At 37.0% G+C, this 144,179-nt stretch overlaps 1 protein-coding gene across 3 annotated transcripts; it reads right to left on the minus strand.

Annotated features, from left to right (window-relative positions):
* Positions 1-34,881: 34,881 nt before the first annotated feature.
* Folh1b (folate hydrolase 1B) lies at positions 34,882-94,727 on the minus strand. Of its 3 annotated transcripts, XM_036186051.1 has the most exons (19): positions 94,520-94,727; positions 92,025-92,133; positions 90,474-90,660; positions 83,715-83,816; positions 76,321-76,446; positions 75,067-75,253; positions 68,947-69,040; positions 59,943-60,041; positions 59,587-59,672; positions 57,864-57,983; positions 51,725-51,807; positions 49,722-49,785; positions 46,800-46,867; positions 43,874-43,965; positions 42,900-42,990; positions 40,700-40,964; positions 40,246-40,327; positions 38,572-38,664; positions 34,882-35,533 (listed from the first exon to the last, which is right to left on the minus strand). In XM_036186051.1, exons 1-19 carry the CDS (start codon positions 94,638-94,640, stop codon positions 35,344-35,346), a joined length of 2,259 nt encoding a protein of 752 aa, XP_036041944.1. In that variant the 5' UTR covers positions 94,641-94,727; the 3' UTR covers positions 34,882-35,343. The 3 variants fall into 3 exon arrangements, with proteins under 3 accessions (XP_036041944.1, XP_036041953.1, XP_036041961.1); XM_036186060.1 differs by lacking the exons at positions 83,715-83,816; positions 90,474-90,660; positions 92,025-92,133; positions 94,520-94,727 and adding an exon at positions 78,167-78,325; XM_036186068.1 differs by lacking the exons at positions 75,067-75,253; positions 76,321-76,446; positions 83,715-83,816; ... (1 more) ...; positions 92,025-92,133; positions 94,520-94,727 and adding an exon at positions 70,851-70,873.
* Between the last annotated feature and the right edge of the window lie 49,452 nt (positions 94,728-144,179).

Below are 144,179 nucleotides of genomic sequence, written 5' to 3' on the forward strand. Positions count from 1 at the left end.
AGCCTCAGGAGGCAGAGCCAGGTGGATCTCTGTGAGCTCAAGACCAGTTGGGTCTACATAGTGAGACCCTGTCTCGAAAAACACAAAAATCTTTTTGTCTAAGAACACTTATGTAACACGGATGTAGATATTGGCAAGTATTTCTATGTCTAGCCTTGCAATTTGAGGAACATTATTTAAAATTAACAAAATGAAAAGCAATTGTGTTAGTTATAAATAAGATCCACATCAAATTTTACATCTTAATTTTTTTTAAGATTTTAAGCAGTTGATTAGATAGATCTTTAATGTGAGCATTAAATGTCACATGGTAGAAGTTGTGTATTTTAGTCATTAAATGTTTTCTTTAACAGAGATCTATCCATAACACATTTTGAGTCCACTTTTGTGTAGAGTGTGCACTGAGGATCCGCTTCAATGTGTTGTTTGCAAGCTACTCAAGCATGGGAACACTAGATGTCTAAATTGTGCAACACATTTGGTAATTTTGTACCTTTGTAATTGATATCAAAGGCCATCCTGAGCTGCTGCTTTTGTGAAAGACCAAATGCAATGCTTGTGAGTCAGTCTCTGGATTTTACTGGCTGTTCCACTAAGTCATATGCCTGTCTCTTGGCCAGTTCCATGATCAAGATAACTAGAAAAAACTTTCAAAAGTGCAGTTTTGAAAGTGGTGGACTCTACTATATTGTTCTATGCCATGAGGAGATTTTCATTTTAAGTGGACAGTTTAAAAACCTCTCTGTTTTTCAACATAAATTAAGTTCAACTGTATTTAAAGACCACTGTGACTAGACTCAAATGGGTTTATCAATGTGAAGGATTAGAAAAGCTTTTCCAGACCTGGAGAGGTAGCTCAGTGGGTAAAGTGGTTGTCCCACAGCATGAGGACCTGAGTTCAAATCCCCACACCCCACACAGTTAGATGCAGTAGTACAGTTTTGTATTCCAGTCTTCCTACAGGGAAATGAGAGATGGAGATAAGACCAGCTAGCCTGACATATATAGCCATGGACTTCAAAGAGCCTGTGTTTCAAACAAGGTGGAAGATGGGAACCAACATGCCAGGCTGTTTTTGATGTGAGTTCATGCCACATGTTTGCTTGTACATCCACAGACAGACAGACAGACAGACACAAAGACAGTTTTCCCAGATGTTTTACTACACATTTTACCCACTGAGCCATCATCTCTTAAGCCCCAAGAAACTTTTAAAAATATTTATTTACTTATGAATTTATGCATATGAGTGCTCTATTTGCATGTATTGCATGCCAGACGAGGGCATCAGATCCCATTAGAGATGGTCATGAGTCACCATGTGGTTGCTGGGACTTGAACTCAGGTCCTCTGGAAGAGCAGCCAGTGCTCTTAACCACTATCTCGCCAGGCCCTAAGAAACTTTTCTTAATCCAAGTTAGAATTAGGAATACTTTTTGGCAAGGGGAACCAATAAAATCATTACATGGGTGGACTTAACAGTCTGCTTCGGAAGTATCAATGTGTGTTATAACTATGCAGGACATGAGCTTGGGGTCCTGAATTGTGACATCCAAGACCCTCATGAGCTGCTGCCTCTATGTGGCCTCAGCCTCTGCCTGCAGTGGGAGAGGTCAGCTGCATGACCTTTAAAGGCCTTTCAACCTTAACATTCATCACCTCAATTTCTAACTCCTGCACTGTAGAAACCAGTGTTTTCACACATGAGGTAGGTGTGAAAAGAAGCACAAGCCTGGCTCAAATCCTGGATAAATATCATTGCTCTCAACCTCTACATTCTGTGAAATATGTCCTTCTATTTGCTTCTCTAATCTTCAAATACTGAAGTGAAATATGTCATTAAGGTCCCTTAACCTCCTTAACAGCGCTTGGGAGGCAGAGGCAGGTGGTCTCTTGAGTTCGAGGCCAGCCTGGTCTACAGTGGACAACCAGGGCTACACACAGAAACCCTGTCTCAGAAATAAAAGAAAAAAAGAAAAGAAGAAAAAGGAAGTACGGAAGGAGAAAGGAAGGATGATAACAGATTTGTCTTTCAAAGTAGTTAAGTAAATAACTTTGACATAGTAACCAACAATATAGTTTGAACACAAAATAGTTTCATCAGAGCATATCATATACTATTATATTAAAGTTAAGTTTTGGGGTTGGAGAGATGGTTCAGTGGTTAAAAGCACAGCTGTTCTTCCAGAGATCTTGAGTTTAATTCCTAGCAAACACATGGTGATTTACAATCATGTATAATGGGATCTGATGTCCTCTTCTGGTAGAGCACTTATAAATACACAAAATAAAATAAATACAACTTTAAAAAGGTGAATTAATAGGTGAAATAGGCCAGGTGGTGGGCAACACACCTTTAATCCCAGCACTCTGGAGACAGAACCAGTTGGATCTCTGTGAGTTCGAGGCCAGCCTGGGCTACCAAGTGAGTTCCAGGAAAAGGGGCAAAGCTACACAGAGAAACCCTGTCTCAAAAAACCAAAAAAAAAAAAAGTGAAATAAAATTAAAATATGACATGGTAAAGAACAATACACAAGAAAAATGAATATTTTGTCTTAGTTACTTTAAGGGAATGCATGCCAAAGGAGCCTGGCCTTAGAAAGTCACAACACATTAGGGATAACTGATCTCCACAGATACCAAACAGTAAACACAATAGTGAAAGATAGGAAAGGAATTTCATCAATATAATTGTGTTGGATAGGCTTGTCTTTAGAACTATTGAATAGAACACCAATATTAAACAGAAAAGGAGCTAATGAACTACCTGTGTTGAACAGACTGTCTCAGAAAAAGAAAAAAATTGGAAACATTTTAGTTAAATTATCTTTTCTTCAGTATTGAAGAGAGGTGTAAATTTGGGATAGACCACCATTCAAACTTATTCTCAGAGTTGGGGAACAATTGTCTCAAGTTAAACAGAATCAAACCCAAACAAAATAATTGGAGATATGTCAAGCTTTTATCCTACCTTTGCTATCCATTAGGCTATTACAAGACTTTAGATAAAGCAGCATGTATGTGTCTTATAGTTTCTTATGATTGCCATTGAAGTGTTTTAGAGTTGACAATGTTCAGTAAATAGGACCCACTTCTGTTACCCAAACTCATAGTGATCTTATACAAAGGCAAGGTTTAGGCTATGGGATTAAAGGAAACCTTTAAACTTTATTTTTACAATTTTTGTATTTATTTTTTTCACTTCATTCATTTGTTTATGCTTATTGATACATACTAATAATACATGATATGGAGTAATGAAATCCTTGGATACATGTTAAATTAGGTAATGACCACCATTGAGATAATTTTATACTTATCTTCTTAATCACCTATCATGGCTTCTACAGTCCAAACATTCAAAATTCTTACTAAAGTAAATTTAAAATATATTGCTATATACATAAAAGAATTAATTCATTACTACATAAATGGAAACAAGTCCAAACTAAAAACCATAAAATTTCTTCCTAAAGTTATTATGAAGATATCCAAAAAATAACACAAGACTAGTTTATATCACACCTTGTTCATGCTAACTCAGATTTATTTTAAAACAGTGGTGAATTAAGATTTATATATTTTATATCTCAATTTTCAGTATCATTTTTTTCTTTTTATTATTATTATAATTATTATTACATTTATGTTTTAATTTTACACATCAGCCATGTGTACCCCTATCCTCTCCCATCTTGTCCCCGCCCCCACCTTTCCCTCCATTCCCATCTCCTCCAGGGCCAAGACTCCCCTGGGGATTAATTTAAACCTGGGGATTCAGTACAGGCAGGATCAGTGCCCTCCTTCTAGGTTGAGGAAAGTGTCCCCTGTAATAACCCAAGGTTCCAAAACAGCCAGCTCATGCACTAAGGACAAGTCCCAGTCCCAAAGCCTGGATGCCTCCCAAACAGTTCAAGCTATTCAATTGTCTCACTTATCCAGAGGGCGTGATCCAGCTGGGGCCTCCACAGACCTTTGGTTCATAATTCATGTGTTTCCATTTGTTTGGCTATTTGTCCCTGTGCATTTTCCAATCTTGGTCTCAAACAATTCATGCTCTTACAGTCTCTCTTCTTTCTCGACAAATGGACACCTGTAGCTCCACCTAGGGCCTGGCTGAGGATCTCTGCATCCACTTCCATCAGTCCATTGGATGAGAGTTCCAGCACAACTGTTAGGGTATTTGGCCATCTGATCACCAGACTAGGTCAGATCAGGCTTTCTCTTGACCATTGCCAGCAGTCTACAGAGGATATATCATTGTGGATTTCTGGGGACCTCTTGAGCACTCTGTCTATTCCTATTCTCATGTGGTCTTCATTTATCATGGTCTATTATTCCTTGTTCTCCCTTTCTGTTCTTGATCTCCTGCTCCCTAAGCTTTCTTTCCCCTCCAAACGTGCCCTTCGTTTACTCCCACTGTCATCCAGGTTGTTCATGTAGATCTCATCCATTTCTCTGTCATTGGGTGATCCCTGCGTCTTTCCTAGGGTCCCATTTTCTAGGTAGCCTCCCTGGAGGTGTGTTGCAGTCTAGTCATCTTTGTTTTACATCTAGTATCCTCCTATGAGTGAGTACATACCATGTTTGTCCTTCTGAGTCTGGGTTACCTCACTCAGGATGATTTTTTTTCTAGATCCATCCATTTGCCTGCAAACCTCATGATGTCATTGGTTTTTTCTGCTGAGTAGTAACTCCATTAATGTATATGTACCACATTTTCTTTATCCATTCTTCAGTTGAAGGGCATCTAGGTTGTTATCAGGTTCTGGCTACTACAAACAATACTGATATGAACATAGCTGAGCAAATACCCTGGTATGGTTGAGTATTCCTTGGGTATATGCCCAAGAGTGCTACAGCTGGGTCTTGGGGGAGATGGATTCCCAATTTTTTAAGGAGGTACCATATTGATTTCCAAAGTGGCTATGCAAGCTTGCCTTCCCACCAGCAATGCAGGAGAGTTCCCCCTTGCTCCACATCCTCTCCAGCATAAGCTGTCTTCTGTGCTTTTGATCTTAGCCATTCTGACAGGTGTAAGGTGGTATCTCAGAGTCGTTTTTGATTTGCATTTCCTGGATAATTAGGGATGTTGAGCAATTCCTTACATGTCTTTCAGCCATTTGAACTTCCTCTGTTGAGAATTCCTCTGTTTAGATCTATAGCCCATTTCTTAACTGCACTGTTGGGCATTTTGATGTCTAATTTCTTGAGTTCTTTATATATTCTGGATATCAGCCCTCTGTCAGATATGGGGTTGGTGAAGACCTTTTCCCATTCTGTAGGCTGTTGCTTTGTCTTGTTGACTGTGTCCTTTGCTCTACAAAAGCTTCTCAGTTTCAACAGGTCCCATTGATTGATTGTTTCTCTCAGTGTCTATGCTACTGGTGTTATATTTAGAAATGCATCTCTGGCAATGCATTCAGAGTACTTCCTACTTTCTCTTCTATCAGGTTCAGAGTAACTGGATTTATGTTGAGGTCTTTGATCCACTTGGACTTAAGTTTTGTGCATGGTGATAGATATGGATCTATTTGCAGCCTTCTACACATTGACATCCAGTTATGCCAGCACCATTGTTGAAGATGCTTTCTTTTTTCCATTGTACATTTTTGGCTTCTTTGTCAGAAATTATATGCTCATAAGTCTGTGGGTTAATGTCAGGGTCTTCAATTTGATTCCATTGGTCTACATGTCCGTTTTTATGCCAGTACTAAGCTGTTTTTATTATGGTAGCTCTATAGTAGAGCTTGAGGTCGGGGATTGTGATGCCTCCAGAGGTGGTTTTATTGTACAGGATTCTTTTGGCTATCCTGGGTTTTTTGTTTTTCCATATGAAGTTGAGTATTATTCTTTCCAGATCTGTGAAGAATTGTGTTTGTAATTTGATGGGGATTGCATTGAATATGTAGATTGCTTCTGGTAAGATGGCCATTTTTATGATGTTAATCCTGCCTATCCATGAGCATGGGAGATCTTTCCATTTTCTGACATCTTCTTCAATTTCTTTTTTCAGGGACTTAAAATTCTTGTCATACAGATCCTTCACATGCTTAGTTAGAGTAAACACAAGGCATTTTATATCATTTGTGGCTATTGTAAATGGTGATGTATCTCTGAATTCCGTCTCAGCCTGTTTGTCTATTGTATATAGGAAGGCTACTGGATTTTTTTTAGTTGATTTTGTATCCTGCTATGTTGCTGAAGGTTTTTAATTAGTTGTATCAGTTCCTTGTTTGAATTTTTGGGGTCATTCCATGTATACTATCATGTGATCTGCAAATAGGGAAAGCTTGACTTCTGCCTTTCCACTTGTATCCCCTTAATCTCCTTATGTTGTTTTATACATCAGGCTAGAACTTCAAGTACTATATTGAATAAGTAGGTGGAGAGGGGACAGCCTTGCCTTGTTCCTGATTTTAGTGGTATTGCTTTGAGTTTCTCTCCATTTAATTTGATGTTGGCTTTTAGCTTGCTGTAGATTACCTTTATTATGTTTAGGTATGTTCCCTGTATTCCTGATTGCTCCAAGACCTTTATCATGAAGGGGTGTTAGATTGTGTCAAATGCCTTTTCTCCATCTAGTGAGATGATCATGTGGTTCTTTTTCTTTGAGTTTGTTTATATGGTGTATTACATTGATGGACTTTCTTATTTTGAACCACCCTTGCATCCCTGGGATGAAGCCTACTTGATCATAGTGGATAATTGTTTTGATGTGTTCTTGGAGTCGGTTTGCCAGTATTTTATTGAGAATTTTTGCATTGATGTTCATGAGGGAGATTGGTCTGTAGTTTGCAAGGGCTTTCAGGTATGCTCTCAAGTTACTAGCGTGAGATTTTTCCAGCTTCTTTATGTGGGCATTTAGTGCTATCAGTTTCTCTCTTAGCACTGTTTTCATAGTGTCCAATAAGTTTGGGTATGTGGTGTATTCATTTTCATTGATCTCTAGGAAGTCTTTAATTTCTGTCTTTATTTATTCCTTAATCCATTGGTGATTCAGTTGAGCATTATTCAGTTTCCATGAGATTGTAGGATTTCTGTAGTTTTTTCTGTTGTTGAAATCTAACTTTAAACCATGGTGGTCCAATAGAACCCAGGAGGTTATTCCAATTGTTTTGTATCTGTTGTGATTTGCTTTGTGGCCCAGTATATGGCTGATTGTAGAGAAGGTTCCATGGGGCGCTGAGAAAAATATATATTCTTTTTTGTACGGGGGGAATGTTCTGTAGATATCAATTAAGTCCATTTGAGCCATAACATCAGTTAAGATCATTATTTCTCTGTTAAGTTTCAATTTGGCAGACCTATCCATAGGTGAAAGTGGGTTGTTGAAGTCTCTCACTATTAATGTGTGGGGTTTTATATGTGATTTAATCTTTAGTAAAGTTTCTTTTACATATGTGGGTGCCCTTGTGTTTGGGGTATAAATGTTCTAAATTGAGACTTCATCTTGGTGGATCTTTCCTGCCATGAGTATGTAATGTCCTTCGTCATCTCTTTTGATTGATTTTAGTTTGAAGTCTATTTTGCTGGATATTAGGATGGCTACACCAGCTTGCTTCTTAAGACCATTTGATTGGAAAGTCTTTTCCCAGCCTCTTATTCTTAGGAGGTGTCTGTCTTTGAATTTGAGGTGTGTTTCTTGTATGCAGCAGAAAGATGGGTCCTGTTTTTGTATCCATTCTGTTAGTCTGCGTCTTTTTATAGGTGAATTAAGTCCATTGATATTAAGGGATATTAATGACCATTGATTGTTCATTCCTGTTATTATTTTTATTTTTTGGTGGTAGTGTGTGTGTACTTCTCTTCTTTGGGGTTTACTCCTCTGGTGTTATCTATTGCCTGTGTTTTCATGGGTGTATCTGCCTTCATTAGGTTGGAATTTTGCTTCTAGTGCTTTCTGTAGGGCTGGGTTTGTGGATAAGTATTGTTTAAATCTGGTTTTGTCTTGGAAGGTCTTCTTCACTCCATCTATGATGATTGGAAGTTTTGCTGGGTATATTAGTCTAGGCTGGCATCCATGGTCTCTTAGTGTCTGCATTACATCTTTCCAGGTCCTTCTGCCTTTCAAAGTCTCCATTGAGAATTCAGGTGTTATTCTGATGGGTTTGCCTTTATAAGTCACTTGGCATTTTTTCTTTGCTGCCCTTAATATACTTTCTTTATTATGTACGTTTATTTGTTTAATTATCATGTGGCAAGGGGACTTTTTTGGGGTGTCTAGTCTGTTTGGTGTTCTGTAGGCTTCTTGTATTTTCATAGGCATTTCCTTCTTTAAGTTGGAAAAGTTTCTTCTATGATCTTGTTAAATATATTTTCTGTGCCTTTGAGTTGGTATTCTCCCTCCTCTATCCCTATTATTGTAGGTTTGGTATTTTCATGGTCCCAAACTTCTTGGGCATTTTGGGTCATGACTTTGTTGGTTTTAGTGTTTTCTTTGACTTATGAATCTATTTCTTCTAACGTATCTTCAACACCAGAGATCCTCTCTTTCATGTCTTTCATTCTGTTGGTTATACTTGCATATGAAGTTCCTGTTTGTTTTCTCAGATTTTCTATTTCCAGTATTCCTTCTGCTAGTGTCTTCTTAATTTTTTTCTATTTCCCTCTTCAGGTCTTGGACTGTCTCCCTTGCTTTTTCATGATTTTCTTTCAGGGATTCACTGTTTTCTTCTGCTTTAATTGTCCTTTCCTCTAGATTTTTATAGCGTTCGTCCCATTTTTTGTTTGTCTGTTCCTCCATTTTATTTTTGATTTCTTCTATATAAGGCTCTAGCCTTTTCATGATGTTACTTATAAGGTTGTTTTCTTCTTCTTCTTACATTCCATGATGTTCAGGTCTAGCTGTTGGAGAAGGGCTAGGCTCTGGTGATGCTGTATTGCTCTTTATTTTGTTGTATGTACTTCTGCCTTGATGTCTGCCCATCTCCTCTTGGGTTCGTTCTTGGTCTTCTCAGTGTACTTGGTCCAGACGCAGCTGACAGATTTAGAGAGCCTCTCTCTGGTCCAGATGGAAACTCTGGGCCGGATGGGAGCTCTGGTCCAGATGTGAGTGCAGGCCGGATAGGAACTGGGGGCTGGACTCTTGAGTCTCAGGAAGTATCTGGGGTCCCCTTATCTTGTCCAGATGCGAGTTCTAGGACAGGATGGAAGCTCTGGTCTAGATGGGACTTCCAGGGTTGATGGGAGCTGGGGGCTCTCTGGTCCAGATATGAGTTCCAGGGTGGATTGGAGCTGGGTGCTGGTCTCTGAGTCTCAGGAAGTGTCTGTGGTCTCTGGCAAATGGGTATGGGGGCAGGGTGTGGAGACTGCAGGGTCTGCCTGCAGTCTTGGAAAAGGGGAGCCTTCCAGCAGGGCCTGGGGAATGGCCAGAAACTGGTGCCAAGTTGGGCAGGTCCTCCTGGAATAGCTGGTGCCCAGGGGAGGGACCCAGGGCCAGTTGCCTCTCTGACTATAACCCCAGGCACACACCTGTGGTCCAGATTGGAGTTTCAGGGTGGATGGGATCTGGGGGCTGGTCTCTGAGTCTCAGGAAGTAGCTGGGGTCTAGGGCAAATCGGTGTGGGGACAGGGCGTGGAGACTGCAGGGTCTGCCTGCAGTCTTGCAAAAAGGGAGCCTTCCTACAGGGCCTGAAGAATGGCTGGAAACTGAGGCCAAGTTGGGCAGTTACTCCTGGGATGGGTGGTGCCCAGGGGTGGGACCCAGAGGTGGATGCCTCTCTGACTACAACCCCAGGCACTCACCTATGGTACAGATGGGAGTTCAAGGGCAGGATAGAAGCTGGGGGCTGGTTTCTAAGTCTCAGGAAATGGATGGGGTCTCCCGCAGATGGGTGTGGGGGCAGGGCATGGAGGTTTTAGGGTACACCATTGGGTCTTGGAGAGGGGGAACCTTCCCGGTGGGGATGGGGGATCCTGCCCTATGGCCAGAACCTAAGGCCCAGTTGGTCAGGTCTTCCCTGGAGTGGCTGATGCCTTGCTTTGACCCAAGTGCGGGCCTCTCTGGGTGTGACCCCAGGCACTCACCTCTGGTCCAGGTGGGAGTTGCAGGGCAGGATGGAAGCTGGGGGCTGGTCTCTGATTCTCAGGAAGTAGCTGGGGTCTAGGGCAAATCGGTGTGGGGACAGGGTGTGGAGACTGCAGGGTCTGCCTGCAGTCTTGCAAAAAGGGAGCCTTCCTGCAGGGCCTGCCTAATGGCCAGAAACTGGGGCCAAGTTGGGCAGGTCCTCCCAGGATGGCTGGTGCCCAGGGGTGGAACCCAGAAGGTCTCTCTGACTACAACCCCAGGCACTCACCTCTGGCCCAGATGGGAGTTCCGGGGCAGATGTGAGCTGGGGGCTGGTCTCTGCAATTTTATATCTCAATGTAAAAACTCACATAGTATGTTTAGAGCCTTAAGGAAAACATGGGGATGAAAGAGAGAGAGAGAGAGAGAGAGAGAGAGAGAGAGAGAGAGAGGTGAAAGAACAATTAGAAAGGAGTGAAGGAGAGAGAAAGGGAGAGAGGAGAAACGGATGAAACAGAAGGGAGAGTGGAGTAGGAAGTAGTGTAAGAGGGTGGGATGAAGAAAGGACAACTGTATGCAAATGTGGTAGTACTTTTGGTAGTTTCTTGGCTCATTTGCTACTCAGAGGTTAAAAGCTGGTCCTGTTCATGCTAAGAACTTGAATTTTTTTCCCAACACCCACTTTAAGCTACACAGAACATCACACCAGCTGCAATAATTTTTCTGGCCTCTGAGGGCATTCTCAGTCACAAGTACTCACCACCTCAAACACATATGTAGAACATAATTCAAAATAAATTAAATATAATAGCCAAATAAAATAAATGATAAATTGTTATGTGTATAATCCATTTTTTTCTGGAAATTCAGATAAATCTCTGGTGTGTCCATAAATATTAAAACACAAATTATATATTTCATATATGCCATAGCACAAACCAAACATTTCCATTATGAAACAGAAAAGTAAGAAAATAACAAGGATAGATTATGTCAAATCACGACTAAAATTGAGGAGGGAAAAACGAAAGTTTCAGCTTTTCATCTAGCATCTGGGTATTATGATGGAATCATCTGCAGCCCTCTAGTCTTGGGCCATCATCCCATATATCCAGTTCTGCAAGTTTTAGTTCAGGTGACTTTTTAAATCTTTCTCTATAACACATCTACAGAATTCTTTTCTAGACACTTCATGATCTTGGTGTTTCCAGTGTCCTAGGGTTTCAATACATCGTAAGATTTAGTATCTTAGTTCACACTACAGCCCTTCTAAGAGGAAATCTATATAAACCTGTCACACATTGTCTGGCTTCTGCAGCTTTCAGAATCCTTGACTTATGACTCCATCACCCTTTATTTTAGTATACTTCATTCCAACAAAACCAGTATCATGTTTGTGGCACTGGTGAGTTCTACTGTGAACTCAGATGTAGCCTGGACACTCAAATACAGTTTCAATGGCCTCAGTATGCCTTTGATGCTGATACTGGGGAAATATTTCATCAAGTGAGAATTTTGCAGCTAAGAACCACTAAAACATTTTTAGTAGAGGGTCTTTCCTTTCAATAAATTTACACGCTAACAAGTTGATAGGTGGCATTTTAATTTCAAATGACCTTCTTATTTTTCCATGTATGTAATGGCATTTACATTTAATGGAACTAATTCAAGAAGTTTTTTTCTGCCATGTCAGTACCTACAATGTTAAATTTCCACACACTCATTCCTTACCTATTTGCATAGTTTTATATCTTACAGACATGTCTTGCCATAGGCTTGACTAAAAGTCCTGATCAGTAACCACACCACTCCTGAATGTCATGCTTTCCTATGGTCCTATGCTAAAGAACTTAGTCTAATACTATTGAATTCAGTCTGACTTAACATTTTATGATGTGGGAAGACTGAATGGAGCTTCATTGTCAGACTATAACAAAAAATGCTTTGAGTTTAGTTTATCAACCAATAGAGCTCATGTTTCCCTTATGCAGCCTTATGAGCTAAATCTCCATTGTTTTCCTTTCTCTAGGAATTCTGCCCAATGGAACTCCAACAACAATGACCAATTTAAGCTCTAAATTCACAGACTTCTCTAAAGCACAGCTCTAAATTCTTCCACTTTCCTTCTGAAAATCAAATCTAAAATATTCAGAAAAAGATATGAAGGTCTGGCACAGCAAAAAACCATGTTCTGAATTAATTACATTTCTTAGTACTGTAACTAATACTCAAAACAATAATATAATAAAGGTAATGCTTATTTGCTTCCTGGTTTGCTGATACATCCCACCATCACATGAAAAGGATGCTGAAAGGGCCATGAAGTATGTGGTCACAATGCATCTGTTATTAAAAAGCAAAGGAAGATGAATTCTCTCACTCCTATTCCCTCCTCACTTTGATTCAGTATGGGATCCCAGTGCACAGAATTGAGTCACACCAATTGGGTGGATCTTCCTAGCTCATAAAAACCTCTTTGAAAATGTATTCAGAAGTTTGTGTCTCATATGATCACTATCCAACAATAACAGCAAAACTATTCTTAATGACTTCTCATCTTAGTGACTTTGACTCAGAGGTTTTAGGTAGAAAACCATGATATTAATATATTCAAATATTTGGTAGTATAGAAACTTGCAATGCCTAGGGAAAAACTTAGTCAATCATCAAAGTCAGTTAGCATGTAAAGGAAAATTAATCATGATGGTCATTTACTGTTTGGTTACTTGTTCCATAACAGATTTTAAAAGTGTTATTTAAAAACATTTAGTGATGTTCTTCAAAGACAGTTTTACCTTTAGCAAACAGTAAGATCTACTGGCAAGACAGTTCATATCTCCTAATGGAGAGCTTTTGCTAGGATGCTCTTATATGGACATAGTATTAAAATGATCTATAATTCCTTATGGTTGTTCCCATTGATCAATGCATCTCTCAAACATCATCAGATAAGTTTATATTTATAGTAGAAGGTGATTAGCACAGATAATTCAAACTGGTCAAGGTAAAGAGAATGAGGTTCTACAGAATACCCAACACTAAGGGAACAAATATACCACATCCTTGGGTCCTACATTCCAGGTATCATTTCTCAGAGGAGGTGGAAAGTATATCAAAGTGAGATGAAGTGGATGAATACAAGGAAGCATCTTCCAGATTAACAACAGGGCAGGTATACATGTGAACTCAAAGAAGCTGTGGCAACATTTACAGATCTTATGAAATACTAACCCAGCCCAAATTACAGAATTGGAGGGGAATTGAACACAAATTGCCACTCCTCTCAGAGGAAATATTGGCAATTCATAGCTGCTGGGAAATCAGGGGTCAGTTTTCTCTAAGAGTGTATCCCCTGGTAGGTTAATCAATCTCTGGTACTGAATCACACATACAAGAAGATTTGGGGAGAGCAAATTGATCTTGAATTGTATAAAAAAAAACAAAGTTGGATGGATAGTGAAGCAAGACTGATCTCAGAACAGTTGGATCATGAATATTAAATTTATATAAAATTACAAAAACTCAAAATTCTGAAAGAACTAATAAAAATGTAATAAGTAAATAAAAGTCATAGAAATACAGACTTGTTGAAATGTTCTTTGTAAACCACACATTTCCTATAGGGCATTCAAATTAACACATCTTTGTCTTATTTATGTATGTTGTTCCTTATATCACTAGAAGCAGAAAACTAAATGTTATCTTTTATGCTTCTACTTTAGGCATCATCATCATCATCATCATCATCATCATCATCATCATTATTTACCACCCAACATCAGTTTTCCCTCTGTCCTCTCTTCCCAGTCCTTCCTGCCAACTGCTGTGGATATTGCTCTGTATGGTTTGAATGTGTTGCTCTGATTGGTTGACAAAAAAAAAAATGTTGATTGGCCAGTAGCCAGGCAAGAAGTCTAAGCAGGAGAAGCAAACAAGGAAAAGGCTGGAAGGCCGAATCAAGAGATGCTAGCCTGCCATCCAGGGAGCAGGAAAACTTCAGCTACAGCCAATCTCCCTTCTGTATTCCCCACATTCACTCATGTTTTATTTCTTTTCAGAAAAAAAAATAAGTCTACCATGGATATCAATCAGACATACAATATCAAGTTACAGTAAGACTAGACATCTTCCCTCTTATTAAGGCTGGACAAGGCAACCCAGTATTAGGAAAAGTGTCCCAAAAGCTAGCAAAAGAGTCATGGACAGACCTTGCTCTCGGTGTTATGAATCCCACAAGAAGACTAAGCTACACAACTGTAATATATATACAGAGAGCCTAAGTCAGTCAGCACCACACAGGCTCCCTGGTTGTCTGTTCAGTTAATATGGAGCCCTATGAGCCTAGGTCAAGTGATATTGCTTTTTATTAGTTTGTTTTTTGTTTGTTTTGGTAGTGTCCTTGACCCTTAGGCTCCTATAATCCTTCTTCCCTGTCTGCAGCAAGATTCCCCAATCTCAGCCTAATGTTTGGCTGTGTGTTTCTGCATCTGTTTCCATCAGTTGCTGGGTGAATCCTCTCTGTTGACAATAGAGCTAGAAACCAATCTACAAGTATAGCAGAATATCATTAGGAATCATTTCAATTACTTTTTTCCAGTTATGTTTAAATCTATCCTGGGTGTTGGAAGTCATGCAACTTCTGCAGGGAATAACACCTGAGAATAACAGAAGTGGCTCTCCTTGTGGCAACACCCTTGAGACCCTGACTTACTTGGCAGGGACCTGTGGACAGTTCACTGTATAATTCTGGGCATAACCCAGGGAGCATATATGCTAAGTACTCTCTTTGCCTTTACTAAAGGAGCCATATTACTAGCCACTTTTAGTTTCACTTTGTCAGTCATGATAAGATAGCTACTACAAAAGGGAAAACTTCCCCCAATGACTCCCCTTTGAGTGAACTAGAGGGAAAGATATTAAAAATATACAGTGGATCTGATTCAGCCCCTAAAGCATTTTAAGTGTGACCATGGATCCAGGCTTCTTAAGAACAGAATGTTGTGCTCCCTCTCCAAGTCAAACAGTCCCAGCAGCACCAGTAACCACTGGAGTCATAGTTCCACCCTGCACCAATTGGGAACCAATCTCCAGACTGGTCAACCCAGTTCTCTAGCCATTAGGCTCCAGGGGAACATTCCATGTCCCTAGCCCCCAGCCAGTGCAATCCCAGAGACCAGCCAGTAACCTCCTCCCATCCCCAACCCCTTGCCAACCATCTCCTACAGCAACAGGGACCACAAGAGCCATATGTGCCCTCCTAGACTGATAGGGAAGAAGAACAACTACAGGAGCCTGAGGTTCCACCTGAACCAATTGGAAGAAGAGTGACATAGAGCTCAATCTGTTCAGATTAAAGGAAGAAATGGGTAGAGAGCAGTGTAAGAACACATTAGACCACATAAAGAGCAATAAGGCACCATCAGAACCTAGTGATCCTTCAATAGCAAGACCTGAATATACAAAAGGAGATAATCCAGAAGAAAATGACCTTAAAATCTTTATGAGGATGGTAGAGGCACTAAAAGAGGAAACAAAAATTCTGTGAAATAAATGGAGGAAAAGACAAACAAAAAATTGGAGGAAATCAAGAAATCTCTTAAAGAAAGTCAAGAAACCCAAGAATAAATAATTAGACAGTTGAAGAAACAGTACAAGACTTGGAAATTGAAATAGAGGCAATAAAGAAAACACAATCTGAGGGAATTCGGGAAAAGGAACATCTGAGTAAATGAATAGAAACTGCAGAGGCAAGCATGATCAACAGAACACAAGAAATAGAAGAGAGATTCTTGGGCATTGAGGATATGATAGAGGAAATAGATTTATTGGTCAAAGAAAATGTTAAATCCAGCAAATTTTTAGCAAAAAAAAAAAAAAAAAAACAACCAGGAAATCTAGGACTTAATGAAAAGCCCAAACCTAAGAATAATAGGAGGAGATGAAGGAGAAAAATTCCAGCTCAAAGGCACAGAAAATATATTGAACAAAATTACAGAAGAAAACTTTCCAAACCTAAAGAAAGACATGCTTATAAAGGTACAAGAAGCATACAGACCACCAAATAGACTGGACAATAACAAAAACATCCCTTTTCCACATAATAGTCAAAATATTAAACATAAAGAATAAAAAAAGAATATAAAGAGCAGAAAAAAGTTCAAGGAACATTTAAAGGCAGACCTATCAGAATTGTACCCAACTTCTCAATGGAAAATCTGAAAGCCAGAAGGTCCTGGACAGGCTTGTTGCAGACACTAAGAGACCACATGTGCTGGCCCACACTACAATACCCAGAAAATCTTTCAATCACCATAGATAGAGAAAACAAGATATTCCATGACAAAACGTGATTTAAAAATAACATATCCACAAATCCAGTCCTACAAAAAGTACTAGAAGGAAAACTGCACCCAAGGAAGTTAGCTTCAACTACCAAAACAAAGGAAATAAATAACCTCACACTAGCAAATCCCAAAAAGGGAAACACACACACACACACACACACACACACACACACACACACACACTCCTACCAATGGCTGACAGGAATTAACAAGCACTGATCACTAATATCCCTTAATATCAATGGACTCAATTTGACTAAAAAAGACACAGGCTAACAGAATGGATAAGGAAACAGTATATATCGTTCTGCTACATACAAGAAATATACCTCAACTTCAAAGACAGACATGACCTCAGAGAAAAGGGTTGGGAAAAGCTTTTCCAATCAAATGGACATAAGAAATAAGTTTGTGTGGCTATCCTAGCAAAAGATACTTCAAATTAAATTCACTCAAAAGAAATAAAGAAGGGCATTTCATATTCATCATAGGAAAAATACATCAAATTGGAAGTCTCAACTCTGAACATTTATGCCCAAAATTTAAGGGCACCTACATTTTTAAAAGAAACATTACTGAAGTTCAAATCACACATCAAACCCCACACACTAACAGTGGGATACTTCAAAACTCCTCTCTCATGACTAGGCAGTGTGCCAGACATAAACTTTACAGAGAAATAAGGGAACTAACAGATATTATGACTCAAATGGACATAACAGACATGTACAGAACATTTTATCCCAACACAAAAGAATATACATTCTTTTCAGCACACAATGCAACCTTCTCTAAAATTGACCACACACTTGGTAACAAAACAATTCTCAACAGATACAAAAAAAATTGGAATAACCCCCTGTAACTTATTAGACAACCATGGCTTAAAGTTATAATTCAGCTACAACACAAAATACAGAAAGCCTACAAACAAAAGGAAACTGAACAATGTTCAACAACATAAATCCTGGGTCAAGGAATAAAGAAAGAAAGAAAGAAACTAAAGACTACCTAGAATTTAACAAAAATGAATGCACACCATACTCAAACTAATAGGACACTATGAAAGCAGAGCAAAAGGAAAGATCATAGCACAAGGATACCTACATAAAGAAGTTGAAGAAATCTCACCCTAGTGTCTTAACAGCACACCTGAAAGCTCTAGAACAAAAAGAAACAAACTCATCCAGGAGGAGTAGATGGCAGGAAATAATCAAACTGGGGGCTGAAATCAATGAATTGGAAACAAAGAGAACAATACAAAAAAAATCAGTGAAACAAAGACTTGGTTCTTTGATAAAATCAATGAGATAGACAAACCCTTATCCAAACTATCCAAAAAGCAGAGAGAAAATATCCAAATTAATATCAGAAATGAAAAGGGTTCATAATAACAGGCACTGAAGAAATCCAGAAAATCATTGGGTTATACTTCAAAAACCTGTACTCCACAAAATTGGAAAATGTAAAAGAAATGTACAATTTTCTGGATAGGTATCACATACCAACATTAAATCAAGACTAGATAAACTCTAAGGAAATAAACAGTCATCAAAATTCTCCCAACCAAAAAAAGAAAAAAAAAAAAAGTCCAGGGCCAGATGATTTCAGCACAGAATTCTACCAGAATTTCAAAGAATAAATAATGCCAAAACTCCTGAAATTGTTCCAAATAATAGAAACAGAAGGAACATTGCCAAACTCTTTTGAAAAGGCTACAGTTACCTCAAAACCCAAACAACATAAAGTTGCAACTAGGAAAGAGAATTACAAACCAATCTTTCTCATGAACATTGATGGAAAAATACTCAATAAAATACTGGCAAACAGATTCCAAGAACACATCAAAACAATCATCCACCATGATCAAATAGACTTCATCCTAGACTTGCAGGGACAGTTCAGCATTCAAGAATCTGTCAATGTAATCCATCATATAAAACCAACTGAAAGGAAAAAAAAACATATGATCATCTTATTAGATGCTGAAAAAGCCTTTGACAAAATTCAACACCTCTTCATGATAAAGGTCTTAAACAGAACAGAAATACAAGAAACATACTTAAACAAAATAAAGGCAAGCCAACAGCCAAAATCTAACTGAATGGAGAGAAATTCAAAACAATACACTAAAACCAGGAACAAGACAAGACTGTCCACTCTCTCCATACCTGTTTATTATGGTACTCAAAGTGTTAGCTAGAGAAGTAAGGTAACAAAAGGAGATCAAGAGTATACAAATTGGAAAGGAAGAAATCAAACTTTCACTATTTGTAGATGATATGATAGTATTCATAAGTGACATAATAAGTTCTATCAAGGAACTACTGCAGCTGATAAACACCATCAGAAATGTGGCAGCATACACGATAAGCTCAAAAATCAGTAGCTATCCTCTATACAAATGGGCTGAAAAAAAATTAGAGAAACATCACCCTTTACAATAGCCACAAATAACATAAAATATCCTGAGGTAATTCTAACAAAACAAGTGAAAGACCTTTATGTCTTTGAAAAATGAAATTGAAGAAAATATCAGAAAATTGAAAGATCTACCATGTTCTTGGATAGGTAGGACCAACATAGAGAAATGGCAATCTTACCAAAAGCAATCTGCATATTCAATGCAATCCCCATCAATATACCAATGCAATTCTTCACAAAACTTGAAAGAACAATACTCAGCATCATATGGAAAAAACAAAGAACCCAGGATAGCAAAACCAATCCTATGCAATAAAGGAACTTCCAGAGGAACCACCATCTCTGACTTTAAGCTATACTATAGAGCTATAATAATAAAGCTTGGTATTGGCGTAAAAACAGACATGTCAATGGAATCAAATCAAAGCCCCTGACATTAATCCACACACCTACAAACACCTGATTTTCTTACAAAGAAGCCAAAATTATACAATGGAAAAAATAAAGCATCTTCAACAAATGTTGCTGGAATAACTGGATATCAACATATAGAAAATGCAAATAAATCCATATCTGTCACCATATACAAAACTCAAGTCCATAAAGATCAAAGACCTCAGCATAAATCCAGTTACACTGAACCTGAAAGAAGAGAAAGTGGGAAGTAGCCTTGAATGTATTGGCACACAGGACAACTTCCTAAATATAATACCAGTATCACAGACACTGAGAGCAACAATTAATAAGTCGGACCTCCTGAAACGGAGAAGCTTCTATTAGGTGAAGGACACTGTCAATAAGACAAAAAGGAAGACTACAGAATGGGAAAATATCTTTACCTACCTCACATCTGATAGAGGGCTGATCTCTAAAATATATGAAGAACTCAAGAAACTAAACAGAAAAATATCAAATATTTCAATTAAAAATGGGCTACACAGCAAAACAGAGAATTTTCAGCAGAAGAATCTCAAATGTCCAAAAGACGTAAGGAAATGTTCAACGTCCTTAGTCATTGGGGAAATGCAAATCAAAACAACTCTGAGATATCACCTTATGCCTATCAAAATGGTTACTATCAAAAACACAAATGACAGCTTATGTTTGAGAGGATGTTGAGCAAAGGGAACACTCCTCCACTGCTGATGGGAATGCAATCTTGTACAGCCTCTCAGGAAATCAGTGTGGCATTGTATCAGAAAACTGGGTATCAACCTACCTCAAGACCCAGCAATACCACTCCTGGGCATATATCCAAAGTATGCTCAACAATACCAGAAGGATATTTGCTCTACTATGTGTAACATGAACCTTAAAATATCTAATAATAAAAAAAACAGAGCAAGATATTGGGGTGAAAGCTGAAAGATAAGAGAAACAGAACAACCAGCCACTAGCTTACTTGTATGAAATCCTCAGCTCAAGAGAGAGAGTTCCTGTTTCCTCACACCTTATATACCTTTCTGTGTCCTGCTATAATACTTCCTGGAATTAAAAGCATGTGTCACTGTAGCCTGGTTCTGTTTCTCTCATGTAGCTCAGTGTGGCCTTGACCTCACAGAGATCCAAATGGATCTCTGCCTTCCAAGTGACAGGATTAAATGTGTGTTCCACAATTACCTGACCTCTATGAATAATTCAGTGGCTGACTCTGTCCTCTGAAACCCAGGTAAGCTGTATTGGAGGACACAATATATCACATTTCCCCTTTTTTTGTCAAAAATAATAAAAGAAGGTTATAACTAATATAAGAAAAAACTATATGCAATAATATAAAATAAGTATATACAATATATACAGGCAATAAATATATCAACAATGTCTAGTTCATTTGCCTTTGACAAATTCAGAAAAAAATATTCCATTATCTCTGCTACCTTTGTGAAACCAAAGGATTGTATCTAATTCACCCTCTATCCTAATTTGCATTATCAACCCAAAACAATCTTTTGATGTCCTTCAGACTTTTACACTTTATACCTCTTTAGTGAGTTTCTTTTCTGAATTTGTTAACAAAGAAAGCTATAACTATCTAATCTTCAACTCCCTCAGAGACCCAAGAGGGAAATAATACTAACTGAGTAGGCAGGAAGTAAAAACAAGCAATTTCCAAAAAATGTGAAAAATGACAGAAACAGCTGGCTAGGTCTGGACAGTTACCCAAGGATACTCTGCAATGTTGGGCCATCCATCTTAGACATACAAGCTACCATATCTGACACACTTCTGTGAAGCAGGATTTTCTGAAGGGCTGTACTACTGTGACTTGGCAAGGTGCAGCAGCCCTTTCTTTTGTGTCCTGCTTTTCCATTGACTGTCAGCAATCAATGTAGAGGTGCTTTCTTGCCCAGTGGCTAACTTTTGCCACAAAGAAAGTGAATTCCATGTGGAGTGTTTTCAATGACCATCATCTTCTCTGAATTAGATTGGTGGTGCAAGGAGAAGATATGTGTCATTGTCATTAAAAAAAAAGAAAAAAAAATCTATCTTATTAAAACATTTCAAAAGCCATTTTCTATAGATCACTAAAGTGTGTGAAGGTTTCCTGTCTATGTAAAATGTATTTCTCTTTAACACTGAAAACAGCTAATATGACTACAAGTTTGATTGTAAAGGCTACTAACTTGTATTTCTTATACACAAATTGGTTGGTAATAATAACTTTCAAGGACTAGCAAGTGTTAAATAAACTTCATAGGTACAATACCTTAAAAAGATTAGAGCTGGGCAGTCGTGGTGCACATCTTTAATCCCAGCACTCGTGAGGCAGAGCCAGGCGGATCTCTGTGAGTTTGAGGCCAGCCTGGGATACAAAGTGATTCCAGGAAAGGCGAAAAGCTACACACAGAAACCCTATATTGAAAACAAAACAAAACAAAACAAAAGAATAGAAATATGGGTATAGTATTTTCTAACAAAATCAATCTCAAACTTGTATCAATATGCATAATTTGTATACAATATACAAAAATCCAATCCAATGTAATATATTTAAAACTAGTAGTTTCTTTTTTAAAAGTAGATTCAATTATCTGTCTTTTATCTTATGTCTATATTCTCCTCTTTTTCTTTTCAGAATAGATTCAATGATCTACCCTTTTCTCCTAATATTTCTATATCTCTTTTATAAGAGTAGATTTAATAGTCTACTTCTTATCTATATGTTGTTGTTTTTTCAAACAAGAATGCTGAATCTAATCTCCTTGTTTAGCTTTTTTCCTGACCATTATCAACTAACAACTTATAAGCAGCCATTCTAAACAATTGCAATTATCCCTAATCCATTGAAAGACCAAAAACTACCCACCCCCTCCTTTGAGATGTGGATGTCATTTCCTTAAAAATACTTCCTGCTGTCTGGGGGCAATTGCATCTTTAGGGAATCCTGAAAACAAAATTTTGGGGGTTGTCAAGTCCTGGAAGAGGTAGCTGTATCATTTGTCCATTCTCTGTATAGTGGGAAAGTGCAAGAATTGTCTCAAATCCTTGGTCAAGTAGTCTGTGACGCTGGATCATCTCAGCTAGTCATCTTGAAATTGCCAAGAATAGTTTGTAGCCCAAAGCCAATTTTGGGGTAGTGTTTGTGAACTAAGTATTGTTGTCATTGTCCTGATGGAATCATCATTGTGAGGTCCCATCATCTTTTTGGAGATGTCAAAGTTGCTTTTAGTCATGGTCATGGTTCCAGGTAGAAGACCTGATAAAGCCTCAAACCCAAAATCATGTATAGGAAGCTTGGTAAAGCCTTTGCTCTAGAATTAGTTAATGCTCTATATGACCATTAACATCATGATAAAAGTTTAATATATTAACATATATATATACACCTTATAAATTTTGATATAAAATTCATACCTTAAGAAAAGTTTTAAAGAGTCAAAATAAAACCAAAGAATTATTGGATTAGTAGCAATAAAATAGTCCCTTAATTTTGGTTTTTAATCTGTCCCATATGTGGTGGCTCTTCTGACATGAAACAGATTTTGTATTTTCATTTAACAAGCACGCTTGTTTTAGAGAAGGAGAAAGCCATACCCCAACTCCAAAGCCATCTTAAATTTTTAATTGAACTGAGAATACATAAAGAACATTTGTGTTATGTGTCTGTAGAGAACATGAGAAGCAAACATTTGTGAAGACTTAGGAAATTGTATCTTGTTACATATGTGATACACAAATAGGCCAATTTATTCCTTTTTTTGCTGTATTTTTTCTGAATTATTTGTCCTTTTTCTTCAGAAGTCCTATTTGTCCAAGGTTCTTCAGATTCCTTAGCCTTCATTCCCCTAAAAGACAAAAACAAAAACCCATCCCCAGTGTTAACTTTGAGGTCGTTCCCTTTTGGCAAGTTATATGTGACTAATAAAAAGCATTTATTAGTGGTATAAGTTAGTTTAAATTGAATGGTCATGCTGATTGATGAACTATCACCTTTGCTATTTAAGAGTTCTCTCTTTTTCAAATTTAACCTTTATCAATTTTGATGGTATCCAAAGCAAAACCTAGTCCACAATGTAATACATATCCTGGTTTCCATTCATAGGTCAGTGTATCTATAAAGAATATAGGCTGATTTAATTCTGTAGTTTAATCTATTATCTCTCTGTTGCTGTTGTTCTTTTCTCATCAGCACTGAGAAAATTCAAAGTTAATAGAATATTATTTAACATTAATTTTGGTTTTTTTTTTGTAATCTCTTATTATTATTTTGCATATACTTTAGAGTTCATTTTGATATTTCTATGACTGCTTGCCCTGGAGGATTATATGGTATACCTGTAATATATTTTATATTTTAATAAAAAAAAACCTGTTTCTTTTGACCAGAGATGTATGGTGGGGCATTTTCAGTATTAGTTTGTAAAGGCACACCCATGATGGCCATAACTTCCAGCAAAAGTATGATTACAAAAATCAGAGAAGTTGCCCATTGAAATCCAGAATAGGTATCAATGGTGTGGTGTACATGTTACAATTTTCTAAATTATACCAAATGAAACACATCCATCAGCCAGATTTTATTCCACTGTGTACCCTTTAGCTTACATCCTGCTGTTAGTGGAAGTTTATTGTATAAAGAAAAAGTAAGATCTTTATATTTTCCTTTGGTTTGTTGCCAGGTTATGGAGAAATCCTTACTTAAAATATTACTAGCAGGTTTATTATCAATAGTCCATTAATCTTGTCATTACCTTGTGCCTGAGGTACTGGCAGACTCATATGAGATATAATATGAGTTCTATATAAGGGATGATTTCTATTCCTGGTTATTTCTTATACCTGGATAAATAACCAAGTTAATTCTGACTCATCAGGAAAATCCAGCAGTTTCAATATGTAAGACAACTCTTTCAGCATACTAGAGTCAGTAACTGTGTTGAGAGTTTCTATAAAATCCATTAATACCATTAGTATAGCATATAATTCTTATTTTTAAATAAAATTATAAGGAAGTTGAACCATGTTAGTTAAACTTTCTGATTTGTAACCTCCCTTTCCTTGTTTGTTTGCATTTGTATAAAATATAGGGGCTCCAGATATTGGTGTTTCCCATACAATGCAAATCAAGATCCAGTTACCTCTCTTTGTAAGTTTAATTCTATTGCTTTTGGGATATTTGTTGTTAATCTCTCCCAAATATTCATTGCAAGCTCTTTGACAATGTTCACTTTCTGCCCATGATTAGTCTATTTAGTTAAAAGAACTACAATTTCGTTTGAGTCTATTCCTGCTAATTGACAAAGTCTCAATTTTCCTTTTAAATTCAACTCAGAGATCTTTTCCACATAAGTTTTTGAATTTTTTCACTCTGTTTATTTGGTAGAAATATCCATTCCAATAAAATATTCTCTCTCTGCATTAAACTTCCAGCTTAGAAGGTAAAATAACCAAAATGCAGTCAAGGTTCAGATTTAAATGGTTCACATGTGCATCCAGCACTTTCTATTCCACCAAAGCCAATTCATTTTCAGTTTCAACTGATAAGTACTTGTCACCCTCTCTAAGGTTTTGAACAAATAACTCAGTTCATCATTTTTTACCCAATAGTGGTCCATATACTGGAAATGTCTCTGAATAATCTTTGAAATTCCATAATCAATCTCTTGTAATTTGATTTTGGGGTCTAATTTTTGTAGACCTATTTTATATCCTAAATAATTAATAGAATATCTTCTGTGTATCTTCTCAGGAGCAATTTATAATCTCCAACACGGCAAAATTTTCTTTATTTTTTTCAAACATTCTTTCTAAAGTATCCACACTTGAATCATCTAGTAAAAATGTCATCCAAGTAATGATAAATTAGAGGTTTATGAAAATGTTTATGTACTACTTCCAATGGCTGTCATACAAAATATTGGCAGAGTTGGACTATTTACATTCCCTGTGGAGGGGGGACTTCTATTGATATCTCTTAACTGGCTGGAAATCATTATAAGTAGGTACCATGAAAGCAAATATTTCTCTGTCTTTTTCTTGTAAAGGTATTGAGAAGAAACAGTCTTTTAAATTGATAACTATAAGAGCCCATCCATTAGGTAAAACAGAATAGGCAAAGGAACTCCAGAATGTAGAGAGGCCATTGGCTAAATTGCCTTGTTAGTAGCTCTTAGATCTGTTACCATTCTCCACTTACCAGATTTTTTTTAATAACTAATATAGGAGAATTCCAAGGACTGGTTGATTCTTCAATATACTGAGCATTTAACTGTTCTTAGACCAGCTGTTCTAAAGTCTGTAGTTTCTCTTTTGTTAAAGGCCATTGCTGAACCCATACAGCCAGGGCTGTTGGTGTCTTCAAAAGATTAGGGGCTATTATGCCCTGTACTTGTACAATCTGGATGGTTGGTAACTGTTCTTAATAATGCCTTCTAATACTTTTTTCAAAAACATCTGTCAGTTTATGGTTTCTTTCTGATATTGGAGAAATGTTAATCTGGGTATTCCATTGTTGTAATAAATCACATCCCCATAGATTGATAGCTTTATTAGCCACATATAGCTTTAATTTTTCTTTCTGTCCTTCTGGCCCTACATTTTCGACCCATTTTGTGCTCTGTTTGACATGAGATAATGTTCCAACCTCTAAGGATGAACATTTACCTCCAGAAGAGGCCAATTTGGATACCAAGATTCTGGTGCAATAATTGTTACATCTGCACCTATGTCTACAAGACTGTCAATGACAATGTTATTTATTCACATTTTTAATTTTGGTCTATGTTCATTCATAGAAGTTTGACAAAAAAATTATTTTGTGGTTTGTCCTGAGTTTTTTGTTCTCACTTCTACAATTGTTGTATCACCCTGAGCACTATGGTGTTTTACAATATACTTTGGGTTCTTTAATTGTTCTGAGAAGGGTTTTCTTGTATGGTGGCATGAAAGGACTGAACTGAATTTGTCATGTGGGCCTGAGTGAAGTCCCTCAGAGAGAGACTCTAGATGGCAAAGGCAAAATTTTATCATGTCTATCCCTTGTTGATCTATACTTGTTTGCCTTTACCATACCTTCTGATTAATCCACTATGGAGGAGTGTTCTGTTACTATTGTTCCTTGAAAAAAACATTGTTTCTAGGAATACTGTTTACAGTCCCTTTTTATGTGACCATGTTTACCAAAATTGAAACATCTAACATTACTATTTTTCTTCAAACTTCTGGAAATCACCTATCCTGTCCAAGACTTATCATCGTCATGAGATTCAATATTTAATTGTATCTTGGATCCATTCCTCTAATGATCTTGCTTTAATGGCCAAATTACAGTTCTGCATTACACATTAGCATTTTCAAAAGCAAGGGATTCAATTATTATCTGTCTCACTTCTGAATTTGGTATCACTCTATTTACTGCTGAAGACAGCCTTTGTAAGAAATCAGTGGAGGTTGCTTTTGGGTCCTGTATAACTTTAGCATGTGACTCAATTTTCTCTCCCACTTCCTCACTTCTGTCCGAAGCATTCAAGTCTGCCATTCAGCATAAAGCCAGAGTGTGGTCATCATATTGACACTGCCTTTATACATTAGCATAATCACCCTCTCCAAGAAGTTGATCTTGGGAGATTTCTATACCTCTGGCACTGCTTCATTGTTCAACAGCTTTAGTCTCATCCTTCCACCATTTCATCCATTGCAATTGAGGACCTACTTCTAAGACAGTTGTAACTAAATCTCTCCAGTCTTGAGGAATAATTCTATTACAAGCTATACATGAGTTTAACATCTGCTTCACAAATGGGGAATGCATACCACATGACATTATACCTTTTATGAATCTCCTCAAATCTAATATTTGCACAGGAGTCTAGTCAGCTCTTACACAGCCTTGAGCATTTGGCGGTTCCTGTAAGATTACTGCATAGATTAATGTGGGCTGCTTGAAAGTCTTAGGCTATTTCTCTGTTACAATATAATGCAATGTTGAGATTGGTTTACATTTAAATTCCTCGGTCTGGGTCTGACTTTCTCTATGATCTATTCTAACAAGGTTTTCTAAAATTTTTATCTTGGCACCTACATTAACCAACCTTTTTATGATAAAACAAAAATGATCAAATAAATAATGTTTACAATTGACATTATGTAAATCCTATCTACATTAATTATCCTCTCATTTAATTGTTCCATTTTCAGACTGTCAATTGTATTATCAAACAGACACCAAATTCCCCCCATTGTGAAAATGTTTCCCATTTTTAATTAATTTTTCCCTTTAAAATATTCCATTTGTCTCACTAAATCTGATGACAATGATGATTTGGATGTGAGGCTGACTGCTTTTGTGCAGACCAGTAGAAGCCTGAACAGGTTTCTACTAGCGTGACAACAGCCCAATATGGCCTGAGACAGAGCCTGTAAGGCCACAGGCAAGTGACTTGTTCCTGAAATCGTGCCTCACAAGTTGGATACCAGATGTTGTTCAAATCATAGATGGACTTTTAATATAAAAATAAAACCCACAGCCAGATAACAGTGTGAAAGCTGAAAAATCAGAGAAGCAGAAGAGCCAGCCACTAGTACTTATCTCTACAAAATCCTCAGTCTAAAGCAAGTGAGTTCATGTTTCCTCACACCTTTCATACCTTTGTCTACCATGCCATATTACTTCCTGGGATTAAAGTGTGTGTGATTCACAAGCAAAAGCATGAGATCTCAAGTGCTGGGATTAAAGGTGTGCCACCACTGCCTGACTCTGGGTCTAATTGAGTGGCTGACTGTGTCCTCTGATCTCAGGCAAGTTTATTAGAATACACAATATATCACCACAAAGGGACCTTGTCTTGTAGTTTTTCTCCATTACCTCTGACTCTTATACTCTTTCTGCTACCTCTTGCACAAGGCTCCTTGAGCCTATTGGGGAAGAATATGAAGGAGACATTCCATTTGGGCTTACTGCTGCAAAGTCTCTGGCCTCTCACTATCCACAATATGTCTCTCTGTGATTTTCTGCATTTGTTCCAATTTATTGCATATCTCTAATGATGGCTGAAATAGTATTTGGTTTTACTTGGGTTTTAGGGCTATCTAGTCTCATGTTCTTTGTCACACATGCAGTGGTAGACATGAGTGTGGATCTTAAGTCAAGTTAGACAAACTCTGAATCACCATTTCACTAGCACTCTTGCAGGCCAAGACACATATGTATATCACAGCATTTTTTTTTGTGGCTACATTTGTGTTTATATTTCTATTTGGTAACTTGTAAAGAACTTTCCTGTACCAGATACACTAGAATACTTCAGTTAAGGCACTCTGTCAACACCAAATTTACTTTTCCACCTTCAATGAGTATAGGTTTGTCTCCAGCAATAAAAATTGCTGTCAGTTCTAGAAAGCAACCAACAGTGTTAACAATGACCTGGGTTTTTTTGCTGGTCTGCATGGGACCCCTTTGGCCAACAATTCAGTTTAACAGAACCCAAACCTGGTACTGGGAGCTTCATTTGTTGACAACAAATGGCCAAGTTTGTATTCATTATTTTTTGGTTTCCTTTAGATTGCCTTCATGTGCAATATATTGTAAGAATCCTCTACTCTAATAGGTTTCCATTATGCACTTCCAAAGGCTGTTATTTTTAGCTGTGTCTCCCCATAATTACCCCTTTTCCTCCTCTTCTCTTCCCCAACCAGCTTAATCCTCCCATTCCAGTCTCCCATATCCACCCACAATTATTTATTCTATTTCTATTTTCTAATGAGATCTACGTACCCATCCTACTCCCTTACTTTGGATGAAACTTTGATTCTATTTTAGCTTGGTTATAATTGACTTGAAGGGTAATATTTACCTAGAAGTTAATAATACCCTATTTATCTTACCTAAGATATTTCATTATTTCATTATTTAACAGCTGACTAAGATCCCATTATGAAAATGTACCACATTTTCTTTTCCCATTCTTCAGTTGAGAAAAATCTTCAAATTTCTGACCATTATGAGTAGATCAGCAATGACCATGGTTGAGTAAGTGTCTCTATGATAGAATGAGGTGACATTTGGGAATATGCATAAGAGTAGTATAGCTGGATCTGGAGATTGATTCCCAAACTTCCTGAGAAAGTGCCACACTGATTTCCATAGTGACTGTACGTTTGCAGTCCCACAAGCAATAGATTTGATTTAAAGTTCCCTGATAACTAAGTATGCTGGATATTTCTTTACATATTTCTCAGCTATGTGAGTTTCTTTTTTTGAGAATTTCGTGTTTAGAAGTGTACCTCATTTTTAACTGAATTATTTATTTCTTGCTATCTAGTTTCTTGAGTTCTCTATATATTTGTAATATTAGCCCTCTTTTGGATATGAAGTTGTTAAAAACATTTTCCAGTTATACAGGCTTCCACTTTGTCTTCATGATGGTTTACTTTGCTATACAGAAGCTTCTCAGTATCATGAGGTCCTGTTTTATTAGATGATCTTAGATTGTGTACTAGTGGTGTTCTGTTAAGAAAGTATTTTGTTGTGAAAATAAATTCAAGGCTATTTGTCATTTTGTCTTCAATCAGGGTATGTTTCCAGTTTTATGTTACGGTCTTTAATCCTTTTGTAATTGAGTCTTGTTCAGGGGTATATGGATCTATTTAGATTCTTCTTTTCTGTGCAACCATCCAGTGTGACTTCCACCGCTTGTTGAAGGTGCTGTCTTTTCTTCCAACGTGTACTTCTGCCTTCTGTACAAAAATCTGGTGTCCATAGGTATGTGGAGTTATACTTAGATTTGCAGTTTGATTACATTGATCAACATGTCTGTTTTTGTGCCTTTACCATGATTTATTTTTTTAACTATAGCTCTATGGTATATTCTGAGGTCATCAATGCTGATACCTGTAGCATTTTTTTTTTAAATTATGGTTGTTTTAACTGTCCTGATGTGTTTGTGTGTGTGTGTGTGTGTGTGTGTGTGTGTGTGTGTGTGTTTGTGTGTGTATTGGGGAAATTATTAAGACCACTCCACGTAGTTAAAAGGGAGGTTTATTTTGTGGGGTACTTACAAATGAAGGGGTAGGTTACAGGGTCTGGCAAGGGTATAGTGCAGTCCGGCTGTGTTCTCTGGAGAACTCTGCTCGTTCTACCTCCAGCGTCCGGAGTCCAGGAACCAAGAGATCCGCTTCCTCCTCCGCCCCGCCTTGTGGGCGTGACCATTACCGAAGCCTCAATGGGTGTTGGAACTTCCAGGCCAATGCTGGGATGGCTATCCACTACATGTGTGTGTTTTCATATTAAACTGAAAATTGTTCTTTCAAGATCTGTTATCACTGCCTGGAGGGCTAGCCTTCAGCAATACCTAGTGTAGGCCAAAAAAAATCCACAAAGGTAGCAAGGGATAAACTTTACTTTCTGAGGGATAAGGAAGGAAACACACATGTTCTGATGGTGCCTTTCCCTTTTACTTAGTCTTGAAAGATCTTCTCTGAAAATCTCTCTTTCTCCATATAGCCACATATCTCTCTACATAGCTACAAGTTTCTTCTACACAACCACACATCTTTATTCTACATATCTCTCCCCCAGAAAAAAACCTGGACAAATATGTGAGTTATATTTTGAGGGTCACATCTGTTCAGGGAATTTTCTTTAATGTTTTCAGCCAGACATTTGCAAGTGAAGAACTGCCCCTTAGTCTTAAATTAACTAAGGGAGTAAAAAGCTGTCGTTGTAGCTGAGAATGCTGATATTTTCTTGTTTCCACTGAGCTATGAAAAATATCCTAGTAATACAAGTAATATTTCTATTCATCAAGATTATACAGCTTAAGAGGAAATCATCTTTTTGACCATCCATAGATATATTTGTTCCAAAATTTAAAAACGTACCACCAATGAGCTGTGGAAAGAACCTCACAGATGTTCTATTTAGGGAAGAATTGTGGCAGCACATGAGAAAGTTATAGAACAAAACAACCAGTTTTCAGAGTCAGTGGTCCCATAATTTTCTCTTGATGAGATTCCTCCATCAGAGAGTTATTCATTTGGTGAGTTGACAGTTGAATAATTAATTGCTATTTGTGGTATTTATGACATGGCCCATGACAATCTGTGAAGAATTGTGTCAGAATTTTTATGAGAATTGCATTGAATTTGTAGATTGCTTTTGGCAGGATGGCCATTTTTATTACATTAATCCTACCACAAGTCCATGAGCATAGAAAAACCTTTACATCATCTGGCATCTTGTTTATTTTCTTTCATCAATATCTTAAAATTTTTTATCATACAATTTGCCTTAGTCAGTGTTCTCTTGCTGTGAAAAGACACCATGAATGCAGAAACTCTTATAAAAGGAACCATTTCATTGGGATTGTTTACAGTTTCACAGATTTAGTTTATTAACATTTTGGGGAATATGCCAGCACAGCACACAGGCAGACATGGTGATGGAGAAGTAGCTGAGAGTTCTACATCTATATCCATAGGAATCAGGGAGAGACATTGGGCCTGGCATGAGCTTTTGAAACTTCATTACCCCTCTCCAGTGATATTCTTATTCCAACAAGTCCACACCTACTCAAAAAAGGACAAACTTCCTAAACCTTCCCAAGTAGTGATACTCCTTGATGACTAAGTATTCAAATATATTAGCCTGTGGGGACAGTTCTTATTCAAACCACCCAACAAATTTTTCACTTGGATGGTTAGAGTTACCACAAGATAATTTGTGTTAGGTGAGGCTATTATAAAGTTGTTTCCTTGTTTCCTTACTTAACCTGTTTCCTGTTTTTATAGAGGAAGACTATTGAGTTTTGTAAGCTAATTTTTTATCTAATGACTTGGCTGAAGTGCTTATCAGAAACAGCAGTTTGCCAATGGAATCCTTAGGGTCAGTTATGTATATGATCATATCATCTGTAAATAACAATATTTGGACTTCTTCCTTTCAAATTTATATACACTTATTCTCCTTTAGTTGTGTTATTGATTTAGCTCAGATTTTAAGTACTATATTAAATAGGTATGGAGAAAGTGGACAACCCTGTCTTGTTCCTGATTTAAATGGAATTGCTTTGAGTTTCTCTTCATTTAATTTGATGTTGGTTATGAATCTTTTGGAAACTACCTTTAGCACATTGAGGTATGTCCCTTGTTATTGGGCCCTGACCCCTGTTCCTTGGATAGCTGTTGCCTTGCTTGCCGACCTTGGTCAGATGTCCTTACTATGCTAATCCTCTGCCAGTTTCCTTTCTCTTAAGCAGGTTACCAGAGGTTCCTTTTTTGTGTATCCTGCCTATTGGTGTAAATAGCTAGGATGCAAGAATGTAAAATATCTGTAGTGAAATTCTGCCCTCCCAGGTTCTCCCACTGTTCTAATAATCCTGTATTTAAGGCTTCTTCCCTCCTTCAATAAACAGCTTACTCCTGAGACGAATGACCCACTGTCTTGTCTATGTTTTAATCCTCAGCCCCTTGCTCGGACATGGTGAATGGGTAGTAACACAGGTGCTACACCTTGTATCCGTAGTTTTTCCAGGACTTTCATCATTTGGAGGCCATCTTTCCAAAGGACTTTTATGCACTTAATGAGATAATTATGTGGTTTTTATCTTTATCTCGGTTTATTTGATATGTTACTTGTTAATTTGCATATGTTGAACCATTCCTATATCTCTGGAATGAAGCTTATTTTAGTATGGTAGATGATCTTTTAGATGTGTTCTTAGATTTGATTTGTGAGTGTTTTATTGAGAATATTTGTATCTATGTCCATAAAGAAAATTGGTGTGTTATTCTTTCTTTGTTGAGTTTTTATGTGGTTTCCATATCTGAGTAACAGTGGTGTTTGTAAAACAAATTGAGTAATGGTCTTTCTTTTTCTATTTTGTGGCCTCATTTGATGAATATCTTCAGTATGTCTTCTTTAAAACCTGGTAGAATCATCCAATAAAATCACCTGACACTGGACTTATTTGCCTGTTTATGCTTTTAATGTCTGCTTCTAATTCACTAGGTGTTTAATTCAGATAAGCTTAAATACCTTATCTGATCTTGATTTAACTTTGGTAAGTGGCACTATCAAGAAAATGATCCATTTCTTTCAGATTTGTCAGTTTTGTAGAGTACAGGATCTTAAAGTTAGTCCTTGTGATTCTCTGAATTTCCTCCATGTCTTTTCTAATTTTGCTAATTTATATATTCTCTCTCTCTCTCTGTCTCTGTCTCTCTCTCTCTCTCTTTCTCTCTCTCTCTCTCTCTCTCTGTGTGTGTGTGTGTGTGTGTGTGTGTGTGTCCTTTAATTCATTTTAATGAGGCTTATTAATTTTCTAAAAAAAACCAACTGTTTGTTTCATTTATTCTATGTATTGTTTTATTTTGTTAATTTCAACCCCAAGTTTATTTCTTACCATCTACTTCTTTTGTGTGTGATTTCTTCATTTTGTTCTAGAACTTTTAGATGTGCTGGTAAGTTACTAGTATGAAATCTCTCTTATATTTTTAATATAGATAATTAGTGATATGACCTTGCCTCTTGGAACTGCCTTAAATGGGAAAAAATAATTAAAACAAAAAAATAAAAAACATGAGATTGATAGTCTTGGCCAACTACTCTTGAGTGGGGCCTGCCCTGGAGTGTGTTTGACACTATATTTGAGAAAACTTATTTTCCCTTTCCCAGGAGATATTAATTCCGAATACCTCCTTGGTTAGAATTGGATGTTTGTATTCATTTCCCCTTTCCCCTTCTGGGATTTGTTCACCTTGAACATGTGTAGGTCTTTTGAATGCTGACACAATTTGAATTTTTTGCCTTATTGGTTTTTGTATGTTTTGATTTTTGATTTTGTGATTTGTTTCTATTTTTGAGAAAGAGAATGTGCATAAAGTTGGATGGGTAGGATGGTGATGAGAATATGGGAACATAGGGGTTGTCATATAGGTGACTCTTTCTTAGAGTTCTATGGATGTCTAAAATTCTCATTACTTTTTTCATGGCTAAAATATCAGTGCTGTTATATCTTGTCATTCTTTCTGATGTCTCTGCTTATTCAAATAACTATGTGATTGCTTTCTTTTCTTCAGCCCTTACTGATAAATGTGAAATTTTCTCAAGGCAGTGTGGTGTCACAAGAATATCAGGTAAACTACAGGAATAACTCAAGGGCAAATAGAAAAGATGAGCACTATAAAATACAAATATATGATTTTAATATAAACATATGTAATAAATGCAACCATGTTTGGTGAATTTTGTGTAAAAAGATTCAAGACTGTGATTACTTTTGACAGAAAAGACACAATTGTTCAGAAGTACATGAAGTTCTTTCTTGCTATGGTTACTCATATTACAAATATTAACTAATTATTAACTATACTAGTATGATGTACATAATTTTAATAAAGTGAAACTTTTATTTTTTTTCTCCTTTTTTTATTTATTATATTTGTGTTTTAATTTTACACATCAGCCATGGGTTCCCCTGTCCTCCCCACTCCCGCCCCTGTTCCCACCCCCTCCATTCCCATCTCCTCCAGGGCCAAGACTCCCCTGGGGATTCAGTTCAACCTGATGGATTCAGTACAGGCAGGTCCAGTCCCCTCCTTTCAGGCTGAGCAAAGTGTCCCTGTGTAAGCCCAAGGTTCCAAACAGCCAGCTCATGCACTAAAGACAGGTCCGGGTCCCACAGCCTGGATGCCTCCCAAACAGTTCAAGCTATCCAATTGTCTGAAAAATGGTAAACTATGCCTGGGCAGGGTGAAGCCAGAGGAAACTCTGGTGGAGGTCTGTAGCGGTCCTGACGTGCAAATCGGTCTTCCAACTTGAGTATTGGGGCAAAAGACTAATCCAACCATCTGGTAGCTGGTTCTCTCCAAAGCTTCCCTCAGGATAGCTGGCGCTCTCGCACGACGGGGAGAAAAAAAAAAAAAACAGTTTTATCTGGTAAAGGGAATGATTAGAGGTCTTGGGGCCAAAACTTTTATTAAGTATACCTAATTGTGCTTTATAATGCAGAGTGATAAGGTATACATACAGATATTACATATAATCATAAAATCTCAAACATTTATTTTTCTATGTAGGTCCTCCCGATAATATCATCCCTACTCAATATGGATTCTCCGACGTACTCTTAGGCTACTTCTTTCAAAGTTTCTGCTGCAGCTTGCACTGTGAAGGCTGCAATAGAAATCTGTCTCTTTACTTCTCTCCAGGCCTTGGAAGGGTCCACTTTGCTATCAATATCAAAAAGAGCATCATAAATCCCTGGGAATGACTCTCCTGCATACTTGTTATGCCTGCTTGGAGCGTAGATGATATGCCTGTTGATAAAACAGATTTCTGTCCATTCATTGCACAAACAATATATAAGAGCATGAGGGTACTATATCAAAATTGCATACTCCTTATTTCTTTACTTGAATTATTCACTTATTTCCTGAACTTAAAATGCTATAATTTCCAGGTTAATAGTATACATAATTTTTACTTTTAATGAATAACTCAAAGTGCTTCAGAGCTATACAAATAACAGTAAGGACAGCTAGTATGAACTGTGCTTATTATTTAAAAGGGTGACTTACAATTTTCTTATAATTACTAAAAAGAAATTGTATGATGTTAATAACAGTGTCCTTAGAGGAGGAAATTAATTTGAGAAGAAAAGTCATAAAATAGTCTCCATGCACATTGCCAATAAGTGATGATGTTGGCATTATACTCCCTGCTAAACACTTCCTGACATCAAGCTTATAGCCAGCCTAATGTGCACTAGTGTCAACTTTTTATTGTTTTGGTAAGATGGATGCATACTTTATAAGGGTTAGCTTATACTATGGAAAATCATTATGATCAGTTTTTAATTTTATGCATAACCTAGGTAGATGAGTATCATTGTAATAGCCAAAGGACTTCATGATTCTGGAAGAGCATGTATTACATAATAAAGCCTTACACGAAAAACATAGTCCATTTTTTTAATTCATCATCATTCAAATTCTTAAAGGCTAGAGCAGTGATTCTCAACTTTCTTAAATGCTGCAATCCTTTAATACAGTATGTCTTGTTCTTATGACACCCAGGTATCAAATTATTAGGTTGCTAATCCATAACTGTAATTTTGCTTGTGATGAATCATACTGTAAATATCTCGTATGCCAAATATGTTGTAATTACCCCCCAGTGAAAGGATCCTTTGACCTCCAAAGTGGCCAAGACCCACAGGTTGAGCACCACTGGCCTGTCAGAGTGAAATCAGATCCTTTACATACTTTATTAGTAAAAACATAAAGACCAAGTTCCAGTAGAGTATTTGTAATCCCATGAAAATGGTGTGCTGAACACCAAGTCTCCATATCCCTCTTATCATACTAGTCTTCCTAACTCTCACCAGATGAGCTTAATACGGTCTGCTTACTGTATTTTAATGCTTAATCAACAAACTTTCCCACACTCAACACACAAACAAGTTCCAAAAAACCATGAGTCTTAGTGAAATGATCACAGCAGCAACCAACTCTCAACAAAATGTTCCTGTATTACTCACTTTCTCCTGGATATGACAAAATACTTTCCAAAATCAACATAAGGAAAGAATGGAATATTTTGTCTCACAATCTACTATGGTCGGGGAGGCATGGTAGCAGAAGTCTGAGGCAGCTGAACATATTGCATCCTTACTCAGGTAGCAGAGAGATGAATTCTGGTGATTCAATTCCAGTTCCCATTTATTCTATCTAGATCCTGTGTCATGTCGTGAAGCCACCTATACTAAGTATGTGTGTTCCCAAATTGGCTAAACATATCTGTAAACAACCTCTGACCCAGAGGATTGTCTCTTAGGTGATTCTAAATCTCATCAAGTTGTCTATAAGGTTAACTATCACAGCTTCCAACAATTCAAAATGATTCTGAGTAAAAATAATAATGCTGGAGGTATAAAAGTACTTAATTTCAAGCCACACTACAGAGTCCCAGTACCAAAAAAGCATATGACACGAAACAATACATGGATAAGTGGGACAGAAGAGATGACCTCACATTTACAAAGATGTTAAAAAATATTCATTGAGAAATAAAGTTAGCCTCTTCAACAAACGGTGCTGAGTAAACCAGATAAAAGAATAAAACTAGACTCCTGTCGCTCACCCTAAACAATAAGCTTTCATAATGGATCAAAGACCATAATGTAAGACTTGAAACCCTAATAATGGCAAAATATAGGGAAAACATTTCAAAGTGTAGGTATAGACACGGATATTTGAAAAGGACTCCAGTTGCTAATAAATAATGTCAAGAATTGACTAATATGTCTTAAGGAAAATTTAAAGGTTTTGTTACAGTAGAGGACAATGAAATGAAGGGAATATCAATGAAATTGGAGAAATTTTTTGGTAATTAAAAATCTGACAGAGGATTGATATCTAAAATGTATAAAGAATACACTCATTGAACACCCAGATCCTAAACAACTCAGTTAATTAAATTGGTAAGTGAAATAGACACACAGTTCTCAAAAGAAGCATAACTATCCAATAAACATGTTAAAAGGTGTTTAATGCACTAATTATTAGTGAAATTGAAATTAAAACCACCTTGAGATTCCAGCTCTCCCCACTAACTAACAAGCAAGAGAAAATGCTGATAAGGATGCTTGCAGATGGGAACACTTATACAGTAGTGGCTGGGGTGTACCTAGCCAAACTACTATAGGGATAAATATGAAAGTACCTCAATAAAACTACAAATAGAACTACCATATGAATCAGCTACCCCACTTTTGGGTGTATGCCTGAAGGACTCTCCACCTATGACAGAGATAAATGCATACCTGTACTTATTGTATCACTGTTCATTAAAGCTGAGTCATAGGACCAGAAAAGAAAGTGGTACACACATACACACACACACACACACACACATACACACACACACACACACACACACACACACACACACACATGAAAAACAATGAGGTTTTATTCAATTATCAAGAGGAATGGAATTATGTTGTTTGCTAGAAAATGGATGTAACTAGAGATCATCATATTACCTAAAACAAACCATACACTTGATTTAATTGTGGGTCCTAGAAGTCCTTAAAGACTTGTGAAAAACATAAAGGACATTGTAGGAATGAAGGAAGCCAGTGAGAAGGGACAAGGGGACAGGGTACTTAGAGTAGGGAATGAGATTGGGATGAAGGACAAAGTATTTATGTTTGAAACTAACATTTTTTATAGAACCTAATTCTGTGTACAGTGAAATTACCTCACTAAAAGTATTTTAAATAATGAAATTAAATAAACTATGATTATTTTACACAATGTTATATTAGAATATAGAATTATTTCTTCCTCACCTGTAGAAAGGCCTGCCTGGTAACCCTAAAGGATCAATGAAGGCACGTTCCAGATACATCAGCTGGTCATTCATAATTCTCAGTGATATAGGGCTAAGAGAGAAATTAATAAAGCTGTATCTCCATGAAGTTATGAACACTACCTGATAAACTATAAGTATGCAATAAATTAAAACTCACTATTGAATTTTAAATCATTGTAACAGTCAAATTAAGAATATCAGTAACATTATACATACTGAGCAGGATTTACTTATATATTTAGGAATATTGTAACAACAGTTTGTGAAAAAAGAGGTCATGAATTCCAAAAGGAAAAAAAAGAAGGGTGTGAATAGATTGGAGAAAGGAATGACAAGGTAGAAATGATGTAATTGTACTTTTAGCTCAAAAAATAAAAGGAATAAATTTAGAAAAATATCAGCATGCATAATCCTATTTCAGAAATCCCATGAAATACTATTCAAATAAAACATAAATTATAAAACAGTAATGTGCTAGTGGTAAAATATGATACTAACTTTAGTGCACAGGGACATGAGAATTAATATTCCTGGGTTTATAATTACTGTCAGTTATTTTTTTCACCTTACAGATACTACTAATCAATTCTCAGATTTAACATAAACATCAAAATGTGAAAATATATTAATATCTATGGAGTTTATGAAAATTAAAAATATTAAATAAGTGATAATATTCTTATTATTAAAGATAAATTTGTCAAGTATATAATCCTCACTTTATATTTTTATCAGTATTCAAATATAATGTAGCAATATTTTTACAGAGTTCACATTCTCAAGGAAGATTATGGGGTTGATATAGGAGGTTATCATTGTTAATAGAAGTAGATCAATGCAATTAAAAATCTACCACCAACCCCCAAATAACTCAATGATTAATTATGGAATGGAGTATTCTAATTACATCATGATATAATTAGTGAATATTATAGTTTTAATAAATAGTTGTTTCATCCACTAATTTATCTAGATTTTCATCTTATACTACTTTTAATAATAGTAGCATGTAATAGTCCCTCACTCTTATAAATCCTTTTATACTAAGTTTAACTTCAGAGTAATGCTGAACATTATACTGGGGTATAATTCTGTGTCAGAAACTAAGGATCAGTTTAGTGAAGTTTATAATTTTACAATTAACCATTGAATTTTGTAAAATTTGTCAAATTCTGTTTGTGGTTTTGATTTTACACAGAATTATTCCTATTAGTTCAGCACTTCTAAAAATAATGACTTCACAGTATTTATTGTTCCTGATAAACTGATTTTTTTTACTGAAGATGGAAAGGATCATGTGTGTGTGGACATAATGACTTCAAGCACAAGTAGAGAGAAGATCACTCCAAGCACAAAGGACTGTAGGTGGATTACAACGCACAAGAGTGAAAAAGGAACAAGTGAAACCAAAGTATAAGTTTTATGTAAGAGGCTGGCAGGAAAGAGGCACTGAGGTCTAGTTACAATTCATATAAGAAATACAATCTCTGAATGATACAACACTCTGAGCAGGACATATTAGAGTTAAGACAGAAAACAAAGGGATTTCCTGAGCTATTTCTGCAACAAAAATGTAAATTTGTATTGTTTCAATTACATCTAACATGTAATTAAATTTATACAAATAAATCTAATATAATATATGACATACTTGCTTTTGTCTAAGTCTTGAAGTTTCTTGTTGAACTCAGATGTAATCTCTGTAAAATTATTTACTGCAGAAAACAGTGAATCTGAAATGGAAATCCAAATTATCAGAAGCTTTAAGAAGATTATTTTTAAAGCAGGAAAGTTGGCAATGCCTGCAGTCTCAGCACTCAGGGAGCTGACACAGGAGGGTCACTCCAGCTTGGAAGTTTAATACCAGCCAGTGCAAGATATGAAAGCACCATTTCAATAAAGGAAAAACACGCACGGTTTATGTACATTTAAAGATGAGCGAACAATATAGGAAGTCATTTTTTAATTTTTATTTATATGTTGTAGCACATCTATGTAATTATAAACATATTTTTTAAAAAGATTTTCACCTGGTGCAATAGAAACAATGATAAGAAATCAATTAGAAATACAAAAGTGAATTTGAAAGATAAATTGCAACATACCAAATGATACCATATATTCCTTCATCTCTTGTGGATGCTTCATCGACATGTTATAGATATTTTCAGCATGCCTTTTCAGAGCTACAGCATAATCTTGACAGTTAAAGGGAAGCACCAAAGAATTGGCCAGTTCAAACACCAGCCCTCCTCGAACCTGTGCCACAGTGAGGTGATATTTAAATGTTGGATCATAAAATTGTTCCACTAACTCGTATGTTTCATAGACACTGTGATAGAGTGGATAGCTTCTGACTTTGTTTGTTTTCTACAAGGAAAAAACAAAATATATCTCTTGTAAGATAGCTCATAACAAGCCCCACAACATGATATTTACTGTGGATATTATTAAGGTTGATCACTGATGAACAGGAACTATGGAAACTTAGGAACTTAGAATTTAGTAAAGTGTTACTTTAGCTGTGTCAAATGAAATCACATGTACAAATGCTGCAAAAAAAATTAGTGTGAAAATATTCTTTGGAAGACACTCAAGAGAGCTGCCCGTCAACAAAAGAATACAAGAGATATGGAAATGTGTTGAGAGTTCAAAGAATGGACTATACAATATTGCATTAGAAGAGAGAGTATTTAAGAAGGGATTTGGGGAATTATCAGACAAGTGAAGTAATATTACAGAATAGACTATAGGTGGGTATGTCAAATCATTTATCACTGAAAATTCCACAGAAGAACCTCTGAAAAGCAGCATGCTGCACAGTGGAGGAATCAAGCAGTGAGGACACTGTGGTGAACCTGGAGTGTTACTGATGAGAGAGAAGTAATGCTCAATCTGGCACAAGGAAGCTGTGTATATGAAAATTGAGGACTTTTCACACATTGAACTGCTGACTAATGTTTTCATCTTTTCTCAATATACTCCTTTGTTACTGATATAAAGAACACTTCATTTAGTATTATGCTGAAGAGACAACAACTCGGACATTATTAATGATGGAATAGTTTCATTCTGACTGCAAAATTCATTACCAAAGACTTACAAACATTCACTGCTGTCTGAATAATACCATCTGGCTTCAGGATTGGAGCACAATGGAAAATCAGAGTTGGGTCTAATCTATTTTAATTGTGACTATATCCCTGTTTGAAATAATCTTAGATAAAGTCTCTCTTGTATTTTAATAATTGTACTGGCTGGTTTTATATCAGTTGATACGAGCTAGAGCCATCTAAGAAAAGGGAACTTTAATTGATGAAATGCCTCCATAGATCAGGCTGTAGATAAACCTGTAAGGCATTTTTTATTAATTAGTGATTGATGGATAAGGGCCCAAACCATTGTGGGTGGTGCCATCTCTGGACTGAATAAGTCAGAACAAGCAAGCCAGTAAGTAACACTCTTCCACTGCCTCTGCATCAGCTCATAGCTATAGGTTACTGCCCTAACATCCTTCGATATTGAATAGTCCTTCCCAAGCTTCTTGGGTCATGGGGTTTCATCACAGCAATCATAACCCTAAATAAGACAATAGCTCTGACATTCTTTTCTTGCTAATGTAAATCTGGAAAAAAGTAGACATAAATTATCACTTACAAACATTGAAGTGAGCATTAGAAAAAAATTAAAAAGACAGAAGACTTTTCACTGTAAAACAAAACTCAGGGGTGGTTAGAACACAAAAATTAAAAAATCTCTAGCTATAAGCTTTAATAGAACTATTTAAAGATTTTAGGAAATATACACTTTTAATACTTAAAACTAAATATTGATCTAACACAACAAGAAAGGAGATGGAAAATGGTGTAAGATTTTGATGTATTATACCAATATTTTCAGAGATTTGATATTTAATTTGATGATCTGAGCTACAATAATAGGCAAAAATCCAAATACTGCTATGTCTTGCTGATTTGAATTAATTTTGAGTGAAAACTAGGAAAGATGAGTCCAAGATAATTCTCACTAACTTAAATGATGAAGTGAATATTGAGTCATAAAATAAGTAAAATAGAATATGTTTAAGGGAAAACATGGAAATTCTAGACTGTAGAAAGCAGCATGAGTGCTAAGTGGAATATGAAGACAGGCTCAGAACAGAGCCAGACAACCACCCAACGAATCATAGCTATTTGGCTTTCCAATCCTCCCTCTATGCCAGAAGTACTTTTTGAAGAAAATGTATTAATTTAGTTAAAAACATACCCACACTTAATCCTTAAGAATTCATTCATTTAGACTTACCCAGTTTTTAGTGTATCGTGTTCTGCCTGAAGCAATTCCAAGTCTTTGGAAAAACACTTCAAAATCATTACCAGACCCCAGCTTGCTAATCCTTTCAGAGACAAAATTAGTAGAATTAGTTTAGAGTGCCATGTTCATTCTATGAAGATCAAATGTCAATTGCTAAATTTTAGTTATACCATTACAAGTATTATAGCCTTGGACATATAGTTCAAATAGGATATTTACTCCAGTTCTGAAAACATGCTTCCTCTGTAATACAATTCTATGGAGTGGCACTTTCATAAGTCATGGGTTTATTTAAGGATTCTGGAGGTTAGAAAATACTTTCCTTCAAACTATTTGCTGCATCTGTTTCTGTTGAATATTTTCAGATAATGAGAATTTCAGATAATTAGAACAAAATAGATTCTACCTGATCATTTTAAGTTATTCACATTATAGATGTCTGCATTTACAAACTATTGAATATTTATTTCCCTTCTCTTGCATGTAAAGATAACCACACAGTCATAGTTATAATTTATCAGAGTAAGCAAAATATTTTTAACTGCATGATGCTCAGGAAAACGAATAACTATCAACAGACATGGCATAGATATTTGACAGGAATTGCCTTTCATTTTCTCCATTGTGACCTTTGACATGTACCATGTACAAGCATCATGTATCCTTATGGGCACCATTGTTCTCCCTTTCCTTTCAAGAAATTTAAAGATTGTTTTTCACAGTGTACTTTGAATGGGCCCATGTCACTTGAGCCTTGGCTGCTGCCTCTTGTATGCAATTCAGCTCTCTCAAAAATCAGCTTTTGAAACTCACAGGTTTAATTTCATCTGTCAGATGTCTGAGCATTTTGAAAGTTGCTTTTTACTAACAACTGAAAAAAAAACCTTTATTATTATTATTATATTTTTTACAAAACAATCCACAGAACAACCAAACTGGGTAGGATGGCTAGGTAATTTGTGTACCTGGGCATTCCACTGAATTCTGGTGAAGGACTCTTTTCTTTCCAGCTGTCATAAAGAGATTTTTCTTCAAAGCCTTCATCTGGGCTTTGCAGCTACACATGTAAAAATAAGAGCATACTCACAAATCTGATGCATAAACTTGAATGTCCCTCAATGAGAAAGTAGAGAGTTAAACTACATTACAGAAAAACAAGAGATGAGATCTCTACATTTGAACTGATGGGAATTATGGGGCTGCTGTGTGGTGTAATGTGAGAATGCTTTCCTGGTATGCCAGAGGCTTTCTGTTAGATGCCCAGCATAGGAATTTGACAGTTACAGAGCTGACTGGATGTGTGTGGAGGGGGGGGATGACAGGAGGGCAGGGAGGGAGATAGCATGATAGATGAGGACATCATGGGAAAAGGAAGAGTCAGGGTGTGAGGGAGGCTCTCAGGAACCTACAATGATGACACCATGTTGGACAACTGGCAGTGGTCCAGAGGGTGCCTGGACTGGTCTACTCTGTTGACCGGTCTAGCAAATACCCTAACTATCATCATAGAGCCTTTGTCCAGTGACTGATGCAGAGATCCATGGCCAGACGCCAGGCAGAACTCTGGGAATTCAATCCAAAAGAGAGAGGAGGGATTCTGCAAGTGAGGGACATGGAGATCATGATGGGAAGAAGTGCAGAGATGAACTGCTACACTATTGGAGGCCCATGCACTGTAGAGCACTGTAGAGTAGTGGCTGTGAAGCCCCCAGGGGATTGGACTAGGCCCTCTGGATACGGAAGACTGCTGTTTGGCTGGAACAGTTTCAGGAATACCCAGGCAGGGGGTTTCGGGATCCATCCCTGGTGCATGGGCAGGCTTTGGGGAATCTAGGGCCTGTGGTGTAGGGCCTGGCACAGCCTTGGTACAGTGGGAAGGTGCTTGGACGTGCCTAGGCTCAGTGTGCAGGGCTCTGCCGACTCCCCATGGGAGACCTTGATTTGAAGGATTTGGGGATGTGGGGTGGCTTGGGAGGGAAGGCTGGGAGATGAGAGAAGGGAGGAGGTGGGATCTGTGGATGGTATGTAGAGTGAGTAGAAAATTTCTTAATAAAAAAGAAATTTCTAAAGGGAAAATGTCTGTGCATGTGTAGTTGAAAGTGTGAAGATGTGGGGTGCATAGAAAAGAATTCAACAAACCATTAGCAAGTCACAAGTTATTGTCTGTGGAAGAACAGTCATAGATCTATTTTCAAAGACAGAAGGAAACTACTCTCAAAATCATATACTTCTGCTACTCCTATAAATAAACAAATGGAACAACCTTACCAATGGCAATATTCCTGTTAATATTGCTTCTTGTCAGTAGGGTTGCTGAAATCTTACATATGTAATGAAGTCATTAAATAACATAACAAAATGCAATGTAATTAATGCCATTTTTAATTGATTGCATGATAGAATTGTGCTAAACACTGGACTTGAAAATTATTAACTGGTTTTGTTTGTTTTTTTTTGTTTAGGTATAAAACTTAAAAAAGAAGGAAGGCAGTGGTGATATGCCTAAAGAGAGGCTGGGTGGTGGTGGAGCATGTCTTTATCCCAGCACTCTGGAGGCAGAGCCAGGTGGATTTCTGTGAGTTGAAGGCCAGCTTGGTCTACAAAGCGAGATCCAGGACAAGCATCAAAACCACACAGAGAATGCTTGTCTCAAAAAAAAACAAAAACAAAAGCAAAAAACAAACAACAAAACTTAAAAGACTGAACGCTTAACCTATTATTGAATTTTAGAATTAGAATGCATCAAGTTGTATAAGAAATGTTTGATAATCTAAGCATAATTAAGGTTTCAAAGCTATTTAAGTTCAGTGGAATTATACACTATTTTAATTCATACTTAATAACTGTCAAGAGTACTAGTTCTCAAAAAGGTCAATTCAAAAAATTATTAATCACCTACACTAGTTAAATTTTTTATACAAAAATGTAGAAGTCACTGTACTATATACTAAAACAAACAAATGTATCTATAAATAATTATACAGACACAAATTAGGTTTTTCTAGCATGGGAAGAGAATAAGAAGATATATCAGCATCTTCAAATATAAAATATGAATAAAGAAAAAATTGTTTCACTCACACAAATTCAACCTCCATTTTCTGATGAAGCACACATTTAAAGATATAATACTGTATTAAATTATCAGTTTATCAAACAAACCTTTGTAAATAACTGCAAATGCTGTCCCCCAAAAGTGATTTTTGTGGTACATTCCAGGTCAGTCTCAAAAATCTGTCATGCAGCTGGAATGATGGTACACTCCTATAATTCCATCATTCTGGGGGCTGAGACAGGAAGATCTGGAGCTCAAGTCCAGATTTCTATACTACCTATCAAGACCCTTACTTTAAAAACCTTTCACATAGAAGTGTTGGTGCCACCTCTCAATCACCTTGAGTATCTGTTGCTGCTAAGAGAGCTAGAAGGCATTTCAGCCTTCTTGATGGGCCCACAGGTTGGAGTACAAGGCAAAAGATAAGAAGACATCTACAAGGCATCATCTAGTCTTTGTCCCAAAATGACTCTGCATTTTCACATAAGACATTGTTTTTCCTACATTCAGAGTTAATTGATTTCACCATAAAGGTGTGTAAAGCAGTTATAGTATAGGAATTGAACATTAGTTTAAGCAACTGTGTGACTCTAATGGCTACTTTGAAAGGTGTGTTTACTTATTATCAAACTGGGAATGGTAGGCAGAATGCAGCCTAAAGGCTTCCTCACAGAGGTTAGAGAGATGTGAATTAGTATCTGGAGAAAGAGTTGGTTAACTGTGACAGTTCAGAGAAATAAAGTTGGCTATAAAAAATATCAGTGTGTAATATAATAATTGCACACCAAGAAAGGATCATTTGCAGCATTCCTAAGATGGTATGTCTTTCTCTTTACCTCTTTTGTTAAGTTGTACACTAAGCTGTGCATCAGTGGTGTGCAATCGACTCTTAGAGTGTAGTTTCCTGAAACAGAAGGGATAGAATGGTTTATTTGTTTTGTATCTGTTATTATTTATTCAGAGATTGTTGCTAAACTCTATACAGAAAATACCTTTAAACATGCAAGTAATGAAAACTCTCTAATGTTCTCCATCTTATTGTAAAAATCCGATGTCTTTGGCACTAACAAAGCTGAAACTAGTTCTGAGGTTGGGAAGAGAGCTAAATTGTAGGCTATCTGTCCAAATCTTTGCATCCCACTCTACACAAGAAGAATATAGAAGAATAGATATATAAATATAAATGTAGCCGGGTGGTAGTGGTGCATGCCTTTAATCCCAGCACTCAAGAGGCAGAGCCAGGCAGATCTCTGTGAGTTAGAGGCCAGCCTAGTCTACTAAGTGAGTTCCAGGAAAGGCACAAAGCTACACAGAGAAACCCTGTCTCAAAAAACAAAACAACAAAAAAAGAAATGTAATTTTTGATAAATACTTGCATTTATATGAGAGTGCTGAAGGAAGATGGTTTGAAGGCATTTACTACAATTTAAATGCTCTATTCTTAGGACCAAAGAATTATATTTGCAGCTCTCCATTCACTTCAAACTTCATATAGAAAAGTGAATATACATAAAAAATACTTGCTGCAATATCAGCTGCAGAACTGAAACTGTTCTATTGAATATACCACAGAAGTGCTTCTATTGTTTTATTTTTGTCACTTGTTTTTTGTTAAGGGATTTGTTGTGATTGTTGCATTATAAGTGTAGTAACTCAATTATGTTCAGCATATGTTATGGGAGCCCAAAGATTCCAACTTTGATTTGTTTCCCTTTTGACTCAAAGTCAGAGAGTCAGAGTTTGCCTTGCCCCATAAGGCTGCATAATAGGATGTTTTGGTCAAAGGTGTGGTTACCAGGTATCTTATGCTTTAAGGCCTAATTACAAGATGCTTTGCCATAAGGCATGGTTACACAGTGTGTAGAGAATTTAAAATGGGTCTACACTTGTTTGTACTTTGTACCTTGATCTTGAAAGCATGAATGAGGTCTTTTTCCTCTCTCCTTGCTATTGTATAAAAAGCCCACTAGGAAAAACACAAGGCAACTGGGTATAGACCCAGAGCCCTCCCAAAGCTATCCTGTGTGTCTCTATCTTTCTCTTCATCTACGTCTATATTTTTTTCCTATCTAGTATTTCTCAATTCCTCACTCTCCTCTTCAAGAACTGTTCAACAGGTCAGGGGTGAACCCCAATACATATATGGAAGCTTTATATAATGTTTTCTGAGTGAAAAGGTGGATCTAGAACCGTTTATCTGTAACATAATACCCATGTCCTGTAAGAACTAACAGGAGATAAAAAGCATAATATTCAGGATGGCTCTGAGCTCAACCTTTCCCTACCAGGTGACCTGTGGGAAGTTATTAGAATTCTCTGAGTCACAGCTTCCTCTTTGTACACTTGTGGTAATATAAGTGCCTACATCACATGATGGTTACATTGTATACCACCTAGATGGAAAGTGATTAAAACAACATCTAAATCACTTCTGGTATATGTGTTAGCTAAATAGTCTGAGAACCCACATGGCAGAAACACTTGCTTTCCTCCAAATGGACTGTTAGAGAAAAGCCTATACATATGTGTCCATAGCATGAGATTCCTCCCAGGAATATTATATATCTTTTATTCTCAAAATAAGAATCCATGTTACTGATGGCTGAATAGTGCAGGCTTGCAAATCCAACACTCAGGAGACTGAAACAGGATTTGATGATGACAATTCTTTTGGAGAGGACATTAAGAGTTGTTCATGTATTACTTTTAATTTCATAAACTCTGTTATTAACAAAATCATTGAAAATAAAAGACATTTTGTTATACGTATATGATTGCATTTTAACATAAATTCACAAATATGTGGTTAATTTTACCTCTTAAGAAATAAACATCAAACCAAAAAATGCAATATAAAATGAGATATGTGGTATCTCAATCTTACTGTACTTTTGTGTACTTGTTATTGATCCTAAAAAATTATGATCCAGTTTCACATATGACATAGTTATCTAAAGCCAGTGATGTACTAAAATACCAGACAAGTGTTTGAATCTATCAATAAAGATAACAACATCACCGGGCAGTGGTGGCGCATGCCTTTAATCCTAGCACTTGGGCGGCAGAGCCAGGTGGATCTTTGTGAGTTAGAGGCCAGCCTGGTCTACAGAGCAAGATCCAGGAAAGGCACAAAGCTACACAGAGAATCTCAAAAATCAAAAACAAAAACAAAAACAAAAAAGATAACAAATACTTATTTGGAGTAATGATCATATTTGTACTTGCATTTTTGTAATGTAAGAAAATAAATGCAGGACATGGGGCATGCTAGGTAAACTCTTTGTCACTGTGCTAAAACTCTAGCTGGTAGAACATATGATTTATGTAAGGAAAGAATGATAATCACACTGGGGATTTTGAATAGTCACTGTATGCATGTCAGATATCATGGAGTTTGCAAACACCAATTAATTTAAAAAGTAAACAGATTCAAACACACACACATACACACCACACACACTTTAAAGTCACAAAGGAAGGAGATGGCAGTCTGTCTGAAAGGTACTTCCATTGCCCATTAACTGAGAGGAGGAAGGGGAACTGACCTGCACCAAGAAGGCAAAACTTTGAAACAATGGTACTCAGAAATGAAGATGAAGAAGTCACTCATGCAGTTGGCCCTGAATCAAGGGAAGTGGTGTATAAACAGCCACATATATTCTAACCCCATGTTAATTCTCTACTAGAATACAATTCTTCTACTAAATTGTTACCTCCAGAGTAATAATATGTTCTTTATTAAGGCCAACAATATTCACCTTCTATGGAAGAATCAGCATTAATATAAGCCACACCACGTTCTTGGAGGAGTCTGGAATGTTCCTATAATAAGATATTAAAAACAAACAAATAAATAAAAGAAAAACTATAAGCGTTATATAATTACCTCTGACCTAAGACCCATCTGCCTTTTTTGAATATAGATGTTTGAATGAAGGGGGAATCATGTGTTCCATAAGTTTGACATGTAAAAGTATCAAAAGAAAGTTGGTTTGAGGAAGTTCTACAGTGGATGCCAGGGAGAAACAAGAGCAACAGTTTCTAAACTACATGAACACACACTATAGATAAGAAGGCAGTTGGGGTTTTGAACATGCACAACCGTCCCTCACAATTGTTCTCAGTAACTATCAATTTAGGAGTCTTTTCAGTAGAAATGTACTTTAAAAAATACTGCCATTATTTAAGCAGAGGTCATTTCTGGGAATCCCAAGGAATGAGAGGTTTTCCATTTAGTGGATAGGAAATTTACAAAGGAAATCTGACCATGAAGACAATTTCTCTTGTAGTATTTTGCCACCTACTGGTAATTTGACTGATTGCACACTTTTAGAACTTTAAGTAGTGTAGCAAAGCTCTCCTAAGACATTTGGGGTCTCTAAAACATTGCATTTCCTGAGAATTTTGATTGAAAGGAAGAAAATAAGGAAAGTCTATGCAACTCTGAATGATAAAAGACTATATGATCACAATGTAATGGTTCAGGGGTTGAGACAGGAGGATTGTGGGAGTTCCAGGGCATCCTAGGCTAAATAACAAGATTGAAAACCAAAAAACAAACAAACAAAAAACCAATAATAACAATAACAATTCCATAGATGCAAACTATTTCCTGAAATGTTCATCGTTTTGCCTGGCACAAGGATAAAACTTTTTTGTGGAGAAAAACTTGACCTTGAACAACAGGAATTCAGCAGGTTTTCAAAGAAACCTGTAATGCTTCTGTTTAACAAGAGTCACATGAGCATTCAAGCAACAAGAGGAAGCTGACGGAAAAGATATCACTGCTGCATGTATTTACTGCTCTGTCACTTCAAGCCAATAATAAATTCTGATGGAGCTATTATTTAGGGATCCTAGTAAATACTCTGTCTCACTGTCTGCCATACTTAATAGAGAGGGAATAAGAAGATAAATGTAAATCAGGCCTTACTAAAAAACTGAGGGCTTATTGTGACTAGCACCTGAAGCTGTTCTTGGTGGTGTGGAAGAAACCCATTAGAGACTTCCATGTTCATTTTTTTGTACTTAGTGTCCAGTACACTGATTTATTTACTGTACTGCATTGTCAAAACATAAAGATAAATTAGTTTCAAAATTGACATTAGATGTTTCTCAAAATTCAAATAAAACTGAATTCTTAAAATAAGATAATTTTTGCTGAGTTTTAAAAAATTATTATACTCTTATTGATTGATGTAGTGTTTGTGTACATGCTATAGAAACATCCATGCCATAAGACATATGTGATGGTAGGAAGATAAGATTGCAGCTGTCAGCTCTCTCCTCCCACCATCTGGGTCCCAAGAATTGGACTCAAATCATCAGCTTGGCAGCAAGTGCCTTTATCAGCTGAGTGATCTTCTTGTCCTCTTGTAGATTTTTGAGCAATGAGGCTATCCTTTGGAATAATTAGGCATGTCCAACCTGTCCTATGAGCAATACGCAGTCAAGTATAGGTATCAATGCACTCCAACACAAAATGGTAAACATTATGAAAAGATTGTCATTTGGTGACTCTTAAGAATTGTGTGATCATTCAGAATGAATTTTGTCTGCAGGACATTATATTGAAATATCAAAAGGTTGAGCACACAACAGAGATGTTTCAGAAAAAATCTAATCATTTCCTAACTGGAATCATTTGTTATTTCTCCAACCTTCACACACACACACACACACACACACACACACACACACACACACACACAAAATGTCCCAACTTCTTTGTCATTTCTATGGAAGCAAATTGTCAACCTACCTCTGCCCACTCAGTAGAACCAAGAAGACCAAATTCTTCTGCATCCCAACTTGCAAACAGAATCGTTCTTCTAGGCCTCCATCCTAAAATACATGTGGATAACACAAAAATGCTGGCAAAGTATATCATACACCCAAGACATGGAGAAGTCTACAAGATGGGAAAACCTGAAATGCTGGGGGGTTTTCCACTTAGAAAGTAGGAATATGGATCACATCCTTACTTATACAATTTCTTTTTGTGTGTTTAAAAAGTGGATTCAGCTAAAAATCAAATAGTATAATTTAATGGCAAAAAGAATGTAGAGAAAGAAATCCACAGGATGTCATGAGATATTCCAAATGTTTTACAATTATCCATAAGTAGAAAACCATAGTGATCTACAGATGCCTGACAAAGGGAGAAGCCACAGGTACAGCCAAAGCTGCAGAGGTAGACAGAACTGTGGGAGACTATGTAGAATCCTGCCAAGTTGTTCTGCAGTAACATCATCCATACCTCAAGCCCATCTGATTCTGTGATTTTTCTCTACTATCATGTAAAATTTGTTATCAAAGGCTTATTTTGAGATAGCAACATCTACTGCTATTGAAAGCCATGCAATTTGATAGGTGGAGTTTATGATTTCGAGGTTAATAAACACTGCCCTTGGAAATGAAAAAGATAATAGCTCTAAACCCTGATTTTCTCACATCCTAGATGTAAGTAAGATTGTGCAATACTAACTAAGCCTTTATGTCTTCATCTCAAAACCAGAATAGCAGAGCAAAGAAGGGACACCTTTTGATTGTCAGGAGCATTAAATGGAATACTGTTTATGAAGCATTTAGTAAATGATATCAGGTTCTTGTAATTCTGATAAATATTTTGGTGTATTTATCAAGCATGTTTTCCTTATAACTGTTGAATCCAATGTTTTCTTATTGTCCAATGTGTTATAGTATTATTAAATTCCCTAACCATTCATTCTTTGAGCACATCTTTTAGTTATGACAATGCAGGTTTGTATTCACTATAGAAATTTTCTTGTGAAATCATGAAATCTTTTGTTATGAGGTAAACACAACCAAGTTCATGAACTGTGTAAACACTCATCTCCCAAATTGTGTTTGTTAAAATGTAAATGGTGTACCTTTTATTTTCAACAGAGTCAACAGGAGTTTTCAATGTACCAAATCCAGTCTTCGACCTCTGTCACACATTACCTATAAAACCCTAGGCTAATATATATAAAATGGGAACAGAATATGAAAAAAAATGTCTCCATGGTTGATGTGGCATCAAAATAGATGACATATGTAAACAGTTTCTCAGAATATAGCACCCAAACTAAACATGCTTTCTTATTGTTGATTAATAGTTAAGAACTGCAAGACAGTTCTGCTGGTAAATGTGCTTGCTGCCAAGCCTGACATTATGAGTTTGATGCCTGTAATCCACACAGAGAGAAAAAACAGACGTCTACAAGCTGTCTTCTGATTTCCACACGCTCTGTGGTATGCATGCATGCATGTGCACACACATAATAAATAAGCGTATACATATACACACATATGGCATACATTTTGCAGAACCCAGTTAGCTTGCTTGATGAATCTGTTAAGAGAATAAATGTTTGGATCTCTATATGTAATGATTATAAAACTACCAAGCCAGACCATATCCCAACAGAAAGATGGGATCTGTGCAGAAAACTGCACCCTAAACCTTGGAGCCAGTGGCAATTGATAGCTTCTGGGAGAGGGTTGGAAAGTTTGATCTAAAAATGTTCTTCCTACTAAGTGGACCATGCTCCAAGAGAAGGCTACACATCCAAGAATATTTAGGCAGCACAAATGTGTCTTGATAGGTTAAAAAAATATGGAACAAATGTGGGTGAGAGGGGAAGTATTGGGGAAGAGTGATAATGATTTAAAAAACACACACACATTTTAGGAAATCCACAAAGAATGGATTAAAATAAACTCTAAAGGACACACAAAATATTTCTTAATTAAAAAACACTTCTGCAAAAAAAAAACACAAATACCTCATTTTGCTTAAATTTTAATATGTCACTTGAAGATTCTAAAGACTTACTTGATGGTGGTAAGTGTATGAATGGGAATAAGATGATGTGGACATCTAGTTTAGGACAGAGGGCCACTTGGAAGAACCATAAAAAATTTTCTAGTTAGATCCTTTTTCTCTTGAGTTACATAGCACAGGTGACCTGAGGTGTTATGGTAGATAGAGTAGCAAAGGATTATCTCTCTTAGTTCTTTGACCAGGAAATTCTTGACAGAGCAAATATAACCAAGTGACTTATTTCAGATTGTCAGATAATATATAAATATTTTATAAACTAATTAAAAATAATAAAAAAGTAACCAACATTGTTTGCACTGCTATTGTTACTAATTTATTGAAATTATTTAGCTTGTATTCACATATTTACTTTTTTCCTTTTTATTTGTAAATTTATTTGTTTTACATCCTGACCTCAGTTTCCCCTATATCTACTCTCATTCCCTTCTCCTCACCTCAGCTCTGCCACACCTCCAAATCCACTCCTCCTCTGTTTCTGTTCAGAATAGGGCAGGCCTCCCATGGATATTAAAAAGTTGTAGAAAGACTAATCACATCCCCTTGTATTAAGCCTGGGCAAGGCAATCCAGTATAAAGACTAGGTTCTCAAAAGCCAATCAAATAGTTAGAGACAGCCCCTGAACTTGCTGTTAGGAGTCTAACAAGAAGGCAAAGCTACACAACTGTCCTATATATGTAGAGGGTATAGATAAATCCCATATGGGTTCCCTGGTTTTTGGTTCAGACTCTGAGCTCCTGTGAACCCAGGGTTAATTTATTCTGTAGATCCTCTTGTAAGGTCCTTGACTGCTCTGCCTCCTGTAATCCTCCCTCCCTCCCTTCAGTGGGATTCCTGAGCTCAGCTTAACATTTGGCTGTGAGTCTCTGCATCTATTTCCATCAGTAACTAAATGAAACAACTCTGATGAAAGTTGGGGTAGGCACAAATCTGTGAGTGTAGTAGAATATCATTAGGCATCATTTTTTCACCAGTCACGTTTAGTTCACTCCTAGGTCTCTGAACCATCCAGCCTCTGGGCTCTGGCACTCCGGGCAGTGTCAGAGGTGGGCTCATTCTCATAGACTGGGTCTCAGACTGGACAAATAACTGGTTGGTCATTCCCACAGTCTCTGTACCACCCTTGTCCCAGCATATCCCATAGGCAGGACAGGTTGTATATTGACGGTTGTGTGGCTGAGTTGGTATCCCAATCTAGTGGAAGTCTCACCTAGTTACAGGAGATGGCCAGTTCAGGATATGTATCCACTATTGCTATGAATATTATCTGGAGTATCCTTGGAGATTCCTGGGAATTTCTCTTGCCCCAGGTTATTGTTGGAACCCTAAAATGCACCCCCCTTTCCACACATCCCTTTCAAAACTGTCCCATTCCATCCACACTCCAATATGATCCATGATGTTTATTTGTCCCCAGTCCCTCCAAGAAATCTCTTCTATTTCTCCTTCCCAGGGAGATCTGAGGGTCCTTCTTATTACCCAGATTTCCTGGGTCTATAGATTGTATCATAGTTATCCCTTGCTTTAAGGCTATTATCTATTTGTAAGTGAGTACATATCATGTTTGTCTTTCTGGGTCTGGGTTACCTCACTCAGGGTGATTTTTTTCTAGTTCCATCCATTTGCCTTCAAATTCTATAATGCCATTGCTCTTAACAGCTGAGTAGTACTCCATTGTGTAAATGTATCACACTTTCTTCATCAAGTCATTTGAGTGACATCTAAGTTGTTTCCGGGTTCTAACTCTACAAATAAAGCTGCCATAAACATAGTTGAGCAAGTGTCTTTGTGGTATGATTGAGCATCCTTGGGGCATATGCCCAAGAGTGGTCTAGCTTAGTCTTGAGGTACACAGATTAAATTTTTTGGGAAAGTGCATTATTGATTTCCAAAGTGGCTGTGCAATTCTCCAGCAATGGAGAAGTGATCTTCTTGCTCCATATCCTTGCCAGCATAAGCAGCTGTCTCTTGTGTTTTTTATCTTAGCCATTCTGACAGAGTCATTTTGACTTCCATTTCTTTACTAGCTAAGGATGTTGAACATTTCTTTAAGTGTTTTGATATTCTTCTGAGAATTCTCTGATTAGGTCTGTATTCCATTTTGTAATTGATTATTTAGCTTTTTCATGTCTAGTTTCTTGAATTCTTTATATATTTTGGAAATCAGTCCTCTGTCAGATGTAAGGCTGGTATTTTGTCCTATTATAGTTTCTGTTTTCCTTACAGAAGCTTTTCAGTTACATTATGTCCCATTTACTAATTGTCAGTATTAGTGGCTGTGTTTTTTGTATTCCCTTCAGGAAATTGTCTCCTGTACCAACACCTTCAAGGGTATTCCCCACTTTCTCATTGATCAGGTTCAGTGTACCTGGGTTTGTTTTGAAGTCTTTGATCCACTTGGTATTGAGTTTTGTGAAGGATCAAAGATATGGATCTATTTGCATTCTTCTACATGGCACCATTCGGTTAGACAAGCACCATTTGTTGAAGATGCTTTTTTTCCATTGTATAATTTTAGCTTCTTTGTTAAAGATCAGCTATCCATAGGTGTGTGCATTTACTGGTGGATCTTTGATTCATTCCTTTGACACACCTGTCTGTTTTTATGCCAGTAAAATGTAGTTTTTATTACTATAGCTCCACATTAGAGTTTGAAATCAGGGGTGGTTTAAAAAAAGTTGTATTGGAATTTTTATGGGGGTCATGTTGAATCTGTAGATTGATTTCAGTAAGATGGCCATTATTAATATGTTAATACTACCAATCCATGCGCCTGGGAGGTCTTTTCATCTTCTGTTATCTTTTCCAATTTCCTTCTTCAAAGGTCTGGAGTTCTTGTCATACAGATCATTCAGTTGCTTGGTTAAAATTACTCCAAGATAATTTATATTATTTGTTGCTATTGTAAAGAGTTTTGTTTACCTGATTTCTTTCTTAGTCCATTTATCATTTGTATGTAAAAAAAAAGCTACTGATTTTTTGAGTTAATAATATATCCAAACATTTCACTAAAGGTATTTGTCAGCTATAGGAGTTTCCTGGTAGAATTTTGGGGGCCACTTATGTATATTGTCATAGCATCTTTAAATAATGGTACTTTGATTTCTTTCTTTCTAATTTGTATCCCCTTAATCTCCTTTAGTTGTCGTATTGATCTATCCAGAACTTCATGAGTATATTGAATAGATATGGAGAGAGTGGACAGCCTTGTCTTTTGTCTGATTTTAGTGGAATTGCTTTAAGTTTCTCTCCATGTAATTTAATGTTGGCTGTTTGACTTTCAGCATATTGGTTTTATTGTTTAGGTATGTTTATTGTATCCCTGATCTCTCCAAGACTTTTATTATGAAGGGGTGTGAGATTTTTGTCAAAGACTTTTCAGTATCTAATGAGATGATCATGTGTGTTTTTTCTTTCAGATTATTTATATGGTGGAATGCACTAAGAGACTTTCATGTTGAACCACCCTGAATCTCTAGGATGAGGCCTATTTGATCATGGTGGATAATCATTTTTGATGTGTGCTTAGATTTGGTTTGTATTTTATTGAGTATTTTTGTATCAGTGTTCATGAGTGAAATTGTTCTGTAATTCTCTTTCTTTGTTGAGTGTTAGTGTGGTTTTGGTATTAGGATGACTGTGGCCTTATGAAAAGTATTTGGCAATTTTCCTTCTGTTTCTATGTCTAGGAAACTCTTGGCTAGGAAAATCTTGACAAAGCAACAAATATCCTGTAAATCTGATTTACTTCAGATTGTCAAATAATATATAAAAAGTGTTTTACAAACTAATTTAAAAATAATAAAATATAATCAACCAACATTAATGTTTGCACTGATATCATTCATTTATTTACTATGTTAAGCTCATATTCATTTATGTGGTTTTCTATTCTGTACTGCAGATCAAGAAGAGGGCTTCCAGCACACACAAGGATTGTGCTCTAATATGGAGCTACTTCACAGCCCCTGAAATAATATTTCCATACTTACTTTTCCAAACATTAAACTGAAATTTCCAGAATTTGTTTTTTCCCCAAGCTGTTTCTCTTACCTTCTTTCTTCAGCGTTCCAAAGCTCCTCACAATTTCATGAACAACAGCTGCTCCACTCTGAGGGTCAATTCCACCAAAAACCCAGGCATCTCGGTGACCTCCAAGAATGACATATCTGTCTACACATCAGCAGAGCAAAGGTCACAAACAAAGAAAATTGCAAATGACTCAAAATCATTCACAACTCAAAGTAAAAATATCAAAGTTCCTAAGGCACATAGGTTAGTTGCTCAGATTTCAGTTTTGGTTTTATCTATCTGGTGAGGATATGAATGTGATTTAAAAATTAATTCAGTATATTATTGCGGTAATATGGATAACAGGAAAATAGGAAATTTTCTCTGTTTACCTCCTCACAATTCTGTAATATCTGTTGCCACTTTGGTCCATCATTTTCAGAGAGAATACAGCTCTCTATTTTCTAGTCATATCCTGTGTCCCAATCAATAAATGTTCTTCTATGGTATTTTCTTTCTATTATCGAAAGAGGAACTGATTGGGCTCAATGTTTTGGGGCCAATCTTTCCATATTTGATTAGATATTTATCATTCTTAAATGTCAAATTCTTCTTTTAAACATGATCCCCAAGTTCCTATTTTTTTTGTGTTAAAATCCTCAATTCCAAAGTTTGTCACAGTCCCTGCACAAAGTAATCATCTAATAAGATCCAATAACAGCTTGTGTGTGTGTGTATCCATATGTATATGCAGCTTAGTACTTATAAACCTTATTTAAATAAAAAAAAAAAACAACTCTTGGTCCTTAAGAAAGAGCAAATGTTTATCCATAGCACAGTACAACATATAGTGACCATTTCAGCACTTGGGAAGGTGATAACATAAAATTGAGTACAAAGCTAGCCTACTCTATCTACTCTAAGATCTTGTCTCAGAAAAACAAACAAGCAATACATTTGTAAGAAATATATTCAACCTAATTGTACTATTTATGCTAAATATAATGATAATCAACTAAATCCTAAGAAACCAAACATAAATTTTAAAGAACTTAAAGAAATAATACAATAAAGTCTAGAGGAAGAATTATAACCAAAGAAAAATGTATAATTCTTTAACTGAGTCTCACAATGTTTACAAACCACACTTAAGGGAGGCCCCATGCCTGGCAGAAATTGGCCAACAGAAAACAAACTCCTTGGTACTTTGTGATAGTTTTGTCTCATATTGCTTTGTTAGGGCATTTTTTAAACTTTTCTGATGGTTTCCTTATATATTATACTTTATGATGTTGTGTTATGTTTTAATGGTGTGTGTGTGTGTATATGTGTCTACTGTATATGTGTGTAAGTACTGCTCTTGCTTGTTCTTTGTTTTCTTTTTTTACTCTGTTTATTTTGTTTTGTTTGTTTTGTTTGCTTGCTTGTTGTTTTCTAAAGCTAGGAAGAAAGAAGGCTTGGAGTTGTATGGAAGGAAGATGGAGAAACTGGTAATAAAGGAGAGAGGGGAAATGTGATTAGAGTATATTGTATAAATTATTTTTCAACAAATAGTTCAGCTTATCACTCTCATCTATCCTCAGACTTCCATGGTTCTTTTCTTGCAGCACATATTATGATATACAATACCTACAAAGTCTTGTTTTGTGTTTGGTTGTGCTTCATTAGGAAAGCAACTTGAATTCTTAGTTTATTCTGCACCAAGAGTAGCAGTGGTACATGACATTTGATTCACCAGTAATTTCCAAACAAATGCTCCATTTACCTGGTTCTACAGCTCCTTTGAGGGTGCCAATGACATTATAGATTCTTGTCACTTTACTGTAGGAGTGTATGTGAAGCTTGACTTTTCTAATTCAAAAACAAAGTACACATTATTTGAGAATAATGGTTACATATTTAATACCCACACTTCTTAACTTTGTCATCATTATTTTAAAAGATTTCTAGTTGTACACAGAGGGAAAGTAACATTTGCTAATTTTAATGATAAGAAATCATTGTCTACTTCAACTCCTAGTTTTACTTCTTGATACTTACTAGACTTCACACATTTTTCATTTTCCTAAGTGTCTCCTTTTAAAGCCTTTGGTGTAAATAGGATTATAATAATAACTTAACTGTGTTGAAAAGTTTCCAGCAAAGCCAGGTCCCACATTGTAAGGAACTTTGAGCCCTCCCTTCCAGCTGCTGTCAGGAGGTGCTGGGCCACCCATGTGTCTGTTGAACATTAAAAAATATATTAGTTGGATAAACCTTAAAATATCAAGATTAAATACCAGGTAGTCTATTGTCTGGAGTATCTTCTTATAATAGTTTCTATGAATGAAGAACAGAGCAAAGTGCTTTGCATATAATAGCCATTAACCCTTTCTGCAACCCCTGTAAGGCAGTGTCCACTATCAGTTCTACTTTGCACATGAGGAATGTGAGGACAAAAGTGAATTCATAGCAATGGCCAAAGTTATGGTGGTAAAGAGGTATAGTTGATATTCTAATTATTTACAAGAACCCAAAAATTGTGTTACTAATTATGCAAAGGTAAACTATGTGTTTCTTGCGCTTTTTCTTTTTGTTTGTTGTTTGTTTCTTTTCTTTGTTTTATTCTCTTTTTTTTTTTTTGGCCTGTTTTCAAAAAAAATAGTGAAAGAAGGCATGGAATTGAATCGGTAGGGTGTTGGAGAGGACCTTGGAGAATAGGGATGGAAAATCATGATCGGAATATACTGTTTGAAAAATTTTGTTCCAATAGGAAAAAATACAACTCTGAGAAATGGAGAGATAGCTCATTGGTTCAGAGAACTTGTTCTTGCAGAGAGCCTTCATTTTTTTTTTGTTTGAAATGATTCTTTGTGCACATTATATTTCTTTTTTTTCAAATTTTGTTTTTGATATGGATATTTGTCTTTTAATTTTACATATCAGCCATGGGTTACCCTGTCCTCCCCCCTCCCGACCCCACCCCCACCTTCCCCTAGCCCCTACCCCCCATTCCCATCTCCTCCAGGGCAAAAACTCCCCTGGGGATTGAGCTCAACCTGGTAGAGGGGCTTATGTGGGGACACTTTGCTCAGCCTGGATGGAGGGGTCTGGAGAGCCTTAATTTTGTTTCCATCACCCACATGTTAGTTCACAAACATCTCTAAGTCCAGTTCTAAAAGATCTGATGCCTTCTACTGACCTCCGTGAAAACCAGGCATGTGAATGGCGCATATACATACATGCAAGTAAAACAACATAAAGTACACATAAAGTTTAAAAATCTTACAAATAAAATAAAAAAATCTCTGCACATAATTTGGCAGCTATATTGAGGAACTGGCCATACACAAGATCAAATCAGAGGGAATCATAGTGTGAAGTTGTGAGGGGGCAAAAGTGACCTATTCTTAGCTCAGTAACTATTGCAATTGATTGTTGCTGGGAGAGGTAGAGTCTGTATTCTTTAGCAATGTGACTCCAGAGATGCTAAGTATGCTTATAAAATCTATGCACATACTGAGAGCCCTAAATGAATTCTGGGCATTTAAAGAATAAAAATAAATAAAAGTGCACTTGAAGTTTTGAGGGGATAGTAGTGGTGGGATGGGGGAGGACCTGGAAGGTAGAGGATGGAGGGGGTCACTAAAACACAGTATTTGGATGCATGAATTTCCCAGTCAATAAAAAACAATAATGATTAAGATTATCTCTTCCTAGAAATATTTAAAAGTATAATCTGTTTTTAAAGCTTTATGAATGAATAAATATGCCCTCTCTTTTTTCCCTATCTCATCAGTTAGTTTGGCTAATAGACAGAATTTCAGAAAAAGTACTATAAAATGTATTTAACTTATTTTTCACTACAAAGCATTCAGTGTGCTGGGGAAATCCTTAGTTGGTAAATATTTGCTAGATAAACATAAGAATGTGTATTTTGACCTCCAGAGATGCTATGAAAGCTAAGTGAGATGACATGACATGTTGGTATCCCAGGTAATGTGGGATAGGGAGACAGGTGAGTCCTGGAGCATGATGGCCAGTCAGTCTTGTCAAATATTTGAGTTTCAGGTTAGGGAGAAAGCTTGACTCGAAACAAAAAAACCTGGGGATCCATAGAGGTAGATACATAACACTGACATCTGGGTTCCATAACTTAATGTACAGGAAAGCATATCCACATACCAACAATATGTACATACAAGCATAAATCACAGACACACAACACACACACACACACACACACACACACACACACACACACAAAATTAAATAACGACAAGACATGAGGTATGAAAAGCTATATCTACATTGCTAGAAAGTATAATCCATATTCAAAATAACAGAGTATCAGAGTATTCAAGATACAAAATATTATAGTACATGAGTGAAATTATATCCATATTTTATTGTGAATAGAATATTTTGCCAAGTATATGTTAATAGAGCTTTTGGAGAAGAAATGGTTAAAAAGAAACTTCATTATAAATAGCATGTACAAGTAAGTCTATGCACATGCATATAGGCATGTATAGATACAGAAGAGAAACATAAGAAAGGTAGTGACTATACTCCTCAGTCTCAGCCTGTACCATGAAGAACACACAAACTAGTAATTACACAGACAGCAAATCATTAGAACAAAACAGTTATATAAAAGTCTAACAATGATCAAAGAAACACAAGCATGAATAGAACTTTTAGTAAACAAATGTTACTGATAAATACACTACTTCCTCCTTTAGATAACAAAACCCTCTGGGAAAATTAAAAACTTAAATATTAAAAGACAATATTAATTCATTTTGAAAATATGTTAGGATTGGGCAAATGTTATATACTAGAGAAATACATATAAATAGTCTTAATTTTTAAAAGCAGTATAATAAAACTCATTAATTTTGACCTCATCATTTGCCAAGAATTTATTGTTTACTGTGATAAATGTGCTCTGTTCTACTCAATAAGACAAATATACGTGAAATATGATCTTTCCACCTAAGAGTTTAAGTCTCTCAGAAGAAAAACATAAACCCAACAACAATACAAAACAGAACACTATCAACATTATATTATAGAAACTTCTGCTGCTATACACCATGTACAAAGAAGTGGTTAATTTAGCCAATGGGATGAGGAACACATTTCTAAATGAGGCTTTACTTCCTCATTTTTAAATAAATAACAAGAAAAGATGAAGGTAAATGGCAAAGTGTGAAGAGGAATCCAGGTAAGGAGCATAGACCAAGAGGAAGGGATGGTAGATGGTGTGGCTGCAATATAGGACTATTGTTGTGTTTTGAGGGGGGAGCTTGCAAATGAGTAGATCTTTACTTCTGGGAAGATCCAGAAATGTGGTTTCCATTATCTACTAAATACTACTAATGTTGGGAATTTCTATGAGTCATTCTAAAAAGTAATCATAAGAAAATGAACCAGCTAGGTGTCTAACAAAAAAGGGAGTGATATGGTGAGTTTTCATTGTGGTCTGGTTTTGTTTTGAGTCTATATTTAGAATTGAAGCCACTGATATTGTAACACCTGAAATGCCAAGCAGATTTTCCTGAACATTCTGCTCAACCCAGACCAACTTCGTATTCTTCTCGAGTACAATGAGAATATTTTCTTTCTTTTTTTTTTATTTCTTTATTACTATGTGTTTTAAATTTTATGCATCAGCCATGGGTTCCCCTGTCCTCCCCCCTCCCGCCCCCACCCGCACCTTCCCCCCAGCCCCTCCCCTCCATTCCCATCTCCTCCAGGATCAAGGCACCCCTGGGGATTCATTTAAAGCTGGTGGATTCAGGACAGACAGGTCCCCTCACCTCCTTACAGACTGAGCAAAGTGACCCTGCATAGGCCCAAGGTTTCAAACAGCCAGCTCATGCACTAAGGACAGATCCTGCTCCCACAGACTGGGTGCCTCCCAAGCAGATCAAGCTATTCAATTGTCTCATTTATCTAGAGGGCCTGATCTAGCTGGGGGCTCCACAGCCTTTGGTTCATAATTCATGTACTTCCATTCATTTGGCTATTTGTCCCTGTGCTTTTTGCAATCTTGGATTCAACAATTTATGCTCTTGCAGACCCTCCTCTTTCTCGACAGTTGGACACCTGGAGCTCCACCTGGGGACTGGCTGAGGACCTCTGCATCCACTTCCATCAGTTATTGGACGAGAGTTCCAACACGACAGTTAGGGTGTTTAGCCAACTGATCACCAGACTAGGTTAGATCAGGCTTTCTCTCGACCATTGCCAGCAGTCTACAGAGGATGTATCATTGTGGATTTTTGGGGACATCTCCAGCACTCTGCCTATTCCTGTTCTCATGTGGTCTTCATTTATCATGGTCTGTTGTTATTCCTCGTTCTCCCTTTCTGTTCTTGGTCCAGCTGGGATCTCCTGCTCCCCTAAGCTTACTTTCCCACATATCTTGCCCTTCATTACTCCCACTGTCGTCCAGGTTGTTCATGTAGATCTCATCCATTTCTCTGTCATTGGGTGATCCTTGGGTCTTTCCTAGGGTCCTGTTTTCTAGGTAGCCTCCCTGGAGTTGTGTAGCAGTCTAGTCATCTTTGTTTTACATCTAGTATCCTCCTATGAGTGAGTACATACCATGTTTGTCCTTCTGAGTCTGGGTTACCTCACTCAGGATGATTTTTTCTAGATCCATTTGCCTGAAAACCTCATGATGTCATTGTTTTTCTCTGCTGAGTAGTACTCCATTGTGTATTTGTACCATATTTTCTTTATCCGTTCTTCAGTTGAAGGGCATCTAGGTTGTTTCCAGGTTCTGGCTATTACAAACAAAGCTGATATGAACATAGCTGAGCAAATGCCCTTGTGATATGACTAAGCATTCCTTGGGTATATGCCCAAGAGTGCTACAGCTGGGTCTTGGGGGAGATGGATTCCCAATTTTCTAAGGAAATGCCATATTGATTTCCAAAGTGGCTGTACAAGCTTGCATTCCCACCAGCAGTGGAGGAGAGTTCCCCTTGTTCCACATCCTCACCAGCATAAGCTGTCTTCAGTGTATTTTATCTTAGCCATTCTGACAGGTGTAAGGTGGTATCTCAGAGTCATTTTGATTTGCATTTCCCGGATAATTAGAGATGTTGAGCAATTCCTTAAATGTCTTTCAGCCATTTGAACTTCCTCTGTGGAGAATTCTCTGTTTAGTTCTATAGCCCATTTCTTAATTGGACTTTTGGGCATTTTGATTTGAACTTCCTCTGTGGAGAATTCTCTGTTTAGTTCTATAGCCCATTTCTTAATTGGACTGTTGGGCATTTTGATGTCTAATTTCTTGAGTTCTTTATATATTCTGGATATCAGCCCTCTGTCAGATGTGGGGTTGGTGAAGACCTTTTCCCATTCTGTAGGCTGTTGTTTGTCTTGATGACCATGTCCTTTGCTCTACAAAAGCTTCTCAGTTTCAGCAGGTCCCATTGATTGATTGTTTCTCTCAGTGTCTGTGCTACTGGTGTTATATTTAGAGAGTGATCTCTGGTGCCAATGCATTCAAGAGTACTTCCTACTTTCTCTACTATCAGCTTCAGAGTAGCTGGATTTTCTATCCAGAAAATTATCCATTTCTTTTAGATTTTCCAGTTTTGTGGAGTAGATGTTTTTGAAGTATGACCTGATGGTTCTCTGGATTTCCTCATTGTCTGTTATTATGTGCCCCTTTTCATTTCTGATTTTTTTTAATTTGGATGTTCCCTCTTTTGAGGCCAGCCTGGTCTACAAAGCGAGTTCCGGGAAAGGCAAAAAGCTACACAGAGAAACCCTGTCTCAAAAAAAAAAAAAAAAAAAAAAAGAATATTTTCTTAATAAAGGCCACATATTATGCTGTAACAAAAGTCTGAATAAACATAAAAGGCTGAAATCATACATTAATTCAACCCCAACAAAAAATATTTCTGCAATAAACAATAGATGGAAACACTAGAGACATATATAGAGGAAAAGACATATTTGTGAACATATGTATTTAAATAAGTAATCATATTTCACCTGGGTGAGGGATGGCATGACATTTTCTTCAGTGATGTAGCCACGGATAAGCTGTCTTAATATTACTAAATAACTAAAAATAAATTAATAAAAAAAAAATAAATAATAAATAAATAACTTGGACAAGTCATTCATATTCAACTCAGTGGAACACACAAAAAAAGAAGGCATGGTAGTTGGAGGGGAATTGTTGAGAGGTGTTTGAACTGGTACTTGGAGGAAGCTAAATGAGGGGAAAGGAAATGAATAAAATTTATTATATAAATGTAGGAAACTACAAAAAATTAAAAAATTTAATTAATATTTTAAAATATCCTTTCAAACAAAACTATGCAACAATAAAGAATAAGTTAAATGGACACAAAAAGATGAAAAGCAGTGACAGCATAGTTTCTCAGAAGGTCAACAGACAAACCACACTGAAGACTTTAATGGTGCAGGTGACCTTAATTACTAATCTCAGGAACACAAGAAGAGATGCAACAACTGGCTTTACAGAAATGCAGAGACTTACCAATGAACATAGTAAAGAACTATATACTAATAAATTATTCAACCTTCATGAATTGAATAAATTCCTAAAAATATTGCACATTCCCAAAACTGGCTAAAGAAGAGAAAACATGATCAGACCACAAGTAAAGGGGGTAAATAGGCATAAACACTTTTCAGAAGGACAATTAATTGGCTTTACTATTTCCTATGGCTTTTCTTTAAAAGCTAAACACCAATTCTCCAGGTATTCCTCAAAGAAATCAATAGAGAAACATTGACAAATTTATCTTGTATAGAAAATACAACCCTGACTCCATAAAGAAATCATAAGAAAAGATGATTTTTAAAAACTCATGAAACTAGTATTATACAAAGAAAATACAAAGTGAACAGGTACTTTTAGATAATCACTATATAAGATGTGCTTTCATAAAAGCATGGAAAAAGTATGTGTATGTTATTCATATATTGGTGAGCCACATTGTAATAAAAATCTCTTTTGTGTATTAGTTTATTTTTTTCTTTATTTTATTTATTCTTTAATTATTCTTCTCTCATATATTACATCCCAACTGAAGTTTCTCCCCTTATGGCTCTCCTACCAGTCCCTAACCCCCCATCACCCCTCTTCCTTAGATTCACTCCTCCATTTCCCTTCAGAAGAGTGTACACCTCCCAGGGATATCAACCAAACATGGCATATCAAGTAACAGTGAGACAAGGCACTTCCCCTCATAGTAAGGCTGGACAAGCAACACAGTAGGAGGGAAAGGGTCCCAAAAATAGGTAAAGGAGTCAAAGGCAGCTCCTGCTTCACTATTAGCAGGTTCTTATAAAAGTAAATCTGTTATGTTTATGTGACTCAAAACAGTACACGAGAGAAATGAAGAGTATAGTGACAAGAAATTCATACACAGTTACCGTAGTGTTTTCTTTCATAACAAAAATAACAAGAAACAGCTCCAGTTGTCCTTCAACTAGTGAATGGTGAAACAAGCTACAGTACCTTCATGTGTTTTAACAGCTCAGTAATACAAAACAAGAAACCTCATGCACAAAACAGACTATTTAGAAGCTAGATGCAATTTGAGATAGAGAGCATTTATAATTTTTCAATAAAATAATTATCCTACCTCAGTTAGGACACAACTAATATTTATCTTTCTATCCAGACCAAAGAATTAGTAGACATGACTAAATAAATCTTATATCTAATTCTATGAAATTCCATGTGTTCTCTTTCTAATACAAAGAAAATATTGGCTCATTTTAATAGGTTCTATAACTGGAATAATTTAATATATTTTTTGAAAAATCTGCTTTTTAACTTAACATATCACAAACATATTCCATGTTATTAAATATTCTTGCCCACTATTATTCTGTAGTTTATTGCTTTGTACAGTATCATAAAAAATGACATGCTTGAAGGGGCTGAAGTTTTTCCTCCTTTGAATTCTTCCACTATCACAAATAATCTTGTAATCATATTCCTCTTTAATATAAATGTTTAGACTTTATTTGTCGACACATTTATTTAAATGCAGAGTCCATGGTGCTTGTAAATGTTGTATGACATACTTAATCTTTACCTAATGGCACAGCTAACAGTAGAAACCTAAAAATGATCTGCTCTTAAACAGGGACACATAGCTCCAATTTCTAGATAAATGGATCCTCACTTATGAAACTGGTGGCCTTACATTAGGTCATGAAATGCTTTCTCACAGATGTGATAATGAAACAATTAAAAATTCTTTGAAGTCATGCACAATGGAGTACCCTTGTAGTTCCAAGATGTATGAACCTTAGCCAGAATTATTAACAAGATGCTTCTATTCTATGAACTTTACTTTCCAAGAAATTCCTTTCTCTTTCTTCCACAGGGAAGTGAACCATGAAGGGCAAGCAGCTAGAAGAGAGTAGGACAGGAACAGAGAAAAGCTCAAGAATGAAATCATAAATGGAGCAGAAAAACAGATTAAAAACTAAACATTAGTGGCTCTTACATTGTTATTCTGTTCCTCAAAGAGATAGAAATTTTAAAAATAAGAATGAAAAGATGGATAAATAAGAGATATATCAAGAAAAGGCTATGGAGAGAACAGAATAGGAAGCTAGAGAAGGTTGGGAAAGTGTCCACAGACTCAATGCCATTCTGACATAAGGTAAAGGATAAAGGGAGGGAAGAGAAGGAAAGAATGATGGAATGTCAGTATGACATTTATATGGGCAAGGCTATCAGTAGTCATTAATTAACAGCCTGCCATCTAATGAGTACTATGTTTCCCAGAGAAGTCTATCTTATCATCCTTGACACAATTGGCCACTGCCTGCTTGAGGACAGTGTCACAAACAGGGAGATGGGCCTCCCAACATCATGGTTCCAGGAATTATCCATGATTCATCCTTCAGCTGGAAATCCAGAATGATAATTTTCATGGCCCTCACTTATTGGATAGCCAAACACAAAATAAATTCAGAATCAGAATTATTTAAAATTGTAAAATCATTGTAGATTGCATTCCTCACTGAGGATAGATTTCTAAAGTTTGAAGATTAAAATAAAACATTTGAAAATTCTCTAGAATTAAATATCAAAACAGACATCTTTTTTTTCTGGCAAACTTACTGTAGGAGTTTCTGTGCATCATCATATCCAATCGGATGGACAGGAATACTTGGAAGTCCAACAGCTTCTGTCAACTCACGCCTATAAGCGTATTCTGAGAAAAAGAGTATATTTATCACTAAAAGTAGCCTTTTTCAAATGGATTTCTGCAAATGAGATTAAACACATTCTTTCATATATTCTAGAAGCAGTAAAATTCCAGGTGCCAAAAAAAAAAAAAAAATGGAGAAACTGAAACTCACGTACAAGTTTATGAGAGTATGAAGTCACCTAATGGCCTAGAATAACTCTTCTAAAAATGCCAAACAGAAAAGTGCTTTAAGGAGCACCTCCACTGCTAGTTATTGACCCAAGAAAAGAGGTGAAAGAGGGAATATGGGGTGGGACAGCTACACTTAAGGGCCATTTGAGGGGCCATGTGTCAACATAACACTGTACAAGATTCCTAAAATACATATGGAATGAAAGAAATCTAAATGGAATCACCTAATATTGGTGCAGACAAAGTTCCAAGTAGACATCTTTCATCATCAGTGTTTGGAATGGATTACATCTAATTGAGTTGATAGCCAAAGTGTCCCATGGGGACCTCCATACATCCTAGGCTATTGTTCTGGCTATTAGTTGCTCTCCACAAACAAAAATAATAAGGCCTTATGGTAAGGCCCTATTGCTGAAAACAACATCTACAGAACTCACTGAACATGGAGAAGTTGAGTTGGGGACTATAGAGCCTTCACTCTTACAGATAAGTGTTCATGGTACAGAAAGGTTCTCTAAATGGAGAAAGGTAAACAATAATACAATTATACAAACCATTCAATCTAACGTAATGAATGACCTGCTGCAAGTTGCGCTAGTGAATTAGAGGCAAAGAGCTTATGGGAGAAACAAACCAATATCTGGATTTAAAGTCCACTCAATAAATTGGAACCCATTCCTGACGCTGCCCCTGTGGCCAAGAACCTGAAATTGAATAGGCCAGGGTATTAGAGCAAAACCAAATACTACCTTTCTGCTAAAGGAAAGTAGCAATAAAATGACTCCTAATGGCATTCTGCTGTACTCATAAATTAGTGCCTTGCTCAGACATTATCAGAGAAGCTTTTTTCGTGGGAACTAAAACAAAGACCCACAATGGGAAATTGTGCAGAGATTGAGAGGCCTTAGAACATTCAGTCCTAAAATGGATGTCTACATCACATCCCTTCCTTCAAGAATCAGGAAATCCTCTAGAAGCAGAGGCAGAAAAAATTTAAGAGCAGAGGTGATGAAGAACATCAAGAAAACAAGGTGTAGTTGGGAGTTTTCCTGCCTGACCCACAGTCAGGACAAATCTCTCTCACCCGCCAGGCCCATAGACGCTCAGAACCAACCAAGTAAACATACGAAAACTTACATTGTTTAGAAACTGTATGGCTGTGGCAGGCTTCTTGTTATCTACTTCTTCTATCTTAAATTAACCCATTTCTATTTATCTATACTTTGCCACATGGCTCGTGGCTTACCAGTACCTTACATCTTGTCATAGTGGCAGCTGGCGGTGTCTCTCTGCCCCAGCCTTCCACCTCCCAGAATTCTCTTCTCTCTTGTCCCGCCTATACTTCCTGCCTGGCCACTGGCCAATCAGAACTTTATTTATACAGAGCGATATCCACAGCACTTCCCCTTTTCTTCTTTTTTTTTTTTTTTTAGGAAGGTTTTAACTTTTACATAGTACAATTACATATAACAAAACAATTATCAAGCAAGAATTACAGTTACAATATTAAAGAAGATATCCTATCTATCTTATATTTGTGAGTCTAAAGTTTTATATCTAACTTATCTTTTATCATAACTGAGGAAATTATAACTATCTAGCCTTCAACCACATCAAAGACCTCAGAAGGATATAATATTACCTGAGAAACGGAAGAAGGATGTAAGCATTTTTCAGGAGTCTTGCAAGAGTAGACAGAGACAGCTGGCAGCCTGGACAGTCACCTAATGTTCCTTTGTAAAGTTGGGGCATTTGTCTTCAGCCCACAGAGCTAGAGTCTCTTGGTCACTTCTCTTAGTGTCCTGTAGAATGTCTGGCAGTTTCCTCTGTGAAGCAGGAACCTGAAGGACCATTTTGTCAAGCAAAGTTTAGTGGTCACCTTTCTATTGGTCCTGCATGTCCAGTTGATCGAGCAGTCCAGGCAAGAACAGTTTCTTGCCCAAATGGCTATTTTTGCCAAGGTGAAAAGATAAACTCCATATGAAGTGTCTTCAATGCCCATCCTCCTCTCTGAAGTAAATCGGTGCTGCCAGGAGTAGACATGTCTCACTGTCCAGAAAGTCTAAATTTTAAAAATATTTTAAATGCCATATTCTGTAGGTCTTTGAAGTATTTGAAGATTACCTATCTATCTGAAATATCTCTATGTATACCTAGAAGACTTAACTAACATGGCTCTGAGTATGATTATCATAGATGACTATCAATCTATTTTTAATTATCCATTACAATTTAAAATGAGCTATATAAACATAATACCTTAAACATGAGTAGAAATATGCACACAGTATAACAAAATTAACTTTAAGTTTGTATCAATAGACTAAAGTCTATACCAATGTAAAACATTCTAAAAAAGTTGTTGCTCTTTAGAAGTAAGTTCCTTAATCTACCCTTTTATCCTATTATATCTATATCATATCCCCTTTTCATCTTTAGAAAAAGATTGCATTGATAATCAACCTGTTTTAAATAAAATAGTGGTTTTTCTCTGTCCCACACCAGAGGGCTCTTCTGATTTGGGACACAAGAATCTCTTAACCTTTCCTTTTAGCAATATGTCTTGGTTTACAGAAGGAGTGAGCCAATTCCATCTCCAAAGCCAGCTGGGAATTTGGGCGTAGTTTCTCTTACTACTTCCTGCTGGAGGGGGGCGCTGTATCTTATGGGAACACAAAGAAAATTTTAGAATTATGGAGTAGTCCGTGAGGGTAAACCTCTGAGCCAGTTGCCTTGAAGCCATTCTAGATGTCAGATCATCTGGGCCATGGTGTCATCGGAGACCTTTCAGGTGGTCTTGGCTGATCAAACCTGATGTATCTTAATCTGGAACAAATCCATAGCCTCTGGCTTTCTGTGAAAACAAAAGCAGAGACTCTTTTCCAAAGCAACATATCCTTATATCTAAATTTTGAAATCAAGGTGCCTTTAAAATTTCCATATTTGTTTAACTCAACAGCTTTTACGATCAAATATTTTTCTGCAGTTAAAAATCCCAAAGACAACACAAACCAGATTCTCTGTGTAATATCCATCTTTGTAAGAGTGAATTGCCTCTGTGGCTGCTGGCTCTGCCCACCTCAGCTTCCCAACATGGCAGTGGTATAGTTTACAGCCAGCTCTGGGTCTGGAGCCATGTGTACCATCAACTATCAGAAGCAGTTCTATCAAAGCAGCGCATAGCCCAGAAACCTTTTTTCTTTTTTCTTTTTTCTTTTTTAAACTAGCAAAGGCTAAATCCACTATGCAGCAGAATAAAGTACTGCTTTTAGACTCCTCATTCCCGCCACACTGCAGGTCAGATGCACACGCCAGGAACCCACCATAGTAGCTCAAACCGGCAGGCTGCTGCTAACTTCAGAGAGACAACTAGGAAGCTGTTTTTAAGCTCTGTTTTAGAATCTTTTTTGTCAGGTTTTAGGTAGAAACTTTTGCCAACACATTGGGTGCCATTTGTAGTTAGAGTTTTCCTGCCTGGCCCACAGTCAGGACAAATCTCTCTCTGGTTCCCTGACCAGGAACTACAACAAGGTGTTCAAAACAGAAGATGATCCACATATAAACTCACAGAGACTGGCAGCATACACAGGGCCTTCCCAAGTCTGTGACAGATGAGGTTTTAGGGCTGAAAGGAGAAGTAGGCAAAAGCTCCCATCTCTAAACCAGACTTTATCTCCAATGGATAACCAAACACAACAAAAAATTAGTTTTCTCCAAGTGAATTTCACTGGAAATACAAAGCACTCTCAAGGATAGGCTTAATGCCTCATAGTAAATGGCCAACAGAGAACAAACTCAACAGAGAACAAACTCAATGGCATCTCTTTCGGCTCTTGGTCTCATAATCTTTTTTCAGGAGATATATTTTTACACTACCAGCCTGTTGCTTGTATTTTATTGCTTCCAGTTTTTGTCTTTTATGGGATTCCTGTGTGACAAACATTTGTGTCTCTGCATCTATACGTGTTTCTTGTTATTTTTCTTTTGTTCTTTTTCTTCTATTTGTTTTTGTTCTAATCAGATTTATTTGTTTTTATTTCATATTATTTTGTTCTGTTATTATTTGGATACCTAATTGTTTCCTAATGAGAGATTGAAAGCTTGTTTGTTCAGATGGTAGGGAAGGTGGTAAAGATCTCAAAAGAATTGGGGAAGATGAAAGAATATCAGAATATATTGTATGAAAAAATATATTTTCAATGAAAGAAAAATTAAAATGTAAAATTTAAAAATTATAAAAATGCATAAGACATACAAAGTAACAAATGTTATCTTTAGGGATTACATGCCTTCCCTCTAAAATTCAATCATTTTAAATGTTCAAATCATGAACAGAAGTTCCAATTACTTTAAATTTTATTCTTACAATTTTAACTTAATAGAAAGAATGTGAGTTGGAAGAGGTTTGTTTTTTTTTTTTTTTTAATGTGGAAATGGAAAGGTAAGTGTAAATAAAAGTCATACAAGACAGATTTGTGTGTTTTCATTCTATTTATATGATCAGTGTTCTGTTTAGTATTTGAGGCTGTTTTCTTTTTTTATAAATTTTGAAAATTTCATACATGTATACAATTTATCTTGATCGTGTTCATCCCTGCTCCCTCCAACTCCCCATGAACTTCCACACACTTCACTCTCCCTATTTAATGTATTTTATTAAAATCCCACTGAGCCCAATTAATACTTCTCATATGAAAATGGACGTGGGGTCATGAACTGGGAGCATGGGGAGCCTCACAATGGCTTGAACCACCAACATGACTACTTTGGGGCCACATAATATAATGTGGTTTTAAAGAATGAAAACAGCTATGTCAGCGCTCTGTGTTTTAAGGAAGGTTTTCAAATCCTCCAAACACATAAGCCTTAGATAAATATGTGATTTGATGAAGCAGAGATGAAAAATAAATGTGTCATGGGTACTTTGACAAACTCCTTTTTCCTAAATTATGAGAATTCTCTCTGTCCCAAACTATGCGAACTAAATGAACACAGATTTTGAAAACATCATCTGATAGTTGAATGCATCCAAAACAATTTATCTGTTAAATTAATGTTTGACCAAGCAGCATTTCAGCAAAGGAGAAGAATGTGGACTCTGAGGCCCCACTGGGACTTTGAATTCCAATACCCTGGTTAGTGATGTGGTGATTGTGGGCAGACTGCTTGTATCATTTCATTTTCCTCCAAGTAAGAGATCATAATACCCTGTTGCATGTAAGGTTGATAAGTCATGCAGAAGCTGCCATTTAAGAAATATGACTTAATACTTATCATTTATCTTGACAAAGCAGCAAAAGCTATTTTATCCTTAGTGCATTATCTAAACTCTTTATAAGACATTTTGCTCTTCTGCTCATTATTAGAAAAGTAAAAACTGTACTCGTGAGAATTATAAGTTTTGTGTGAATTTCCTAAACAAGAAAAGACAAGCTGGCCAAAATTCATAGTGAGAAGAAAAAAACACATGAAAAAAAAAAAAAAAACCAGACTAGAACAGGCATGAAAATACTTATATTCCTGTTTAACTCATGTTCATTGCTGATAATCACACACTTTGCTGAAGAATTATTTTAAATACAGTCTTGTTGTATTCTATCTCCCTTCCATTATATTATACATGAACCATGTTACATTTTAATATCTGAAAGAGTCTGAATTCCAAACTTATCAGGTCCAAGCCTTCAAATATGGTATAAGGAACATGATCCAATGATTTTCAGAATTTGAAACTTTTTTATTTCTATGATTAAAAAAGCATAAAAAAAATATACCCTTAGTCATTTTGCCAAAGAAATCCTCTACAATTTCATTTGAAATGGTCAGTTTCTTATGATGTTTGAGGTCAGATCACTCACCATTGGCTGGGTAACCTGGTGTGAGGGGGTCACCTGCACCATTAAGATTTAAAACATTCCCACGCTGGACACCACCTCCAGGGAGGTTCCAGCCATCTGGATAAGACTTCACCCCAGGAACAAAGTAGTCAGCAGGATCTGAGTACAGAATGACTCCTTTCGCACCTGCCAGTTGAGCATTTTTAACCTGGAAGACATAGTGTTTCTTTTCTCAGGTTAGGTTATGTTGCTCCAGACTAATGTCAGATGCCAAGATAACGTTAAATGAATAGCTAAATTTTATCTTCTATTTTAAAGATCAGTTCTCACTGGGTTTCCAAGGCTGAACTTGAATCTATTCTGTAGACCAGGAAGGCTTTGAACTTGTAATTCTCCTGCCTCACCCTCTCAAGGGGTTATGGCTATGTGACACTAGTCCTGGATGCTACTTCAAAATCTCAAAGGTGATAGGTTTTAAGAGTGGCAGACCTGGAACATTTCCATCACAGTGGGAGCAAGGATTTGCTGCTCCCTCTGGTTTTATTCTAGAAGCATAATAAGCAAGAAGAATTCCCAAGCCAAATTCCTATTAAATCTATGTCAGAAGGGGAATATCTTGGCTTTTTTTCACTATCTATAATAATGGTCCACATTAAATTTATTTTAGTAAGTCTTTGGAAGTAATATTTAAAATAAAGTTAATAGAAATTAGTAGGAAATTCAGTGTGAGGATTTTTGTGCTTTGTTTTAGGTTGGGGAAATTTGCAGGTACAGAAAAATCTGCTGCATTTGCTCTTGCCAAGAAGGTCAGAATTTCAAGAACACAAGAACACAAATATATTAGGTGTCTTCCTTGTAAGGTGAGAGTTTATAGAGTCAAGAGAATAATAATCTCAGAAAAATTTTAAGGAAGTTGTTCAATATGTGTAAAATATATGCAACATTTTAGATCAGGGTAAATATTAAAAATGCAATCAGCATGTGTATCATAGAAAACAGTGGATTCATTAGAGCAAATTCACACATGAACATCACGTGCTTTCATTACTATCCTGTAATTTTCTATTACCCTCTTCTTTCTCCCATCATCTTTCCTGTTTCTCTTCTTCTTACTAACAAATAGGCCCTACCCTCCTATTTTCATGTGCATTTATTGATTTTGCTTTCTTGACTCTAGATTCCACTCATGAGACAAAATTGCAATATTTGTCTTTTTTAGCTTAACATGATAACCTCCAGTTCATCTGCTTTCCTGCAAGGACATCATTTCCTTACCTTATTTCCTCTGAACACTTTCCCATATCTGGCAATCACAATCTTTCCAGAACAATTAATCTTCATGTCCCGTTCCAGTTTAAAGAAGTCTTCAGTTCGTGCATAGTTAACATACACTAGATCCCCCTGTTGAGATCAAGAACAATTTAGTAGAAAACATGCAAATGGAGGTATTACTGATGAGAGCCATCTGTTATGGAAACAGATACAGATAAAGCAAAAGTCCCCAGGAGGGTCAGGACAGATGAGTATCAAAAAGAAAAAAGGATAAGTTAGCTTAAATTAAAAATCTAATTAAACAGGTTAAGAGACATATGAGTTAAATAATAAATTTTCTTTTACCTATCTTTTATTGGGTAGATATAAAATGTAGAAATACCCTAAAGAATTATATCAGTATTCAAGTTGCTACATGAAATCTGAAAAAGTCCGGTCACCATAGGTTGACAAGCCCTTGATGAAAGAAAGCTTTTTTCATTTTAGACTGTACAATCAAATAGGAACATAGTGGGTCTTCACAAACAACAGAGACCAAAAACTGGCATTTTACGGGTTTATTTCCAGTCATTTGTGTGATCATGCAAGCATATTGTCATTCCTAAGTCTCAACATTGTCATTTGTAAAGTCATTTTCTGAATTGTTTTTCCTCTAATCTATACATAGACATATTCTGAAAAGTAATGCACATATCCATTTATTTTGCTCAGGAATCTAAAAAAAATGCTCATCATACCTCTATGACACCAAGTAACTGCAAGAAATATAATTTCCAACATACTATAAATAACATTTCAGAAGCGAGGACACAGCTGTTCATTTATAGCTGAAGGTGTATAAATACTCATGCTTATTTACTACTTAACTTCTTCCATTTAAAAAATATATGAACACAATCTGAGAATGTAGCATCATGGTATAATATCTAATCATAATGTGCCAGTTCTAGGCTCAGTGAACAAGACCACAAAGATATTAATTATGACCAAAGCCCCAAATCTACATATGAGTGTATATTTCTGCACTTTCACAATTTTGCCAATTTCTTTTCTTTTTTTTTTCCTTAAGCATCAACTTAGAAACCTTTGTGATGGGCTGGCCCTAAAATACACTGCCTAGACTGTTCTTCAGTGAATGTTCTGCTTCAAATGCAGGGAAGGCTCTTCGAAAGAATGTAAGAGCTAAGTATGGAAATACATACTGTGAAATACTGTCTCCTGGACACACTGGCTGTTGCATTCAGGAACTCAGACTCCCCATAGTTACCAGCAGGAGATCAAGGAGCCAAAATTCCTGTATAGATGGGTGAGGCCCCACCCCTTACTTAGAAACTATTGGTAGTTGTTAGCTGCTAAAAGAGGGAGAATCATCCTCTCATGAACAAGCGGCCACTGGCAGGTTTCCCTATGCTCCAGAAGATAGCCCCACAACTGTGCATTTATGGGCAGGACTAACTAGCATTTTCATCCAAGAGCAAATAGATAAAGAAAGAGAGAAGAAAGGAGACTGAAATGGGGAGAGAGAGAGAGAGAGAGAGAGAGAGAGAGAGAGAGAGAGAGAGAGAGAGAAGTTAAATTGGTCTGTTCACATTTCTTGATTTTATCAGTAAGTTCCCACTTGGGAGAAACAATTTGGGGGAGATCCTCCCCTTAAATATTAAAAAATGACAGCTATCTTTTGATAAACTGGCAATCATCATAAGACAAACTATTCTGGAGAATGGGTTTGGAAAAGCATGATTTAAAATTTTGCAAACAAAAGTAACCAATAGATACACTCTCTAGGCAAGTGATATTCTCAGTTGAAAAACCACTTTGTGCTAGACAATGGCCTTCTTGTATGACTTACATTGTGCTGTTGTTCTATGATTGTGAATATAATCTGGCCCTGGGCTTGGAATTTTCCCCGATTCCTTCAAGCTTCTATTTTTTCTGTCCTTATCATTATAGAAATTTGGGTGAGAAAAGCAGTGGTCCTCAAAGATTGGTCCTGGAGTTCAGCCTTACAGAAGACCCTGTGAGAAGCACACATGAGCTCTTGGATACTTCCACAGACATGCTGAAACTCAGAAAACAGAATCTGTGCTTTGTAAACCCTTAATTTCTGACACATATTAAAACCTGAGAAATACTACAGTATGTTTATAGATGTTGTGAAATTGCAAATTCCAGATAGCCTAATGCATGAGCCAGTATTATATGTTCCACATGATTCAGATCACATGGATTCAAGAACTAATGGTGGAGAAATGTATTGCATATACATAAGAGACCTATATAATTAGTAGAGAAGTAATGCTCTACTGGCTGGGTTACAGATCACCCAGGAAATCACAACAGTCATCACATGTGCCTTCTATTTGAATGTAAATAGTGATAGCATAGATAGTGAAACCTTCTGCATCATAGTTAATATTGTGGAAGAATTTAATCATGTTTGCAGGAAAGAAAAATAATAAGATTTGTGATTTCTTTTGAGAGAGAAAAAAAAACTATGTAGTTCAGACTGGTCTCAAACTCATAGCCAACCTCTTGCTTCACTCTTCTGAGTTCTGGGGTTACAAGCCTTGTTCACCAGGCCTAGGTTGTGGTACTTTCTTATGAATAAAAATCTTTTAGAATTTTAAATAAAATAATTAAACTTTAGTGGATTTTATCAACAAGTTACTCAATAGAACTACAAGCTATCTGGGTATGGCTATAATTTTCTCTTAATAATATGCTATATCCCTGTTTAGAAGTATAATCTGTTTTGACATACAGTCTTTTACTGCACAATACATTTACAGTGCTCTTCACTGGGACACACTAAACTAACCCTCTAAGATTTCTTTAAGTGTATTTTATGGTTTCCTAATAATTTTAAACTACATTTCATTGCCATAAGTGTTATTATCTCATGGTATTTATCCATATATTTGACTCTGATATGGCAAATTAATCATATCTTTGAAATGAAGTTTTATTAGTTAGTATTTTGTGTTATACATCTTGCTTGTCATATACATCGCTTTGTAGAGAAATATTGTAAATAATGAAGACAATTTTTCAATGTTTAAAGTAAAAAATGAAGAAATAATAGGTAAAAATCAAAATTTGGAATGTTTTTATTACAAAGGGAAATACAGGCAAAAAGAACCAATAATGATAAGCCTAGAAGAAGATACTTGTGATATCTAAAAGTGTTATGGTTGTATGTAATACTTAAAATACTTAAAAGAAACTGATAAAACTAAATAGGAAAAATGTTGGAAATTCACCAGAAAAGAAAAAGGACTATAGTTAGCCATTTGCAAACTGAAAATCAGATTGAGTGCTGAATATGTATGTCTAGGAATGAACAACCTTATTGATAATCAAGAGAAAGTTCAATTAAAGAAAATTAAAAACAAAATTATAGTTATATAATTTTGAATGTTTAATGAAAATTTGAGGGAAGAGAGACACACATTATAAATAGGTGTATAAACATCTACAGGCTGTATCTTGGAAAATTCCTTATTTGCTACAACATAGCAATCTCTTTGTTTACTGTACACAAAGAAATACTCAAAGATAGTATGATATTGAGGTAAAAAAGGTGGAGTTAGGAACAAACTATGTGTTTGACATCAAAAGAATGGATAGCTACTTGCAGGGAGCACATGAGGGCTGACTACCACAATGAACACTGTACGTGACTACCACAGGTACCAAGACAACAGATCGCCACATTGAACACTGTGGCTGACTATCAGTGACCACTACAACTGATCAGAATAGTAACAATTACAGGTTACCATTACAGCTGACCACAGTAAGCACCATAGATGATTGTCACAGTAATCATTAAGACTGACCAGTACAACTATCTATCTCAGAGTCCACTATGCCTGACCACTAGTGACCACTGTAACTGACCAGCCCAGCTGACCACCAAAGTAACCACCAGAACTGACCATCACAGATGATCATAATATTGACCACTATGGCTTTCCATCACTCTGGATAATACAACTGATCACCACTGAGACCACCCCAGTGGTCAATATGTCTGACCATCACAATGAACGTGACAACTGGCCATACCAATGACCACCAGAGTGACCATTATGAATTACCATCTCAATAAGCACTACAACTGTCCACCATAGTGACCTTATGTTGGACTAGAGAACAGTAAAACAAATCACTACAGTGATTACCATAGTGACCACTATGGTGTCCATGACAGTGAACACTACAATTGACTACCTCAATGACCACTGTCTTAATCAATCTTCTATTGCTCTGAAGGGATACCATGACCAAAGCAACTTATAAAAGAAAGTATTTAATCTCTGCTTGCTTACAGTATCAGAGGTTTAGTCCATTATCATGGCAGGGAGCATGGTAGCACACAGGCAGACATAGTGCTAGAAAAGAAGTAGCAAGTTCTACATCCTGGTCTGCAGGAAACAGGAAAAGAGAGACACTGGTTCAACCTTGGGCTTTTGAAAACCACAAAGCCCACCCCAACTGACACACTTCCTATAACTAGGTCACAACTCCTAATCCTTCTCAAGTAGTCCCATTCCTTGATGACTACAAATTCACATACATGAGCTTATAGAGGCCATTCTTATTCACATGACCACAACTAAGACCATCAGAGTGACCACTAAAACTTATCTCCATAATGACCATTACAGCTGACTAATGCAATTGTGCACAACAGTGACCACCTCAACTGACTACTGTAGCCAATAATCCAAACTAACCACCACAGTGACACTATGGCTGATCATCACAGTGACTACCACATGTGACTATCATACTGACCACCATGGCTGACCACTAAGGCCAACCATAATATTGATGACAACTGACTACCATGACTGTCCTTTACAACAAAAACTACAACTGACCACCACAATGACCAACTGACAAGAGCTACCATTCTATATGACCCTACACCCTACAGCTGCCTCCATAGTGACTCTGACAGATACCACTATAGCAGACTATAGTAATGACCACTGTGGCTCATCACCACAGTGACCATAGCAATTCACCATTCAGTTGCATACTATGACTGACCATCAAATTGACCACTACTACTGACATCAATAGTGACTATTACAGCTGACCACTAAACACAATACTGACAACTTCAGCTGACTAATATAACTGACTATTACAGCAGAACAAAATAGTGACCACTATGTTTACCATTACAGTGACCACTACAGCTGACCACTTATGCTGACCAAAATAAGCATCACGGATAACTGTCACACAGCTGACTATCATATGAATAACTACAGCTGGTCATTACAACTGACAATCTCAGTGTCCTCTTCCACTTAAAAACTTAATTTTATTGTATTGTATTGTTTGTTGCAATGTGTATGGAAGATTGTAGTTAGAGATTTTCCTGCCTGGCCCAGTCAGGACAAATCTCTCTTACCCACCAGTCCCACAGTCGGTCAGACCCAACCAAGAAAGCATACAGAAACTTACATTGTTTAGAAACAGTATGGCTGTGGCAGGCTTCTTGTTATCTACTTCTTCTATCTTAAATTAACCCATTTTTGTTAGTCTATACTTTGTCACATGGCTTGTGGCTTACCAGTGTCTTTATATGTTGCTTTTCATGGCAGCGGCTGGCAGTGTCTCTCCCCAACCTTCTACTTCCCAGAATTCTCTTCTCTCTTGTCCCACCTATACTTCCTGCCTGGCCACTGGCCAATCAGAACTTTATTTACACAGAATGATATCCACAGCAGAAGATTTGTCTGAACTTATGTCTGTGTACCATGTGTGTGTGCCTGGTGTGTGAGGAAGAAAGAAGAGGCCTTTGAAAAACTTCGTACTGGAGTTTCAGACATTTGTGAACCACGTGTGGGTGCTGAGAATTGAACCCAGGTCCTCTGGAAGAGCAGCCAGTGTTCTTAACTACTGAGTAATCTCTCCAGTCCCTCTTCCACTTATAAAGCAAGGGTCAGCAGCCTCCTCTTGAGGACTCAATCCCCAGTACCACTTAACAAGCCATAGCCACACCATCAAATCAAATCATATGTAGGAATACAGTAAAAAAAATGCAATTCACAGTAGGCATGCCAGTGCACTGATGACCATAGAAAGGAGAAAAGGTAAAGACAGAACGCATTAAGAGATTAAAATATAATAAAGGAAATACAATAACAAAGAACTGAAATATAAAAGGAAACAAGAGGAATGGAAAAAGAACAAGACAGCCAGATTTTTAAAGAGAAATTACTCAAGAAAGAGCAAGAGAAAAGAAAGGGATTAAAAAATAAAGACTAAAAATGAGAAATAAAATCTGGGAACACTGCGGAACAAAAAGAGAGACTGAAACAGAAATCAGACATTTTTTTCCTTTTAGCTGAGATACTTCAGTTGGATCAGAGAGGACTCTTTCCTGCTCTCTCTGTCCTCACCTAACTAGTTGGTGTTGTGTTGGTGCTGAGGGCTGCTGGGCTGGTCCAGGAGTCAGTGGTGCATGGTAGAGGCACAGCTCCCCAGTCTCCCCAGCAGACCAAGTTTGAGTACCTTCAATCTTTTAGAGAACTTGGCATTTGGCTCAGCCAAATCCAGGGTTTTTTGCTTTAAAACAGAAAAGAATGGAATAAGCCACAGATGGGTTCACAATAGAATGGACAAGTGGGAGGTGAGGGAGCTGGAAGGTGGACCTGATTGGAGGAAATTGGTCCCTAGGACCCTGCGAAATGTATATATCCTGAGGCTCTTCTTTTTCCTGTCTTCTGTTTACCATTCATCATGATGGCTCTACTGAAACATGTCTTTTTACTATGATGCCCTACCTTACCATGGGCCTTGAGCAAAAGAGACAAGCAACCATGGGCCCAGACCTCTGAAACTACAAATCAAAATAAATCCTCCATCTTTTCAGTTGCTTATCTTATGCATTTTAATTTTGGCATAGTAATGAAGAAGCACATGCAGGCATGCACACATACACACATACACACACACACATACACACACACACACACACACACACACACACACACACACACACACCAGAGCAAGGATTGCCTCTATGGTATGTGAAATTGAGAAGAAGCTTAAGGGAATTTTCTGAACTAATGGCAACACTATATACATCAATAGGGTTTTGATTACGCAGAAGTATGTATATCTCAAAAGTCAAAAATACATGTTTGCAATCTAATTTCAGCAAATTTTATTGTTAAAAGCACCTTGAATAACAACAACAGCAAAACATTAATATTTCTTTTTCTTATTAAGGTAGCCTACTTTGTTAAGTGGGGAAAAGAAATAAATTTGAGTTATATAGAAACCCCTTTTTATTACAGTTTAATTATTGCCTAACTGAATAAGGAAATAGGACTTCTGCTCATCATTTGTATTGTGCTGTGCTACATTGTTACCTCTGGCATCCCTGGTGGAGAGAAGGCACTGAAAGGTGGCACTACATCTGAGATGTTCTCATATCCAGGGGGTGGTGGTTCAGATAATGACGTGTTGAAAATCTAGAGAAACAAATGAGATAATCAAGAGTAAATCAGTTAACGTTTATCACAAGCAAGCAAGAAAAATGCATCCATTTCTTGGGTCAGTAATCGCACTGGTTATACACAGGTGCTCCATAGTAGGAGAGAAGAGACTCTACCTATTAGGGGTCTTAGAAGAGCCCACAAGCACCAGCTTCCATTTAAGGAGAAAATGTCCACAGGCATCTTTGTAAATCCTCAAATAGAACTATACCCTTGCATAGTAAAGGTGGTCATTATTATAATGCTGGAACAATTTAAATATCAAATTTACTTTAACAAAAAGGTCACATAGTTGAGAGATGTACCCTCAATAGTACTCAGATCCACTAAAAAAAAAAAATTGTACTTGAAAGAAGAAAAAACGCTTAGGACAGACACCACTCTGAGTAAAGGGGACTGCTAGTTCAAGAACCCTCTTCACCATTGCTATGAATCTTAGCTGGGGACAACCTTGTGAGTTCCTGGCATTTTTCCTACCTTCTTATCTCTCCCCGTTCCCTTAATGGTACACTCTGTCAAGATATCTCTTTCATTGCTCTCCCTCCCTATCTCCTCCCAAACTCGGCCATCTGGGGCCCTCATGTTCCCACCTCTCACCCCTCCCCTTCTATTCCTCCCTCTCAGTTTGACCAGGAGATCTTAACCTTTCCCCTTCCTGGGGTGATCCATGTGTGTCCTTTTTAGTGACCTCCTCTTTACTGCACTCAGATTGGTGTCTACCCTAACTGTCATCATAGAACCTATATCCAGTGACTGAAGGAAGCAAATGCAGAGACCCACAAACAAGAACTTGGCCAAGATCCTGGAGTTCGGTTGAAGAGAGGGAGGAAGGATTATAAGAACAAGGAGGGTCAGATTCATGATGGGAAAAACCACAGAAATAGCTGACCCAAGCTAATGGGAGCTCATGGACTCTGGACTGGCAGCTGGGGAGCCTGCATGGGACCAAACTAGGCCCTCTGAATGTGGGTGAAAGTTGCATGGCTTGATGTGCTTGTGGGTCTCCTGAAAATGGGACCAGGACTTACCCCGGGTACACAAACTGGCTTTTTAAACCCCATTCCCTATGGTGCAGTGCCTTATTCAGCTTTGATACAGGAGGGAGAGGCTAGATCTATCACCAACATGGTATAACAGCCTTGTTGACTACCCAAGGGGAACCTTACTCTCTATAAGGAGGAGATGGTGGTGAGATGGGGGTAGTGGGGGAAGCAGGAGAAGAGCGGGGAGAGGGAACGGGTTGGTATATAAAAAGAAAGAAAATCTTTTTAAATAAAAAATTATATAAAAATAAAAAACAAAAAATATGCAGGAAAAAAGGAATAAAAAACCCTAAACAAAATATTTATCTGTTCATCTAAATTAAATCAGAAAAGCAAGGACTATTAAGAACCTCCCAAAATAGCAAACAAATAAAAACAGATGTCAAACAGGAATTCTGAGAGGTAACACTAAAATCTGCTTTATAGGTTTGGATACTGAATATCCCTCAATGTCTGCATGTTAAAGGATTGGTTGCCAGGCTGGCATTATCAGGAGGAAGTGCAGACTCCATGAGATAGGGCCTTGTGGGTGATCTCTCAGTGAAGGTATGACCCTAAAGGCTTTGCTACATCCTAGCATCTGCCTCATTCTTTTCTTTCTTGTTGTGACATTAGTAGTTTATGCTACCACTCCCTTCACCATTGGCCACTGCCTCATTAGAGGTCCAAAGTAATGGAACCCTTTGATTATAGACTGGAAATGCCAAAATAAAATAAGCTTTAATAAGTTAATTAATACAAGTAATGAAAGCTGACTAGAATAGAACAGTTCATTTTTGTCTCTGTTGCTCTTATCAAAGTATAAGGGCCTATAAAGAGAGCATAGACATTAATACAGTCCTGACTATGCTTCAGGAAATAGAGTCTTACAGGATAATCCTGCATAAGTTGGGCTCCAATGAACAATATATTTTCGAGTTATGGATTAATTAGATATATGTTGGTTCCACAGAAAGTCATGGTTCAAGGCCTCAAAGGATCTATGTTTTCCCACTCACTACTTAGATAGTAGAAAATACTTCTAGGTGAGGAACTTATTTTAGAGTAGTGTCCAGTTGATGGTGCTGCCTGAGTCCCAGGAGAAATTGTCCAAATGTCATTATCCTTTAATTTAGACATTTAAAAGTCCTAAAAGAAGTCATAAGGAAGAACTCAGAACCCAAATAAAAATCACTGAACACACAAAAAGTCCTTTGGGAAGTCGTAGACATAAGAGAACAGAGAATAAACTACATGTCTAGTACTTATTCTATAGATGATGTTAGTTTGAAATTTTCATGAGAAATGTCTTTAAAAGAACATGCAACGTGTCCTCACACAGAGACACATACCTGAAATCTCAGTGTGAGGATACCCAGGCAGGCAGAGTGAAAACTCAAGGCTAACCTGGGCTACACACCAGAAAGTATCAAAAAACAGAGACAAAACTTAAAAGAGGCAAAGCTAGCAAGCTATAGAAATTAATAAGTTTGGGAGGCAGACCTATAAGCATAATTTATCTTGGTATAAAAATTAAAAACAAAATATATTAAGAGATTATAGGGACAACAAGTGGAGGTTCAGGGCACCTACAAAGTTCTTAAAGAGGAATGACAGAAATGCTGCAAAAGAACTAAATTTGAAACAATATGCTAAAATTGATAAAGTATTATATGAGATTAAGGATGTCCACTAAGTTTTGTCTGTTTTACAATAGATGTATGCCCTGTCTATCAGAGTATAATTTCAATGTTCATTTTAGTACTTAGCTATCATATTAATCTTCACATGATTAATAAAGACAGAAAGAAGTAGTATTAAGGAGAGATTTCACCCAAATATTGACACAAACTACTAAATCAATATGAAAGATGAAGTCCCTAAACTAACAAGTATGCATTTTTGCCAAAGAAACAGAACACTTATGCAAATTGACACATACTAATTTCTAATGGAAATCTTAGTTGGATGTTTATTGCTGTGATAAAACACTATGCCAAAAGCAACTTGGTAAGAAAAAAATTTCTCTTGGTTTACAGTCCATCACTGAAGTCGGGGCTGGAACTCAAGGCAGGAACCTCAAAGAAGGTTCTGAAGCAGAAGCCGAGGAGGAAGAACTCTATTTAATGACTTATTCCTCATGACTTTCTCAGCCTGCTTTCTAATAAAACTAGGTCCACCAGCCCAGGGATGGCATTCCCACAGTGAGGTGGGCCCTATCACATCAATCACTAATTAAGACAGTACCTCAGCGACTTGTATGCAGGCCAATCCTATGGAAACATTTTCTCAATTAACATTCCCGCTTCCAGATATGTTTCTATTTGTGTCAAGTGGGCAAAAAACAATCAACACAATTCTTTACCTATAAACCATATTACCTAATCAAAATGTGTGTGTGTGTGTGTGTGTGTGTGTGTGTGTGTGTGTGTGTGTGTGTGTGTGTGTGTGTGTGTGTGTGTGTGTGTTTGAAACCATATTAAACCTGACAATGAGAACAGACATAAAAATTCTAAACACTCATAGTAATGTATATCTGCAATCCCAGCAAGTGGATTGCAAATTCTAGGCTAGCTTGGGCTAGCAAGATGATGTCTTAAAGAATGAACAAACAAATAAGAAAATAATTTAAGAAGAAAAATTTGACATCAGTCATTACTGAAATATCTCTTATCCAAACTTGTGAGAATTAGTTGACGCAGTTATGAGAGACTGCCTCACCTCACAATTTATTAAAGACTGGATATCAGTAAATTGAGCATTTTTCAGAAGATGCTACAAGGAATAGCAAAGTCAATACAAAGACAGCAATAAAAGAAACCTAAAGTAAGGGTACAATCAATAAACCATGAAGTTAAGTTACAAAACACTGCTAAAGACAAAGTTTAGTATTGGGATACATTAGCAAAAATGACATACCTCTGACAAAATCAATAAGGACAAAATAGCAAAATCAATATTAGATATGTCTTCAGATATTATACAAATTTTAAGATGTGGGAATATGTGAAGAATAATGGAGGCGAAAAACTTGGGATTTAGACAACGTGGAAAGATGCATCTTCTTTTTATTTCATTATTTTAAGTTTGTATCTCATTGTAGTGCTGTGTCAATGAAAAAAATCTGTTAACCAGCCCATAAATATATCAACAGTAAGATGTAATATTCTTATTATACCACACTTCTGCAATATTATTATTTATTTTGAGACAAAAAGTTTCAATATGTAATCCAAGCTGGCCTAGAATTCATAAGGTAGCCCACCCTAGCCTTGAATCTTGTGATTTTCTTCCTTACTTAGGTTCCCTAATGCTGAGATTAGGTCAGAGACAGACACTATCAAAACTAAATAAAAATGTGACTTAAAAAATGAAAATTGATATAGAGAATACATATTTTAAAATATAGCAGTATTATGGCAATTAAAATTATACTAGCTGTTTTAGTTCTTCCACACAATAAATGTGTCAACACAAACTAGTTTTCACTGAGCTTGAAATATTAAAGAATAATATAGTTTTTGAATATATAACTTTTCAAAAAATTTATTAATTAAATTTTCTCATTTATTTTACATCCTGATCACTCTTCCCCTCCCTCCTCTCCTCTGGTCCTCTCCTCTCCTGCCTTCCCTCTATCCCTACCACCATCCACTTCTCCATCTCCATTCAGAAAGGGGCAGGCCTCCCATGGGAGTCAACAAAACACATCATGTTGAGGCACTACCATGCTCCTGCCCCTGCATCAAGGCTGGTCAAGGTAACCCAACATGGGGAATAGGTTTTCAAAAGCCAGCTTAAATGCCAGGAACAGTTCCTGATCCCACTGCTAGGAGCCCCACAAACAGACCAAGCTAAACAACTGTCACCTACAACATGCAGAGGACCTAGGTTGGTCCCATGTAGGCTACTTTGCTATGGGCCCAGAGTCCTTGAGCTTCCAGGAGTTCAGGTCAGCTATTTCTGTGGGTTTCCCCATCATAATCTTGACCGTCCCCCCTCCTTTGCTCATATAATACCTCCACCCTTTCTTCAACTGGACTTTCAGAGCTTGGCCCAGTGCTTAGCTGTGGATTTCTGCATCTGCTTCCATCAGTTACTGAATGAAGGCTCCCTGATGACAATTAGGGTAGTCACCAATCTGATTACAGAAGTTGGCCAGTTCAGGTTCTCTCTCCACTATTGCTAAGAGACTTAGCTAAGCCTGTCTTTGTAGATTGCTGAGAATTTCTATGGGACCAGGTTTCTCCCTAACCCCACCCCACCCCCCAGGAGAGGGCATCAAGGCATCTCTTTTTTTACTTCCCTCACTCTGGGGGTGGAGGGGCATCAAGGCATCTCTTTCTTTACTTCCCTCACTCTATCCTGACCCCAACCTGCCCAACCAAATCCCTCATGTTCCCATTCGTTCTATCCCACCCCTGCCCCCAGTTTACCCAGGAGGTTTCTTCTATTTCATATTTTTTTATAATTTTAAGAAATGGGTAATAGTACTTGAACATTGGTGTTAGGCCAGAAGGATAAGCATGGGCCTGAATGAGCACAACCTCAACAGACACTGCATGACTGAAATAAAAGCAATGCAAGCATGCTACTTATGGAAAATAAGTGTTAAAAGAATCATCTCATAGTTTGAATAGTAATTGCCCTGAAAAGGGGAACAAGCAAGAAGCATGGTGCACTCTAGAACTATGTGATTAAAGTTAGAATTGTATCGTATCAGTGATTATAATATATGTATGTGTATACTTATATATGCTCATTACAAGAAAAGACTGATACATTGTTAGTAAGAGAAGTTAAATAACAATTTGAAAAGGTCAAATATGACAACATTTTAATTTGTAAATAGCTTGAAAAATGCTATTTATAACAGGAATTTCAGTTACAAGATGACTATCTGAAGCTATGTAGATTGTACTAGATATATTAGGTCTGCTGTGGAAAATGTATTGATAGCAATAAATGTTTTAGTTATACTTTATTGTTTTCATATTGAACATAGATATTCATCAGACCAACTTCAACTAACTGTATTATAATCTGTTTGGCAAATATACACCCTGACTTAAAAACATGATTATAAATTCTTTCCTGTAGATACATTATGCCTCCAAACTGTATTCCCTTCCAAAGGTCCAAGACAAGGTCTTAGCAAAAGCCTATGTACAGAGTCATTTGAGAAATCATCATTCAGTGCAGCTAGAGCTTTTAGTTAAGACCAGGTAGAAATAGAATATTTTAAACCAATACATTCTTGCTAGCTCAGACCCACACTGGTTCTCTAAATATCCTGGCAAACTCTAAATCTTTGCAATGTCTTTATGCTTTAAACTCATGAAAGTCTGTTTAGCTGGTCAGAATCTTAACCATATATTGCATTTGAAATTGGTGTATAATACTAAAAAATAGAAAGTAACTCTAATGAAGCATTCATTTTAAAAAGTATTCCCCAAATCACACTACATTCAAACACTCTAAGAAATGAACGGACATTGATAATGAGATTTTAAAAGCAAATCACAAATGTCAATAATAATGAATTTGATAAATATGTAGAGATGATACAAGATTGAGGTGGAGTGTTTCTTGTATTCTTTTTTTTTTTTACCTCATTTCCGTCTTCATCAATTATTGAGATGTAGTTGGGATGAGTCTTATTTGGGTAGGATAACAGCACATCATAATGGGACAACTCAACCGAATCCAGGCCAAATTCTTTCCACTGGGCATGAATTTGCTTTGCAAGCTCAAAATTGTGTTCTGTTCCTGCCAAGTGTGGTGTCCTTGTGAAATTACTGGTGAAGAAACATTGAAAATGTTTAAATATTAAAGGTTAGTTTGTCTTTATCTCCAATAAGCACCAAGACAAAACTACTTTTGTCATGCCTATAATGCAAATATAGTGGAGTGAATACAAGATGCAAAGATTTTTTTTTTTCATAAAGAAGTTTAAGCCCAAAGCCTCTCATTCAAAATGGCCTTTCTGAAACTGGGGAAGCAATGGTTTTCATAGCTTTTATCTCCATTGTAATTGATATAGGTATATATGTATATGCATACAGATACAAACTCAATCCATACATTAATATTTAATAGTCTTTTATATCAAATTACTTTGTATTCATTAGAAAATCCTTCAATCACTAGAGGAATTCCACATACTTTTGATACATACTATATTGATTTGTTGAAAACTATAAAGCATTATAAATGTTTCCATACACTAAATCTATATACATTCACATATTTTATTTTTAACTAATTATAAATTTAACTTTGTGACAACTTTTAACTTTTAGTTTCTTCATTGAGAATCAAACACAGGGCCTTGTATATGCTCAATGGCAGAGCTCTTGCCTAGAATGTGCATGGCACAATACTTTTAAAATTTACTCATTTATTTCTTTTGCTTTAAACTACTTCAGTAAGAATAGAATTTGTCTTTAAATTTTGAAAAATGCTGCTTTGCAATTTTATCCTTATCACAGCAGTATCTTTACCCTCATCCCACAGATATGAGAATAAAGGCTTAGGATGCTTCATTATTTACTCAGTTACTTTCCTGTCAATGAGCCCAGATGGAGTTTGAACTAATTTCTGTGTGATTTTAAAGTCAACCTTTTCTTGATTAAAACATACTATCTTTCTTTAAAGGATGAGTCAGCAAAGTAAGTTCTGCCGTTCATATCTGGCCATGATCTGTTTTTTTGTACAGTGCACAGGCAAAGAATAGCTTTACATTTTAAGTATGTGAGTAAAAATGATGGAATTTTGCAATACATCAACACATGAGAATCAAATTTTATTGCTCATGAGTATAATTTTATCAGAACTGGCACATGTAGTTTCCTCATACTTCCCATAGCTTCTTTCATGTTGCAGGAGCAAAATTAAGTAGTTGTAACAGATATTTGCTGGTTTGCAAAGTCTGGTCTTTGTACATTCAGTGTTTGCTAACTCCCACTTTGAAAGCTTTCTAATGACATGAAGTTAAAGGTGAAGCTGTAATCTTTCCTGTGTGGAAAGTAATACAAGATCCTCAATAAGTAAAACATCGTGAAAAGCCTATTTTTGTATATATCATGTTGTATCAAAACATCTGTACAGAACAATGTTTTTGCAATATACTGCCCATATTGACTTTTAAGCATAAGCTTACTATAAAAATGTTTTGATGTTCTCAGCCTTCAGTTCATGCAAAAATGCCTTCTTCATGCTAGGATGTTGAACAATATTAGTTGATTCACTGGAAGATTTTATAAACCACCCTGAAAAATACAAGCAAAGATATAAGTGAGATATGAACTTATGGCTGGATCTTGTTTTTATGTAAGACACAGTTATTTATCTTTTGTATTAGCTGGGACTTTGTTTTCTATCCCTGCTTGCTTCTATGGAGAAAAGAGCATATCAGTATTTTTTTTTTAATTGCAAAACAAGTACAACATATTTTAACCAAATTTCAATTATGTGCATTGCTGTTACTTCTCAGAAAAGTTTAATAAGGAAATTCAATTTGGTATTATTGTTTCAACTATTGGAGATAAAATGATTTGAAAATGTATCATTTTCTACATTAGCCTCTCTTGCCAATAATTGCTTGCTTCTTTGTAAGCTAGAATAAGCATTTAACAAATGATTATAATGAATTAATTATGAGTACAGTGACTAGAGAGATTGCTCAGCAGTTAGGAGTATGTACTGTCCTTGCAATGGACCCAAGTTTGATTGCCAGCACCAACATCTGGCAGTTCAGTTATCTGTAACTTAAGCTTCAGGGAAAGTAACGTCCTCTCCTGAATTCTATGGGCACTTGTTCTCACATCTCACACATGGACATTGCCACAGATTAAAACATACACAGATAATCAAAAAGAGAATTTTAACTATGACTATATGTCAAGTATATCAATTATCTTAAAGCATTAAAGAAAACTTGGACTTTTAGTCTGCTTTGAATTTGAAACTACAACAAAATGTACTGATATTTTTGTTTCCAAGTGAAACAGGCTTGAGAAATTGAAGTTTAGAAGCCTACAATGAACTATAATGTACCCAATAACTCTGTAAGAAATCCAATGCACAGAAAACCACAGACAGTTTGTAACCAGTTCCTTAGTCCCTGGCTGCATGAGTTTATTTTAATCTGAAAGGATAGGGCATCATTGCAGGTTTACAGAGTACCTAGCCTGGGAATACAGAAGGCTACCCAGCCAACCTTTATGGAACTTTTCCCATTTTTGATCACAGAGGCACAAATACAGAAGCACATAAATATGCACATTGAGACACATTTGGACAAAAAGGAATATATTATCCCTTCTGTATATAAAACTAAGGGAAGCCAGAGATGACTGTGAGATTAGAGAAGAACACCCTGATGATGACAGATTAGAACCAAAGTCTGAAAAAAATATACAGGAAGAAGATAGAGTCCTGTGGAGGAGACAGAACACTAAGACACTAACAAAATGAGTCACTGAGCCCTGAAACCAAGGATCACAGTGAGAACAACAAAGTAGAAACAATAAATTGCCATTAGAATATGCAGCCTTTTTGAATCCCATGCTAGCCTTTCCAAGCCTTGTTTCTCACTTTTAAACTGAAATAATGGAAACTCAATTTAAGTCGTCTTTCTGAGAAAATACCTCACTGAAGCCCCACAACAACCATAGGTGGTTACTGTTAGTTAAGATTGGAGGCTATGGACAAAGGCTACCCAACTGGTCTATAGCCTGTTTTTACAAATCCCGGAGAGGTGACTCAGAATTGAAAGCAAAGAAGGCCGACTTGGATGACATCTTAGACTGGCTTGTGTGTTAAAGTCAGTTAGGAAGAAGACCTGAACACTGCACCAGGAAAGTTCCGCGTGCTATTTCATATTCTATTATCTGTAAGTTACTCATATTAGCTTCATCATTAAAGATAGGGAAACTAAGCCTGAAAGAGACTCAGTAACTTTTCCGCAGTGAGAATTAGTGATAGAATTCCCGAATTCGTAAGTGTGCTAGCCTGTGCTGCTCATGTTTTCTCACAGTTGGGCATAATCTGCACTAAGACCTCCTGCTGAGAATGTGTTCAGAAAGTGCTGACCGTAATTAACATTCCCCAGAAGGTGCCTCTGTTACGTCCAAGGAAAAAAGTGAACAGAAAGAGACTCCTTTGACAGAGATGTACTGAACGCGGTGCTACCCCAGAATCTGCCCCAGGTCTGAGCTAGATGAAACCCCAAGCAGTCAAGAGCCACTCAATGGCAAGCTTGCTGATTGATCTGGATAGGCAGCCACTGGGATCTTTTCTGAGAAGTGTGGTGGCGTCTTGCAGGGTTTCAGTACCTCAAACCTAACTCTAGTTCCGTTTTTGTTTTGTTTTGTTTTGTTTTGTTTTTGTTTTCGTTTTTTAAATCTGACTTTATCTGTCCAGCTCAGTCCTAAAAAGCAGTTTATTCAAAACTCAATCCCTCACTGACGCCAGCAAATCACCGCTTAACTAACAGGGTTTGCTCCCGCCTTCCCCCACCCAAATCACGACATTCCAGGGGGACCCAGGACAGGATCGCCTCTGGTGCAGAAGCAGCTGCAGAGTGAAGAAGGGAAGAAAAAAGGGGGGTCGCCGAGTTGGGGTTCTGTGGTCTGCACCACAAATGCACCCTACCAAAGACGAAGCCAATGATGAAGATTCCGGAGAAAGCCAGCACCAGTGTTCCGACGCAGAGCCAGCGCTGGCGGCGTCCAGAGCCCACCACAGAGTCACTGTCCTGCAGCGGGTTCCACATCTCAAGCAACTCTGCTCTTCTTCGCCCTTCAAATCTCCTGTGGTCCCACAGCAGCGCCTCTGCTGGCCAAAATTTCCTCCTCCTAGTACCCTGGGAAAGAGAAGTGTTGCCAAGACTTTCTCCTCCCCCAGATCATTCTGGCTTATGCAACCAATTGTAGTTAGGCTAAGGAAATGTCTGCCTCCTAAAAAGAAAACCCAGCCTCTTTTAAGTGACGCTTGCTCTTTGAAACTTTACTGACAGGGGCTACATAGAGAGAAAAACAAAGATAATGTGCCAAATAGCACAGCCTGTATTTAGAAAAGTGTTATGGGCTCCTTATACTTGCTGAATGATCCCTATTAACCACAACAAACCTTGTTTGAAGGATGGGAGTGACTTCATCCTGAAGAGCCAACATTTATGCACATGCGTGCACACTTTTCTTTCCCTAATAGCTTCTCTTTCTACACGTCTATGTTAAATTATCTTCTTGATAAACTCTAACTCTCCTTTTTCCCCCCTCTGTAATACACACACTCACACACATGCCTTTTTGGATAGGTAGATAAGTTGAACTGTGACATGAACATCATCTTTCTTTTCATAGTGAAGGAGTAATAGATTCAGAAAGAAATATTGAATAATGAAAAAAATAGTTTTACTAACCCCTGGCCATCAGGTTTTAGAGAATTCTATGGAAGTTCCCATAAGATAAGGATTGTTTCTGGCAAGTACTTGGCAAACTATATGCATGCCTTTGAATCCACGTAAAATGTACACATACTCCATCCAAAGAATGTGCACTGAAACCTCAGAACTCCCTCAGCCCCACTGATCACATATACTATCATCCTTGAACAGTAATTTAGATTTCCCCGCTCCTAATAACAATCCTATTTAGACATTTTCTATCCAAGTATAGTCCCAATGTACCTAAATGTGTGGAATAGAACAGTGGAGGCATATGTAAAGCAAAATTATGTCCCATAATAACTTTTATAAAGAATACCATTTTGTAAATGGACACACATATGATTAAAATAAAATATATAGCAGGAAGAAACATATAGTAAAAAAAAAAATATGACATCATTAATCAGTCAAAATAGAGAACCACCCAAACTACATGTCCTCCCCACCTTCTTTTAGATTCCATAAAAGTGACCCTTGGGTACCCTCACACATATGGCTTGCTGTCATTCTTGACAGTATATCCCTATATAGTTGGTAATCTGAATAAAGTTATCTTGATTATATTGCAAACATGTGTGAGATCTTATTTTCAGTATTTTGGATAAGAGACAGGATCTGAAAATACCTGGCTCAGACACTGACCACCTATAACAAAAAATGCATTGATTTAATTCGTTGATTTCCATCTGTAGCACAAACAAACTGCCTGAGGCATTCCTTAATCCTTTATGGAGTTAGACCCTGGTAAACCTGTATCTTTGACTTTTACACAGAAAAGACTTTCAGGATAAGCCAGTATAGGGCAGAAGTTAGGTTCATTAAAGGGCATTTCTAATATATGTATATAAGAGAGTGAAGGATTTCTGGAAGAAGTTAACACATACCCCAGCAAGGGTGTGGCTTCTCTAAGAGAGTTGCAATTCCTTCTTCCCTATGCCATATATGCCAATTTTGGTTGTTTTTTAATGGGTTTTGAAGCTATAATCTTCAGAGTGTTGCTAACAAACCTAAATGATATAATAGAGCTGATTCTGTCATCCACCTGACAAAATTGTCATTGATAATTTTACATCATAGATCAGCAGGATGCAGGTATCTATAATATCTTCAACATAAACAAAGTTAATTATCTTGTTTGTGAGACTTCCAGAAAAATCACAGTGTGGAATGAGGCTATTCCCAAGATCATAAGCATTTAGGACTTAGCCTGGATCATTGCCACTCAATAGTAAATACTTACAAACTTCTTTATCAGAGAAATATCATCTCCACTGACAGCAACCTTCACAGCAAATGTTAATTGGGCAGTAACTCTCAGTTCTCAGCTGGTAAGAAACATTACCAAACTGCAGGATGAGCCTTCATTCTCTTCTTATCTTCCCATAATGCTTGCCAATGAGTATCCTGCCCATGAGGAGATAAAGCACCCTGTTATTTAGCAGAAAGACTTCATCTACTTATTTTATCTAGTCTGAAATCTAGTCTTATCACCAACAACCATACACTGGCAGGGAACTCACACATGTCCAAATCTTTATTGGTTCAGGTCTTTCTGAGTCGGGTTTTCTGACTGATGGGACTATAATGTTATACACAAAATACTAGTTTGTAGGTAATACGATCTCATTCTGGGTCTGCTTTGCACTGGGTACGTGGAAATGAAAAGGGAGTGATTATATTAGCTAACCAGTATTTGAGAGTGGGTAAATATACTCTAACTCTTCAGCTGAAATGATTTAAAAGTCTTTTTGAAATGGGGTCTCACTCTCACTGTGCAGCTCTGACTGGCCTGAAACTGACAGAGAACCACCTGCCTCTGCCTCCTGAACACTGAGATTAGAGGCATGTGCTGCTACATCTGGCCTTAAAATGATTTTTCTTCAATAAATCCTTGATTTAGACTTGTAACAGGACTTAGAAGACTTGAGGACATAACAGCATATGGTTGTCAGATTAATTCTCCAAAACTTCTGCTTTGTGTTTTTAATCTCCCAATGCAGAAAGCTTCTGTGGTTCCCACCCAGTTAACTATCAAATAAGTCTAAATTCTGAGACAACACACAAAGGCTATCTACACTTTAGACTCTTTCCAGCAGCTTTTCCATTAACTGCCATGTACTCATGAGCTATCTCCTTACTCTTAGTCATTAAATTCACTCACAGAACAGGAATAATAGGAGATTTTCTCTAATACTGGCATCAGAAGGGTTAGTATAGTGTTCTGGCCCCTAAAAATGAATTTGTGGATGGAGCATGCATCCTCCTCTTTCAAAACAAGATCATTAAAAAAAAAAAAAAAAAAAAAAAAAAAAAAAAACAACTACTTACCATCTGTTTGTTCAAGTCTTTTCAAATTCAACTTAACATATATATCCAGAAGTTGTCTTTGTTTAAAACCAATAAAGTACATTATGTTCACCAACCTTGAATGAAACCCATTGTTTTGAGAACAATGAAGACATACATTCCAAGCAACAAAATAAGAGATAGATACATGCAAATTCAAAGGGATGACATCAGTTGAAATGAAAATTAGGCTGTATAATCTTGGTACACACATTAGTTAAGTCAAAGTATTTTCCTCTGTGGGGTTCAGTTCTTGGGAAAAGAGGCATACTAACTCATACTAACTCATTGTGTCTTTTGTTTTGGTTTTTGGTTTTTGGTTTTTGGTTTTTTGAGACAGGGTTTCTCTGTATCTTTGGAGCCTGTCCTGGACTAGCTCTGTAGACCAGGCTGGCCTCAAACTCGAACTCAAGAGATCCACCTGACTCTGCCTCCCAAGTGCTGAGATTACAGGCGTGCACCATCACCACCTGGCCTAACTCACCATGTCTTATCTCTAATCTTCAAGAAAGAAATTTGCTTCTGAAAACAATTTAACTTAATAAAGAAAAATAAAAAATACTTTTATTCCAGAAAGGCATAGACTTTATTGTCATTTCTGATTAGAAAACTGGGGCATGGAGCCCTGAGTACTGAATTAGGGTGTTGCCCAGTTGTTGCTGGTAGAAGAAGGTGGCAGCAGGACCTTCAGCTGCTATGGGCACAGCCTTCTCAAGATGGTTGCCAAGTCCAGGCACTAGCTGGAGTCAGTAGCTATCAGTGGTGCCAGCTTGTGCCTTTTTGCATTGAGTATCCCTGAGTTAGGAAGGAAGAGGCAGTGGTTACCAGGAAAACCTGTGTGGGGACATGAGAAATAAGGACTCTGGCTCATTTGCCAAGAGATGAAGCATGTCCTTATCCTTCTAGAATATTCTGATAGAGGCCAGTGCTGGCCACTCATCTATCCCAGTCTTTAACCTTCTAAATGCCTTTGGGTGGCAGTGATCCTCATCTGGGCATTGGTCTTTGGGTTGTCTAGTTCTGGTCTTAAAGGTCTTGCATCCCATTCCCACATATCAGGAGTGGCCTCCCACATAGCAATTACAGTTGGATAGAAGTTGGTTCCAAAGTACCCTCCAACAGAGACCAACTTGGGCTTTAATTACTTCATGGAATGCTACTCATAGTTAGTTCCTGGGATCTGGGTGGCTGGGCTGTCAGCAGAAACCAGACTCCCAGTGGCTAGCTACCAGGATACGATGTCCATCATAGGCTTTTGGACCCCAAGGGTGGTGATGAAAGTGATGACTACCAAGGTGATGAACTTGGAAGTAGCCAAGTTTTTAAGTCCAGCTTGGCATGCTTAACTAGGTTGTTAAGGTCCAACTTTAGAAGGAAGATAAGAAGCACAGCCACTATGTAGCACCAGGAAGACAAAGAAGAGCACCATGAGGGTCACAAAGAATGAGAAGACAGGGACCTGCTGCACCTCAACCTTGAAGCAGCGTGCCATTCAGCAAGCCCTCAGCCATGCTGTTTTTGTATGGTGGTTCACATTACTCGTTTGGTGTCTCTGGATTTAGTTTGTTCAGCACAGGAACAGGTCAGTTTTGAGTTCCTACTCCTCGGTGCCAGATTGCAAAGTCCAACAGCCCCCATCTCTATCCTGCTCCTAAACACATCAGAGAATCTTCTGCCACATCCTCAGCTGTATGTCTGCTGGAAGTAATGTTTGGCACACACAGGAAAATTACTATATTATTCCCTGGCTTTGTTTTAATTTGTAAACACAATATTCTTACATTCTAAACCGCTCACTAAATAAGATAGTTCTAGAAATTACAAATCCTAATAACCCAAGAAAACTGTTTTCAAGAAAATATAGGGGCATATATTGTGGCTCATCCCTAACCAGCTTGAGGGCGACAGCCCAAACAAGTAAAAAGGTACTTTCTGAGAGCCAACCTCCAGAACACCTCTTCACATTATTATGCTTTCACTACTTTCATAATGGAGAGCATCAGCTGTTTTCCTCTTCTGATTCTGGTATAAATGTTTACTAAGTATTGTAGGGTTTCAGTGACTCTACAATTAACTCATTCAATAATTATGTTCCTGTATGGCTTTTTCTCCATAATTTTGTTTGGGAGCACAATACAATGTGCTAAACACTCTCTTTTTTCAAGGAAGGGATGAGTCCTAATTTATAGCATTCACTGGATGAATTCCATTATGTATGTACTCCCACCATTGCCAATTTAAAGTAGTTATGTATTACATAGTGCATCATTGAAAAGAGTTGCCAATAATTGCTTCTTGTGAACTGATAGGAGCACAATTGGGCACACCACAAACTGGTTTCTGGACTGTAACTGTCCACTGGAGCAATAGTTCTCAGTATTCCACACTACCCAAGACTAACCAATATGCTCTTTCTCTCTCTCTCCCTCTCCCTTTCCCCTTTCTCAGACTCTCTCTCTCTCTCTCTCTCTCTCTCTCTCTCTCTCTCTCTCTCTCTGTCAGACTCTCTCTCCTCTCCTCTTCCCCTCTTCCCTCTCTTCTCATCTAGTAAGTATTGACTAATGTCTTCGTTCTTGATCATTAGTAATGTATTTGCTCAAAGTTTTCTAGCCATATCATTTGGGGTTTACATGTATTTAAGTTTCAGGTTGTATATCTAGAAGTATGTGTGTGTGTGTGTGTGTGTGTGTGTGTGTGTGTGTGTGTGTGTGTGTGCCTGTGTGTGTATGTGTGTATGTGTATATATATATATATATATATATATATATATATATACATTTATATATAATTTCTTTTTTTCTTGAAAATTTTCAGTCAACTAAAGTGCTATTGTGCAACATTCACAAGCCAGGTTTAGGAACGTATTGCTTCTCCATACCCTTGTCAATGAACTTTCCTTTCACTTGGAGCATTTCCGAAGCCTACTGCTCATCTAAAACCCTCTTTTTTGTACTGATTGGTTATTTTTTCTTTTTGCATTTTCTATTGAGTATTTTTCCCTTTCCTTTTTGATTATTAGGAGGTGCTATATTGTTTTCACCTATAATTTTATAATTTATTTTATTCAGTCTTTAGCACACATATACATAGCTCTACCTCACTTTTCTGCTACTTTTAAATATTTAAAAATCAATGTGAGAATGAAAAGTAGTCATTTCTACTCACTAAAAATTGCTATGTATGCACAGTGTAGAGAAGTATTCACTATATTGAGTTGTCGTGGCAATTTACCTTGAAAAATAGCAAAAGAAGTCATGTCATTTGGAAGAAAGACATGTCTGTGTCCTTTGGAAGAAAAAAACATGTCCTTCGAAACATTGTTGAAAAAGGAAAACAAGGCAGAAAGACTCCATTGAGTCCATAAACAGTGGAATACTCACAGAATGTTAAGGATGCTCCAGCATTAGAAAACAACCTAAAATCAGCACAGAGAACTATGAACTGCTTCAAACTGTCTGGAACATAAAAGTACTATCAGTAAGAAGCAGATGGGAAAAAATATCAGAAAAAAATCATTATTCAACATCTTTAGACACTGGGGAAATTAAATCAAAGCCACATTGGGATTCCATGAGAGCCCAGTCAGAATGGCTCCCCTCAAGAAAACAAATGACAAATGCTGGCGAGAATGTGGGGGAAAGAAACTCTTACTCACTGTTGGAATATAAATTAGTCCTCCACTCTGGAACTCTACTAAAAGCAGAACTGCCATTTGACCCAGCTATACCATGTCCATTGCTGTAGTGTAGAGAAAAAGGTCCCAAAAAAGACAAGAGTGAGTAATTGGGGATTAATATGGCCAACTATGTTATTTGTATGTACATATGAGACTATGAAAAGGAAATATTTATTTTAAAGATAATTTTATGCCAGGCTGTTGTGGCACATGTCTTTAATTCCAGCACTTGTGAAGCAGAGGCAGGTGGATCTCTATGAGTTTGAGGCCAGTCTGGTCTACGGGGCTAGTTCTAGGGCAGCCAGGGCTTCACAAAGAAACCCTTTCTCAAAAAAAAACAAAAAACAAAAAACAAACAAACAAAAAAAAACTGAGAAACCCTGTCTCGAAAAACAAAAACAAAAACAAAAAAATCTGGCATATAATTTCATCCAGTTCTATGGCTTTGCTGAAAATACCATGTGGCTTGAAAGTAATAAGCCTAAGTTGCATTGGCTCCATTTCTTTGCTCTTTAATACTAGACTTACGACTTCTATATTCAGAATTTTTACTCTTTGCTTGTCTTAAGTTTGCTGTGAGTAGATAATTCCCACAGAACTCCATATCTCCTTAATGACTGTAGAGATATGAATGCCATTTCTGATTAGTAACTCGGGAAAATGCCACAAAAATGTTGACACCAGAGAAATATAACTAATATGTGTAGATGAAATCACAAAAGCCTAAAAGATTACACAGAATTGTTTTGGACAAAGTCCCTAGTCTGAATTCATGGCAGACAACCTTTGGTTTTTTCATGAGTATAAAGTTTGGAATAAATAGTAAGGAAAAGCAGGTCATTTTTTAAAAATGTAACCACTTTATTGAATTTATAGAAGCATTCCTCAGGAAATCACGTAAAAAACACATAGTGCTATATATGTACATTTGTGCAAGTACATATTAGAAGACAATAAACAAATAAAATCACCCACAGAAAGTATCAAAGACAGAATGTGTTATCTAATAATATGACCATGGCTAAAATGCCCAAGAAACCATATTGTATCATGCTTAAAAATCACAGGTTTTCATAATGCCTCTATACACAAGATCTTTTACTTTCCAAATACAGTCATTGAAATAGAGGATAATATAATGCTTTACAGACACGTAGAGATAGTTTATGTTAAGGCTTTTATTAAAAAATACTTATTCAATTGGTTTCACTGAGTAGACTGTTGAAACTAATCATACACGACACTCAGTACACCTTGTGAGAAACTGAGGCCAACTTTTTTAGGATTCATTTGATCTGACTCAATGTGATGCTTCATCTGATACAGGACAGTGTCCTACAGATTGGTCAAATACATGAATTCTCTAGTAGCAGTTCAGGAAGAGACTTGTCATCTCATCAGAATATGAACCTATATGCTGATTTTCCTATCAGTAACAATTACTATCAAAACAAATCTTGCCATTCACCTAAAAGTACATCTATATTTTAAATTTTTTGTTTTTGTCTGTATGTGTATGGGATATGTGCATAACTGTATGGGTGCTGGTAGAGACCAGAGGATTCAGATCTTCTTGGAGCCTCCTAACATATTCACTGGGAACTGAACCTGGGTCCTCTGAAGATCTTGAAGCATTCTTAACCTCTTAGCCATGTCTCAAGCATCTATATCACATGACTTTATACCTTGGACTGAACAAAAATACTTATCCATTAAGAAAAACTATATATTTCTGATATGTCTAAGGATCATTACTTTTTAAAAGTTCTTTACACTCAATATTATTTTCCTTCTTTTATTTGTTGTTTATTTATATCTGTAACATTACTTTTATTATAACAGCTGAATTTAAAGGACCACTCCACAACCATTACCAATACACAGCCCAAACAAAACTATATAGACTTAAAACCTGAGCAGCTAGGGTTGTAATCTAGTTGTGAAAACATGTTCTGAGAAACCGCAAAGCCCTGAGAACAATCCTACAATAGTATTTTGAAAATGATAATAAAATAATTAAGTGGCCAGGCCTAGCAATAAAGCATCTATAATCCTAGTAGTAGAGAAGGAAGAAACAGAAGAATCCCTGGAGATGCTACCCAGCCAGTCTAGGTGAATCCATGGACTCCAGATTCAGTAAGACACCACCTCAAAAATACAGTGGTGGCTGCCATTTACATGTGCATATACGCACACATACACCACATATACACACATCCCAAAATTTAGAAATCCCATTAACCCACAGAATATATAAATTTAAACGTAGAAATGTCTACATAATTGAACTCATCAACTATTGAGAATTTGACACTTATTTAGTATACCAAAACTGTAATGTATTTTGTTTCAAAGAATTTGGTTAGTATTGATGCTAATGTAAGATCTGTAATTGAGCAATTGAGTTCATCTTTTTGTTTTAAAATAAAATTATTCATTATATTTATATTTGCCACTACTAAAATATGTAAAAGAGGCTAAGATTATCCATAATAATAAATTAAATTTATTAGACATTTAAGAATCAATCTAAGGTAGTAAAGTAGGTCCATTAGACATATGAAGTACCTAATATTTAATACAATGTATTCAATTTGTAACAGCTATCTTAATTTTTTAGAGTATTTAATTAACTATAGTATAAAATAAACATTGTGAAAGGTCCTATAAATTATTGTTAAAATTCAGTATATTTATAAATATAGTAAGACTCAAAGAACTCAGGCCTTGAAAAATCACTTGGATCTAATCAATAAAATGTTGTCTATAAAAAAATCACAGTAAATTTAAAACACTTTTCTATATAAAATGTGGTGGTTTGATGGGAAAAGCTTCTCCATACATAACCTCAGGCATTTGAACACTAAGGCTCTAGTAGGTGGCACTGTTTAGCAAGGTGAGAAAGCATGTCACTGGGAGTAGCCTGGAGAGTCTCTGAGACTATATCCCTAGCCCTACTTCATGTGCAGTGTCTCTGCTTCGTGCTTACATTTGAAGATATGAGTTCTCAACTTCCTGTTCCTGCAGCCAGCCAGGCCTGCTGCTTGCTGCCATGATTGTCTGCCATGGTGGACTGCTATCCCTCTGGAACTGTGAACCAAATAAACTCTTCTTACAAACTCTATAAGCTGCTTTGATCTTTGCATTTTATCACAGCAAAAGAAATGCATAAACCATGAAGTCCAAATGGGTTCCAGGATTTGGAACAAGCTGTGATGTGACACTTGCTTCACATGCATGCATCCCTGGGTTCAACCTCAACATCATTTTTTTTTTTAAGTGGATGGCTTCTTGAACACTCTTAGCTGCTTTCTAACATTAGGCTTTGTAAAATCTATCTCAACTTCCTATAATGCTCTCTAAACTTCCCTAGTTTTATATTACAGCTTATGTCAAAAATTACTGATATACTGGACTTACACTGAATTGCTACAATATTTTTTTTCCTGCAGTCTTCTGTGCTGTCATGCTGGCACAGACAGCCAGGAGGTGAGAGAAGTGTGAGCACCAGTTATCCAAATTTAATATTTTTCCCCCAGTATTTCCCAAGTTTTATTTCCTGCTTGTATTTAGGGTTTGCATGATATAGAGAGTGAAATTAAGACCCTTGTGCTTCTGTGATTAGAAATTTTTAAAAAATGGATTAAAGTTGGACCCCTGGAACAATTCAAAATATTTTAAAATTCATTTAGACCCTATGAAGCTAGAGATACAGGTAGAAGTGAGAACTTGATATGAGTGGTGGGAATCAAACCCATGTCCTCTCCCAAAAGGTAGACAATCCTAACTATAGAGCAATCTCTCCACCCTTCACAATATTATTTTAATGTTCTTCTCCCAAATATCAGTCATATTAGATTAAAGGCTAAATTATCAGAGATGGTTAAATGTCCTTTCATTGATATTTTTGTCATATATCTTCAGTAATCATAACACAAAACAGTAGTATTAACTGATAATCAACTACAGGTCTGTGTTTAGTGTATATTGCTATATTTACTCCTGATGCCAACCCTATGATTGACTAATCCTTTTTATTGAAAATCATTTATCAACTCAAGTAGAGCAAATTACAGAATATCCCTCTATACACCCATTACAATGATTCAACAATTACTTTGAATATATTTCTACCTGGATCTTAGAGATAATAAAGTTGGGGATTGGTGATAAAAAATGGTTCCAGGCTTTAAAATTATTTTGTTGTCTACTCCTTTTCTTAGAAGTGTTTATTGAGCATCTCTGAGGCATCAGGGATCTGATAAGATATATGCAATAGGTACAATAGGTCAATAGAAAGGAGAGCTGTTCTCCTTCCTCACGAAGGTGATAAGCTTCCAAAAAGATAGTTATCAAAGGAATATGTTTTACATTTTTTAAAGTGCTTTGGAAGAAGAAATAAGAGACATAGAAAGAGGCAGGTGGTGGTCACCAGAGAAGGATTTTCCATACTAGAGTTTACTCTGAGGGCCAATGGGTTAGTTTATCCAGATTAAAATGGGGGAAACACCTGAGGCAGAAGATGATGAATGTACTGAAATGCTACAGGAAACTTGTTGCTTGGGATGTTAGAGGAACTGAAATGATGAGTACAAAGTGAAATAGGGGTTGACAGAGTACCAAAATGCACAAAATGGAAGCTAGACAGGAGCTTCCTTTTCTACCCACCTCTTCTGCTCTTTGTGTTTTTACTTTAGGACAGTTTCTTTGTTGGCACAATTTTTGTTTTCTTTTCCATTAATGCTAACTTCTCTTCACCAATAAAAAGGTGGGATTTGAAAACTCAATTTGAATCATTTGGGCACTTATAACTGTGGTTTCTTAATTCACATATGCTTTTCTCCTAATATCATAGTATTTAATGATCTCCACTGGGACATTTGTCTAATTTCTTTTAAAATGTCTGCATTATGATTGTGCCCATTTCCAATATAAAGTATGTGTTGGATGAGAAATTTATCATGTGTTTCTGTCTTTTGCCAAAAAGGTTATGTCTTATCTAGACTTAGCAAAAGTTCAGATCTGTTTGAACTGAACAGCTATTTCATTCAGGTTATTAGCAAGTACACGCAAATACAGTCTTTGATCCTATTAAGATTACAAATTAGAGCAGATTTGGAGAAGGAAAAGGCCTCTGCTCTTCATGTTGGCAGAATGGTCCTTACTGTCAGCAGATCTGGTCTACCCTCATGGGGTTTACATGATCATATGAAGTGATAAAGGCATAAGCTTGCTTTCTCTAGCTACAGAGAAGCAGGTGATGGTTGCTGTCACTTCTTGGTGAGGAATTTGTTCTGTTCCACACCATCTCCCCATCAACAGTAAGTCAACAGGAATTGAAATCTAAAAGGAGGTCACTTCCATGGAGCACACGTTGAATATACCAGAAAGGTTATGCCATCCATCAAAATACATGGTGAGTTGTTATATTTGGTCAACATTTTTCTCAACTCTTCACAGTTTTTTTTTCTTTAAAAAATTTAGTGCAAATTACTGTATATAGAAAAATTGTGTGTCCTAAATGAATTTACAAGAAAGGGAATGTTCCCAAATGTCAGACCTGAATAAACAGGAACAGCTTATCTTTAGAATACAAGCCAACAGAGAAGGCCTTGTTTGGAAGGTGCAGTGAGGAAAGCTGATATGAAGTAAGGGCTAGGGATTTCTCTGAAATGTAATTCTTTAACTTCAGTTCATGAGGAAGGAATTATTCTTTCTAGATAGTCCCAAGATTTCACAGCTCCTGCTAAGCATAAAACAACAGATTGGGGAATGGTGACTCAGTAGTTAAGAACATTTATTGCTCTACTAGAGAATCAGTGTTCTGTTCCCATAGCCCATGGTATGCCTGTAACATCAGCTCTATGGGGTCTGACATCCTTTTCTAGTCTTTTCAAGCATACATACATATCGTACACACACACACACACACACACACACACACACACACACACACATACACACAAAGAGGGAGATAGAAAAAGAAAGAGAGTAAATTTTAAAAAAGAAGAAATCTTAGAAAAGAGATAGAATAGAATAAGCCTATATGTGGGTTAGAAGAGAAGTGTCTACAACCATAACACTGCCTGATCAGTAATGTATCATTGTACATATTTTAGTGTCTAATTTCTTTTTTTCCTTAAATAATTTTTTCATACATCATAGTTCAATTATAGTTTACCTCCTCTCAGATTCTTGATTTTTTTGTCTTGTTTGTTTTGTTTTTGAAAGAAAGAAAACATGAAATTGGATGGGTAATGAGGTGGGGATGATCTGAGAAGAGTCGGGGGAGGGGAAAAACATGATCAAAATATGTTCTAGGAAAAGAAAGTGTTTTTAATTTTTAATTTCAAAAGATTCATTGTATTTTTTTAACATCCAAATTAGCAGCCTGGGGGACATGGCATGTCAGGATGGGTTGACAGAGGAGTCAGGAAAGAGAGACATACTTAAACTAGGAATGTAGAGCTAAGATCTTTAAAAGGAGTGCGGCTTTCTTGTTTGTTGGAGGTTTTGTATGTGATTTCCTCTTATTCAGTAGAACAAACTTCAAGTCATTAAAAAAAAAATGTTCCATTTTCATTATTGACTTTATACATAGGTGAGGGGTGTTATTGACATAAAGCCCCATTGTGGCTAAAGGTAAACATTTTTATTCAATTAAAACAGTACACATACCCCACCACCACATCAGTGACCACCTGAGCCACAGTCTCCACCTGCACCCAACTGGCAGAAGAGGTGAGTATCTGGGAGTCCAGCTAGACACCCCTGCTCACTAGGTCCTAGCCTCTGGGGACATGCCAGGCCCCTCCCCCACCAAACTCAGTCTCAAATTGGCAGAAAAGTGGCCACCAGAGCCACAGGCCCCACCTGTACCTATTGGAGGGAAAGAGAGCCCTCCCCAGAAGCACATACTCCACCTGTACCAATTGGGGAAATTGATAGGTAGACAGCAGTGTAAGAATGTATTCAACAACATAAGAGCAATATGGCACCACTACAAGCTAGTGGTTCTACAGCAGCAACACCTGAACAACCCAACACAGGTGAAACAGATGAAAACAACCTTTAAAATAACTTTATGGAGATGATAGATGCCCTTAAAGGGGAAATTAAAAATTCCCTTAAAGAAATGGAGGAAAAAAACAAAAAGTTAAAAGAAATCAATAAACCCCTTAAAGAAAGTCAAGAATGCCAAGAGAAAACAATTCAACAAGTGAAATAAACAGTTCAAGACTTGAAAAGTGAAATTGAAGCAAAAAAGAAAACACAAACCAAGGGAATTTTGGAAATGGAAAATCTGGGTAAATGAACAGGAACTAAAGATACAAGCATAGCCAGCAGAATACAAAATATGAAAGACAGAATCTCAGGCCTTGAAGATATAATAGAGGAAATCGATTCATTGATCAAAGAAAATGTTAAATCCATCAAATTTTTAATACAAAACATCCAGGAAACCTGGGATACCATGAAAAGACCAAACCTAAGAGTAATAGGGATAGAAGAAAGAGAAGAATTCCAGCTCAAAGGCACAGAAAATATATTCAACAAAATCATAGAAGAAAATTATCCCAACCTAAAGAAGAACATGCCTATGAATTTACAAGAAGCTTACAGAACACCAAATAGACAGGACAAAAAAAATTCCTTCCCCATATAAAAATCAAAACACTAAACATTCAGAATTAAAATAAAAAGAATATTAAGAGCTGCAAAGGAAAAAGGCCAAGTAACATATAAAGGCAGACCCATCAAAATAACACCCTATTTCTTATTGGAGACTCTGAAAGCCAGAAGGTCCTATACATATGTTTTGCATACACTAAGAGACCATGAATGCCAGCCCAGACTACTATAGCCAGAAAAACTTTCAATCACCATAGACAAAGAAAACAAGATATTCCATGACAAAACCAGATTTAAACAATACCTATCCACAAATCTAGCACTACCAAAAGAAGTATAAGGAAAACTCCAACCCAAAGAAGTTAGTTGTACCCATTAAATAGATAGATAACCTCACACCAGCAAATTCCAAGGAAAGGAAACACACACACACACACACACACACACACACACACACACACACACACTACACCACCACTAACAACACCCAAATTAGCAGGAATTAACAATTGCTGGTCATTGATATCCCTGAATATCAATGGTATCAATTCACCTATTAAAAGACACAGGCTAACATAACAGAATGGGTATGAACACAGGACCCATCTTTCTGCTACAAGAAACACACCTCAACCTCAAAGACAGATATTACCTCAGAGTAAAGGGTTGAGAAAGGCTTTTTCAATCAAATGGACCTAAGAAACAAGCTGGTGTATCTATCCTAATATCCAACAAAAATAGACTTCAAACTAAAATCAATCAAAATAGATGGAGGACATTTTGTATTTATCACAGGAAAAATCCATCAAGATGAAATCTCAATTCTGGACATCTATGACCCAAACATTTTTAAAACAAACATTACTAAAGCTTAAATCACACATGAAAATCCACACAATAATAGTGGGAGACTTCAACACCCCATTCTCACCACTAGACAGGTCTGCCAGTCAGAAGCTTAATACAGAAATAAGGGAACTAACAGATGTTATGACTCAAATGAGCTCAATAGACATCTATAGAACATTTCACCCAAACACAAATGGATATACCTTCTACTTAGCACTTCCTGGAACCTTCTCTAAAGCTGACCTCATACTCAGTCACAAAGCAAACTGTAACAGATTAAAAATAATAATAATAACCCCCTGTAGCAAAAAGTTTCTTTGGTCCCACCCAGCCCCATGGTCCTGTAGCCAGATATAAAATAAGGAAGAGAGAGGAAGAAGAAAGGGAGAGGAGGGAGAGATACCAGCCTGCTGCCCAAGGAGCAACATGGCAGCAGACTAATAATGGCACAGCCATGTGACAAAACATAGATTAATAGAAATGGGTTAATTTATGATGATAGAGCTAGCTAGTAAGAAACTTAAGCCATGCCATTGGCTATACAGTTTATAATTAATATAAGTGATAGGAATTCCAACCATACCCTCATGGTCATCCATGCCCAGCTGAACACTTAGTCATCTCCTCCTAGTCATTCCCGGGTCATACGTCCTGTGTGACCCATGCCCCATGGTTACTTGGCCATGTAGCAGCGTGGAAGTGACCACGGGATCTATGCACATGTGTGGAATAGCCACGTGGGCCTGTATGCTCAAGTGTATCCTGGCCTTTATAAAGCTGGCTCCATGTTACCCTGGCCTCTTTCTTGCACATGTCCTTCCACAGGCCTGGTCACATCTATCCCTTTCTCTTTGTCTTGATAAAATACTTGTTAGTGGATTCTGTCATGTGTTATGACTTTTCCTTGGGGGGGCAAGAGCATCGCCGGGGGGGGGGGGAGAAATAAAATCAGTAAGTGTCTGAGTGATTATTTTAATCCAATTTAAAAAAATGGTATGTAGATCTAAACAGAGAAATCTCATCAAAGGAATCTCAGATGGCATAGAAACACTTTAGGAGTGTTCAACATCCTTAGCCATCAGGGAAATGCAAATAAAAATAATTCTGAGATTCTATCTTATAGCTGTCAGAATGGCTAAGATCAAAAACACAAGTGGCAGCTCATGGTGGAGAGGATATGGAACAAGGGGAACACTCTCTCATTGCTGGTGGGAGTGCAAACTTGTACAGACACTTAAAAAGTCAGGCTGGCTATTTCTTAAAAAAAAACTGGGACTTAACCTACCACAAGACCCAACTATACTGCTCTTGAACATATATCCAAAGGATGCTCAATCATACCACCACAAGGACACTTGCTCAAATATGTTTTATTTGTAATAGCCAGAACCTGGAAACAACCTGGATATTCCTCAACCAAGGAATGGATAAATAAACTGTGGTACATTTACACAATGGAGTATTACTATTAAAAACAAGAACACCATGAAATTTGAAGGCAAATGGGTGGAAGTAGAAAAAAATCATCCTGAGTGAGGTAACCCAGGCCAACAAAGACAAAAATGGTATGTCTCACTCATAAGTGTGTGTTAGCTGTAAAATAAAGGCTAACTATGCTACAATCTACAGATTCAGAGAAACTAGGTAACAAAGAGGGTTCATGGGGGGGGGCACTCAGATCTCCCTGGGAAGGGCAAATAGAGATTTTTGTGAGTAGACTGAGGGTGGGTGGGGATGAGAACATGAGTAATCATGCTGGGTGGAGCACAGAGTGGGAGAGTGCTGAGGGTGACTGCTGGGGGAAGGATTTGGGGGTTGGCTGGAAGCCTGGTGCAAGAAATCTCTCATAATTCTACATGGGAGGACCTCCACCTCAAAACAATAATGGATAAGTAGCCTGAACTGGCTGTCTCCTGTGACCAACCTGGTGTCTGGCACAGTTGTTGCCAAAGAGGAGCCACCCAGCAACTGATGGAGGCAGATGCAAAGACCCACAGGCGAACTATAGGTTCAGTTTGGAGTTTGGAAATCCTGCCAAGGAGGAGGAGAAGGAAGAGGAGGAGTGGAAGAAAGAGGAGGAGGGTAGGAGGCAAATGGGTAAAGGACACCACAGGAAGTCCCACACAATCAACTAAACTGGGCTCATAAGGGCTTGCAAGAGATTGAACAACAAACCAGGAAGCTTGCATGGGATTGACCTAGACATTCTGCATATTGGTTACAGTTGTGTAGCTTTGTCCTCTTGTGGGAATCCTAAGAGTGGGAATAGGGGCTGTCTCTGATACTTACTGGCTTTTGGTACCTTACTCCTCATATTGAGTTGCCTTGACCACCCTTAAAACATGGGTATGTTCTTGGTCTTACTGCAACTGGATATGCCATGTTTATTGATACTCATTGGGGACTTGCCCTTTCCTGGATGAAGACAGAAGAGGAGGGGATTTGGGAAGGGGGTAGGGTGGTGAAATGGAGAGACTGCTATGGCCAAGATGTAAATTAAATAGATGAAAAAACTCTACACACAGAAAATTAATTTAGATTAATAATCAAGTAGCACAGATGTCTGTTCCAAGTCATATACTCTTGATAGCGTGCTTCTAATTTGTTTCTTTTGAGAAGTTTACTTCATATTCTTACTTTTGACACAGATTGGAGTAATCTGGAAGGAGGGAACCAATCCTGTTGACACTTGATTGTCAACTGAGTCTTTCAAACTGTGAGACAGCTAGAGAATGTTTAAATCATTCAATGCAGAGTAGTTTTATATGATACTCCTGGAAGACTTATAAAGTGAATTTATTAATCCATCTAGTTCACTCCAAGATTATTTTCTTTGTCAAACACTATGCACTCATTAAGAAAATTGGATTTATTGTAATATATTCCATGCAGTGAGAATTTGTCTGGGATACAAAACGTAAGACATGATATTTTTCTTTGTATGCAGTGTTTTTCATGAAACATACAATGAGTGCCTATTAGGATAGTGATTTTCTCAAGACAAACACAAAAGATAATGGTTCCCTCTCTCATGGAGCATTGTGGGAGATGGTTATGAGTAATATTAAAATATACACAAAAAATAATTGCATATAATAATAAATGGTATGAAGGAAACATGAGGAAAAACACATTTACAATAGTAATTTTAGGTCATACAAATATTTAACTGCCACTTTGGAGAGAAACAGCTAGGTACAAAACAGAAGGATCCCAAGTCACCCTTGGCCCAAGAGGGTTTTGGAAGGCTTCCAATATAGGTAACTTGAGTTCATACAATGGTCAATCCACTTCAGTGAGAACTGAGAAAGCCTTTAATTTCTTAAGATGAGATTAGGGCAAATATCCTGGGATACTAGTAGTTTGTTAGCTTGTAGGTATAGAAACAGAATAAGTAGAAAAATATTAACAGTGACAGGAATGACAGGTTTTTTCTTTTTAATGTTTTCTAATTATCATGGACTGAGATACATATATTGGTGAAATTATTAAGGCCACTCCACATAATTAAAAGGGAGGTTTATTTTGTGGGATAACTTACAAGTAAAGGGACAGGTTACAGGATCTGTGAAAGGTGTAGCACAGTCCAGCAGTGTTCTCTGGAGAACTCTGCTTGGTCTACCTCTAGTGTCCAGGGTCCAGGAATGAAGAGAGCCAGCCCATCTGGATCTCGGATCTTCAGGGTCCTCTCTAGGCCCCACCTTGTAGGCGTGACAGTTACCGAAGCCACAATGGGGGGTGGAACTTCCAAATCAAAGTTGGAATGGCTACCTACTACATCTCCCTTTTCTGTCTAAATAAGAAGGTTCTAACTTAATACAAGACTATATACAAAGAAATGGTTATCAAATATTATCCAGGAGTAATGAGGGATAATGACCTAGATAAGATGGAACTAAAATGAACCAAAGCGAACAATATCAAGCAAGAAACACATACTAAAATCCAGAGATGTCTAGAGTGTAGGTGAATGGCATGTTACAAAGATCATTCCAAAAGGTGTCCTATCCTAAAAAAAAACTAAATCTAATACTTAATATGTTCTATCTAAGATATATAGTTGTAACTATAACTGCTAGTCTTCAATTCCATCAAAGACCTGAGAAGGAATATAATGGTACCTGAGAAATGGAAGATGGATGCAAGCAACTTTCAGGAATCTTGCAAGAGTTCAGAGACAGCTGGCAACCTAGACAGTCACCTAATGTTTCTCAGCATTGTTGGTGCCTAGAAATTGGCTGCAGGCCTAGAGTATCTGACAGACCATTTTCAAAAACAGAAGATCTGAAAGACCATCTTACCCTGTCTTGGCAGAGTTCAGAAGTCTCTTTTCCTTGTGTCCGCTTGTCCAGAAGACAGCACTCGTATTGTCAGCAGTTGAGGCAAGGGCAGTTCTTTGCCCAGTAGGCCATTTTGTGCCAAGAAGACAAACTTCCAAATGGAAATGTCTTAGAAGCCCAATGTTCTCTCGGGATCAAATTGGTGCTGCCAGGAGCAATTGTGTCTCACGTCAACAGAATTCTAAGTTATTTAAATGCCATATTTTCTAGGTCCATGAAGTGTTTGAAGACTACCAGTCCATCTGACCTACATTATCTGTGAATCTGGATAACCTAACTAATGTAACTATAGAGATGACAAGCATAGGTGACTATACATCTATAACTCTTATCTACCTAAATAACCTAAGGACTAAGGCTTCCTGTAAACAAGGTAAACAGTCTATAAGCAAATGTATGGTAAAGGATGATGTATTCAAAATTGTGAAAATACACAGGATATTTATAACAGAGGTAGGAATGTATAGTGCAATATGCAATATGACAATAATCTTACATATATATCAATATACAGAATATCCTAAACAGAAGTAGAACTACATACAGTATGACACATATAAATTTACATTTGTATCAATATACAAATATTTCAAATAAGGTAGAAATATATGTACATTATAACAAATATAATTCTGTATTTGTATAAATATACAAATTATCTTAAACAGGAATATAAAAATAGTTTACATTTGTATCAACGTACATATTTCCATTATTTCTTTTGTTATCATTGTCTTTGAGGTTGGCTGTGTTTATTTCAAGTGAAAGATGAATATAATGAGCCTTGCTTAACTGTTGTTTTAAGTTCATGTTTTTGTGCCATGACAAATGCCACTAGACTTCTTCCCAGAAGTTATAATGTGGGAGGGGTCTCTAGATCCATAACTTTGCTCCCAAACCCAAACAGCTCCTCCACAGCAAAAGATTACCCCCAAGTACAAGGTAGAACCATAGGTGGCATAATTTATTTTCTATTCCTGCCTAAGGAAGAAAATAGCATACTGACCTTCATTAGTTAATAACATGGGATATGCATGCTGAATTACTGATTTTGCAAAATGGAAAAGTAGAAATCTGTAGCATTTACTAAAGAAAAGATCAGATGAGGAAACTATTCCATTGTTAGTATTTCTCTGTGCAACTGATAAAAATTCCTGTACAAGGTAGCACTATATGGAATTGCCAATGTGACCAGGATGTAGATAATATACTATATCATCTAGCCAAGATTATAGAGGTGGTGTAAACTAAACTGTTCCCTCAAAGCAAGTCCTCAGTCTTGTAGGATAAAATTTTCATTCATATTTTACTCTTTCCTCCTAGATCCCTGTGGTGGTTTGAACAAGAATGGCCCCCATAGACTCATGTGTTTGAATGCTTGGCACATAGGGAGTAGCACTATTGGGAGGTGTGGCCTTGTTGGAGTAGGTATGATCTTGTTGCAGGAAGTATATCACTGTGGAGACAGGCTTTGGGTCATGGTGTCTCTTCACAGCAATGGAAAACCTAAGGTAGGCCCTAATCCATTGCTCTTATGGATGAGCAAGTATGACAACCTAGTATAAAAAAAAATTCTTTCCAAAGAAGAATCATTAGCATGTGTGAAATAAGTAAGATATCAATCTAAGTATTTTTTAAATATATAACTGCTAAAAGTTCCTAAGTCTATCTCAATCAGTCAATTAGCCAGTTAGTAACTAGATTCTTATCAATATCCTAAATTTTATTTAACATTAGATAAGTAACTTTGGCTGGGCATGGTTGTGAAGGCCCTTAATCTCAGCATTCAGGAGAAGAGGCAAGAGGATCTTTGTGAGTTCCAGGCCAACCTAGTCTACACAGAGCACTCCAGGACAGTCAAGGCTACACAGAGAGACCTTGAACAAAGAGCCAAAAGAAGAAAGAGATCAAACCCAAGAAAACACATTTGTTACTCATAGAGAGACCCAAAAACATGTAAGGATCATGACATAACCACAACAGAAATATTAAAATGACATTGCTGTGGGACATTTTTTTTTTTGTTTGCTATAAATATGTGTTGCTACCATTGGTTAATAGAAAAGCTGTTTTGCCCTATGGCAAGACAGACTGCAGCCAGGTGGGAAATCCAAGAAAAGATACAGAGAGAAGAAAGGTAGAGTCAGGGGAGATGCTGCAAGCTATCCAAGGAGTAAGACATAATAGAACACAGGTAATCACTGGCCATGTGGCAATACATAGATTAATAGATATGGGTTAATTTAAGGCGCAATAACTACTTAACAATAAGCCTGAGCTATAGATAAAAAAGTTTGTAATTAATATTAAGCCCCTGAATGATTATTTTATAAGCTGTTCCCGGGCCAGGAGGGACACAAAAAAAGCTTCCAATTACATGACATCTCTGGTCAATTAAACTTGAATAATGATACTTAAAGTGCATGATTGAATTGTTAATTTATGATTGTTGAGTACTTTTCTTCCACAAACCAAAACATTTTCAAGACAGTGGGTCACACTTAGGACAATGTAAAACATCATTTGACTGTATTTCTCTACCCTGAGAACTTTTAAGCACATTTTGCTTTGGTATATGCCAAAGAACAGAATCACAAAATAGGACTTTTGTAGAAATGGCAGAAAAGTACCAATCATCACTCCCCAACTTTTCAGCTCATTGTCTCCAGTTCTAGGCTTCAAATATTCTTTGACTCAATAATACTTATAATCCATTAGTCCTTACATTTTTCCCAACCTACATACATTAAATTTTTCAACCCATTTTCTTCACGGGCTAGTATTCCATGATATATTAAGTTCCTGAAAATACCCCATGAATCTTGACTCTCTCTTCACCTGTTATAGTCATCTCATAAAACCTAGATTCAATTATTTATTTATATTTGCTTTTTTGTTTATTGAAGTGTTCATTTGGCAGTGCTGAAGACGACGCCCAGGGAACGTGCTAGCCAAGCGGTTTCATGCTGAGCCACATGTGAGCACTGGGTCCTCTTATTAAGTTTCAGTCTTCTACTTACTCTGCACCTAAATCTATGCAGCTAAAACAGCAATTGTCTCATTTGAAATTCCTGACCCTTATTGTATGTGAGCCTTGGTAATCCATTGGAAGTTGGCCTAATATTCTCTTACATCTATTTATTTGCTTATACATCCAAAACTCAATCACTTATCCTTAATTTCATTCTCTAAAGAAATAAAAGCAATGAGAGATCATTCACACTTCCCTATATAAAATCTTCCTTAAGATATCAAATATATATACATATATATATATACATATATATATATATATGTATATATATTTATGGGGGGTATATTTCCTCTGTCCTCCCCCTCAGCATACCCCCCATTCCCATCTCCTCCAGAGCAAAGACTCCCCTGGGGATTCATTTAAACCTGGTAGATTCAGTACAGGCAGGTCCAGTTCCCTCCTCCCAGGCTGAGCAAAGTGTCCCTGTGTAAGGCCAAGGTTCCAAACAGCCAGCTCATGCACTAAGGACAGGTCCAGGTCCCACTGCTGGGTGCCTCCCAAACAGATCAAGCTATTCAATTGTCTCACTTATCCAGAGGTCCTCATCCAGTTGGGGGCTTCTCAGCTATTAGTTCATAGTTCTTGTGTTTCCATTAGTTTGGCTATTTGTCCCTGTGCTTTTGCCAATATTGGTCACAACAAGTCTTACTCATACAATCCCTCCTCTTTCTCAACAACTGGACTCCTGGAGCTCCACCTGGAGCCTGGCCAAGGATCTCTGCATCCACTTCCATCAGTTATTGGATGAGATTTCTAGCATGACAGTTAGGGTGTTTAGCCATCTGATCACCACACTAGGTCAGTTCAGGCATTCTCTCGACCATTGCCAGTAGTCTACAATGGAGGTATCTTTGTGGATTTCGGGGGACCTCTCTAGCACTTTGCTTCTTCCTGTTCTCATGTGGTCTTCATTTATCATGGTCTGTTTTTCCTTGTTCTCCCTTTCTGTTCTTGGTCCAGCTGGGATCTCCTGCTCCCCTAAGCTTACTTTCCCTCAAACCTTGCCCTTCATTACCTCCACTCATATCCAGGTTGTTCATGTAGATCTCATCCATTTCTCTGTCATTGGGTGATCCCTGTGTCTTTCCAAGAGACCTGTTTTCTAGGTAGCCTCCCTGGAGTTCTGAGTAGCAGTCTAGTCATCTTTGTTTTAAATCTAGTATCCTCCTATGAGTGAGTACATACCATGTTTGTCTTTCTGAGTCTGGATTACCTCAGTCAGGATGATTTTTTCTAGATCCATACATTTGCCAGCGAATCTCATGATGTCATTGATTTTTCTCTGCTGAGTAGTACTCCAGTGTGTATATGTACCACATTTTCCTTATCCATTCTTCAGTTGAAGGGCATCTAGGTTGTTCCCAGGTTCTGGCTATTACAAACAATGTTGCTATGAACATAGCAAATGCCCTTGTGGTGTGATTGAGCATTCCTTGGGTATATGCCCAAGAGTACTACAGCTGGGTCTTGGGGAAGATGGATTCCCAATTTCCTAAGGAAGCACCATATTGATTTCCAAAGTGGCTGTACAAGCTTGCATTACCACCAGCGGTGGAGAAGAGTTCCCCTTGCTCCACATCCTTTCCAACATAAGCTGTCTTCTGTGTTTTTTTTTATCTTAGCCATTCTGACAGGTGTAAGGTGGTATCTCAGAGTCGTTTTGATTTGCATTTCCCAGATAATAAGGGATGTTGAGCAATTCCTTAAATGTCTTTCAGCCATTTGAGCTTCCACTGTTGAGAATTCTCTGTTTAGTTCTATAGCCCATTTTTTAATTGGACTTTTGGGCATTTTGATGTCTAATTTCTTGAGTTCTTTATATATTCTGGATATCAGCCCTCTGTCAGATGTGGGGTTGGTGAAGACCTTTTCCCATTCTGTAGGCTGTCATTTTGTCTTGTTGACCGTGTCCTTTGCTCTACAAAAGCTTCTCAGTTTCAAGAGGTCCCATTGATTGATTGTTTCTCTGTTAGCAATTCTATTAGCCTGTGTCTTTTTATAGGTGAATTAAGTCCATTGATATTAAGGGATATTAATGACCAGTGATTGTTCATTCCTGGTTTTTTTTGTTTTGTTTTGTTTTGTTTATTTTTTGATTTTTTTGTTTTGTTTATTTTTTGTTTTGTTTTTTGTTTTTTTGTTTTGTTTTGTTTTTTGTTTTTTGGTTTTTTGTTTTTTGGGGTTTTTTTTTTGGTGGTAGTGTGTGTGTACTTCTCTTCTTTGGGGTTTACTCCTCTGGTGTTATCTATTGCCTGTGTTTTTGACCGTGTATCTGACTTCCTTAGGTTGGAATTTTCCTTCTAGTGCTTTCTGTAGGGCTGGGTTTGTGGATAAGTATTGTTTAAATCTGGCTTTGTCTTGGAATGTCTTCTTCAATCCATCTGTGATGATTGAAAGTTTTGCTGGGTATATTAGTCTAGGCTGGCATCCATGGTCTCTAAGTGTGTGTATTACATCTGTCCAGGTCCTACTGGCTTTCAAAGTCTCCATTGAGAAATTGGGTGTTATTCTGATGGGTTTGCCTTTATAAGTCACATGGCATTTTTTCTTTGCTGCCCTTAATATTCTTTCTTTATTCTGTATGTTTAGTTGTTTAGTTATTATATGGTGAGGGGACTTTTTTTGGGGGGGTAGTCTGTTTGGTGTTCTATAGGCTTCTTGTATCTTCATAGGCATTTCCTTCTTAAGTTGGGAAAGTTTTCTTCTATGATCTTGTTGAATATATTTTCTGTGCCTTTCTTCTCCTTCCTCTATCCCTATTGTTCATAAGCTTGCTTTTTTCATGGTGTCCCAAATTTCTTGGACATTTTGGCTCATGACTTAGTTGGCTTTAATGTTTTCTTTGACTGATGAATCTATTTCTTCTACTGCACCTTTAAAACCAGAGATCCTCTCTTCCATCTCTTGAATTGTGTTGGTTATATTTGCATCTGAAGTTCCTGTTCGTTTACTCAGATTTTCTATTTCCAGCATTCCCTCTGCTTGTGCTGTCTTCATTTTTTCTATTTCCCTTTTCAGGTCTTGGACTGTTTCCTTCATCTGTTTCATTGCTTTTTCATGATTTTCTTTCAGGGATTTATTGTTTTCTTCTGCTTTATTTGTCCTTTTCTCTAGTTTTTTTTTTTTTTTAATATATAGCATTCTTCCCATTTTTTGTTTGTCTGTTCCTCCACTTCATTTTTGATTTCTTCTATATAAGGCTCTAGTCTCTTCATGATGTTATTCAGAAGGTTGTTTTCTTCTGCTTCTTCCATTTTGTGGTGTTCAGGTCTAGCTGTTGGAGGAGTGCTAGGTTCTGGTGATGTTGTATTGCTCTTTATTTTGCTGTATGTACTTCTGCCTTGACACTGCCCATCTCCTTGCTTATTCATTCTTGGTCTTATCAGCACACTTGGTCCAGACAGAGCTGACAGATTCAGGAAACCTCTCTCTGGTCCATATGGAAGCTTTGGGCCAGATGGGAGCTCTGGTACAGATGGGAGTGCTGGCAGGATGGGAGCTGGGGGCTGGTCTCTAAGTCTCAGGATGTGGCTGTGGTCTAGGGCAGATGGGTGTGGGGGCAGAGCGTGCAGATTGTAGGGTCTGCTGAGGGTCCTGGAGAAGGGGAACCTTCCCAGTAGGGTTGGGGGTGGAGGGGGCGTCCTGCCCTATGGCCAGAACCTGGGGCGAAGTTGGGCAGGTCTTCCCCAAAAATGGTAGTGTCCTGGGCTGGGACCTAGGGGCGGGCCTCTCTGGGTATGACCCCAGGTACTCACCTCTCATCCAGATGGGAGTTCCCGGGCAGATGGGAGCTGGGGAATGGTCTTTTCAAATATATACTTTCTATAGTTTCTATCTGCCCAATTTTACTGAATCTAGCCCCAAAGAACTACTACCCATATAACTTTCCTCAGGGTTACCCCTAATTTACACAGTACATCCTTCCTCTTAAGTAACCCTTCAATAGCTGTGATTCAGCCTCCTGCTGCTCCTCAAATCACTTTCCTCACTTGTCTTCTGGGAGTGTCTTTCAGTTTTATTCTCATTATAGAAGATACATATCCCTATTTGTGCAACAAATATTGCAAGTTGAATACATCCTATCTAGAATTCTTGATGTTCCACTGGGTGGGCAAGATGGCTCAGAGGATAAAGGTGATTACCTCCAAGCGTGATGGCCTGTTTGACATCTAGATCCCATATGATGAATAAAAGAGGATCAACTCAAGCAATTTGTCCTCTGATTTCACATATGTCTAGGCATATGCACACAGACAGACAGTCAGTCAGACACACACACACACACACACACACACACACACACACACACACACATGCTGTGGATATCGCTCTGTACAAATAAAATGCTGTTTGGCCAGTGGCTAGGCAGGAAGTATAGGCGGGACAAGAGAGAAGAGGATTCTGGGAAGTAGAAGGCTGGAGAGAGACACCGCCAGCCACCGCCATGAGAAGCAACATGTAAAGACACTGGTAAGCCACAAGCCATGTGGCAAAGTATAGACTAAGAGAAATGGGTTAATTTAAGATAGAAGAAATAGATAACAAGCAGCCTGCCACGGCCATACAGTGTGTCAGCAATGTAAGTTTCTGTGTGCTTTCTTGGTTGGGTATGAGTGACTGTGGGACTGGCGGGTAAGAGAGATTTGTCCTGACTGGGCCAGGCAAGAAAACTCTAACTACAAATGGCGCCCAACGTGGGGCAAGAATTTCCACCTAAAACCTGAGGAAAAAGATTCTAAGACGGAGCTAAAAACAGCTTCCTAGTTGTCTCTCTCAAATTAGCAGCAGCCTGCTGGTTTGAGCTACTATGGCGGGTTCCTGGCATGTGTGTCTGACCTGCAGTGCGGCGGGAATGAGGAATCTACAAGCGGCACTTTACTCTGCTGCGTGGTGGATTTAGCCTTTGCTAGTTTTTTTTTTTTTTTTTTAAAGTTTCTGGGCTATGCACTGCTTTGATAGAACTGCTTCTGATAGTTGATGGTACACATGGCTCCAGACCCAGAGCTGGTGGTAAACTGTACCACCGCCATGTTGGGAAGCTGAGGTGGGCAGAGCCAGCAGCCACAGCAGTGCTTCAGTCTTACAAAGATGGATATTACACAGAGAATCTGGTTTGTCTTGTCTTTGGGATTTTTAACTGCAAAAAAAGATTTGACCGTAAAAGCTGTTGAGTTAAACAAATATGTAAATTTTAAAGGTACCTTGACTTCAAAATTTGGAAATAAGGATATGTTGCTTTGGAAAAGAGTCTCTGCTTTTGTTTCCACAGAAAGCCAGAGGCTATGGATTTGTTCCAGATTAAGATATATCAGGTTTGATCAGCCAAGACCACCTGAAAGGTCTCTGATGACACCATGGCCCAGATGATCCGACATCCAGAATGGTTTCAAGACAACTGGCTCAGAGGTTCACCCTAATGGACTACTCTATAATCCTAAAATTTTCTTTGTATCCCCATAAGATACAGTGCCCCCCTCCAGCAGGAAGTAGTAAGAAAAACTACGCCCACATTCCCAAAATTATCAAGCTGGCTTTGGAGATGGAATTGGCTCACTCCTTCGCTAAACCCAAACATATTGCTAAAAGAAAAGGTTAAGAGATTCTTGTGTCCCAAATCAAAAGAGCCCTCTGGTGTGGGACAGACAAAAAACAATATTTTTCTTTAAATCAGGTTGATTATAAATGAGATCTCTTTCTAAAGAAGAAAGGGGAATATGATATAGATATAATAGGATGAATGGGTAGATAAGGGAACTTACTTCTAAAGAGCAATAACTTGTTTAAAATGTTTTACATTGGTGAAGATTTTAGTCTATTGATACAAACTTAAAGTTAATTTTGTTATACTGTGTGTATATTTCTAATCATGTTTAAGGTATTGTGTTTGTATAGCTCATTTAAAATTGCAATGGATAATTTAAAATAGATTAATAACTGGTTGTCTATGATAATCATACTCGTAGCCATGTTAGTTAAGTCTTCTAGGTATACACAGAGATATTTCAGATAGACAGTTAATCTTCAAACACTTCAAAGGTCTACAGAATATGGCATTTAAAATATTTTTAAAATTTAGACTTTCTGGACAATGAGACATGTCTGCTCCTGGCAACACCAATTTACTTCAGAGACAACGATGGGCATTGAAGACACTTCATATCTTATCTTCACCTTGGCAAAAATAGCCATTTGGGCAAGAAACTTTTCTTGCCTGGACTGCTTGATCGACTGGACATGCAGGACCCATAGAAAGGTGACCAGTGAACTTTGCTTGACAAAATGGTCCTTCAGGTTCCTGCTTCGCAGAGGAAACTACCAGACATTCTACAGGACACTGAGAGAAGTGACCAAGAGACTCTAGCCCTGTGGGCTGAAGACAAATGCCCCAAGTTTACAAAGGAACATTAGGTGACTGTTCAGGCTGCCAGCTGTCTCTGTCTACCCTGCAAGACTCCTGAAAAATGCTTACATCCTTCTCCTGGTTCTCAGGTAATATTATATCCTTCTGAGGTCTTTGATATGGTTGAAGAGTAGATAGTTATAATTTCCTCAGTTATGATAAAAGATAAGTTAGATATAAAACCTTAGACTCACAAATATAAGATAGATAGGATATCTTCTTTAATATTGTAACTGTAATTCTTGCTTGATAATTGTTTTGTTATATGTAATTTTACTATGTAAAAGTTAAAACCTTCCTTAAAAAAAAAAAAGAAAAGGGGAAGTGCTGTGGATATCGCTCTGTACAAATAAAATGCTGTTTGGCCAGTGGCTAGGCAGGAAGTATAGGCAGGACAAGAGAGAAGAGGATTCTGGGAAGTAGAAGGCTGGAGAGAGACACCGCCAGCCACCGCCATGAGAAGCAACATGTAAAGACACTGGTAAGCCACAAGCCATGTGGCAAAGTATAGACTAAGAGAAATGGGTTAATTTAAGATAGAAGAAGTAGATAACAAGCAGCCTGCCACAGCCATACAGTGTGTCAACAATGTAAGTTTCTGTGTGCTTTCTTGATTGGGTATGAGTGACTGTGGGACTGGCGGGTAAGAGAGATTTGTCCTGACTGGGCCAGGCAAGAAAACTCTAACTACACACACACACACACACACACAGAGTGAGAGAGAGAGAGAGAATATTTTTAAAGCAACAATGAATCTGTTCCTTTTTCAGATTTACCATTCCCATTAAATGTCAATTTCACCGCATTATTTGTGCAACTCTGGGTAGTCTATTTCCAGGAGACTGTTCTCATTGGCATTTGATTTATCAATCAATCATGTTATTATACTTTCAAAAGTATAAGAACCTTATACTTCTCAACCACTGCTAACTCTTGTCGAGGTGGCTAATCTATTCCATGAATAAATACAATAGTCAACTTTTGGTCCCTGTGATTCAGCTCTAATTTGCTAATTCCGGGCTGGAATTGCAACCTAGATCAGATCAGTTCACTTCAGCTCTGTGCCTCGAACTACCTGGGTTCCTTACCACCCTCCTTACAATTAATAAAAAGATTTGGCACCCATTTCTCTTCAAATGTCATGTTTACTCTTTGCAGATTTCACTCATTGGTCTCACTGCTCTTTTTAATGAGCTTCACACTCCAAGTACATCCCAACACAAGACTTCCCTTGATTGCTTTGTTCTTGGGAGAATTCTCAAATACTCACATACCTCTCTCTCTATTGCTTCCTTTAGGTCTTTCTTCACAGGCCAATTTCCCTGGGAAGTCTCCCCTGATCACCAGGTTTAAAGTTCTGCTGCTCACTCCAGCATCATGTAACCCATCCTTTCCTACCCCTCAAGCTTTCTCTATGTTCTACATGGTTCACTTATTGATCTCCTCCCCTCTACATGAAGGCATTGACTCTATTCAGTTGTATTCTAGCACTATAGAGAGTATCAAAGACACAAAATGCAGCAAATAGATAACATTCAAATATCTAAAGTAAAATAACTTGGAGCTCATCCCCACAGATCAAATTATGAGAAGAGGGAACAGGAGGAACAGAATATTGGGGACAGACTGTACTACTGGCTAAAAGCCATTGCATAGCCTGCATTTTTCTCTACAAGGACAATGCAAATCAATCATAAAAAAATGACAATAGCAATCACATTCATGGAATGGAGTTTGATAATAAAATTAACCAGTAGATTTTTTATTTAAGAAAATTAGTCATTATCTTTTGTTTTGTTTTGTTCAGGTGGATGCCGAGTGGCTTCCTAAGAGTGTACTTATAAGGTTTTATATTCTCAGCAGCCTATCTGATTTCTTACCCAGCTACCCTCATCTTTGGAATGTCTTCTTCAGCATATTTTGCACAAATTTAATTTTCATCCTGATCACATTGCTTTAAAGTTCCTTATGATAAGTATATTTCCCCAGATATAGTGCAAAATTTCTGAATAAAGGCACCATAGTGTATCTTGTGGCTATAATTTCTTCTGTTACATGGTAGATTCTCATAAACCACTGTTGATGTGATATTGTGATTAAAGCACAGAGTGACAATAAGGCAAGACTATTAAAACAAAGAAAACCACTATCAAACAATGTCTTCTTTGCTGACATACTAAAATTCTATTAAATTACCTTCCTGTTCTGGCTTTAACTGTGATGCAGAAATGTTCATATATAAAAGTGCATAGGAATGTATTACTTCTTATGTTTTGTATTACCTGATGTAGACACTAGATGTCACTATGAGACTGTAGGCAGTGCTGTTCTTTCTGTAAACAAGGAAACAAAGACCTGACACTAGAACATGGAGCAAAATCTGTCTCTTTGTAAATTTAAGTTAAGACTGGTCAATGTAATACTTATTTTAGGGTAGATTTTGATGTAGCCTAGTATAGGATAAAGAACACTTCACTGAAAATTGAGACTGGTGGGTTTTAGCTCCATTTGCTGCCATTTTCTAGTTCTGTTCTATTTCTTCGCCTTTCTCAACTAGGTCTTTTCAGCACTGGGGATTTACCTTAGGATCTCTTGCAAGGCACTCTACCTCTCTGTTCTCTGAAGATGTCATCGTAAGAGTGGCAAAAGAAAACAAACTTCCCATAGAACCCAAACACCTGCTCTTACATCTGGTGCCATTGGCCCATTCTCCTGACAGCTGTTTTGTGTATTGACAGATGCTGCCCATCAGGAGTGATGACTATAGAGTCAGCTCAGAGAATTTTGGAGGCCCATTGCAGCCTCTATTTTATTGTGAACACTGGTGCCACTATGTGCTGATCAACCCTGATGCTGCAAAACTTTTATGTGCTTTCTCATTTCTCCATAGACTCCATAAATTGGTGGACACATTGTACAAAAACAAAAACAAAAACAAAAAAAAAACAAACAAACAAAAAAACTTTTCATTTACCAGTTAAAAATTATTCACTACTTCTGTTTCTATTTACTGTTTTGAGGATATTGAAGATTGAGCAAAACTTCTTTAAGGTTTCACACAAATATATTTTTAGCAGCTGTCATTTGGGGTTTCAGTCTCAGTGGGGAATGAATTATTTATATTAGATATTTATGAGTATCTAATCTGAATATTCTTTTTTAAAAATCAAGTCTCTGCACTTCCCACCCAACCACTTACCTAAAATACCCACGACTTTATTTTTTATTCATGCTACTTGTTCCCAGAGACCTGCAATCACAGCCTACTTGTAGTAGACTTAGACGGTTGTATGGATGTCTCTTGTATCTTTCTATGCATATTTATGCTCTCCTTCATTGTTTATATGGCATATAATTCCTTCTGCAGTGTAGGTACTCACACCCTCCACCATTTCTTTTGTGATTCTTTGACTCAAGATTAAGCTACAAGGCAACTATGGTTCAGGATAACTCAAGCTACCTGAAATCTTTACTATATCAATCCAAAGTTTGTCTAGACCAACTTCATACATGTTTATATAAAACTAGTGCATTCCTCATACATATAGTGAGAACTTACTAAGTGTTTTGTGATTCCACAGTTCTGAAATTGAGAAAACAAATACCATGAAGTATGGCATAAAGGTAGTGTAAACTCCCCTACACAGCAAAGGGAGGCCACTACAGTGGAGTTGTTGGCAATGTTGAACGGGAGAATGGTAGGAAGCAAGCCAGGAGTTTCAGAGCCTGTATGACCCCTATCCTTGAGGTGACATTCCAAGAAAGTTTGGGTAGAAAGTTGAGAGACTTCTTTAGACAAAATGGTCAGCAGAGGCAAAAGAAAAGAAGCCCAAAACTGCATAGGAAACTGGAGAACCATGTGTGGTATGTGGTTAATAATTGCACTAGTATGCTAGGTGGTGAGGTAGAATTAATATTAATCTATTTTTTCTCTGAAATTTACCAAATATCCCCCTTGTTTCTTTTTCCCCATGTATTTGGCTTTATTTGGTATTTGGTATGAGTTTCAGTGTTACTTAGGGCATTTTATAAGTCATGCAAGTTTACATAAATATTCTTTATGTGTAGTATGTGACACATCATTGGTCTTTATATGACAGATTTTATCTTGTGTAATGCTCTCTTTCGTAGACCATGCATTCGCCAAGGTCATGTTTGTGTTAGCAGCCAAATTAAATTTTAATATGGAAGAATGGAAGGACACAAATAAAGGATGGAAAAGAGAGGAAAAAGAAACAGTTTTATCTTGTGCCCATTCCCCAAGGTCATGTTTGTGTTTAGTAGCCATATTAAATTTTTATATAGAACAATGGAAGGACACAGATAACAGATAGAAAACAGGGAAGAAGGAGAAATAAGAAGAGAATGCATTCTTATTGTGGAAGGTGAACTTAATGACTCTTGGATAGCTCATTGCTTTGCTTTATTTGGTTTTTTGAAACAATATCACTAGATATATACATATATGTATATATATGTATGTATATATCTGGAATTAATGATCCCCCTGCCTCAACCTCACATGTGTTGGGATCACAGATGTATCACCATGCTCAGGGTTATTTGAGCAGTCAGAACGGTGTGAAAATTTTAGAATATTTGTTATTTCCTAAAGAAAAAAACAATCTCACAGACACATGAAACATGAATCCCCAACCTGTAGATGTGTGTCTATGTGTGTTTATGTATATATAGAATATATGTCCGAGGTCTATTTTCTACATTCCTTACTACTATGTATGTATATGCAGAGATAATATTATATGCATAATTATTAAATATGTTTAATTAGGTAAATACTGGTTAAAAACCCTGCCTGATTCCTCTGGAATATTGAGTATGAAAAATAAACATAAAATATATAGTTCATGTAAAATAAGGTCACATTCCATCCTAGAAATTGTAAATTCTTAAACAATTAAGCAGGGTCTTCATCACACTGCTTCACTGCTTATGCCAAACACATTTTGTATTCAACAATGGCTCCCTGCAGGGTAATCCTCAAAAATGGCAACTACCAGGCAAATATAATCTCCTCAGGCTAGGCAAAATGACTGTAAAGGCAGGTGAATATGGCTGTGGATTCAGGCTTGACCACTTGGTGGAGCCATGGGTGACCTTGAGTAAAAGTGCTTGCTTGTTTGTATCCAAGCTTTTGGTTCTTTGTCAGCTGAATGAAGGTAAAAAAATCTGTTCTCACTGTCAAAGTAGGAAACAGGAAAAAATATCTGACTAAATTACATAGAGTATCTAAAGAAATCAATGCTTAACACATAGAAATGCTCTATAAATAATTGTCATCATTATGTCTAGAGAATTTAAAAAGTGGGGGACTGTATTTCAGTAAATTACAAAGCTTAAGGTCTAGTATTAGTTTCTATATTTCTTGCTCTGTGATCTCTGTCATATACATTTTTTTCTATTCATGCAAGAGAATTATATCTACTATACATAGTTGGCAGGTGACACATACAAAATCTAAAAAAAAAAAAAAAAAAAAAAAAAGTCTTCTTACAAGCTTAATTGGAAAATGCAAAATCACAGGCATTTGAAATTGAGTTTCTGTGTCTTTTTTTGCCTGACACAAAGACTGACGTTACTTGGAAGATTTTAGAGCTTTGAAAACACATCGCATGGCACTGTGCAAAGTGCACTTGATGGGTTTAAGGAGCACATGCACAGGAGGCTGAGAAGCTCAATGCAATCCTAGTCAGTCTACTTGGCTTTGTATTGCCTACCGATTTTTAAAGAAGAATTTGGTTGTCATGGTTTTCATAAAATTCCAAGCCACAACTGAGTGTTATTTAATATATATTATATCACTCAGAATAGTCACCCTGTTTATCCACTATCCTTAGAATTTAAGAGTAATTTAAAGACAACATTGTTTACTTCGGCTTTTGTATTTGCTGTTATGTAAGACTTATAATTAACGTTTCCTTTTATTAATGTCAAATCTTGATTTTTGTATATTCCTTCTTGTGAATCACCTTCACAAATCACAGGGTTTTAAGAAAAAACAGAGATAGGCCTGGGAATGTGGCTCAATTTTAGGACACGTGCTTAGCATGCACATGGTACTAAGTCCAAATTCCACTGTCACATTAATAGTCTTTTAAAAAAGTGTTTTGTTTAATTTTTGAGATAATATAATTACATCATGTCTCCTTTACCTTTCCTCTCTCTGTGCCCTCCCAAATATCCACCTTACTGACTTTCAAATTCATGACATTCTAAAATTAATTGTTACATACACACTCTTTGAAAAATATTACTTTTTCTTTGTTATTTGAATTTTATTCATGTACACAAAAAAACATGATCACATCCACTCCCCTTTCCCTTCCTTCATTCCCTGAAATCACCTACAACATGGCTTCCTTCCAATTCTGTGTGTGTGTGTGTGTGTGTGTGTGTGTGTGTGTATCACAATCCACTAAATCTAACTAGTACTGTCCAAATGTATATGTGGATATAGATCTATCATTGGGAAGTATATCAATGGCCAAACATACAAAATAATTCTCCCTCCCCTAGCAACTATCCACAGTCAATAGCTCTTCATTAAGAGGTGTGTCCTGAAGAATGCCATAAATTGGGGTGTCTATGCTGGAATTTTTGCTAGGTTGATCTTGTGCAAGTCTTTTACAGGTAATTAGAGCTGCCATGTGTTCCTAAGTGTGATAATCATACCAACTCTGGAAGTGTGCATTTTATAACTCTCTATTGTATCATCTGGCTTTTACATTCTTTCCACTATTCCCATCCATTTTCATAATTTCTTTTTATTAAATCACTAAGTTCACTTAAAGCTGTGTGTATATGCATTTGTAGAGGGCTGTCTATTGGAACACGGGTAGCTTTGCAGGAACCAGAATTTGACAGTAAGACAGTACTACTAAAAACGCCACATACTTGAATCATAGAACACAGTAATTAAGCTGGTATTCACCTCGAAGTTTCATCTGAACTAGATAGGTATCACACTACTGGAAGATACTAAGTACACTACCAGAACTAAAAGAAAAGATAAAAGAAAAAGTAGTCACCAATCTCACCTGAATATAGACTCCATGATCTAACATAATGACAAGACTGGCAAGATATGCCCTCTGGTCCAATTGTGGTATGAGTGTTATGGAAGTAACTAACCACTTTCTGATTACATTTAAAGTCTTCCACAACATGGACTGAACTCATGCCTGGCACCATTGACAGGACCAACAACCCAAGGCTATGTAGTCATATGTTCGAGAAGAGAAGCTACTATTTTTATTTTGCTAAATGAACATGATATTAAATAAACTCCAAAATATTTAGTGTTATGCCCATAGATTATCGTATCACTCAACCCTAATCAGAGAAGTTTGTTTTTGAAGTAGATGGCAATTAACACAGAGAACAATAGCTGGACATCCTGCAGAGGACCAGAGGCTGTGGAAACCTCAATCTTAAATGGGACATCCACATTTTACTCCTATTCCCAAGGCTCAAGGATCACTAGAGGGAGCAGGAAGGTTGTAAGACCTAGAGGTGGTGGTTAACTACATAGAAATAGTGTTTTCTGGACACAGAGGTTTACAGATTTTATTAATTGCTCATGATAGGAGTTGCTAGTATTTAAGTTTAGATTTTTCTAACTCCAAGATTATCCTAAATTATCATCAAAGTATTTACTTAGGAAATGCAAGCTAGAAATTGAAAGTCAGCTTTAGATTCTTTCTTTGCTTAGAGGCAGCAGTGTTGATTTTCATTCTCTTCAGTTACTGGATACTTTATGAATTTCCTGATTTAGCACTTCATGCTTTAATTTGAAATATTATTGAAGGATACTGCAGTTGGGAATACCAGTTTTCTTATAGGAAGTGGCACCTGTTAGATTGCCCATACTCATAAGGACAAAACTGATTGAACCTAGTGAGTTATAAGGGAGAGTTAGAAGGGACATAGGATATCAGTATGAACAAAACATATTATATACATGTAGGAACTTCTCAAAGAGTGAATTTTAACAACTTTGCAGTCAATATGTGGCAGCGCCAGAACCAGAAATCAGGTCAATTTTCACTTCTTGTCAAAATCAGTCTGCTTCTGCTACATCTGACTCTCTTAATAATGTAGGAGTTGATAATTTTCTTCCACTTGAACATCCCCTTTGTAGCTTCCAGAGTGGATGACATGAAGAAAAAGCTTAAGTTTACAAAGAATTTATCCATTATCAAGTTTTTAGAGTGCCCCTTAAAATATTTATTTCCAGCTGGGCAGTGATGGCACATGCCTTTAATCCCAGCACTTGGGAGGCAGAGGCAGGATGATCTTTGTGAGTTCAAGGCCAGCCTGGTCTAAAAAGTAAGGTCTAGTACAGGACAGGCCCCAAAGCTACACAAAGATACCCTGTCTCAAAAAAATAAAAATCAATTATTTCCTTATTTGCATATTGAATGTAAAGAGCATTGGTCAGTTTTCTCATTCAATGTGCATTATTGATACTAACTGTTCTTTGCATAATACTTGTTGTATTACATGCAAAATGAATCAATATGGAAAATGTCTATCAAAACTTTCTCTACCACTGTAATCAAGGACACTTGTTGGCTAGTGCAACTATGAGCTGTCCACAAAAGTGACGATGATCCATTTAAAAATATGAAGTTTACACTGGTTTCACAAGAATCCACAAAACCAAATCCTGTACATTAGCATTATGAGTTCAGTGGGAAGGCATACGCACAATAATTTTTAGATTTAAACTGTGGACACTTGAGAGCTGTTTGGGAAAGCTACAGGGAAGGATCTGTTTCTGGCATTGACTTTCCAGACATAAGCCAGGACAAGAAGGGGGAACCAGAAGAAATGGAATACAAGTCAGATTTGTCTTCAGAAAAGAATGTTGGATAACTAGAATAGACATCTGAGAAGAAAGGTCTCTGGTGCAGCTCTGTACAGAGACAGGCCTGCTGGGACTGGCTATCAGATGCTTTTGCACAGGGGAATGTTCCTGGGAAAGACACAGTGAGGTAACCTCACTCTATTTGTCCTAATTGCTATGTTTTCCTGAACAAGTGTGTCACTGCATTCTTTGTATACAATTAAGTAGAAGAAATGTGGTTCAAGCTTTGGCCTTTTGTCATGAGAATGACAATCCCCTTTGAAGATGCATACTGTAATAATTCTCTCACATAGACAGAAATGAGGCGTGGTGTGTCATAGTACAAATAGAAAAGGTAGGAAAAGAGTGCCTGAGTTGGGAAGTAAAGACAATGGTAGCCGGTATCAACCAACTTGAGAAGCCAGTCCAAAGGCACTTTAAGAGATATCTTTAAGGGTAAACTATGACAAAAAATAAACACATCAACACTTTAATTAATAATGAATAACTACTTATGTATAATTAAATTACTACTAGATAATTCATTATGTCTCAATGTAGTAATTGAATATATATCTATTATATCTATAATACCTTCTTTTGTATTAATAGCATCTCTTCTTTCCTTCCCTTTATCCAAATCATTTCCTTCCTTCAAGGAAATGTATTAGTTTTGTATTAGTAAATGTATTAGTTTCTTTTTCCAGATTCCTTGGTGTGGGGGCAGGGGGGAGGAACTTTGCTTACCAAAGGCTTCCTCTGCCAACTGAAGAGACATGTAATGTTCTTTCTTAGCACAATAGTGTGAATAGTTATGTTAGGCAGAATAGTAGCTTTCAAAGATGTCTACATAATACGTCGATTCTGTAGCTATCCTTTCTTGGACACATAGACATCCTGAAGAGGAGAATTTGTGAGGTACTTTCCAGAGCCACTTATTGATAAGAGTCTTGGTGTCTTGACTTATGAAAGTGTTTTAAGTCCCTGTATAAATTGCTCCAGTTACATTGCTTCCTTGATCAAGTACATTCTCTTGCATGGCCCACACATATCAGGATAAAGATGTGTCACCCCATTGGCCTAAGTTGTTTCAAAATCAAGGCGCTGCGGAGCTCCTATGTGTTCAAATGTGTCTGTTTGTAGTTCACCTTGCAAAGCCTATTATCTTGATCTGCACCCTGTTTCATCTCCACTCTTCAAGAAGTTGGGAAACTGATGATAGAACTTTCTGAGAGAAAGTATTTTTAAAGTTTGTTTTTGTAGTTATATATAAATCATAAGATCTGAGTGAATCAATGATGTCCCATGTAATGATCTGATATAGGTACACAGTCTATAATGTTTCAATCAGGTTAAGATATATAAATTCAAAAGTATTTATCATGGGGAGAGGTGGGCAGTTATTAATAAATATCTGGCCAAGTGCTTCTAGACTCTGATTATCAGGGAACTCAACTCATGTTGATTCACCAACACTCATTTTTGGCTACTATATCTAAATGATAAATGAAACATTATCTAGCAATCTGGATAAAATAGGTGTTCCTTGTCATAAACTCTCTAAATATGTAGGTCTAGTTGAATCATTCTTCATACCTTTTTTATTAATTTGAAAATTGTTTATTACAAGCTTTATAAATTATCTTCCTTTGGTTAGCAATTTAAAACTACAATATATAGTACAAAATAGAGTACAAACATGGCAGTATTTTTGTATAATGCTTGCATACACTTGTGTAATGTTTAAATCATTACATATCTATATAATGTTTAAATCATGTTAAACATATCTATCTTTATATTTACCATGAGAGGGTATTTATCAGTCATTACAAGGACAGAAGAAGATAAGCACAGTAACAAAACACACTAACAGTATGATTAACTAGAATATATGGAAAGTTGCTCCATCCCTTTCCTCAAGTTCACTGCTGTTTGCATATCTGCACCTTTGCTGCCATTGGCTGGCTCAGTGAATGAGTCAGCTTCTGAGTTGAGTGCAGAGAGCATAGACCTCCAGCAGGGGCCTTTTTGTTGCCCATTTTAAAATTGCTGAACCTGTCTTTCTGGTACACATTCTTCGTTGTGAAATCTCCCCCATCCTGGTATTTTGGTGCTTGTCTTTTGATCTCTGTACCTCCTGCATTCCAGGAATTTATTGGCCACTTGCTAGCTACCTGCTATTTTCCAGTGACCTTATATGCTCTCAAAATGTGCCATTCCTGAGCAAAACAGTCTCAAGTATTATGAGAGGTTAGATAACAGCTTCCCTGATCTCATATTATAATCTTCTTCTCTTTTCTTTTTCTTCCTAGTTTCTGAGGCCGAGTCCCCTTCAATTATCTTTGAAATTTTTAGTAGCTCTTTCAAACTTTTCCACATAGAACTACTTTATTAGATACTTAAGTTTTTGCTTAATACATTGCATCTCAGGAATATGTTTCATTACACTCATTTTTTAGCCACTTTACTCCTATGCCATGTTACAACAATTAGACTACTAAATAGAGGAACATTTTAAACTCTGGGATTGTAGACCAGCATTGAAATAATGGATGGGCTGAGTCAGTGAAGAATATTGACAATGTGTATGGTGTTGATGCAATGAAGAGCACCTAGTACAGCCAGAAGGTAGAATCTTCAGCCTTCAATCCAGATCTATATTTAAAGCTTAAGTACTCAGCTTCCCATTATGCAAGCAGATACCTTGGATCTCAGAACACAAGACATCCAATAATAAGTGGCTTTAGAATGGATACACAATTTCATGATGAAGTTTGAATACCTACCTGCTAACCTTCTAATGTGTGCGCTGTGCTTCTGCATTAGGTCTGTTTTCATGAGTACAATTGTTTTCTCTGTGTCCAGGTGCAGTCAACCCTATACATCACCATGATAGCATCCCGAAAGCCCCTCTGTTTCTGCCCAACAGAAAAAAAAATTATGTTGTTTTATACTTTTGGAGGACAGGTCTCTGTGCACACACATGCCTGTGTATGTATGTGTGTGTGTGCATATGCTTATATATGTATCTATATACTACCAGTCAGTTAAGCATAAATTCATACACAATATTTGAATCCTGATTTTCCCCTCAGTAAAATAACTATGCAGATTACACTGTGATTTAATACATACTATCTTTTATTTGTTTTTCATTGCTTCAATTTGACCACAATCTGTAGATTCATTAAATCAGCTTCTTTAATTGTCTTCCATTTACTGTATGCAAGTTTTATTTCATGACTGCCTTCATCTGCTGTCAGCCCACTCCCCAATAAAGATCTTATGAATATTATGGTTCAAAATGCCATATATAAATTTGGTCAGTTTTCTTCATTACATCTATGAAATTCTGTCCCTCAAGCTCCAAGTCTTTTTGGAACATATCTCTACTCTTAGATACACTAGGTAGAATGCTTACTCACTACTGAGCACACATATCGATATGGATGAGTCCTAGAAATACCAACAAATATTCACTACTGTTCTCAGAGTTGACGATTTGAAATTGGGCTGCTTTTTTTTTTCATGGAGATTACAGAGATGATAACTTTTCCCCCATTTTAGTATGACTTAATCCCATCAAAACATAAGACATTTATGTTTGTACCTCATTACTTTTTACAGTTCATGGTGAGCCAGATTGTTCAGGTTTCTAGTCACACTGCCTATTTTCTCTACAACACAGCAAAAATGGAAACCCATGAGCCATTTTAATATGGGGCCTATTTGAGTGAAACTGAGTACAGCCAGGGAACACTCAAACTAATTTTTCATAGAGCCAACTTGTATGCTTGCCTCTCATTTTCATAGTAAGTTACAAACTATGCTTATTCCTGTGGACAGGTTAGATAAATTGCCCAAGCTTGAAGTCTGGTAAAGCAGAGAAGAAACTCAGACAGGAAGATACCATGGAGTGTGGTGGTATTATATTCCCCAAAATATTGTGTATTCTAATAAACTTATCTGGGGTCAGAGAACAGAACAGCCATTAGATATAGAGGCCAGAAAATGGTGTCACACATGCCTTTAATCTTATCACTTGGGAGGCAAAGATCCATCTGGATCTCTGTGAGTTAAAAGCCACACTGGAAACAGCCAGGCATGGTGACTCATGCCTTGAATTCCAGGAAGTGAGCCTTTAATCCCAGGAAGTGATGGCAGAAAGCAGAAAGGTATATAAGGCGTGAGGACCAGGAACTAGGGCTGGTTAAGCTTTCAGGTTTTCGAGAAGCAGTTCAGCTCAGATTCATTTGGAAAAGGACACAGAGGCTTCCACTCTGAGGAAACTGGATCAGCTGAGGAATTGGCAAGGTGGGGTGGCTGTGGCTTGTTCTGCTTCTCTGATCTTCCAGCATTCACCCTAATACCCAGCTCCAGGTTTGTTTTATTAATAAGACTTTTAAGATTCATGTTACAATGGAGGAAGTCCTGAGTACTTGAGAAAGTGGGAAACAGAGAGAAAGAAATGAAGTGTTATCACTAAGAGAATGCCATGTATATGTCCATTACAAGGTGACAGGAAACTGGTGAGAAATGCTTTTAAGTCTACCATCACAATTTGCTAAACACTCATCATCTGTGCTAGGATTCTAGGTTAGCTAATATTGGATTCACTGGACATGCAGTTTAACAGCCTTCTTATCCAAGAATATTCTGGGAAAGGTCCAGTTAAGTTGTATCATTAGATTTCTGAAGTACATCTGAGCTGCTTGTGCTGTTGTCTCTCTGCAAGTTCCCCCAGGCAATCCTGGAGTCTTCTGGAAGCACAGAATGATTTTCCTGACCAGCAGTGATGAACACTATTCTCATATCCACTACCAGAAATAAAAAAGTATTCATTTTGATAGAGTTATATCACAAGAACATGAAGACTATCAAATAGTTCAGACTTCCTGCTCTTCCAGAAATACCTCACACCACCGAATTTTATGTTGATTTGGAAATATTTAACATTTGTGCATAAATTTATGTTTTAGCTGAAAATTTTAACATTAGCTATTAATTTTTTTATCTAAAGTGATGCTTCATTCATGTCTATCTTCAACAAAAGTCAGAAATATAAGGCTATGATATTTATTGCAATATTTGTGTTCCTTACCTAGATAATGATGAAGAAACTGTTTCTTTTATTTGAGTGTTGTAAATAAACCAAAGATGTGTTCTTCATAACCAGGATTCATTGGGAATGTTTATGACTGTTTGATTATAAACTGTGAACTGATTAACCATGCTTCACTAGGAAATGAGAGGATTCCTTGTTTGTGGTGGTATTGTGTTCCCCAAAATATTGTGCATCCTAATAAATTTATCTGGGGTCAGAGAACAGACAGCCACTAGATACAGAACCAAAAATGGTGGCTATAAAATGGGTCAGAGCAAGCTATAGCAGAAGCTAGGCAGTGGTGGTACATGCCTTTAATCTCAGCACTTAGGAGGCAGAGCCAGGTGGATCTCTGTGTGTTAAAGGATACAGCCAGCATGGTGACACACACCTTTAATCCCAGGGAGTAGGGGCAGAAAGAGAAAGATTATATAAGGCATGAAGACCAGAAACTAGAAGCATTTGGCTGGTTAAGCTTTAAGGCTTCTAGCAGTAGTTCAGCTGAGACCCATTCTGGATGAGGACTCAGAAGCTTGCAGTCTGAGGAAATAAGACCAGCTGAGGAACTGGTGAGGTGAGGAAACTGTGGCTTGTCTGTGTCTCTGATCTTCCAGCATTCACCCCAATAACTGGCCTCAGGTTTGATTTAATTAATAAGAACTTTTAAGATTCATGCTATAATTGTTATTAAGGGTGTTTGCTTCACTTACTTGCCGTCTTACCTTTTTTCAGTAATATTTGTATTTAACTTATACTTCTCAGTACACCAGGCTTTAAAAGACTAGTTTATTCCTTGGGTGTTTATAATTGATTCCTCATATCCTTGTGTGGTCATGGTACTTTCCCTAGATTCAAAGGAAAACATGCCAGTATTTCCAGTCTCTCTGAAAACATTGTGAGGAAACATCCTGATAAACCTGATAAATTATGAGTGAATTACTCAGGGTGACAGATGTTCACGGCAGTAATTCTTATATGAAAATACATCTGGTGTATTCCAGAAATGAAAACTACCTTTTATCTATATCCAGCTGGTGTTTTTGTCTCAGGTGTTTCCTCAGCAACCATTTGGATGGAATTAGTAAAATAATAACAACCTTGATTTTCACACAAAGATTTAGAATATTCACTTCACAAAGAAAATTATTTTCTTTTTGCTCTCTTCCCAGAAATGCCTGGTACACAGCAGCAAGGTCATTCAGAAAAAGTAAGGAATGTGGAAATGCCAATTTACAAAACAATCCGTATTGGTTTTGCATAAATAAATTACTGTAGTAAGTTATGACCTGCAAACAAATTGAATAAGCCCTATTGTTTGAATGTTATTACCTCATTCAGCCTGATTAAAAACATTATAATTGTTAATCATATATATGTGAGGGTGCATGGGCACACATGAGTGCAGATGCTCCAGACCCAGAAGAAGTCCTAGAGCTGAAAATACATCTGTGAGTAGCCTGATATGGATTCAGCCTGATGCATTTTAACAAAAGATGGCATCTTGTTATGAACTCAAGTGTTTCAGAAAGACTAGTGTCTGGTACTCTGAAAACTTGCTTACCTCTTATGGCCAAATACTGCCCAGACCACACTTACTGGCTTACTACAAAGCCATTTTGTCTGTTCTCACTTCAAGAAAAATTCTATAAGCATTTTCTTTCTGATTTTTCTCTTTGCTAATTGGCTGGCATTGTTAACTTGACAGAGTCTAGGATCACCTAGAAGAAGAGCATCTGAGCATGCCTGTGAGGGACTGTCTTTGTGTGTGTGTGTGTGTGTGTGTGTGTGTGTGTGTGTGTGTGTGTGTGTGTGGTTGAGGGGTGTTTGCATGTCACAGAATTCATGGGGTGTTCAATGGACAATATTTGGGATTTGGTTCTCTCCATTGAGTCTGGGTTCTAGAAATTAAACTCAGATAAGTAGGCTTGTGCGACAATTGTTTTTATCAATCAGTCTCCCTGGAGGATTATCTTAATTACATTCATTGAGCAGGGAAGATCCATCCACTTAGTGTGGCACTATTCCATGGATGGAATCCTGGAATATTTCAAATGAAGAAGGTGAGCTAAGCAGCAGCGTGCACTCATTACACTCTGGATGTGGGAGCAGTTTGAACAGCTGCTTTGAGCTCATGCTGCTTTTACTTGCTCACTGTAGTGACCTTCACTTTGAACTTTGAGCCAGAATAAATACCTTCTCCCTTAAATTACTTTTATTAGACAATTTTATTCTAGCAACAGACAAAAGGTACAGATACATTGGCCAGTGTTGTGTAATCTCTTTTTCAAGCAGCTCAATTAACTAAGTGTGGATAACAAACAGATCCATGATGATATGTCTGAGTGTACAGATTGGTCATTCTCCTCTTAGTACTTTTTAACCATTCTTCCTGATTCATGGCCTTTTCTCTTTCTTTGTAAGCTTAATTCCTTTCAATTAGAAATAATACTTGTCTCTTCTTATTAGATAATGAGAAAATATCTGTGAAGAGATGAAGATGGTATAATTATTGTCACATAGATGTAGTAGATGTAATGTTTATTGGGTATCCTTATTTCTACCTAGGGAAGACCAAAGCCGGGTGGGGTCCAACCATTTTACTTTTGAATGAACTCTGGTTCTAAACAATCTATAAAACAGAGCTAAAGAAAGCCAGTACAGTATCCATGTGTTCTCAGTAAGTGAGCACTGATCTCTGGGTACACACACACACACACACACACACACACACACACACACACACACAATGTATGTATACATATGTATGCATATATGTATATTGCTATTGCTATTGCTATGAAAGCTGAACCCAAACCATTATGCAGAAGATATTAATGTAGAGAACTCTGAACAAAGAGCCAGGAGGCTGACTATATGTTTGATTTACATTAGCATGCTTTTGCTGTGAATAACTTCTTTTACGCACAGTTATATGTGTGTGTGGACTATATAAATGATATTTCTTTAAAGCTGAGACTATTTGATGTCATGAAAATTACAAAGTAGATAAAACTTTGATTTTAAAAGTCTTTCATCTATCTTTCAATCTGGATTTCTTTTTCTCCTCTTCACCATTGTTTGCTTTTAACATATTCATGTTGTCCTCATTTGCCCTGGATGGTTATTTTAAGCCTGTACCCAAAAGGCAAACATCATTTCCACACATGTGATTTTATTTCCTGTGTTGAAACTAAAACAATCAGAATGAAAAATTTTAATAGCTAAAAGTTATGAGGCCAAAGGATTTGACATTATCAGGACCTCTCTAAAAGAAATAGTCACTCATTCAAGGAGTATATATTGGTATCTTTGTGTATCATCTATATAGAAATTGACTACTTTTCCTATAATAACAGGGCATTGTTTTCAAATGGCAGCTTTTAATTAAAACATGATTACTTCAGGAGCCGAGCATTTATGCTATGTTTTCGAGCCTATTGTAGAACAGGCATTTATAGCTGTATTTCAACAAAAATTTAGCTACAACAAATATAGCTATATAACATAAGTATTTAGCTTCTTAAATTCAATCTCCTTTCAGGCTATGCTATGTATTTCACTTGTTTACCTCCTTGAATACATAATGGAGAGGAATATTTTATAATCTCAATTATCTAAGTTGTAAGAAGTTGGAAAACTTGTGTATTAAACACATGGTGACTTTGGATTTTGCCCTTAAGAAGCTGTCACTGTGGGTAAGTAAATAACAGTATGCAGGGAACAGTGATGTAACGGGAAAACAAAATGCACATCAAAGGACAGCCACTGAGTAGTTGTCCCAGCCCAGATGTGAAATCTATGATTTTGAAATTCAAAGGAAGGAGAGATTATCACAAGATGAGCTGCATTTAGAAAGCTTCATAGAAATGATGGATCACATTCAGTTTTGAAATAAGCAATTGTAATAACAGAATACTTTTTGAAGTAAGAAATTGCATACAACAGAGATGCAGAGTAAAGTTGAAAGGAAGAACTCTGGGGAACATTGATGTAGATGATCAAGTTGTCAAGGCAAGTTTCAGTGGCTACTGAGAACATGAATGACGGATAATAATGAAGAGACTAATAATGAGTTAATAAGTATTAGTATAGAGGTCACTAAGAAGGACAATTTGTGTCTAAACTATCCTTTCCTTCTGTGAGCATCTTGGTATGGCTTTATTCTAGCAGAATTCATACTTGCATAAGGGATGGGGAGTCACATCATAAAGCAGAAATAATATAGAAGAATGTTCTGGAAGCATAGAAACACTAAGAAACTCATTTATTATTTTGTAAATCAATACTTTTTACTCTAAATTTCATTTTTCAGTCTTTGGAGAGGTAACAAGTTAGGAGTATACTGAATCAAGTAAGAAAAGAGAAAAAATTGCATGTGGTAAATGGAAAATCCATTTTTAAGCATCTGAGGTAAGTCAGAGATGGTGCCAAAGTACTTGTTAGTTGACAGATTTTTTTAACTTAATTTTATTACAAATTATAGTGAGATTAAGGAAAGTTTAATACTTGGCCCAAAGCCATATAGTCACTAAAAAAAAAAAAAATCAAGATTTATTTTCAAATAATTGTCACTGATCTCTAAGTCCAAGCTTTCTTGTCAAATGAAATTTATAAAAAAAATAAATTAATAAAAGTAATATGAGAAAAAATTCATAGGAAATTCAATAAATAAAATATTCAGTTAATAATTAATATTTTGGCTGGGTGGTGGTGGCACACACCTGTAATCCCAGCACTCAGGAGGCAAAGCCAGGTAGATCTCTGTGAGTTCTAGGCCAGCCTGGTCTACAGAGCTAGTCCAGGACAGGCTCCAAAGCTATAGAGAAACCTTGTCTCAAAAAATGAAAAAAAATTAATATTTCAATTTGTGTTTCTTTATAGCATATGTTTCTGACATTTGTTGACTTAAAATAACTTAATTATCTCTCTCTCTTTCATGATATTGGATTGACTGGGAACAGCCATATGTTTGTTTGTTTTTTCTATATTATATCATCTTTTGTCTAGTCATGCAGTTGCCTGAAAGATCTTTGGAGCTATAACTTTCAAGAGAGTTCACTCATGTGGCTGTAGTTGAGTCCAGATACTGCCTGGCATCTCAGAAATGACAGATGAACACAAAAATTTGCATTTGTTTCACTTCTATGTGACCATGTCATGTGACTTGGGATTCAAGAAATCTAGTAGCTGGATTCCAAGACAGAAACTTCTAATGGAAATAGGATCAGGGAGATTTCTTAATAATTAAGACAAGGTAGGTTAACCTGTCTAGAAAATTTTCATCCTTAGATTTAGGGTACAGAACTAATTTAATTAGTTGGTGGATTTAATTTGTGTCTTAATTGTGCTTAGAGCATATCCCTAAATGATTAAGAGGGAACACACTTTATATTCCTAATGTTACTGAAAGGTCAATTTTCTGTTACTTTAACAAAATGTCTGATACTGGATAATCCTAAACAACAGAAGTCTAGCTGGCCTTTGGTTATGGAGGCAAGAAAATGTGAGAACTTCGTGCCAGTCTCTGCTCAGCTTGCCGTGAATTCCTTATTGAATTATGAATTGGTAAAAGGCATCATATTCAGAAGAGTGAGCATGCTAAAGGTCTCTCTTACAAAGCTATCAATGTCAACACATGACCCCACTTTTATGGTCAAATCTGACTTTGATCACTTCCCAATGACTCCACCATCAAATACAAATAGAGTTATGGACTTAAATTTCCAATACATCAACTCTTGAGGTGCACATTTGAGACTAGAAAGACCCTACAAGAATAAGATGCCTTTTAGACAGCACTGTGTATACATTCTGCCACCCACACTACACTGTTCACTATGTGAGAAAGAGCTACATTTACACAACACTATACTTAGCCCTTGTGCTCAGGAAATGTTGATGTGGCCATAAGTTGAATGTACTCTAGAGGTTGAAAATGAATGATGCCCACTATGGCATCGTAATCAAAATAAGACAGGATAAAAATCAGCTGACAATGATCTTTTTTATTTCACAATCATTACTATGAAATAATTTCAAATAATAAATTTTACTTTATCTCCCTTTGCAGAAACCTGCATCCTACACAGGGTGAAAAGTTCTATCTCACATTGACCTGTCTCAGGGACAGGCACAGTTGCTGAAGAAGCAAGTTCACACTATTAATTAGTTATTCATTATTGCATAATTGCAAAGGAGCCTTATGACCCATCCAGACTTAAAATGAGCACAATCATCAGTATTACAATCTTTTCAAAATAGGAAGAACTTTTAGTCTAAAGTGCATGATATCTGGACTGTATTTCAAGATGCTGCTTTTCTGTTATAATCTTTTTGAAAGCCAAGTTTATAAACAACTGTTTTTGACCTAACATGTTTATTTTTTCCTATATTGACAGTAAGGTACCATTTATTACATAATTCACATTTTTCATCTTTGTTATGATCATAAATTTATTTAAATCAGAAAAATAAAGCAGCAGCCAGGCGGTGGTAGCACATGCCTATAATTCCAGCACTTGGAAGGCAGAGCCAGCTGGATCTTTGTGAGTTCAAGGCCAGCCTGGTCTATAGAGTGAGATCCAGGAAGGGCACAAAGCTACACAGAGAAA

The sequence above is a fragment of the Onychomys torridus genome, chromosome 1, assembly GCF_903995425.1.
Source record: "Onychomys torridus chromosome 1, mOncTor1.1, whole genome shotgun sequence".
Taxonomy (NCBI): domain Eukaryota; kingdom Metazoa; phylum Chordata; class Mammalia; order Rodentia; family Cricetidae; genus Onychomys; species Onychomys torridus.

Excerpts from the sequence above, each read along its gene's own strand:
- Folh1b (XM_036186051.1), bottom strand. The coding sequence starts at position 94,640 with ATGTGGAACCCGCTGCAGGACAGTGACTCTGTGGTGGGCTCTGGACGC. Across the intron at positions 92,134-94,519 it reads CATCATTGGCTTCGTCTTTG|GGTGGTTTATAAAATCTTCC; the intron begins GTAGGGTGCATT and ends TGTATTTTTCAG. Across the intron at positions 83,817-90,473 it reads TTGATGAAGACGGAAATGAG|ATTTTCAACACGTCATTATC; the intron begins GTAAAAAAAAAA and ends TTGTTTCTCTAG.